Source organism: Notamacropus eugenii, chromosome 3 (assembly GCF_028372415.1).
Source record: "Notamacropus eugenii isolate mMacEug1 chromosome 3, mMacEug1.pri_v2, whole genome shotgun sequence".
NCBI lineage: Eukaryota > Metazoa > Chordata > Mammalia > Diprotodontia > Macropodidae > Notamacropus > Notamacropus eugenii.
In genome coordinates, this window is record NC_092874.1 from 485,144,657 (window position 1) to 485,288,835 (window position 144,179).

Genomic DNA, 144,179 nt, shown 5'->3' on the forward strand with positions numbered 1-144,179 from the left:
TGTGCTGATTGTGACCCCGTGCCCCAGCTTATTGTGACTGCAGAATTCAGTCTTTCTTATTGCATACGCTAGTGTTTCCTTAAGTCTCTTTGTCAAAGGATTGTGCTTCTGAAGTGTTTAAAAATGTTGTTCATTTAAGCAGAATTCTGGAGTGTGAAATACCAGGATGGGTCAGCTGCCAGGCTGCAGCACCTGCCAGACATCTAAGTAGAATGTATATACAAACACCATCGGCACAGTGAAGTCAGTCAAGTCTCAGTAAACTTTGACTTAGCACCTCTCTGTGCCAGCCCCAACTCTGTCGTGTTTCCCTCTGCTTCTTTGTTAAAATGTTTAAACAGGTGATGTTTGTTTTGTAAACTGTGGAGATTTTAAATAGTGACCAGCTGCTATTGGAAGAAGTCGTGACGTTCTGAAATAAAGTTCCTGGATACTACTTCTTCTAAGCCTAATTCCGACTTCAACTCCCCTGAACCCCCAACCAGCTATTAAGATTCTACCTGAGGAGAAACAACTTCCAGGCAGAAAAGTGAATACAAAACATGTGCCAAGTACTTTGACAGAAAGACTCTGGGCATGAGTGGTGGCCTCGAGTCTGAGGTTTGGTAGGAAGTGAGAGAGGGTATTCCAGGAAGGCACCCGGAGGTTCAGAGGCATGGAGGTCAGAGATGAGATGTTGTGTCTGGGAGACAGACCCTGGAAGGGTGGTGCTGTGAAATCAAATTGCACTGACAGATCAGGGGACAGCCCGGGAGAATGAGTCAAGGAGTGGGGAGAGGGATGTCCTAGAAGCAATATGGCACCAGGAAAGGATCCTGAGCAAACAGATAAAGTAGTCAGAGCTGTGGCTTAAAAACATCTCTGGCAACTGTGTGAAGGAGGTATGGGAGGGAGAATGGAGGAAAGGAGACTGATTTAGAGGCTATGCAGTGGGAAAGGGGGGACTCCCTGGGTGGGCAACTGGATGGACAGTGATACTGTACCATTAACACAATGCAGGAGCTGGAGGATGGGTGGGGAAGAGGGAGAATGCTAAATGGAGTTCAAGATGCCTGTAAGACGTCCAGAAGACTGTGGGGAGTTCAGGATAAATAGAGAATTGCTGCATAGAGATTGTGACTGACCCCATGGGATCTGATGAGATCAGAGGAGATGGGAGTGGGGCAGAGCAGAGAATGACAGTGAAGGAACAGAGGAGGGGGCTAATAGGTAGGGAACCAGAGAGCCATGGGAGCCAAGGAAGGAGAGAGGCCAGAAGGAAGGGTGATCAGCATGTGAGAGCGGGCAGAAGGGCCAGTGGACACATCAGAGATCAGGTGCTTGAGTGGTGGGGAGACCAGGTCTCCAAGGGCCTTGTCCTAGGGTTGTCAGAGCACAGCCCCCATGCTGAGTATCTGGAACACTTCCTGAACCCTCCCCCTTAGAGACAGAGAGATCGGAACGGGAGGGCTGACTTCCCTCCCTTCACCTTTGAGATGCTCTCCTTCCATTGTCCAAAGCAGGGAGTTCAGTGGGGATTTGGGGGTGTCTACCTTGATGGGAGAGGGCAAAGTTCACTGGCTGTGCTCTCTTAATACTTTTTCTTCTCCTAGTCCCAGCATCTTAGCTAAAAATCCTAGCCAATAAACTCTCAAGTAAGAGAGGAGGAGGAGAAACCAGTGGGTGGTTTGGAGAGAGGAAGAGAGATTTGCACATATTTACCATCCCTGGCTAAGAAGCCAGGGTAAGACAGACCCTAACCTTGGGGATCCCACTGTCTAGTGGTGCAAGGATGAGGGGAGAACTCAGATATCCAGATCAAATGGGGTAAGAGCACTCCAGACAGCAATGTCAAGTAAGGGGTGAGGGAGATTTGGGTCAGGCTTCTTAACCTCTGAAATCTGTGGACCCTTCCAGAATAATAGATCTGCAGGAAGGAATAGTTAACCTTCAGACAGTGCTTGCTGCATGCAGGCCCTGTGCTTTCCTCATTGTATCCTCCTTGTGGCTGGGCTGGGGGCAGCTGGGGGGCCGTCTTAAAGGCTTTGAGAGTGGAGGGCCAGCTCTGGAAGGAGTGCCTAGAAGGACTGACTTCCAGGATAAGTCAGCAGACAGTCTCATGTCCATGGTACCCAGGGATCCCTCATGGGGAGGGGACCACCAAATAAGCCTCCAAAAGGCTGATGAGAGCAGGCAGAGGGATGGCTCCCTATTGGCCCCATCAAAGATCCTATAGGAACCAGGGAGTGAAAGAACATGTGACCAATCTTGATCAGAATGACTTCTTCCCTGCAAGAGGTCGAGCCCTCAAATTTGTGCATGTGCTAAACAGAAAGGCTTCAACCTATCCAGGGAGGCTGCTGGCTTAGAAGGGGGCAGTGTGGTCCAGTGGAAGGTGCTCAGCTACCCAGGGCTGGGAATGAGGAGAATGAGCTCTGGGCCTCTTGTGTTAGTGACTCTTGTCACTAACCACCTGTATGAACCCCAACAAGTCACAGACCCTCATGCACACCGTGAGGATGAAGATGGGCTAGGCTGGAAGCCCCCTGGAATCTAGGCTTGGAGCCCTTGGCACCAGATTCTGTTGTTACAGTCTGCAGCACCACAGACTGACTGATCTCTATAAACCCTAGGCTAAAATAGGGGCAATCTCTCTGACACTCAGGACAGGGATGTGGTTTCAATGGAGGCACTTTGGTTCCGATGGTTTGGGGGAAGGAAGGGCCTTCGGCTGGTATGGCAAGAAGGGGAATCTGGCTACCTGGTGGGTACCTATGTGATGCCAGGACCCTTAGTCACAAACTAGAATTGGGCTTCTCCATGCAGAAGGAGGCAATGTGGGGTCATGGATAGAGAGAGCACCTTATGAAAAGGCTGTTGGACCCTGGACACATTTCTTTACCTCCCCGTGCCTCAGTTTCCTTCTCTATAGAATGAAGGGTTGGCTTCAGTGTTTCTTTGCTTCCTTCCAGTTCCAACCTCTAATCTTATTCTAACCCTTAGCCACATCTGGGTTTTTAGAAGTCTCTGTTGATGTTTCTACAATAAGATATGGCTGTCCTCCTGAGACCCAACCTGGCTAACAGCAGCCTCCAAGGGACCTTCTTGGCAGGACATCTGGGAACGGAGGTGGCCTTGGGATCAGGAAGGCCCTGAGTGGTGATGAGCCCCCTGAGATGCCCTGTTTCTGTCCAGAAACTGAACCTGAGCCAGCCAGCCTAGCTTGCCAGGTCTGTCCTGGGAGCCCCATGGAGACTTCTTATTGACCTTTTGTCTCTGTCCATAGCTTCTCCTTTCCCTCTCCACTGCCCCTGCCTTTTTCCAAGGCAGCCCAGGGCCTGAGCCCCTTCCAGCTCATCTGTCCTCTGGGTCTGCCCTTCAAGGCATCCTAAGAAAGGGATGCTTCCCTCTGTCCCTCCTCTTCCAGGGTCCCCTGAGTTCTTTATTGAGCCTAGTCTGAAATCCTTTTCCACAAATTAATAAAACTGTAGAGGGTCCTTTGAGGGATGGAAAGTAGCTTGAGTGAGCACTACAAATCATTTCTTATTGGGGAGTTTTTTAAGTCAGTCTCCCCTTTATATTGGAGAAATGAGGTCTTTGTCAGAGACATCTTGCATATATTTTTTTTTGCTATTATCTCATTGGCTATGGTACTTTTTTTATCTGTTTTCAGTGTTCTACAATCACTTCCACGTATTTTAGATTTTTTCCCCTCCTTCCCCCCTACCTCCCCCTCCCACCCCGAGACGGCATACAATTTTTATACAGGTTCTACACATACGTTCCTGTTAAATACATTTTCACCTTAGTCATGTTGCATAGAAGAATTAAAATGAATGGGAGAAATCATAAAACAAACCAAAACGTAAAATAAAAGAGAATGGTCTGCTTCATTCTGTGATTGAATTCAATAGCTCTTTCTCTGGATGTGGAAGGCATTTTGCCTTGAGACCATTGGGAATTTCTTAAGTCCTTGCATTGCAATGAAGTACTGAGTCTACTGGAAAAATTCCTCGCACACTCTGCTTGTTACTGTGCACAAAGTTCTCCTGGTTCTGCTCCTTTCACTCAGCATCAGTTCATATAAGCCTTTCCAGGCCTCTCTGAAGTCTTCCTGTTCTTCATTTCTTATAGCACAATGGTATTCCATTACATTCACATACCACACTTTATTCAGCCATTCCCCAGTGGATGGGCATCCCCTTGGTTTCCAGTTTTTGGCCACCACAAAGAGTGCTACTAAAAATATTTTTGTACATGTGGGACCCTTTCCCATTTTTATGATCTCTTGGGAATACAGTCCTAGAAGCGATATTGCTGAGTCAAAGGGTAATAAGCACATTTTTGTAGCCCTTTGGGCATAGTTCCAAATTGCTCTCCAGAATGGTTGGATCAGCTCACAGACCCACCAACAATGAGTTAGTGTTCCAACTCTCCCACATCTTCTCCAACATTTGTCATCTTCCTGTTTTGTCATGTTAGCCAATCGGATAGGTGTGATGTGGTATCTCAGAGTTATTTTGATTGGCAGCTCTCTAATCAATAGTGTTTTAGAGCATTTTTTCATATGACTATAGATAGCTTTAATTTCTTCCTCTGAAAACTGTCTGTTCATATCCTTTGACCATATATCAGTTGGGGAATGACTTGTATTCTTGTACATTTGACTCAGTTCCCTATATATTTTAGAAATGAGGCCTATATCACAGACACTAGTTGCAAAAATTCTTTCCCAGTTTTCTCCTTCCCTCCTAATCTTGGTTGTATTGGGTTTAGTTGTGCAAAAACTTTTCAATTTAATGTAATCAAAATTATACATTTTGCACTTCATAATGTTTTCTCTCCCTTATTTAGTCAAAAATTCTTCCCTTCTCCATATATCTGATAAATACACTATTCCTTGCTCCACTAATTTGTTTATAGTATCATTCTTTATACCTAGATCCTATTTGGACTTTATTCTCATGTTTAGCGTCAGGCATTGGTCTATATCTAGTTTCTGCCACACTGTTATCCAGTTTTCCCAACAGTTTTTGTCAAACAGTGAGTTCTTATCCCAGAAAGTCGAGTCCTTGGGTTTATCAAACAGTAGATTGCTATATTCATGAACTACTGTGTCTTGAGTACCTAACCTATTCCACTAGTCCTTCTGTTTCTTAACCAGTACCAAGTGGTTTTAATAATTGCTGCTTTATAATACAATTTGAGATCTGGTAGAGCTAGGCCACCTTCCCTAGCATTTCTTTTCATTAGTTCCCTTGATATTCTGAACCTTTTGTTCTTCCATATGAATTTTGATATTATTTTTTCTAGCTCTAGAAAATAATTATCTGATAGTTTGATTGGTATAGCACTGAATAAGTACATTAATTTAGGTAGAATTGTCATTTTTAGTATATTGGCTCGACCTATCCATGAGCAGCTGACATTTTTCCACTTACTTAGATCTGACTTTATTTGTGCGAAAAGTGTTTTGTAATTGTGTTCATATAGTCCCTGGGTTTGTTTTGGCAGGTAAACTCCCAAATATTTTATAGTGCCTACCCTAGCTTTAAATGGGATTTTTCTTTCCATCTCTTGCTGTTGGGCTTTGTTAGCAGTATATCGAAATGCAGAAGATTTGTGTGGGTGTATTTTGTAACCTGCAACTTTGCCAAAGTTATTTATTATTTCAAGTAGTTTTTTACTTGATTCTCTGGGATTCTCAAAGTATATCATTTCCTGATTATCTCTTTCAGTTAGGTCTAGTTTTACTGTTGCTTTGGCTGAAATCCTGATGGCTTCCCCTGCCCTCTTCACTTCAGCTGAAGCTTGGTGGACTCTGCCCCAGCCCTTTATCTTTACTCTGTCCCAAGGTTGTCTTGTAGACAACATACTGTTGGATGCTGGTTTCTGATCCATTCTGCTATCTGCTTCCATTTTATGGATGAGCTCAATCCATTCACATTCACAGTTATTATCGCTGACTGTGCACTTCCCTCCATCCCATTTTTATCGGTTTGTCCTTTCTTTTTATGCTGTCCTTCTTTAAAAGTCTGTCTTGCTCCTGACCACTGCCTTCTTCAATTTGCCCTCCCTCTAACTACCCCCTCCCCCATAGCTCTTATCCCATCCCCCTCCTGTCTCCCTATTGGGTAACATAGCTTTCTATCCCCAACTGAGTATGTATATATATTTTCCCCTCTTTGAACCAATTCCAAAGAGAATAAGGTGCAAGTATTGCCTGCCACTCCCACCACACCCCCTATTTTCCCCTCCACTACAAAAACCTTTCCTTGCACGTCTCTTTTATGTAAGAAAATTTCCCCCTTTCTACCTCTTCTTTTCCCCTTTTACCCCTGCGTCCTTCTTTCTCGCCTCTTCTTTTTTCTGGAGATCATCCCAACGTAACTAACTTACACTTGTGCCGTAATCATGATAAAGTTCTTGGGCAATGCATGCTTCATCTGCCCACATAGGATCCCTTCTGTTTTCTCTTTCCTGTTTACCATTGTATGCTTCTCTTGACTCTTGTATCTGAAGGTCAGATTTTCTCTTCAGCTCTGCCCTTTTCCTCAGGAATGCTTGAAAGTCCTCCATTTCATTGAATAGCCTTTTCCTCCTGAAGGACTATGCTCCATTTTGTTGGGCAGATGATGCTTGGTTGCAATCCTAGCTCCTTTGTCTTCCAGAATGTTATATTCCAAGCCCTCCTGTCCTTTAATGAAGAAACTGCTAAATCTTGTGTCATCCTGGCTGTCGCTCCGCAATATTTGAATTGTTTCTTTCTGGCCTCTTGCAATCTTTTCTCCTTGACCTTGGAGCTCTAGAAATTGGTTATAATATTTTGGGGAGTTTTCCTTTGGGGATCTCTTGCAGGAGGTGATTGGTGGATTCTCTGAATTTCTATTTTGCCCTCTAATTCTAGCATATCATGACAGTTTTCCATGATAATTTCTTGCAGTATGATGCGTCGGCTCTTCTTTTTTTATTTTTTTTATCATGGCTTTCAGGTCGTGCAGTCATTCTTAAATTATTTCACCTTGACCTGTTTTCCATTTGTTTGTTTCATTTGTTTTTCCAATGAGATATTTTACATCGTTTTCTATTTTTTCACTCTCTTGACTTTGTCTTTTTGCTTCTTGAACTGGGAGATGAGAGTGCACAGTACAGCAGCGTTGTAATGATGATCACCCGTGAAAGACTTGGCTACTCTGATCACTAGTGATCCAAGACAGCTCCAAAGGATTCGTGGTGAAGAACACTGCCCGCCTCCAGAGAGAACTGATGAACTCCGAGCGTAAACCGAAGCACCATTTTCTTGCCTAACGTGGTTTTTCTTTTTTTACGATATGGCTACAATGGAAATGTTTTGCATGATTTCACATGAGTAATTGATATTTTGCTGTCCTTCTCAGTAGGTGGGGGAGGGCTGGAAGGGAGGGAGCGGACCTGGAACTCAAAAATTCTGAAAGAAAAGAATGTTAAATAATATACTTCCCACCCCACCCCGCCCCGGTCACCGCAAAAGTCAGTTATCCCCCCAGCAACCCCATTCCAGGGTCACTTAGCTGAAATCCTAAGGGAGGCAGGAGGCTGGGCAGTGAACTTCCTGCCTGTCCAGTCCCTGTTGGACAAGAGGGGACTCGGGTGGAAAGAATGCTGGACCAGGGATGAAAAGTCCTGGGTTCGGTAATAGGTGCCACTTTCTGTCTAGTCTATCATAGCTGGGGGGAGGGAGGGGGAACCAAGCACCTCTGAGGTCCCTCAGGTGCCCTGCAACTTTAACACCCCCCACCCCCCATGACATCCCAGTCTTGGCACCCAGGCCTTTGTTCAACAAGAGGTTTCTCTGCATTGAAAGTGCTGGAGCCCCAGGATCTGAGCCCCAGGATCTTTTGGGATCAGGAGTCCAACGTCACTTTTTTTGATGTAGGGGCCCTGAAGTCTTGGGACTTTGGACAATGGAACCTCCAGCCCCCTCCCACCCCTGTTTGGAAGCTTTAGTGCTGGTAGGGGCTGAATCCAAGGGTCTTAGGAGCTGGGCCCTTTGATCTCCAAATCAGAAGGGCCTGCAGAGGGAGCCCTGAACCAGCACCAAGACATCCTTCTCAGCCAGCCTTAGTCCTCTGTTCTCTGCATAAAGACCTCCAGGAAGGGGAGGTCTCCCCACCCCCACCCCACTAGTGGTCAGCCAGCCTAGACGACATTGGCCCAAGGATGGTGGCTGAATGCATCCATCATCAGTCACCACTTGCTGGGGGTCTGCCTAAAGTGCGCCTGGTAGGCTAGGACCAGTCTGCTCACCCTCCTACCTCCCGGAGCCACAGTGTTCATGTGGGGCCTGGGACAACTGACCTCTGCCCCAAGGCCCAGATCAACCTGGGCATTCCCCACTCCCTGCCCCATCTTCAGGTGTCTTGGCAGCCCAGAATCATAACTGTAGAGACCGTGCATCAGACCTTTAGTGTGAATGAGGAACCCACCCCCTTATTTTGTAGATGGGAAAACTGAGACCCAAGAAGAACAATGCCTGAGATGCCCAAAGTCAGGGAGTGGCTGAAGTAGGATTTGAACTCAGGGCCTCACAGTCCACCCGTGTCACACTTTTCACTGCACAAATTCTCAGACTCAGATTCGACCTCCAACTCACCCAACATATACCGAGCACCTACTGTATGCAGAGCACTAGGTGGAGCTGGATGAGACACAAGGCCCAGAGAAGCCCAGGGTCTCCTCCCTAGAGGAGCCTCAGACCCTCCTCATTATTGTCAGGGTCTCCCATGGCCATGGCTTCTGAGCCAGCATCCTCACAGTGTTGGGCCCTTTTTCCAGTCTCCCTTGTAATGTGTAGACCATCTCTCAAGACTGGCTCAAGTCCTTCCTGCATTGTACGTTGCTCTTTTCTCATGTGTCCTGGGAAGTCAGTACAAGTGAAGGGATTGAGGGACTGGACCAGGGTCTCTCAGCCAGGAGGTGCATCCCTGTGCCCTTCCATGCTACCCCACTCCAGTCTTATGGGCCAGTGGTCTTCCCCTTCTCTTCTGCTTCCTCACCCTTGAAATGGGACAAACCCTCAAACCCTCAACTGGACAGTTAGGCTGCATCAAGGAGAGCTCCCCTGGCCAAGCCCCTTCCCCCAAGGCCCCCAGCTGCAAGCCAGATGCGTCCTAGTCTGGGATGGGCGAGCTGCTGGAGGGGGCTCAGGGGGCTGTAAACCCACCAAAGCATCCCTGGGGGACTTGGGGCCTGCCCTTGTGCTGGGTGATAAGACTGCCTTTCCCTAATCCCCTTGCTCTACTAGAAAACAAACCCCATGGCCAGAGACCTCACCTGCTCTGTTCCCCCTGCCCAGAAGGTGAATCTGTGGGATCTGAGGGATCTGAGATCAGCCCAGAGTTCACCACTGGACTCACATGTGGAAGAGCAAAGAGTACTGGCCCTGGAGACAGAGGCCTGGGTTTGAATACTGGCTTTACCACTCACAGCCTGTCTGACCTTGGGTAGATCCTGTAATCTCCCTGGCTTCAGTTTCCTTTTCTGTAAAATGAGGGAGGTGGACTAGGCCTGAACAGCAGGGGGCAGTCATTCCTGGGTGACCAAAGCAGAGAAGAAAGAAACCATGGTTTGTGGCCTAGCCCAGGTCTTTATCTCATTAGTCTGTCTGTCTGTCTCTCTCCATAGCCCTCTAGGAGAGCAGCCCCTACACTGTCAGAGACAAGTTATTCATGTGTAGGTTTGGGTTTTTTGGAGAGGTTAGTCAATTGGTCATGCCTAAGTCTTTGTGACCCCATTTGGCAAAGATAGTGGAGGTTTGCCATTTCCTTCTCCAGCTCACTTTACAGATGAGGGAACTGAGGCCAAGGGGGTTAACAGGGTCACACAGCTAGTTAGTATTTGAGGCTGGATTTGAACTCGGGAAGATGAGCCCTCCTGACTCTGGGCCAGTTCCTTGCGCACTATGGCACCCTTGCTGCCTCACATGTGCAATTATTTCTGCTTAAAGAGAAGCCCAAAGAATCAGAATCTCTCTGACCTACAAACAGTGACCATTTTACAGTCATCATGGCACAAAACACAAAATTTCGCTGGAAAAACGCATGGTTCGGACTTGGGGTTTGTGATTTGCCTAAATGGGCTTAATCATATCAGTGTTGCAGGGCTGGCTCTAGAGATTCCCTCGTCAGCCTTCTGCTTTCCTCCCTTATCGCATCTGGGGGTGATGATAAATTCCTCACATTTGTGCTCTCCTGCTCATAGCTCAAGGTCACGAGAGGGCGCCATAGTGCACAGAGCGCCAAACCTGGCGTGAGGATGATCTGAGTAAGGATCCAGCCTGTGTGACCCTGGGTAACCCTTATTTGCCTCAGTTTCCTCAGCTGTCAAATGGGGACACACCAGAGAAGGAACCTCCATGGACAGTGTCCATGAGGTCATGCAGAGCTGGCCAGGACTGAACAACTACAGTAGCTGATGATAACAATACCTCACAGCAGCCTTTAAAGGTCTTCTTCACAAAAATGCTTTCCTCCCACAGACTCCCATTCTACAGATGTGAAAACCGAACCTCAGAGTGATGGTTTCCTTCTGTTAGCAGCAGCCCGTGAAGCCAGGCCTTCTGACTCCAGGGCAGGCCTCCTGCTCCTGCACTAACCTGACCTTTAGATGGCCAGGGACTGTCTGAGCCCCAAAGGCCCCCATCTGTGCCTCCATCCCCAAGGTCTTGGGCCGGCAGCTGTGGCCAAAGCAGTGGATTGCGTGTGATGGCTCCCTGGGAGTCTGGCTAACTGGCCACCTCTGACAAAGGGCCAGGACACTAGCCTGGAGTGGGGAAGTGCAGCCCCCTCCTGATCTTGATTTTGCTTCCTCGAGACATCAGAAGCACCCTTCTCCCTTGGAGAGACCCCTCTGCCTGCTCATCCCCAGGATCTGACACTCCCTCCTCTCCCCAGGTTTCCTGCCTCCTCTTGGGGGTCTCCCCTTTTAGGTTAAGCTCCTCCAGGGCAGGACTTGCTTAGCACAGTTCCTGGCACACAATAGGCTCTCAATCAGTATCGATTATCTTGGATTGGGCCTCTCGCAGGCACAGGACTTTGGCGCTGCCATCGCCCAGAGCTGCCCGCATCCCATCTGGCCATACCAGGGCTGCTCAGAGCCAAGCCAGGATGAGTCAGGCTCATCAGCCAAGTTGTCTCTCTTCCACCCACAGCTCACATGTGGGGACCAGATTTATCTGGGGCTGTATTTTTAGAATTCCAATTAGGAACATCAAAGCCATCTCTCACTGAGTGGGAGGGGCTTAACACCTCTCAGACAAGGTTTGCCAAACAAGCTGACTAGGAGCATCTCAGGAGGCAGCGCCGGCTCTGGAGTGGCATGCACTGAGGGATGTGAGCTGTGTCCAGAACACTGTGTCCAGTACACTCTAGGCCCTGTGTGTCACTCCTCCCAGGCAGTGGATACTACCATCACACCCATTTTACACACAAAGAAGCTGAGGCAGAAGTTACATGACTTCCCCGAGGTCACCCAGCTTGTAAGAATTCAAACTCAGGTCTTCCTGACTCCATGTTCCACCACCAAGCGCCCCAAGAATAAGCACAGCTGCCTAGAATGTCTATGGGATTGTGGGGCCAGGCCTCAGCTTTCAGAGTCACCTGCTCCCCTGCCTTCCACATTTGCCTTCCCCTCTCCCAGCTGCAGGCCTAGAATACCCCTCCTTGGCTCAGCCTGTCAGCATCCTTACTCAATTCTCTCTCATCCAGCTTGTGTTTACTTGTCTAGTCTATCCTTTGTTGTCGGGTAAAACATACTCTCCTCCAGGGCAGGGACTGCTTCACTTCTGACTCAGTAGCCCCACAGCAGTGGACATGCTTAATGAACACTGGTGAATTCATTCATAGGGAAGTTCCAGTTAAGTCTGGACCCTAGGTCTGCAGCGGTGATGGCCAGAGCCTGGTGGACTTAGTGATGGCAGGGAGGGTGCACGGGGAGGGTGGCATATTCACACGTAAAGCTGGTGTGCAAACACAGGCCATCTAAAAGTGAAGGCTGAAGCCAGAAGAGAGACTGAGGCAGGCCAAGCAGGGGACACGTCTCCCTGGGGAGCGCAGCAGCTCTGAGCAGAGACAAGGCAGCTGGAGGACTCTTCCGAGTCTGGGGAACTGATCAAACACAAAGACACCGTCAATGGAGCCAATTGGCTGATTCTGCTGAGGTTTATTTCAAGTCAAGTCAAGGCAATCCAATAAGCATTTATTCAGTGCCCACCATCTGACAAACACGGTGCTAGATGCTCGGGACACAGAACCAGAGAGGACACCTCTGCCTGCCCTCAGTGTCCACTCTACCAGGAAACACCAAGATCTCTGTTCTCAGATGATCCGAAGTGGGAGGGAGAGGCTGGAGTGGGGTGGGGAGGGAGAAAGAAAGCTTCCCAGAGGAGGTGGCGCCTGGGCAGAGCCTTGGAGGAAGACATGAAGATGAGGTGGGGGCCTTCCAGGCAGGGGCTCCTGCTGCTGAGACAGTAGTGGATGGAAAGGTGGAACATCCAGTTGGATGGTCAATGGTCCAGAGCAGCCAGATGTGGAACAGAGATAAAAAGAATCAGATCTGGAAGGAGCTTGGGTTGGCCTTGAGTGTGAGCCAAGGAGGTACCAGCCCTAAGGAAGATGGCAGCTGGGTGAGGAAGAGCCCAAAGGAGAGATCAAAGGGCCTCAATCTGGGCCACAGGAGGGAACAAGGAACCGTTTGCAGGAAGGATGGAGGGCACACTGAGGGTGAGGGCAGAGGAAGACTTCCAAGGTGGAGCCTGGGGGCTGGGGAGGACAGCAGGGCAGGAGCCTCCACCAAAATATGGAAGTCTGAAGAAAATAGGACCCCTAGGATGTGCCTGGCAGTCAGCTGGGGCTGCAGCTGGAGCTTGAGAGAGGTCAAGACTGGAACTACCTGCTTCTAGACATAATCCAGGGGAGTGGATGAGATCCACAGGACAGAGGAGAGCCTGGTCAAAGTCAGCGGCGCAGCTGGGCCAAAAGTCAGGAGGTGGCGTGGGACTAAGAAGGGGCACTCAGAAAGAGTGGGAGGGCAGGGAAGACATGAGGCAGTGGTTGGTACTGCAGGAAGGAAAGACTGAGGCACAGCCACTGGATCTAGCAGTTAAAAGGCTGTAGGTGACCCCTGGGAGAGGAGCTTCAGGAGGGCTGTGCTGGCCTGGGGTCAGTCAGTCTTCAAGAATTAGGCAAGGAGGGAGTTTGAAAGCCTCCCCTCTCTCTCTTCCCCCCTTTCTTTTCTCTCTCCCCCTACCCTCTGTCTATGAAACGGGAAAAGATATGAGGAGGTAGCCTGAGGGGAAAGCAGGGGTACAGAAGCAGCAGCTAAGGACTAAGGGGATGCACCATACACTGAGAGGGAGAGAAAGATAGGAGGCTGAAGAGGAGATGGGCCAGGCTGGCCCAGGAGCCTAGGGCCCAGTAAAGGAAGGTCCTGGGTCCCAGGACCCATCCAGTGAAGGAGTCAGCCTTGGCAGGAAGGAGGGCTGCCTCTCTCTTCCAGACGGGCCAAAGGAGCAGCAGGAGAGACGGGGAGTCTGAGAACTAGGGAGGACGGTGCCCAGGACCTCAGCTCCCTCCATGGAGGAGGTGCCCAGGTTGGCTGTGTGCTGAGAACCGGGCTGGGGAGGCAGGAGACCCCAGAGCAGGCTGTGAGGAACAGTTCAGCCCACATGGCAATGTGAACGTGGGTCAGGCACGGTCAGCGGGTGTCACAGGAGCACAGAAGGCTGAAGATGAGTGGAGGATGACCTGTGAAGGTCAGAGACGGCATTCAAGGGTTTAAATTGGCGCCTTGTTAAACCATAGTCAGGGTCAAGTCCCGGGAGGTCGGGAGGCTCGAGCAGGAAGGACAAGCCCGGAGAAGAACAGAGAAGAGCCAGGCCACACAGGCGGCCCTCTGAACGTCCAGTGCATTGTTGGACAGGTCCGTGAGTCTGGACCCCTGCGGCCTGTCTCAGGGGAGCAGTTTCCATTTGTTTGTCTCTGTTTGGCTTGGAATGTCCAGTCAGATTGAGCACCTGCTCTGTCCCTATGGAGGATCACAGCTTCATGTGCAGGGATGAAACCCTGGACATTCCTGGAGGACAGAGAGGAGGGAGGAAGGCCGATAGGCTTCATGGTGGAGGCTAGGGCCCAAGAGCCCTGTCTCCCCTGTGGCCCCAAAATCCTGGTGCGGTCATCGCTCATGTTTGCTGTTGGCCTCACTCTGCTCCAAGGACACACCGCTGCCACCGCGAGGGACACTCTCCTTCCTGTTCCAGTCCTTGTCCGTGTAGAATTCAGCCAGAACTGGGCAGTGACTGGATGCCACACCCCCCCAGGACCAGTTATCTGGGATCCAGGGGTTCGTGAGGCCTTCTCTCACCACAGCCCAGTGCCCTGTGGGAGGAGGAAAAGTGAGTCATCTGGGGGAGACCGAGGCAGCCCTCCTCGCCCCGAGTCTGAGCACCTGTGGCCCAATGGGCCAATGGGAGGTCTGAGTGTAACTAGAGTGGAGCAGTCTGAGCCCAGCCTCAGGACCTGACGTTCCATCAGGCCCAGCTCCAGCAGAGCTGTACTCCTGGCTCCAGGGTACTCATAAAAGCCCCTTGGAGCACTGGGATGGAGTCTGGGGAGCACCCCTTCAGGGCTTCTCTGTGAGCAGGCATGAGGCCACACCCCCCAGGAGCACCTCATGGTCCTTGTCCTGAGAGTAAAAGCCCTAGGTGTCTGACAAAGGCGGCAAAGCCAACCTTGAGGATAACCCAGGTACCCTCCTGAGGAGCTGCCTCACGAAAGGGGGAGGGAGGTCTGTGTTTTACCTGTGAAAACCTTTTTGAGGCTCTTACTGATCCAGATGTTGTCCAGTGACTTTGTGCCCTGAGGATTCTTGGTGCTGATGTCAGTGAAGGTGCTGCCAGGGACAAGGGGCTGGAATTTCTCTTTCCTCAAGACATCATAGTCGCAGCTCTCTGGACCTTGGCCAAAATCTCCCAGAATCACAAAGTCTTTTTCTCCTAGAAGGGAAGGAGGGAGAGAAAGAAGGAGGAGGGGAAGATGGGAGAGAAAGAGACAGAGGAGAGAGGGAGGGAGAGAGGGAGAGAGAAAAGAGGAGGGGAAGGGAGGGGAGGAGAGGCAGAAAGGGGGGAAGGGAGGAGAGGGAGGGAGAGAGTCAACGAGGGAAAGAGGGAGACAGGAGCATAAAGGCTCATGAGAAGCTGGCATTTCTAAACCATTTTCAGGTTTACAAAGCACTTTCTGGGCATGACCTCACCTGAGCCTCAGAACAGCCCTAGGAGGCAGGTGCCAACTTCATCCCTCTCAGGTAGGTGAGAAAAGTGGGCTCAGAAAGGCCCCACACCTTCCCAGAGACCACCCACTGCTCAGCTCAGGAGGGCCAGGATAGGGCCAGGTACCCAGTCCGGGCGGCTGTCACTGGAGGGCAGGCAAACCCAGGCCTGCAGACGAGGGCAATCCCCATCCCCATCTCTCCTTCCAGAAGCCTGCAGGTGCTACTGAGGCATTACTGAGCTCAGAGTAGCTTTAGGCCAACACCGGAGGCCTGGTGGGCACCCAGGCATGGGTGGGGACAGGATTGTCCCCACTGACACACACACACACACACACACACACACACACACACACACACACACACACACACAGAGGACTCAGGATAGAGGTCCCAGGCCTGATGGATGACCCTGCCAGCCTACCATTCCTTGGTGGTGATGAGCACCCGCTTCTGACCTTTGCTCCCTACCTTTTACCATGTCCTGCAGGGTCTGGGCAAAGGGTGATACATTGTGGCTGTTGCTGGGAGTCTTGCCAGGATTGTCTCCCCCCAGGGGGCAGGCTGGGGCCACCAGACAAAGATTCACCAGCATGAGGTCATTTGTCCCGATCTAGACAGAAGGAAACACAACAGAAAAGAGACCGGAGTAGGCATCACTGTTCGAAGGGCCAGCCTCACCTCCTCTTAGGGGTTCAAGAGGCAGAGTTAGTAGTCTGCAGACCCTTCTGGTGGGGGTCCTGGCTGCTGGGGGGCCACACAGTCACAGCCTAATCCCCCAACCAGGAAATCCAGTCTGGTGTCGATGAGGGCTTTTCATTTGGGTTTGGACTTGGGACTCCTCTGGGGCTGGAGTCTTCAAAGAAACTCCCCCTCTGAAGGTTAGAGCATCTGCTCCCTTCCCTGGCTAAGAGAGCCGTTGCCCAGGATCACCTGGCCAGGACAGGTCAGTGCATTCACTCAATGGGCACTCAAGGAGTCAGCAAGAGCTGGGATTTGAACTCAGGTCTCTCTGTCCCAAATCTGGCCTACTTTCCATGGTCCCAAGCGGTTACCCAACCTCATTAACTGTCAGAGCTCAGAGTCTTGTGAAATTCCATTCCTAAGGATCCCAGATATGAGGCAGGGGGTCCTAACCCCTAACTCTGTGGGCTTCTTTCTCAAAAATGCCTCAATAATGGCATCTCCATCTAATTGGCTTCCTCTGTGGTCCTACATGCTGGATTTTACACATGTAAAAATGTGGTTCTGAGAGAAGGGGTCCAGAAGCTTCCTCCACTACCTGCCAAAGGGATCCAGGGGAGGCCTAACCTGGCACTAGAAGAGATGGTCTCAGAAGCCATCAAGCCCAGCCCCTAAGGTTACAGGTGAGGAAACAGGCCCAGAAAGGGGAAGGCACTTGATAGAAGCAGGATTAGAACTCAGATCCCCCAAGGATAGAAGTGTCCACTGGATCACACCACTCCAGATAGATCTGTGCTTCTATTCTATACACATGTGCATGCACATGCCCCCACACGTGAAAACATGCTAGAACAATACCTTAAAGTACGCGAGATAGAGGTTGGGGTTCAAGAGTTTCCCATTGCTACTGGCCAGAGGGCCTTCCTGGAATCCAGCATCCTTGAGCTCAATCCCCGCAGCAGCATCCCACAGGAATCCCAGGTAAGGCCCGCCCTGTCAGGAGAGAGCAAAAGGGGGAGAGGGAGGCTTCCTCGCCTGAGCCAGTGGGAGAAGCTAAAGACCTGGGTTCAGATCCTGCCTTGGTCACTTCCTAGCTGGCTGGCCTGAGTCAGTCCTGGGTTTCTCCCTTGTTGGGGAGGCTGAAGGTAGCTGGGAAGCCCCTGGAGAAGAACTCCGAGGAGGCTCTTTTATCCATCCAGACAGATGCTCAGAGCACGCAAGTCAGTCCTTCTGCAACCTGAACCTCCTCAGCATCACTTCTTGGCTCCCCGTGAACAAGTTCAGCCTCTCATCCACCAATGAACATCAGGGAACAGTCCCAGGGAAAACAATGGGTGTGTAGCTGGCAGACAGGAATCCTTCCTCCCTGTGTGGCCACGGACTAGTCATTTCACTTCAGTGGGACTCAGTTTCCTCATCCGTAAAATGAGGATCACAGCAGGGCCTGCCTTGCAGGGTTGTTGCAAAGATGAAATGCTACAATATGTGTGAAGCATTTTAGCACAAAGTGTTGTGTAGCACTTAAAAGAATGTTTTATTGTAGCCACTTATATAGCACTTAATTGTAATTGTTATCATAACCAGATTTACACAGCGCTTATAATAATTACCGTTATAGCTAACATTAGTTTGTGCCCAGCCCTGGGCTAAGAGCTTCACAAATATTGTATCGCTAGGTGCTCTTACATTTTTATAGATGAGGAAACTGAGGCAAACAGAAGTTTAGTGACTTACCCAGGGTCTTAAGTGTCTGAGGCTGGATTTGAACTCAGGTCTTCCTGACTTTACTCCCAATGATCTACACACTGCGTAATGTGAGTCTGTGTCAAATATAAAATGCCTCTAGCGAGAGTAAGGACTCCCACGACCCTCACAAGGTAAGGTACCTTCCTACAAGACGCACCTGAGGGAGCTGTCCAGAGGGCTTCACAGAGACCACGCCCCTCCAGGAGCCTCGGGGACCCTTCCATTTCCGGATGCTGGGCAGGGTGGGCTGGTTGAGCTCCGTACAGAACTGCAAAGACAGGTCACAATTCTAGTCAAAAGTCTGATGGACATGGAAAATAACCAAGAAGACCATTAACAGTGAGCCCAGCCACTGGGGGCACCCAGGAGCACCTTGGCCCTCTAACCCCCCAGCAGCTCAGAGCCTGAGGAATGAGCCTTTTCCATGGACCCCAAGGGCCCAGTTGATGCTCATGGAGCCTCTGGAATGATGAGCCAAGCAAGATCAAACTCTGTATGGGTGCAGAAAGTAGAGACCTGGTGAGGGAACGCTTGCCCGAGGACATCCAGCTCCATAGGGGCACCTTGGGGTCCCAGCTCCAAGACCATCCCCGCCTGCCATCACAGAAACCAGAGCAGCAGCATCTGTCCAAGAACTAACTCTCCCCATGCCCAACCCAAGGGAAAAGTTGGCCAGCAAGCAGCCATTAAGTGCCTACTGTGTGTCAGGAGCTGGGATTCCAAAGAAAGGCAGCAGTCAATGCCTGCCCTCAGGTGCTTACAATCTAACAAAGAAGGCACTAAGCAGACAAATATAAACCAAGCAGAGTTATGGGCAGGATAGATGGGGGATAGTGCACTGAGGGAAGGCGCTGGAAGGAAGAGGGGTGAGGAAGGCTTCCTGGAGGAGAGGAGATTGTAGGTGGGACTTAAAGGTAGCTAGGGAAGTCAGTGGTCAGAGTGGAGCATTCCAGGCCTGGAGAAAGGCCAGAGAGGATGCCCAGAGCTGAGAGCTGGAGGGTCTTGTGGGTAAAAGAGAAGCGGCTGATGGAAAGGGAGGAGGGGATTATGAAAGGCTCTGAACAGCAAACAGAAGAGTTTATCCTGGATCCTGGAGTCATTCAGGAGTCACTGGAGTTTACTGAGGAGGGGGATGACCTGGTTCTGCCTGCCCTCTAGTTTTCCTCTCCTAAAACCCAGAGATAGCAGGTCTCCATAGGATGGAGAGGGGCAGGTACAAAGAGGGTTCATGGTGAGACCAGACATGTGGACACACTTCCCAGCAGCTCCTTTGTACACTCCCCTGCTCACCCCTACCCCGGTGGTGGCATTCTTATCTGATACACACAGGCAGTCCCCTCCAGTGGGAAATTGTGGCTCCTTGCTGGTCTATGACTTCATAGCTAAGTCCAGGACATGAAGGGGCTTGCCTGCGGTCACTCAGCTAGTGAATGTCAGAGGCAGGATATTAACTCAAGTCTTCTGACCTGCTTCATCGCTATCCTGCCACCATGACCACTGCGCTGGTCCCCACAGTCTTCCCCGCAGAGACAGAGAGAATCCAGACAGGTGAGCCCATCCAGGTCGGGACTGGATGCCTCCAATTCTACCAAGGATTCTTGGCATGCTGAATTAGAGCATCATTGGCCTGGCCCTGGGAACACTCTCCACTCTGAGAGCTATAGAAATCCCAACACCAGGATGAGCTGGGGCACCGGCGGGAGGTGGTTTGGCTTCTGACTACCAAGGTAAGGACCTGGTTTCATGCTATCCTCCGTATGAAGACACCCCCCCCCCCAACTACCTGGCTTTAACCAGGGCACATCCTTCCCCCAAATCTGGATGAGCAATCATGGTAGAAATGCCAGGCAGAATGCCATGGCAGAATGCCAGGACAAGTTATGGGTAAGGGCCCAATGGATAGAGGCTCATATGGATGGTCTCATGCCCCAGGGTCTCTCAGTGCCCTCAAGAGCCTTGGGAGCAGAAGCCAGCTGCTTTGGTGAAGGCATTGAGCATGCCAGAACTAGATGCTATTTCCTTGGGGCTGCCCTTCCCCAAAGGAACGAGTTGTCTCTCCAAGGATGACTCATTTTCCCCCAGATGATTAAGAAAAGGGCATTTCGGGAGTCCTGAATTCTGCCCTATAATTGTTGCTCACAGTCATGGATCTGAAAGGCCTCATCTATGGGCTTCACAGCAAAACTGCGGCTCCTCCAAGTCTATAAGGACCAAGGACGCAGACAACATGAGTCTTAGACCCTGAGTATCAAACTGACCCTTCAGTGTCACCTCATAGAGCTGGCCTCCGTGGCCTACAAAGTGTCTTGGTTTCCAGGCAGGGGGGCTGGGGCAAATCCAGTCTCAATCATTTTAGAATGGGGGGTTTAGGGGAAGATGAGAAAGCAAAAAACTGAGCACCTTTCCAAGCCCAAATCTTCCCAGCCAAGTTAAAAGTCGGACTTTTCTATTCCTTCCAGTTTCTAAGGAAAAAACAAGAGGTCCAAGTTTATAAATGTATTGGATTGTTTGACCTGATAATCCACACGAAGCAGGGGGGAAGTGTCAGGTCACAGTCCCTGGCTCCCTCCTCCACCTATCAAAAGAGGGAGAGAAGCACTGAGAAGCCTGCCTGTGGGCCGGGCTGAATTTGGCACAGAAGAAATCTGAGGCCTGACTCTGAGAAGAAACTCAATAGGGCTCGAGGTAAAAGCTTGCACCCGCCTTCCCAACAGTGGCTCCCCAGGTGCCCGAGCTCACATTTCTACAGCCTTTTAATGTTTGCAAAACACCTGACTCCCAACTACCGTGGGAAGTGGGTACCAGGGCATTATGATCCCCATTCTACGCAAGGAAGCCGAGGTGGAGAAAAGTCATGTGAGTTGGCCAAGGCATCAGGATTTGAACCCAGGGCCCAACAACCATCACAACCAGCTGTCCCTCCTCATGATGATAAAGTCGATCATCAAGCATTGGTGAAGCTCCTACTATGCACCAAGGCACTGGGCTAAGTGCTGGGGATCTGAAAGGCACAAGGCAGCCCCTGCCCTCAGCCAGCTCCCAGTCTAAAGTGATTCATAAGAACAGATCATCCCTCACTACATCCTGTCTCCCTTTGAGTTCCTCAGCATGGCCACTTCCATGGGGTACAGGCAGGGGACCACACGTGGCGGTGGTGGGGGACCTGAGGGAGAGGCCAAGCCCAGGCCAAGCATGGGGAAGTGGGGGGAAAGAAGGAGAAGAGCAGAGAAGAGGAGCAGCATGGAAGAAAGGAGGAGGTGAGGAGGGCACTGAGCCCCACCAGGAGCTCCCTCCTCCCTGCTCTGATCCTGGCCGTAATCCTCGTGGGAACCTCACAGCACATTTCACCTGAGCATCAGGCACCGATTAAGTTCCTGGAGGCTCTTGTGCTAAAATTGCCCCTTCTAGAGCCAGCATCCACATTCCCAAAGCTCCTTCCTCCCAGGGAAGACCTCCCACTGCCCCACCTTTGAGCCTGGCAGTAAAGAGGTTTGGGGAGTACAGGACAAGCCCCACCTCTCCCCATAATGGAAGGCTAGACTTGGAGTCAGAGGACCTAGTGACCTCAGGTGTCATTTCATCTCTCTGACCTCAGTTTCCTCTTCTGTCAAATGGGGGAACTCTGGTCACCAGGAGCCCAACAGACAATGGATAACCAACTGTACTGCCTCACCCCCCCCCCCCCCACTCACTTCCCAACCCCCACTCTCCTGAACCTTTCTACAAATCCAGTGGTCTTTCCATAGTCTTCTTGCCAATGTGGCTGATGGCCCATCCTCCATCGCTCCTGGTAACTCAGTGTCACTCTTTTTCTCCCACCTGCCTGCCACTGCCTGAGAGTGTGTATATGTGCATCTGTCTGTCTGTCTGTCTGTCTGTCTGTGTGTCTGTGCAGGGGGGTCTCAGACCTCTGGTCTGGGCCTTCTGCTCTCTCCACACTCCCTTGGTGACCCCCTTAGATTACCCATTGTTTAGATTACCCCAGTGATTACCTCACTGATTACCCATTTGGAGCAGCCAGCCCTAATTAGGGCTGCAGTCCTGTGCCCCCCAATGCTCCCTAGAGAGTGATGCTGCTTCCCTCCCCTATCCCTGCCAGCAGACACCCCATCATCCTAAGGCCTCCCTATCATCAGAGCAGGAGCCCTGTCAGGCAGCCACTCTTTGCTTTGGCTCCCCAGCACCATCAGCAACTCAGCTCAGTCTCTTCATTCATTCCGTGTCCTATCAGCATTTCAAACTCATCACAGCCAAAATGGACTTGCCATCTTTCTCCCTCCCCCAGCTCCTCCTCCAGGCCCTTCCAGTCACTAGAGTCACACCCTCGAGTGGACCATGATCCTTACCTACTTCACTAAATGCCCTTCTCTCCAGCCCCTCCAACACCAGCCTAGTTTAGACTCTCTCAGCTCCCACCAGGACTCTGGTAAGAGCCTCCCGTCTTGACTGCCCAGGCTTACTCCACATAGCTCTCCATCATGCAGTCTACAGGACAACCCAACTGGCCTTCTTGCAGTTCCATGTAATCTGTCTCCCATCTCCATACCTTTGCAGAGGCTGTCCCCCCTGCCTGGAATGCCCTCTTTCTGCACCTGCCCACTGTAAAATTCCTGGCTTCCTTCAGAACTCAGCTCTAACACCACATCCTACCCATGCCCTACCCCCTCTAGCCCTTAGCCCCAGGTGCCAGAGCCCTGCCCTCCCCCTCAAAAATTGCTTTGTATTGTCTATGTATATGTTTTACATGTATCTCCTACCCTCAATAGAACGTTTTCTCCTCAAAGGTAAGGATTGCTTCGGTTTTTCATCTCTAGGGCTGAAGCTATCACATGTATTGCTTTTCAGTTTTGTCTGACTTCTTCTTGGGGTTTTCTGGGCAAAAATCCTGGGGCGGTTTGCTATTCCTTTCTCCAGTTCATTTTACAGGTAAGGAAACTGAGACAAAGAGGCTGAAGTGACTTGCCCTGGGTCATACAGCTGGTAATTGTCTGGGGGCACATTTGAACTCAGGTCTCCCTGACTCTAGGTCCGATGTTCTACACACTGTGGTGTCCCCTAGTGGCCCCCAATCCACCACATAGTAGATGCTTAATAAATGCCTGTTACCTTCCCTTCCGCCCCTCCCCCCCCCCCCCATGAATACAATGAACGAATGACCGAGTGCTTCCTCAGCCTTTCTGTAGTTCTCCCGCCCCTGCCCCTCTTGGCTTCCCTGGAGTCTCCATGTTCCTGGGGCAGGAGACAGCCCTGGAACAGGGCCTGCCCATGGGGATCAGAAAGGGTCTTGGGGTGACTTTCCATCTCTGTTTACACATTCCTATCACACACAGCAAACCAGCAAACAAGGGACTGGCCTTCAGCCTTAGCCCCTGGGCCAGTTAATTATTAGCTGTGACTCCCAAGGAGCGCATGAGAAGGATTCAGGGCAGAGGCGCCAGGGATCAAGCTTGGGGAAACCTCTCTGGACGTCCCCATTCCTGAGCCTCTTTAGGAGTGGACAGGACCAGGGCTGGACAGCCTGGCTCAGGGTCAAAAGGAGGGGCCGAGGGGAGGGGAACTGTCTCCTTTTGGTCAGGAGACTCCTAGGCCTGGCCCAGAGTGGCTTCTATAGGGAAGTGGAGGCTGGAAGGACCTTCAAAGCCAACTGATCTGACATCATACAGGCAAAGAGCAGTCAGAGGCCCCCCCACTGCCTTCCCAAGGACTGCCCTCCTTCATTCTCAGAAAGTCTCCAGTCCTGTGTTCCCCACTGCTGTCCCCTTCTGTTTCTTGGGATGCTAACTCCTGGTCTTCCACACATGAGCTTTTCTTAATGACAACTGGCTTGAGATTGGTCAAGGACCAGTGTTGATCATGATGCTGCACTTGCCTGCAGGGTGCTTACAATTGATAATGTTTAATATAAATTTTAGACTTTAATAAGGGCCAAAGTATGAATTAAGAAGAGTCTGGACCTAATAGTCTCCTTTGTTTAGAGGATGCCTACACCTTGGGTTGTGCATAAACAATTTCAAAGGCCTGTTTAGGACAGGATGTCTGCAATCTGGGTGATGGGACTTTTCCTTACCTTGAATCACAAAGGCATGCTACGGAAGGAAGATGCCCATAGCCTGGGATCACAAAACCCAATTACAATGTGTTTACCATGTGAGAACTCCTTCCTCATGGCAAAATGTACTTAAGGCAGTCAATCTCTGTACTAAGGCAGCCAGTTCCGATCCTGGCTCCATAGCGCTATGTAACCGTTTTCTTTATGGGGAACTGGTTAATTAATTAAATCATAAAGTGTATGCATTTAGCCTGTTGCCTTTTCTTTAACCAAGTTTTCAGGTCAACACAATCTATAGGGGATAAGACAGATACTCTAGGAAACTGCAAGGTGGTTAAGTGTGTTGGAGAGGTACCGTGGAGCGGCTGGAAAAGAGCTGAGGAAGGTGGGACCAGGTGGAGCTAGGAGCAGTCAAGGTGGAGATCGTGGCATCTGAGCTGGGTCAGGTCCAGGTCAAACCTGGAGAGGTTTCGGAACAAAGAAAACATCTTAGAGCAGACAGAGGGATGGGGGACAAGGCAGGAACAAACACCTGAAGTCTTCAGTCCTCTCCTAGGAGCCTGATTCAAGTTCTTGGGACATTTCAGAGCATCATAAAGAGGTGGTGAAAGGAACGCTTCCCTCAGAGAGGGCAGCTGGAAGCACTAGAAGCCAGCATAGGTTCATCAGCAACCTCATGCCAGACTAACCTCACAGCCTTTTCTCTTTTTTGACCAGGACTACTGATCTGGAAGTTTAGAGGCGCACTGTGGAATTCACATAGCTGGACTGCAGCAAGGCTTAACTAAACTTCTCCTAATTTAAAGGGACAGATTCTGAGCTTGTGCTCCCTGGAAACTTAGCTGACTAAGATGGAAAGACTGATGCTGTTGACACTGCCCCTGACCTGAGTCCTTTTTATCCTAACTGCAGGTACAAGTGAGAGGCCAAGAGCAGAAGTCCCTCACTCCCCTTTAGCATGGTGCACAACCCACTTGGTCACTGGGTCCCAGTTCTGGCTGTGATCCCAGGAATGTACATCGTACAACTAGCTCTCCACCAGGCCTTTGTGGAGAAAAGTCCATTATAAAGAATTGGGGAGTCAGGAAGCCTATGAAGATGAGGTGGGGAGGAGGTGCTGCCAAGAGACCCTATGGGTCAGGTAGAGACTGGCCTCCCTTAATCCCTGGGACTCCCAGGGATTCCTGCCTCCTCTGCCTCTAGAATTTTTGTTGTTGTTTTGGGGGGTTTTTGTTTGTTTGTTTTTGACTGCTGCAAACAAATTGTCAAAAACTAAGAAAGGACTGCTGCATCCTAGGGCCCCACATGCGCCAGAAAGGAAGAAAGACCTAAAAGCCCCCCCCAGTCACCCCACGAGGGTCATCTGACCAAGTCTCAGTTGCCTACTTCCCGAACAAGCAGAAGCAGCGGATGTTTGTGCCTTTTTAAGCTAAGGGACTTTGAGAGCTGTAAAAGCTATTAAGACACTCTCACCCCACCTCCACAATGTTCTGCAGGGAAATGTGAGCTCATTTTAAAAGGCAAAACAATTAAGGAAGGGAAGAAACAGCTGTGGAGAAACAGAGACCATTTACTAGGTAGCAAAATGGATAGAGCACTGGAATCAAGAATCAGGAAGACCTGAGTTCAAATCCAACCTCTGACAGACATTGGTTTGATCCTGAGATGCTCCTTTAACTTCTGCCTGCCTCAGTTTCCTCATCTGTAAAGTGGGGACAATAACAGGTTTGTGGTAAGGAGCAAATGAGATACCATGTGTACCAAATCTTAAAGGGATACATGAATGCCAGCTCTTCTAATAAGCATTATTATACCCAAGAAATACCTAGCTTTAAAATTCTCTCCTATGGGGGGGTGATTCCCCCCATACTGTACTTGTATGCACAGGAGTGGCTAAACATTACCTTTAAATGACTGCTGAGGAATAGAGGACAGAATTAGATTGTGAGCCCCTTGAGGACAGGAACCGTCTTTTGCCCCTTAGCACAATGCCTGTGATGCCACACCTGGGTGGTGCTAGGCAAATCTCTGCCCTGTAAAACAAGGGACCCCTGAGGTCACGTCCTGCTCTGAAGCTAGGCTCCCCTGTACTATCTTCCTAGCAATCACACAGGGCTGGCCCCTGGTGGTGACCCCGGAATGCCAAAGCTTGTCCTCCCAGGACAAATAATAGAAGAGCTGCCCAGGCTGAGTTCAGAAGGCTTTGGAGGGAGGTGTCACACTTTTCTGATAATACTGATAATAATTCTACCCCAGATATCCCCTTCTCCAGCCCCCCAAGGAGCCCAGGGATGAACAGCTACTTGAGTGCTGTGTGAAGACTCTGAAATGCCCCCATAAAAATGAACGCTATTAGCAGCAGTGGGAAATATCTATTCCAAATGGATAGGTCAGAATTTTCCAAACTATCCTGGCTAAGTCCACCTTAAGGACAAGCTGAGCATGACAAGATAGCTACGACAGGAGGCTAGAAACATCCAGAAAGTGACTCCACCTGCCCTTCCCACCTCAACTCCAAGGCAGCCAAGCCTCTGAGTGGAAACATGGGTCTCAAGAATGAATGAACCTTCACAAGAGGGAGGCCCCACCTGTTCCAGGAAGGGAGGAAAGCTCCCTCCCCCTAGGCCAGCCTGGTCCCCACTATGGTTAGCACTGCCCTGAACCAGGAGGAGGGACCAGACCTGGCAGGAAATGTTTGCTGCCCTACGCCCACTCACCTCAGAATTGGCAGTTCCAGGATCTGGAACTACAGGGATGGAGGCCTCTGTCACAAGGCCAAAATGGCAGATGGGCATTTGTGCAGGGGATGGGGATCTGGAATGTAGAGCCCTGTGGGATGCCCCCTGCTCCTGAGCCCTGGGACATCCCGAATGCCAGCTTCCTGTGGAATGGCACACGTCTTAGCAAACTCTGCTGGCCCCCTCAATGGACACAGAGCCAGAGACTTAGAGCAGACAGAGACCCTGTCATTTTTTACACACAAGGAAACTGAGGTTCAGAGAAGGGTTTTGCACAAGGTCCCACAGGCTTTAAGGGGCAGTGCTGGGATTTGAAGCCAGCTCCGCTCTCCATCCAGCTCACTTTCCAGGATACTTGGTGTCTTGTTTCTAAAACAGCATCTTGGAGCTTTCTGGGCGTGAGTTCACCTTGCTCATTTGCTGTTTTATGGATTTGATTCTCTGCTTTTCCTTGTAATCAAATTAGCCTGAGGTTTATCAATTGTATTAGTGTCTTCAAAGAGTCAGCTCTTAGTTTCAGTGATCATTTCTATAGCATTTTGTTTTTAATTTCTCTATTTCCACTATTTAACATCTCTTGTGCTATTTTAAGTTTGTTGATTTTCTAATTTTTTAAATGCATGTTCAGTTCATTCATCTCTTTCTCTGTTGTGTTCATGTACGATTGCAGGGATGTGATGTTTCCCGAGGGCTGCTTTTGCAGCAACCCAGAAATTTGGGTGTGTTGTTTCAACATTTACTGCTTTCTTTCATAGAATCATTCATCGTTTCTTTGATTTGTTCTTTGACCCACTCATTATTTAGGATTTCATCCTTCTGTCTCCTTTTGGATCTTCTGTCCTTTGTAGTCCCTGAATCAATGAATTTTTTAATTGCATTATGCTCTGTAAAGGATGTATTTACAATGTCTGCCTCTTTGCATTCGTTTGAAATATCTCTGTGGCCTAAAACATGGTCAATTTTTACAATATCTGGTGCTAAGATAGATAGATAGATAGATAGATAGATAGATAGATAGATAGATAGATAACTTTTGCAGTCCCATTTAGAAAACACTAGAAGTCATTTAGCTGTAGTTTCTTCAGTAATTTTCATATTTTCCCTTTTATCTTTCTGTTAGACTCATCCAAAATGATGAGAGGGCCATTAAAGTCTCCTGGTCTGCTTGTAGCTCAGATACTTTTCCTTTATGAAAGTGGATACCAGAGCATTTGGGGCTATTTGGTATTGGTATTGGCTTACTGTCCCTGGGTCCTTTAGGCATAACATCATTTCTCTGCTTATCCTTTTTTTCCGAATGTTTCTTTAATTGCTTTGTCAAACAGCATGTTTGTAACTCCTGTTTTTTTTGTATTCACTTGACACATAAGAAATTTTTTCCATCCCCTTTTTATTTTGTATATCTGTTTTTAATGTGTTTCTTGTAAGCAGCAGATTGCAGAATTTTATTTTTTTATCCTGTCTGTCACCTTTTTCATTTTATTGTTTAATCCATTCACATTTAAAGTTGAGTGAGGTTAATAATCTCCTCAGTTTCTTTCTAATGTTAGGTTTTTTTCCCCGCCCCCTTTCACTGTAAACACAGCATCTACACCTCTTCAGTGGTCAGCCCTCTCTTCCTCCTCACCTGTGATCTCTCTCCCCGTGACTGGTCCATTTGTTACCCCTTTCCCTTTGGAATTTTATTTGTTTCTTTTTCTTTCCTTCTTTTATCTGATAATTTAAGTCTTTCTCTCTTCTTTTCCTCCCAGTTAATCAAGTAGATTCCCCCTTCTTATCCTCCTGTTCTTTGTGGGTTTTTATTTTTGATTTAATTTTCTTTCTTCTTTGTGCCCTTTTTGTTCCATACTGCCATCTGTTGTTACTGTTCTTACTGCTGATTTATCTGCTTTTGTTCAAGGCCTGAGATCTTGGGTAATTTCTCTATTTCCCCCTCCCCCTTATTTTCCCCTATTACTCACTTTCTGACTCCCTTCCCTTTGATGATGGTTTCCCTGGAAACTGGATCTCAAAGAATCAGCTTTGTCCCATGCTGGGTAATTATAATTCATAAGCCTGGGTCTCCCTGCCCCATCTGAATTTGGGGGTCATAGAATGGATGCTCTGCTCTTTCTTCCACTCATGCATCAAGTCCTGTCCCTTCCTTTCTATTCCTCAGTTCTCTGACCTGGCAGTTCAGAATGCTGCCCCAGGGGGTGCCACAATAGGGCGGGGTGAGAGGTATGGGGGGAGTGATTTCTAGCATTCAGAGTTTGGGTCTCCAAGCTCGGTGAGAAAGGGGGTGGGGTTGAGTTCTATTTCAAAGCCCTTCTCTCTGCTTCCCCCTCTCCTGTAGAAATTTTTCAGGGCACAGAACTTCTCAGAGCAAGAAAAATTCCATAGGCTAGCGCGGGGATCTCCAGGGGGAAACTGTGCTGTCTGGAATTGGGTTGCAAGCCCGTGAGTAGGTCCTTGGGTGAGCCAGATCCTTGCGTCAGCTGGTGCAGCGTTGGGTGGTGTGGGACAGGTGCTAAGCGAGCTCAGGATACACATCAACTCACATTTTGTTTTTAACCCTTTTTTGGGTTCTGGGCACTTTGTCTTTGGCACACAATTTCTGTTTAGGAAGTGTTTGAGAGGTCGGGGGATCAGGGAAAATATCCAGCCTTCCGTCTCATTGGTCACGGTTCTCCTGCAGCTTTCTATGGAAATGTGCTCCTGCTCCAGGTAAATCGAGTCAGTCAGGGCAGCTGCTAAGGAGGACCAGGGACACTTTCTAATATCACTTCTCATAAAGGCTCTTATGCCCCCCAGAACGGTGAATGGCATACAGTAAGTGCTTAACAAATCCTCTACCTAGCTCCTACCTATTTCATTATCTATCCACATACCATAGTGACTTGTGAATTTCTTTTCTGATGAGTTCAGATCCAGGTTTGTAGGGAAGGTTCACAGTGTCTGGGACAGCAGCTTTCAAGAAGCCATTTTATTCAAGAGCTGGGTGGAAAGGGAGCACACCAAGCTTTCCCTTCACCCTCCTCCAGGACCTGAAACAACTATTTGACATTTTTCAATGAATCTGATCGCAAGAGCCAACCTCCATCTGTTAGTCGGAGCAAAGACAACCAAAAAAATATGGCTAATTACTGACCCCACGCCTGTGTTCCCACCTGTACAAAATCTCTCTGAGAACAGATGGAGAAGTCGGGATCCCTCTGGATTTACTGTTTTCTGGCTATCAAGAAAGCATTCAACCTGGCCAAACAGAACCCTGCTTTCAAGGTTCTCCTCCAATACGGCATCCCCATCGATCAGTCAAAATCCTGCCAGAGTCCTTGCCAGAATGTATAGCTGAGAAAACCTAATTACTGTCATCCATCGAAAGGCTTTCAGGGTGACTGCCGCTGCCCAGGAGATGCACATGAGCTGGTAAGTCCCTAAGGAGCTCCAGAACATCTTGGAGCCTCTTGAAGGGCAAGGGCTATAGTGGAAATAGTCCTGGGTTTGGAAGCAAAAGACCTGGGTTCAAATCCCAGTTCAGACACTGTGTCATACTCAGCCCACCCCTCAGAGCTCCAGGACAAAATGAAGATTAATGAAATGAGACATTATTTGTAGAGCACTTTTAGCACCATGTCTGGCACATAGTAGGGACTTTCTAAAGGCTCATTCCCTTCCCTACTCAGTTTCCTCTTTTACAAGTGAACAGGTTGGACTAAATTCCCTCTAAATGGCCTTCTGGGTCTTACTCCAAGATCCCGTGGACAAGCCCAAAGGAAAGACCCCTGCTCCCAGGGCTCATGCTCCCCCAAGGGAGACAACAGGAGGCCTTCACCCAGCGTAGTAATAACTCTGTCCACCATTATGCTAGACCCGGAGACACTGCGTGTGGCTATGGAGTCAGACCCACCTATGCCTGAACAGGAATGGAAGAACAGGCCAGGAATCGTCCCTGCAGCTTTTCCAGAAACAAAGACCCTCCTTATCAGCACCCCCACCCTTCTGGGGACCTGGCTCCACCGCAGTACAAGAAGAGAGGATGACCACAGGGATAGGGGAGCCAGACTGAGGGGTGCTCCACTGGTGTTCCGGATGTCCCACAGATGATCAACCCCTCATCAGGACCACCCTGCAGTCCATCTGGAACCTGCTGGAGACCCAACGTCCATAGCCCTGGGTCTGTAGCTCAGCAACACAGGATATCTACAGGGAGCCTGAGAGGCCTCAGGCCCTGGGGCCCCAGCCTCCTTCCCCCTCCCACATCCCACTTCCTGGACAGGCCCTCTGGCTATTTCCCATTGGGCTCCACATCTTTCGTGTTGTTCTTTAATCATCTCTGGTCTTGCCCCCATGGTTAATGTATAAATAAACTGCGTTTAAAAAAAAAGAGCCCACACCACCAGGCTCCTTCATCTCAGCAGCACTCCCACCAGAGAAGGCTCTGACAGATGCTGCCAGTCAGAGTCTCCGTTTATAAATATCCAGGGTCTATTTTTTACACATCGGATTATCTACAAGTGAGGTGGCCCAGTTATCCCAGATGAAAGGATTGAATTAATCCTGCCTGGGGGAGGTAGAAGGAGGGGCAGGGAAAGGAGGGGAGGAGAGGGAGGAGGGGGAGGGGAGGAAGAAGAGGAGGAGGGGGAAGGGAGGAGAAGGGGAGAGGAGGAGGAGGAGGAGGAGAACTTTAGAGTACAGGATGATGAGCAGCTCGGTATGGAGAATAAGACTTTCAGATAGATGAGAAAGCAGGAAATGAATGATTTTCAAATAGATGAGGGGACAGGTCTGAGTGATGGGACCCCTGCGCCCCCCCACCATGGACACAGCTACACCTGTGTCTGGCAGCACAAGTTACTGCTCGATCATGCGCAGAACTCAAAGGACATGGGGGGAAGAGGTGGAACCCTCAGCAGCTGGTGACCCTGGAGGGGGAGGGGACATGGAGAGAGGCTGAGATTTTGGGTGGCTAGGCCCCCATCTGGAGCCCCCTCTCAGTCCCATCAGGATCATGAGTCAGATCCCTGAGTCATGAGCAGATCAGTATTCACTGCTAGAGCTGGGGGACAGGGGACTGTCATCACCTACACTTTTATTAAGTAGCCCACATTGGTCCTTAGCCCCGTCCAACTGGCAGTGGATGTCCAGAGGGAGGGAGGGAGAGAAGAAGGGAGGAAAGAAGAAAGGAGGAAGGAAGGAAGGAAGGAAGGAAGGAAGGAAGGAAGGAAGGAAGGAAGGAAGGAAGGAAGGAAAGAAGGAGGAAGGAAGGAAGGAAGGAAGGAAGAAGGGAGGGAAGGAAGGAAGGAAGGGAGGGAGGGAGGGAGGAAGGAAGGAAGGAAGAAGGGAGGGAAGGAGGGAGGAAACAAATAAACGGATGGATGGATGGATGGATGGCTAAAAGAATGAATAAATGAATGAAGCCCTTACTCCATGCAAAGCATTTTATAAATATTTTCTCATTTGACTTTACCAATTGCCAATTACAACCCTAACTGTTCTCCTCACCCAGAACACCTTTCTTCTGCCTCCTCCTCCAGGAAGTCAGCCCAGGTTTCTCAGGCACTGATGCCCTTTCCCCCTGGGCCATCAGGGGAATGTCTTGTCCCACAGCTTGCCTGAAAAGGAGACCGATAGTGGAGAACCTTGAATGCTTAACAGAGAACTCTGCATTTACCTTAGAGATCATAGGGAGCCATGGAAGATTTTTGTGCAAGTAGGGGTGTAATAAGCTTGTGTTCAAATCTACATTTTAGTTCATTTCCAGTCAGAATTCTCCCAAATTCCACAGTGCCTAGAGTAGCTTTTGTCTCTAAGAGTTAAGCAGATAGTGCCAGAGAGTGAAAGCATTCCAAGGCTGCCCAGTGACTGCGGCTTGTGGCGGAAGGACATCCACTTGGGTCCTGTTTTGCCCTGCTCTGGCTGATTAAAGGTTTCATTGCATTGGAAACCTGCTAGTTCAATGACCCAGCTGGGGTAGCCAGAGCACCCTGGGGCCCCGGGACCAGTGGGCTTACGGTCAGCCTCAGAAATCTCAGAGAAGGTGTGAACACGGCCAGGGGTGGGTGGGAAGAGGCTGTAAACACTGGAGAGAAAGGGGAAGCCTGGAACCAAGATCACCCCCAAAAGGAACACTCCATGGGCCAGCCTGAGATCACCTGGGCCTGGGCAGGGGCAGGGGCATGGGTGGGGGTGGGGCAGCTAGCCCTGAATCCTAGACCAGAGGCTCACAGACTAGTAAGTACCCTGCCCAGGGGCAGCCCAGTAGCAGGCTGGAGGGTCCAAGTCCACACTGTGGGCTATTCTTAGGAATGGTTTCCCTCCCCAGTGCTATTTTTATAGCCAGGATGATTCACCATTCTCTCTGTTCTGATGGAGAAATGAATCCTATTCCTGACTTCTCTATAAGCAGAGCAGGGTAGGAGGCCAGAGGGAGGTGAGGAAATTTATGAAAGGCGAGGTCCATTTTGTTCTGGTCACCTGGGCAAACATCTTGTAAGTGAGGACCGTGGATAGAGCCCTGGGCTTTCTTCCCCCAGAAATGCCTGCCCCTGCCCTCCTGGGGCTGAGTCTAGGATGAGGAAGAAACACCAGCATAAAGCAGTAAAACTGGGCTTTGGAGGGGGCCTTAGCGACCCGAGGGAATTAGGGTTGTGGCTAGTGGAGGCAACTGAGGGGGATGGTGAAGAATTGGTAAGAATCCAACAGGGAAAGAAACAGTGGGAGAAGTACTCCAGGCACAAGCCATGACCTGAAGGTGGGAAAGGGCCAGTGACCAGAAAGGAGGTAGGCCTGGAAGCTACCTCAGCACCCAAAGGAGAGTCCTGAATGCCTGGCAAAGGCCACGGACTTCACCTGGGATGCAGCTGGGAATCAGTGAATAATTCTGAAATCAAGAGCTCCATGACCTGGCTCTCACAGCCTGCTGGGGTCTGCCTGCCTCAGTCCCCCGCCATGCCAGTCCACCCCCATTAAGCCACCAAAGAGATTTTCCTGAAGCACACGTCTGACTGTGGCACCCTCCAGTGGCTCCTATGGCCTCCAGGAGCAAATACCAAACTCTCTGTTTGGCCTTCAAAGCCCCTCGGACCTTTCCAGTCTTACACCTTAGTCCCCACCGAGTCCTCTTTGATTTAGCGACCTCTCCTGGGTGGTCCATGAACGAAACCCTCCATCCCTTGCTTCTGGGCATTCTCTTCTGCTATGCCCCGCCCCAACTCTTGACTGCTGACCTCCCGGGCTTCCCTTAAGTCCCCTAAAACTCCGCTCCAGGAAACCTTCCCCACCCCCGCCTTCCCTTCCCTTGTTCAGTCTCTCCTATTCAATCCTGTGTTTACCTTGCTTTGTATCTGTTTGTTTGCCTGTTGTCTCCTCCATCAGACTGGGAGCTCCTGGAGGGCAGGCACTGTCTTCTGCTGCTTTTTATATCCTTCCAACTGTGTGAGGCAGGATTTTAATCTTGGGATGACTGATTCTGTCTGTATTTACCCTCCATCCATCATACATGACCTCAATTTGCCTTTTCCAGTCTTAATATCCCTCCTCTACCTATACCCTATGCTCAGTCAAATTGAACTTTCCAGTGTCATCTGCTCTATATTTCCTCACCTCTTTACCTTTGCTCATGCCATTCCCTCTGCCTAGAATGCCCTTCCTCCACAGCTGTCAAAATCTTAATTATCGAATTTCAAATATAAGACTCAAGAATAGCATTAAAAAGTAAATAGGAAAGGGAAATCATAAGGGACTTAATAAGTTCAAACTGTTGGCATTCCTACATGGGAAGATGATATTAGTAACTCATAAGACCTTTCTCATCATTCAGGTAGTTAGAAGGAGTATATATAGATGAAGGGCATAGGTGTATGTTGAATATGAAGGATGATATCTAAATTAAGGAGTCAGAGAGGAATGTACTGGGAGAAAGGGAAAGAGAGAGATAGAATGGGGTAAATTACCTCATTCTAAAGAGGCAAGAAAAAGCTTTTACAGTGGAGGGGAAGAGCAGGGTGGTGAGAGGGAGTGAGTGAACTCAGAACTCAAAGAGGTAATAACATACACACTCAATTGGGTATAGAAATCTATCTTACCCTATAGGAAAGTAAGGGAGAAAGGGATAAGAAAAGGTAGGGTGATAGAAGGGAGGGCAGACTGGAGGAGGATGTATATGTGTGTATGTGTGTCCATCCTTCGTTGCCAAAGAAGACCATGCCATCAGAGAAATGATGACATGACTTGCACTTGACTTTGTTTTGAGTGAGGGAGGGCTGTGCAGGTCACCAGCCTCACTTCTCCTCCAGAGCCATCTGAATCCAGTGATTCATCCACATATTCATCAGGATGCCTAGAGATGACCCAGGATGAGGAAACTGGGCTTAAGTGACTTGCCCAAGGTCACACAGCTAGTGAGTATCAAGTGTCTGAGGTAAGATTTGAACTCAGGTCCTCTGGACCCCTGCACTGGTGCCCTATCCACTGCACCGCCTACCTGCCCTGGGGGAGAATATAGTCAGAAGCAAAACACTTTTAAGAAGGGACAGGGTGAAAGAAGAGAGAGAATAGAATAAATAGGGAAGGGAGGTTTGGATGGAGGGAAATACAGTCAGCAATAGTAACTATAAAAAAGTTCTGGAGCAAGTGTCTCTGATAAAGGACTAATTTCTCAAACATGTGGAGAACTGAGTCAGCTTTATACAAATAAGAGTCATTCCCTGATTCATAAATGATCAAGAGATATGATAGCTTTCAGATGAAGTAATCAGAGCTATGGGTAGCCAGCCATACTAAGAAATACACTTACTACTGATTGGAGAAATGCAAATTAAAACAACTCTGAGGTACCTCCTCATACCTACGAGACTGACTAAAAAAGCAAAAAAGTTAAATGACATACGTAGGAGGGGATGTGGGGAAAAGGAGACATTAATACACTGTTGGTGGAGTTGTGGAGTGATTCAACCATTCTTTAGAGCCGTTTGGAACTACACCCAAAGGGCCATAAAACCACGCAAACCCTTTGACCTAGCAACACCCCTGCTAGATCTGTATCCGAAAGAAATAGAAAACAAAAAGGGAAAGGACCTGTATGTACAAAAATATTTATAGCAGCTCTTCTCTGGAGGCAAAGAATTAGAAATTGAGAGGATGTCCATCCGTTGGGGAATGACTGAACAAGTTATGGTCTATGACTGTGATGGAATACTATTGTGCTAGAAGAAACGATGAGCAGGATGCTCTCCGAGATACTGGGAAAGATTCACATGAGCTGATCCAAAGTGAAATGTATTGGATACAAAGTAACAGCCACATTGTAAGATGATGGAGCGTGAATGGCATGCCTATGCTTAGCAATACACGTGACAAAAAATGCTCTCCATCCACAGACAAGGAATGGATGGTGTCCGAATGCAGACTGAGGCAGGCTTTTAAACTTTATTTTCTTTAGTTTTTAATCTATATTTTCTTTCACAACATGATTATTATGAATACTTTCCATGACCACACATATATAACCCATATAGAATTGCTAGCTTTCTCGGTGGGGAGGAGGGGAGGAAGAGAGAGAATTTGGAACTCAGAGTTTTTAAAATGTTAAATGTTAAAACTGTTAACTATTAAAATGTTAAAACTGTTTTTACATGAAACTGGAGGAAAATAAAATATTAACTTTGATTAAATATATAAATACTAAATTTAATTTAATTTTAAAAAGGGGAAAAAAAATCTTAACTATCCTTCCCAAGCCTGCTCCAACACGGCCATCTTCAAGAGGGCCAGCAGACTCCTCTAAGTAGCTGGGAGGGTTTCCTCTTCTTTGAAAGCCTGCCATACCTCCTGTGTACAGGTGTCATCTGCTTTGTACTGTCATTCTCTGTGCATGCCTAGGCACCTACTAAACGCTTGTTTCAGGCTCACACAGGAGATCCTAAGCCCCTGGAGGCAAGGATCACACTGGATTCATCTTCATGGGCCTCATAATGCCTAGCATACAGGCCACCACAGTACTTTAGTCCCTCGAAGGCCTGTGACCATGGTCTTTGCACCCTCTCCAGTAGCATAGGCCGCTCTTCCTTATAATCTGCTGGACTGTCTTTAAGAGTTACTGTGACCAAAATCAAAGGAAGCCAGCTTCCCGTAGCCAGGCTGGCGCTAATCTCCAGACTTAGCTTGGCTGATCCTTGGACTCCAGACCCACTGTGCATTGTCCAGGGCGGAGGCTCTCCTTGGGGCCCTTTGAGCTGGGCTGGACCTGGCAGAGTCTGCGGCCCCCGAGAAGTGGCCTTGGAGAGCCCCAGGCTCCATCCGTCCCACCATCCCACGCCTACCCCTCAATGGGGCTTTGTAGACTAATCTCAATCCTCCGTTTGTCCTGGCTCAGCCATTCACAGCAAACCAGCCCCTGCCCTGCTGAGCGAACCCAGCTGGGACAGTGATGGGGGACTTCATCCTGGTGCTCACCATCCATGGAACCCCAGCGCCCTGCCCCCTGCAGGGCTCAGCATGGGAGGAAAACGCCCAACGATCGGGAGCCATTTTTAAGGGCACAAGGGAAGGGGCTAAGCCGCAGGCTGGTCACTCGGAGATGTCCTCCAGCGCCACTGACTCCCTCAGCCAACACAGCTCCTCACTCAGCCTCAGTTGCTCATCTCAGACCCTCCTCTACCTCAGCAGCCTTGGAGATTGTCCCTCGCCCTGATGTCTGTGCCCCTTGACCTATCTCTGGGGCTGTCCTCATCTTCCTCAGGTTCTGCTCCCAGGCCAGAAAACCCTGCTGGGGGAGACCAACAGCCCCACCCCCAGCCCTCTGCCCCACAGATCCCACCATTCAGCGTCTGCCTCCCTAGCACAGCCCGCATCGATGTCCTCCCAGCTCCACAACACCATGACTAGAAAGGGCAGAGAGGCCACTCTCCACTGCAGCCTTCGCATAGCCGATGGAGGAATGACTTGAGCACACTCAGCCATCCCAGCACCCTCCCTCAAAGAAGCTTTGGCTGAGATGGAAGACGAATTCCTAAGGCATTTAAAGTATCTCCCAATTTGGTTCCCACACATGATCTTCTCCCCTTCTGGGCTGTTCCCTCCATGTCTGGAATGGTCTCCAGGTCCAAGTGAGTCCCCCCAGATTCCCTTCCAGAGCAAGCATAGCCACCACTCTTCTGACCCCCTCCCTGGCCAGGGATTCCTCTCCCGTCAAATCATTCTGCATAGATTTTGTACTGCCTGGGGATCACAGTGCCTAGGAATGCCAACTGAGGCCCTGGGAGGTGAGGGTCACACAGGCAGGATTCAGCCCAGGTCCTCTGACTCCCATGTCAGATTCCTTGCACTATATCACACCCCTCTGCTCAATATTTCCTTCCTCAAAATGAAAGCGCCTTGAGGACAGTGATCATGTCATCTGTCTCCCAGCACAGAGCCTGACCCACAGTAGGCATAGAATCATTCCTTGAAGAACTGAATAAAATGGAAAACCCTGAGACCTGCATCTGAGGTCCTCCTCACTGACTGCCCTGGGCAGCCCGGCAAGGCCTCTTCTTCATCTCTGGCCTCCAGTCTCCCTTCTAAGCATCGGAAGCTCACCCCAACCAGCAAGGGGCTACTTCCCATGACAAGACAGTGGGATGCCTGGCTTTCTGAGAACAGTCTCAGGTCCAAGGCACAGAACCAGTGTCTGGCAGAATGCTCTCTGCTTCTGAAGGCCAGTGATGGCAATGAGGGCCCACGTGCCATGGATCTGTACTGTGGGGGCCAGAGGAATGCCCCCTGGCTTCTTAAAGTAGGACTCAGCATCAAAGGGGATGAAAATCCTACCAGAGCTCACGTTCTGGGGCAGGGCCCAGCAGATCACTTCTTGTGGCCTGGGAACAGTGGCCTGGCCCTTGATCTCTTCTCACAAGCTCAGCCTTCTGGGGCAGAGGTGAGCAGGAAGGATGGACAGCTGCCTGGTCCTGGCCAAGCTTAGAGTGTGAGGGCTGAGCCTCCTGAGGGCCATGAGCAGCCCCATAGAGCAGTGCCCCACCCACAGGACTGGGGTCAGACTGATGGAGGAGGAAGGCCTCCCTCTTGTCCTCTGGCCTCCTAGGCCCTCCAGTTACCAGTTTGTCATTCTGGAGATAGTCAAAAGTCAGACCTGCCACATGGATGTCCCTATATTAACAGCTGTGGACCCAAAGATCGCCTAGACTTCCCTGAACACCCTGACAAGTAGGCCTACAGCTCCTGACTGAAGACCTCGGAGAAGGGGAACCTCTCCCCTCTGGAGTGCCCAAGCCCACCTGGGGACACCTCTGGGAGTTAGAAAGACTCAGGCTAGATCTGGGGGGAAGGTCCCCTTTACATCTTGCACCCCTTGCTCCTAGTTCTGCCCTCCCACATGGTGGTCCTTCAAACGATCAAAGAGTGACATGACCTATGCCCCCTCATCTATCTTCTTGTCTCCTGGCTTGAGACTAGGGGTGACAAATGATGTCCCTGAGAATTTTCTAAGTGACATCTTCATGGCACTCCCACAGACCCAACAGACCTACATAAACACTTGAAGGCTCACGGGAGCATCAGTTTAGAGCTAGAAAAAGCCCCAGAGCCCCTGGGAGACCTTCACTGGGGTCTGTGATGCTATTTTAAAAAAGAATACTTTGCTAACTGCATTTGCCTATAACCAGTAACATCTTCGTATGTACAAATCTGATTCTGAGAAGGAAGGCTGGTTCATGAAGCTGGCCCAACTCCTTCTTTATACAGGCGAGAAAACTGAGGTGGGGCAACGGGAGTGAGCTGCCTGTGGTCCTGCAGGTCCAGATTCTCACTTCAGTCCTATGACTCCAAGCCCTGAAATCTTCCCACACCCATGAAGACAGACAAGGTACAGCTGCCTGGGAGAATAGTCTGGCTCCTCATCTCCTTCATCTGGATCTTGGAGGACCCTCGGGTGCTTACATGGCTCTCTCCATTAGAATGCGCTTTCCTTGAGGCAGGGACTTAGCATGAGGCCCAGCACACTGTAAGCACTTGAGAAATGTCTGCAGGTGGTCTACGGATGAGTTCAGTGGAAGGAAAGGATGGGACCAGAAGGCACTGCCACCACCAGTGTCCTGGCCCATCCTGAAGATCTCCGTCCAGTCTACTTCTCTGACTTTGCCCCTACCCACCACCTGGGTGGCCTCGGGCCTGAGCAGAGGGCTCATTTGGCTCTAGACCTCAGCTCTTAGCCTCCGGGATCAGAGAGGATCCCTACTGTTTACCTTTGATGAATGAATGTGACTCGGAATCAGCATCAGAGCCCTTTGCCCATCTGACACAGTCATCCATGCCTCAGGTCAAGGAGTGGGCTTCCCCCAACCCTCAGCCTGCTGGGCTGTTACCTGCCAGAGGCCACCACCCTGCACAGCTGGGGACACCCACCATTAGTGCTCTGCCTCACCCCAGTGGCCTTCAATCCTCTGCAGTACAGGAGGAGCTGAGCTCCAAGCTGAAGCAAGGCTAGCTGGGACATCTGGAGTGGGGAAGGGGCAGAATGGGAGAAGACCCTCAGCTTCAGGCCAGGAGAGATTGGTTCTCCAGTGGTGATAAAATGAGCCACTGGGGGCATCCCTAGGTTCCCCGGGCCCTTGTGTGGCCCACCCTCTGGCAGGGACGGGGGCTTCTAGAACTGAGGAGATGTGAGGGAAGGGGAAAGGGGCATGTGTTCTCCAAAGACCATGAATACACGCCCAGGGTGAAGAAAGACCCAGTTTAATTGTAACTCCCCCATCACACACTTCTGTCTGCTTGTTCTGTCCAGTTTCCAACAACAGGAATCCCTGAGAAAGACCTGGAGAGGGCTGGTCCCTCCCCCCCAACCTTGGGCAGAAGGCAGGGCGTCAGAGACTGGGGAATGGGAGGACACAAGGTGGTCCCCCCAATTACAAAGCAGGAACAATGACTAGCATTTCCAGGGCCCTCCTGTGAAGTTCCCATATGTTTTACACACACATGCTCAAACGTAAGCCTCACAGCACCCTTGTAGGAGACCACTACTTGTCTAGGGGCAGACTCTGGATGTCCTTGTCTAGGGAGCTCCCAAACCCCATCTGCTAGTGCAAGCCAGCACCTCTTCTCTGCCCAGAAACTTATGGCTCACAGACATGTCCAGGACAAAGGTGAGTGACTGGGCCAAGGCTACTTGCCAGGACGTGTCGAGGTCTTCCTGACCCCAAGACTGGCTCTCTATCCCTCATAAGTATGCCTCTCATGAAGGAGGGAGGAGGCAGGCTGTGCAGTACAGCTGGGATGGTGTATCTGGCCCCTGGAGGATGTTGGAGATCCTGGGCAGACGTTGGGATTGGCCCGCCAGCCCTGGAGGCCCTCTGGCCCCTGGGGGTTAGGGTGCATTTTCAGAGAGTTTACATTGGCAGAACTCCTCCCCAAAGGGACTTCGGCTCACCCTGGGGCTGCTGCAGAATGTCTGCGGGTGCAGAGTCAGAAAACTTACCTTCTCCAGGGCCTCCCTGTCGCTCAGATCTTGCACAGCTAAGAGCTTGATGCTGTAAGACCAAAGAATGGAATCAGTTGAGTGATGAAGCAACAGCAAAGTCCAGGCTTCCTTTTTTCCTCTCCAGTTCCTTTTCCTGCAGCCAAACCCAAAGTACCCTCAGAGCTATAATTCGGGCTGGGCCAGCAGAGCATTGGCGCCAATTTAGAGGCTCCAGGTAAGACTTGGCCTCTCTCATTTCTCTGCTGTCCCACCCACCCATGGGGGCATCCCCCTCCCAGTGGCCTTGTGCCAAAGGGTTCAGGTACCCAACCCCCCCAACCCCCACCCCGGCTTCAGTTGAGGGTGTTTAGGTTCTGCTTGTCCTGGGCCTGGCTTGCGTAGCTTGGTCCAGACCCCGGACTCCCAGTCTGCTAAAGATGGATTCCCTAAAGACACTTTCTGTTTCAAGGTAGTGACCAGTACCTGCTCTGTAAAGGTTCTACCCCCTGATACCCCCCGCCCCCAACCCCGGACCCATCCTGAGCAGACCTGGCAGAAACAGGGCCACAATCGTGGGAAGCTAGGGTGGGCGGTGCAGGGAGGGAGAGAGCAGAAGAGATTCTGATTAATCCAGGGCTGTCCACATACACTGGTAATTAGAGGACAATTGGAGGACAAATAGAGGATCACAGGAGCCCAGATGTAGAAGCCTTCTAATAGGACCCCTTCCCAAAAATGAGGTTAAGAGAGACAAACAGTAGGTCAACATCTGAGCCTGGATTTGAACCCAGGGCCTTTGAGTCTAAGAATACAGCTCTTCCTATTGCTTCCTCTAAGTGAGTCATTGTAAACTGAGGCCCCATTTACATGTACTGATACACTCACTAAGGGCACTTGGCCCTCCCTCCTCCCCTGCATGCTCTAGTCTGGACAACAGACATTTTCCATCCATTTAGCTTTTCCTGTTTGGATTGTTAGGCCAACCCATCTAGCTCGTGGGTCTCACTCTGTAACATACTGGAGCCTGACTCACTCAGCACAGTATTGTCAGTGGACCTCAGAGCCCACAACAACCCCATTTATCTCCAGGGAGGTCATTGTTCTAGCCTGGGGGAAACTTCTGAGGTCCCGGTTCTGCCATTGCCTGCAGGGTCTGCTATTCCTTTAAACTTTGGAATGCTCACTCTAAATCACTATTGATTACAGAGCTGCCAATCAAAACAACTCTGAGATACCACATCCCACCTATCAGATTGGCTAACATGACAAAACAGGAAGATGATAAATGTTGGAGAAGATGTGGGAGAGTTGGAACACTAATGCATTGTTGGTGGAGCTGTGAGCTGATCCAATCATTCCAGAGAACCATTTGGAACTATGCCCAAAGGGCTACAAAAGTATGCATATCCTTTGACCCAGCAATGCCACTTCTAGGACTGTATCCCTGAGAGATCATAAAAATAGGAAAAGGTCCCACATGTACAAAAATATTTATAGCAGCACTCTTTGTGGCGGCCAAAAACTGGAAGTCAAGGGGATGCCCATCAATTGGTGAATGGCTGAATAAATTGTGGTATATGAATGTAATGGAGTACTATTGTGCTATAAGAAATGATGAACAGGAAGACTTCAGAGAGGCCTGGAAAGACTTATATGAACTGATGCTGAGTGAAAGGAACAGAACCAGGAGAACTCTGTGCACAGCAACAACCATGGTGTGCAAGAGTTTTTCTGGTAGACTTAGAACTTCACTGCAATGCAAGGACTTAAAAAATTCCCAATGGTCTCAAGGCAAAATGCCTTCCACATCCAGAGAAAGAGCTATGGAATTGGATCACAGAATGAAGCAGATCATTTTCTATTGTTTTATGTTTTGTTTTGTTTTAGATTCCTCTCATTCATTGTAATTCTTCTATACAACATGGCCAAGGTAAAAATCTATTTAATAGGAATGTATGTGTAGAACTGTATAAAATTGGATGCTGTCTCAGGGAAGGAGCGGTGAGGGAGGGGAAAAGGAGGAGGAGGGAGGGGGAAAAATCTAAGATATATAGAAGTGATTGTAGAACACTGAAAACGAATAAAATAGTAATAATAGTTTTTAAGAACACAACTTTGGGACGCTCCCCATGCCTCCGTCCAAGTCCCCAGCTGTTCTAATGGACACACTGCATCAGCGGAGGAATCTCTGCTCTCCCTGCCCCACCACTGTCCACCTGGCTGGTGAGACTGATGCCTTTGTCTTTCCATAAACAATCTAGGGGGACTCGCCTAGTCAGCTCAAGACCTTCCTCAATTTCTCTTGATCTCACAAGCACACCCAACACAGTGCATGGACTGCTGATTAGGGACCCCTTAATCCTGCCACTTGACCAGCAATGACTCCATCTGGGTAACTACTCAGAATATTGCCAGCGCAGGGCTAGGAATAGATTCCTAAGGCCCTCCACTAGAGACTTCCTTTCCAGTCTAGCCTCTCTACTGGCCCCTACATCTCCACCCTTGATCCCAAGGAGAGGCAGCATTCCCCTGATCCATCAGTGGAGGAATCCCACCCAAAAAAAGAGTTGAATCTGAAAGGCCCCTGCTGGCCTTTGGTGGTCACAGTCGAAGGTGGTGGAGCCCAAAGGCTCTTCTGGGGGCACACTTGGCTTGTTTTTCCCAAATGATCTTCCTGATGGGACTATTTGGGATCCAAGAGGAGAGAGTGCTTAGTTCCAAGAGATCAGCCCCCATTTGATAAGACAAGTCTCCCAAATTCTGAGGAATCCAGAGCCCTGAGGGGGCCCCCCAAGAGAAAGGGGCCAGGGCAGAGCTGGCGCCTCTGCCTTAGCCCCCTGGTGCAGCCTAGGAAGCGTGGGAATGCAATTCCATCTGGAATGTGCCTGGGCCCTGTCTTTGGGCCTTTGTCTTTCTGCTGCGTTTTTGTTAAGGATAATTACGATTAATGATGGTAATTAACTAGAAGCATGTGGCTCAGAGCATCTCTCAATTTCCACCTGCCAACGTGGGCACAGACTAATCCAGGATTTCTGTCGTCTCCTTGGCGCTCCAGCTGTACCATCATCCTCAGCAAAAGCCTAATTATCACCTTCCAGCTGCTGGGGGGGGGGGGGGGGGGGGTGAGGCAGGAACCTGCCCCTCCCCCAACCCGCTTCAGTTGGAATCAGAGGTCTAGGACAGTGGTGGCAACAAATCACGTGAATGGACTGCACTGCTATTGGACTGCCCCAGCTATTTTACGCTGTTTGACTGGGCTGCACCTGACTCAAACTATACTTCTCCTCGCCAAGGACCAGAGTCTCCTCCTTCCTTCTGATCTGGCAAGGGGTTCCCAATCCATAATCCCTGCAGCTCCTGCCCTCTGGGGGGCATGGGGAAAAAAACTCAGAGATGCCAGGCAGAAGGAAGCTAAGTGCAGGTGGCCTGGCCGGCAGGAGCCCTGTGACAAGGGCAGAGGGGTGCCTAGGCATTCCGAGCAGGAGCCGTGGGAAGCCACTGGGTCCCCTGGTTCTTGTGCTGCCTCCTAGTGGGGTGGGAAGGAGAGGGAATGGAGAGGCTTCTGTCTGCGTCTGGCTGACTGTATGTCTATGTGTCTGTCTGGCTCGGTCTGTGTCCAAGGCTGGATGGCCTAGGTTCTGGAGAGCCAAGCAACTTCCGGCCTATTTACCTCAAGACTTGGAAAGTTTCCATGTTACTATGAAAAACAGTCCTCAATTATGAAAGCTATTTTTGTGGGTTTGCATTTTTTATTAAACTTGAAACTTCCCCAGAAATCCATGTGCTTACAGTCCTGCCTGCATACATCTCTCCAGTTCTAGGCCCAAACTGTCAGCTGACTCAGTGAGTTCTGGTCTTCTGGGTCTCTAAGGGTCCCTCAGGCATGGTACAAAGAGCCCGGACTCTGTAGTAGCAAGACTGGCCACAGCATGGCAAATCTGCATATGTGATGGGGACGGGGCAGCTGATACCCATTAGCCCTCTGCCCTGTAGACCAAGGATCCCTGGACTGAAGAGAAAACCGAGCCAGAGAAGTTCAAACTTTAGCACTTGAACTTTTTCCATCTGAGAGATGGGTACATGCCTCAGAAGGCATGGATGACTCCAGGGAAATCCCCAGCTGACTCACTCTTCCCACCCACCTGGGAACACCAACTGTGAAGATATTCATCAGTGCCTGCCTGTTTATGGCAGGAACCACTGTCTCTGCATACCTGAGAGAGCCAAGCCTCCCCAACTGATCAGCCCCCAGTGACTAACCAGTCTGACAAGTCCCAGGAGCCATCAATCCCTCAGGGGGTGTGTCTAGCAGCCTGGTCTCACCAGCCCGCCCAGCTGGTACCAAGAATTAATCAGCTTTCCATGCCAGGCTCTTGGTGGCACAGCCATGGTTGCCATAGACAAGGCACTCTGGTAGATACCACTAACCTGGCTTCAGTCCCTCTAATGGCAGGTACAGGGGTGCCCAGGGCTGGAAACCAATGACAAAGTTCCAGAACGTGACCCGCGTCAGAACTTAGAGTCCCTCTGAAGGGCCAGTGTCAGACAAAGCAGACCAGGCCCTATGGAAGGGCACAGAAGCAGGGAGTGTGGCCTCAGGGTCCTTTTGCAGGGGGTGTGACCAACAGAGAAATGGGGGCTCCTCCTCTGAGGATCCTGGGGCAGATATGGACAAGGGTCTGGGAGGCCAAGTGCTAGGAAAGCCCTAGAGGAAAAGAAGGATGGTGGATGGCACTTTCAAAGAGTTAGCCTCAGAGAAGCAGGAGGCCCAAATTCACCCTCGACTGGCTCCCTAGGGCTGTGATGTTCCAACAGGGCTTGCTTCTGTGGGCAGAGCTGGCAGGTCTTCAGTAGTTACCAAGAAAACCTACATGGGATTTATCGGCCTGTGGCCTGATGAGGCACCCAGCATCAGGACAGACACATGGACGTGTACTAAGGGGAGAGCCCTGGGGCCAGATGGCCTTATCTGTGGACTCACAATGACAGGTGACCTTGGGTTAGCCCCAGTGACAGCCCTTCTCATGGCAGATTGCAGCCACCCCAGGTGGGAGCCCAGCACAAGTTGAACTGAATGTTTAATCCTGGGCCAGCACATGGCCACAGAATGGGGCTGCAGTCCCAACCTTCTGCCATATCAAAGATGCCGAAGGGGAAGCCCGGCTGCCTCCCCTTACAATCCCCAGGCATGACCGCATGTAGTCTGAGGGAGGTCAATAACCTGCGCCCCAGTGGCTTGTGGGAGCTGCTCCCCTCCATATGCGGGCTTCTCCCAGAAGCTGTGACCTTCTCTGCACTCAGCAATTTTATTTTCATCTGACCAGACATGTTCCTCTTTCGAAAGTGTGAATCCTAGTAATGGAGGAGATGTCTGCTGGGGTTCCTGGCAGAAGGCAGTGGAGGCAGGGTTACTCCAGTTCATTGTGTATGCCAGTTCAGGCAGGCTGGGCCAGGATTCCTCTGGGCAGGGGCCTGAGTGACCTCCTCAGCACCACTGCCCAAGATAATGAAGACAACTTGATTGTAAAGTGACTCCATGAAGCCCCCAGAGAGCTGGGCAGGACGGGGCTAGGGTGAGGTGGGCAGCAGCCCCAGAGGTCTGGGGAAGGACAAAGACAACCTCATCCCATCAGCTATATGATCCAAAGACAAAGTACACAGAGCCCACTGGCATTAAGGGGCCCTATCGCTCCTGCCCAGATTTGCCCCAGGATCCCCAAAGAAGGAGCCCCATCGGGCAGGACAGTGATGCTCTCTCTGCTTGTCACACCCCCTGCCATGGGACTCTGAGGCCAAACTTCCTGCCTGTGTGTCCTTACATGGTGGCTGGTCTGCTTTATCCCAACCCCTGGCAGATGCTGGCCCAGCAGTTCTTACAAAGGTCACTATCATGGAACCTTGTCATTGACTTCTGTCCCTGGGCACGCCTTTCCCCACCGTCAGGGGCCAGGAGCCTTCCCCGATCATGGGACAGCCATGAGCAGGTTGGCAGTCCCCGAGCGCTGCGGGGACAAACGCAGCCCTATCCTGGGCTGACCCTCTTTGGGGAGGTTCCTTAAGTTAAATAATTTGTTATAAACCTAACATCCAACCTCAGTGCAGCAGTTAGGCCTGGGTGCAACCCCTGACATCCGATAAACAAACAGGACTTTGAAAACTCCCCCCATCACTTTTAGGTCCCTCCACTCGCAGCGACTTTCCATTCGGCCACCCAGGCCACTCACGCTCCTCCACTCTGCCCTCTGCGCCCCATGGTCCAGGGCTTCCCCACTTCTGGTCCTGTCACCCATATGTGTCCATCTGACTGGTGCCCAAGTATCCGGCTGGCTCAACCACCATCATTCCCTACTGTTTGACTGGAGGGCCCTTACATCTCAGAACACTTTTCTGTGGATCACCCCCTCAGCATATACTCCAAACAATGGGACTGGGCCCGTTATCTGGAGGTGAATCTTAAGACCATTCCCCCAAAAGACTTCCCAAAGTAGGATTCCACCCACCACGAATGAACGTGGCAAGGGATGGCTTCCCTTCTTCCCCGCAGTGATTCCCGCTGTTTCATCAGTTGCCGTCTCAGCTCTAGAAGCCCCCTCCCCCAGTACTGCTGCTGCTGCTTGCAGATGGAGATTCTTGACTTGCAAATGAATAATGAGTCAGATTTAAGTGAGGCAGGGCTTTGCAGAGCTATCAGCCTCGTTCTTTTCTCCAGAGTCATACACGCCCTAGGTCAAGACCTAGGTCAGGCCGTGGACTTCAAAGTCCTGCCCTGGAAGAACAGTGGCTGTGGGTGCTATGAGATCTTCTAGAAAGGACACATAAAGGAAGCCCACTCTGCTGAGGCCCAGACATCCCACCAGGGGCACCCAGGGAGCCTCCTGAACCTCAGGTCGCAGCCAGGACCGAGTCCTAGGGGGCATTTGTCACTGGCCCATGGACAGCTGAAGCTAGGAGGCCCATGTGGCGACTCCCAGCCCAGCCCAGATGTCACCCAGCTGGGCTTTCAGACCTGTCGAATGTGATGTGTGAGAAGGAGAGGCTAATTGGTGCAGCTTTTCAAATCACTAGCCTCTACGCTCACACACAGCCCCTGGGCCCAAGGAGTTCCATTCATTCCCTGGGGATGCTCAAGATGAACTCCTAGCCCAAAGCCAGGTCCAGCTACTCTCCCGATGCTCACAGACTTCTCCCTGCTAGTCCCTAAACATAAGTCGGGAGGCATCCAAGAAGCTGCCATGAGGGTCACTGGGGCAGGGGGCAGGGAGCAGCACAAAACAGAGGTGTAGAGTGTGTAGCCCAGTGGGAGGGATGGAGTCTGGATTCAGCCTGTGCAGGCAGACCTGGCTCATCGTGCTCTGGGGATTCCTTGCCTTATGTAGGCAGAGGGCCCAGCACCCCAGAGACGGAGAAGCCCTGCAGCTCAGCTCTGTTCTTCCAAGAAGACCCAAGGCTTGAAGGCACAGACCCCCTTAAATCACTGCCTCTTTGTCTCTACATACTGCCTTCCAGAGGGAAAACAACTCCCCATTTGGAAACAGAACGCATGATCTCAGAAAGTCACTTCACGGTTCCAAGAAAACACTCTCCCCTTTGGAAAAGTGCCAGGCAGCCCTCAGGTCAGGGCCTAGGGCCATTCTGCTGACTGCACCATGAGTGATTTGGGACCCAAACAGCGGAGAGGGACTGACTGGCCCAAGCCATCCCATGACACTCACTCCCTTCTCTAGCCTGAACAACTCTAGACTTGTCTGCTGGTCAGTTCTGGCATGGTGGGGTCCAAGTGGACGTGAAGCACTAGTGACTGAGGAGGCCAAGGCGTGAGCTGCCCCCAGGTGTCTCACACACACACACATACACAAAGGGGCACAAGGTAGAGTCCCACCTGAGACACTCTGAACGTTTGAGACACTGCACAGCCAAGCACCTTGGATCCCTAGTGAGGCTAGACACCCAGCTAGGGGTTAGACCAGCACAGCACCTGGCACATTCCAGGCATTTAATCAAAACTTTTGGAATAAATGAACACAAACAACTCAATTCAAAGAGTATTTACGATGGGCCTTCTTATTTGCAGCTGCTGGGATAATATGGAAAGACGGAAACACAAAACAGTCCCAGGGAAGTTCTATCCTACTTGGCGAAATGACGTATAAACAGAAAAGTTAATGGAAGCTCATTTAAGGGGGAGAAGCACCAGAACTGTGTCAGAGGTGGCCCTGGTGTTGGGTCACGAAGCAAGGGCATTCCAAGAGGCGGAGGTGATGAAGGAGAGCATTCTAGGCACTGCTTGGACAAAGGTGTGAAGGTGAGAGATGCGAAAGCTGAGTTTGAGTTCAGAAAGGGGTGCAGGCAATGTGATGGAGAATGAGAAAGAGAGGGAGGGAGCCTATGAAGGTTCCAGGGAACCAGGCCCATGGTCTGACCCAGGCTGAAGATGACCTCAGAGGCCATGCAAAGGATGGGCAGGGGAGAGGAGAGTGGGAAGCAGAAGACCAGAGGCCCAGGGATGTCCCAGGGCAGAGGCTGAGGAAGAGGAAGTACTGGGGCCTTCAGAGGCCCTGACCTTGGACCGTCAGAGTTGAGAAACAGTCACCGCAGTTACTGAGGGCTCAGCTCTTTGGCAGCTGGCCCTCTCTGGGTCGGCTGGCATCCCTCCCCCCAGAGCCCACCTCTACTTTAAACCCTCTTCTAAAAAGCTGGACAGCCAATCAGAAGTCTGGGACGGGGGAAAGATTCTCTGAGAGCAAGCAGGACAAAGATGGGCAGGGAGGAGACGATCAGGCAGGCGGCCGAGGGTGCCACCTCCCAAAGCAGAGCTTCCTAAGCAGTCACGAGGACCAAGAGCTAGGGCAGGCCTCTCCACTGATAACCCAGTGAGGTAGGCGTGTTTATCAAGATTGCTGTGGTCTCCATTTTACTGAGCTGAGAGCAGTTAACGGACTCGTCCAAGTTCATGTCTGGGGTAGGATTTGAACTCAGCTCCTCCTGACTCAAAATGTATGTGCCATGAACAATCTTACACTCGTGTGCCCAGAACTGAACTCATTCTCTCTCCCCTCTTCCTAGTTTTCTGGTTACAGTGAAAGGCATCACCATTCCCCCAGGCCCTAGGCCCCCAGCCTAGGAGTCACCCAGGACCCCTCCCTCTCCCTAGCCCCCATCAGGAGCCTCTGAGGTGCTGGCCCTCATCACCTCACACCTGGGCCCACAGCAATGGCTGCTGCCAGCCCCTCCTCCATTCAGCCACTAACCACAGGTCTGACCAAGGTACCCCTTCCCCCATCTCCTCCAGGATCCCTACCCTGCCTTCTTCTCTGACCCAGGGGCACCAGCCTCCTTGAGAAGGACCCTCTGGCCACCTCCCCACTCCAGGCAGCTCTCCTGGCCATCCCCATGCCCAGAATGCCCTCTCTCCTCATCCCCACTCAGGCTCCCCAGTCTTCCTTCAGGTCCCAGATGAAATCCCCTCTTCCATGGGAAGCCTTTCCCATCCCCTACTCCAAGGGCCTCCCCTCAATGGATCAGCTCTGACTGACTGGTCTAGAGCCTGTAGCTGTCTGTGAGCTTCTCAAAGGCAGGGGTCCTCTTTTGTCTCTTCTTGGATCCCTGGTACCCAGCACCATGCCTCGCACACAATAAATGCTTCATCGATGTTTACTGCCTGCCTGCCTCCAAGTCCAGTGGCCTCTTCCCTGTGCCTTGTGGCTGCACCCTGGCACCTCTGGAGGTCAGCTTGCTGGCTTCAGGCTGCCCCCAAAGATCAGAGAGAATATTTCTAGGCTGATAAAGGACCCAATGGCCAGGCTGCCAGACTCTGCAGTCCTCATGAAAGAGGCATCTTTAGAAACCCCAGTGACCTGTGTTCCTTGGATGTGCCACGCTGCTGAAGTCTGGAAGCAAGTGCTGCTACTCTGGGCCAAAGACAGCCAGGGGAGACTGAGGCCTGAGAATGTCTGCTCTCCACCCACTTTTCTGAACATCTTCTGTTTTGACATCAGAAAGTGGCTGGTGAGGGCTGGGTGGTGGGGAGGAGCTGGCCAACCACCCAGAACATTCGAAACCCCTGAGGGGCAAGCAGACCAGGAAGGAGGGCAGAGGGCATCTCTGGTGGCAATGCCTGGGGCTTGCATTCTCCAATAAATCTGGCATCCTCTGCCTAGTGAGAGCTATGTTTGTGCATGGGAGTATTCCAGCACAACAGAAACCAGAGATTTCTGGGGAGGGGAGGCTGGTGTGTTTGCCTAAGGTTTTCTAGAGTCAGCCATTATACTCAGGCCCCCTGCAGAGACCTGAACCTGTCCTGAAACAGTAAAACTAGGCCATGGGAGAGAGTGCTACAGAAAAGGGGGAGGGGGAGGGAATGGTAGGTCCTTGAGCCCTCACTGGGACAAGGAATGCTGCCTTTGGAGTCAGAAGCCCTGGGTTCAAAACCCACCACAAAAACTTAGCCCACCTGTGTGACTCTGCACCTGTTCCCCAAACTCTAGGCCCAGCTTTGGCTTCCTCATCCCATAAATGAGGGGACGGGATTCAGAGTGCTGACTTTCTGCACCTCTGACCCAAACCCCCTCCCTTCTCCCCACTCCATAGCGATGCTGAAGCCCCCTCCCAAGCTTCAAGCTCCCTGCCTCAGTTTCTTCATCTGTACCATGCAGGTGTGGGACTCAATTGCCCCCAGGCCCTCCCTAGGCCCCCAAGTCCCACCCTGCCAGCTGACGTTGCCCAGGGAATCTGCCCTCTGGATGTCTTTTCTCTGTAACATCCACTCTCCATTCTGGACAAGTCATAGCCTTGGTTGGACCTGCACACAGAGCCTGGCGCCCTGACTGAGCTTGGTGATGGATGCATTACAACTCCCTGTGATACAATAGGAGTAATCCACAGCTGCTCTCCCTCCATGGGGATTTCCTCCGTATGCATCACTGATGCTTAGGCAGGGTCTATGCCCCTCCAGTCTTAGTGACAGTCCCCAGGATCTTGGCCAGTGCCAGCCCCTCCCCACACCTCCTAATGCCACTTCCCACCTTCTCCATCACCCACTGTAAGGTGGTATACAAAAATCAGCCCTCCAAGGGAGAAGCCTTCTAGGACGGAGATGATGAAACACCTGGGACACAGGACTTAGAACTGGCAGTGACAAAGGCCCTGAAGTGTAGCCTGCCCTTCAAATGGAGGGGGGTGGCTCAGAGGGAGGCTAGACAGAGTGCCCTGGATGGAAGCCCACTCGAGAAGGAAACACAGGCATACAATCCTGAACACCCCTGGGCAACAATTCCAACTGGGGGGAAAAGGGGCAGGTAGCTGAGGAGCCTGACTGGGAGACCTTGGCTGTCCCACGCCTACCAGTGCCTCCTCCTCTCAGATCACCTTCCATCCAATCTACCTTGTTCATGCAGAGTCATGTCACAATGGATAAAACATCAGCTCTGGAGTCAGGAAGACATGAGTTCAAATTCAGCCTCAGACACTTATTAGCTATGACCCAGGGCAAGTCAATTAACCCTGTTTGCCTCTGTTTCTTCATCTGAAAATGAGCTGGAGAAGGAAATGGCAAACCACTGCTCTGCACTGGAAGCTCAAATACTGAAGCTAAAGCTGAAATACTTTGGAAGGAGACAGGACTCACTGGAAAAGACTCTGATGCTGGGAAAGATTGAAGGCTGAAGGAGAAAGGGAGGCAGAGGAGGAGATGGGAGTGAGGAATGGGAGCTTGGGCAGACTCTGAGAGACAGTGGAGGCCAGAAGGCCTGGTGCTGTGATCCTTGAGGGTCACAGAGTCAGACGCCCTGAGCAACCCAACCCCAACCACAATGATCGCCTCTCGTAATTCTCTCTCCTCTCTGCTCCCTCCTCTTCTCATGGTGACTGTTCACCTACTCAGCCTCCACTTTCCTTGTGATTATTGCTAACGGTCTGTAAAGTATAGGAGAATTTTGTAAGCCTTTTTTTTGTTTTATTTACGAATTGAAATGTTTTCCTGCTTTCTCTCTCGTTATTTTCTCTTTGAATGCTGGTGAGTGGACACATTCAGAGATAAAAGTTTGCCTTTGAAAACTGCTTTAGGTGATTCCAAGCATTCTGACAGGCTGAAGGGTGTGACCAGTCCTGGGCATTAGTGAGCGCAGAGCTTGAGACACTGGCAGTGGAGGGGCCTGGACCAGCATCTCGGCCCTTCTTAGGAGCACAGCAAACCTCTCCAGCCCAGCCACAGACCTGACCAGCCGGGGCTGAAGACCTCAGCAATGAAAGGAGCCCAGAGCCCCATCATCTGCGTGCTGAGGACCTGGGGGAACGGGGCAGGAATGGTGCTGACAACATATGTAAAAAGGCCTAGGTCTCTACATGAAAAGGCTTTTTGTGATGCTGTATGAAAAAAGAGCATTCAATGAGCAGGTGCAGGCCAGGAAACATCACAGCAGAGAGGAGACTCTTGGGGGTGATGCCCCAGCACCTCAAACTCAGCTTGTCGAGAACCTAGTTCATCTTCTCTCCTCCTGAACACACCCTTCCTACTGGCCATCTACCCCATCTTCCATGACTAAAACCTCAGGGTTATCTGTCTCCTTCTTTTCCAACACCTTGTTCACTCCATACTTTTGTGATCCACTCCACTCTTCCTCTTCTCACTGTCTCCACTCAAGACAGACCTCCTTATCACCTCGCTATGAATTATTCTGACAGAAAGTAGTAAGTTTCATCTTATTTCTACCTGGTCATGTCATTCTTCTGTTCAGAATTCCTGAGGGACTCCCCTTGGCCTAGTTGGTTAAATTTGGAGGATCTCAGAATCTCAGGGTTAAAAGAGTCCTCAGCAGTAAGCTAGTATAGCCCATAACAAAAGGAATCTCCATAGAATATACTCAACTTTTTTGTCTGGCATTCAAAGCCTCCTATAATCTGATGCCACCCTCAAAGAATGCATTGTACATTAACTAGTCCAACCATTCTGGAGAATAATTTGGAACTAGGCCCAAAGGGCTACAAACCATGCATACCCTTTGACCCAGGAATATCACTGAGATGGGTCTGTATCCCAAAGAGATCAAAGCAAAGAGAAAAGGGCCCATATGGACACAAATATATTTATAGCAGGTCTTTTGTGGTGGCAAAAAATTAGAAATTGAGGGAATGCCCATCCATTGGGGAGTGGCTAAGCAAGGAGTAGTATACAAATGTGACGGAACACTATTGCTGATGAAGGACATGGTTGGAAAGAAACCTGGGAAGATTTGTATGAACTGATGCAGAGAACCAGGAGAACATCACACACAGTACGATGTAACAATGACCAAATGAAAGACTTGACTACTCTGATCAAGGCAATAGTCCATGACAGTTCCAAAGAAACCATGAAGAAAAATGCTGGTGATTTACAGAGAGAGAACTGATGGACTCTGAGTGCAGACTGAAGTCTAATTGTTTCACTTTATTTTTCTTGCTGTCTTGCAGCAAGGCTACTAGAAAGATGTTCTGCATGATTTCACATGTCCCATTGCTTGCCTGGGAGGATGGTGGTGTCATTTACAGTGCTAAGGAATGTAGGAGAGGGAAAGTTAAGGAGTTCTGTTTGAGTGTAAGATGTCAACTGGCCAGGAGCCATCTTTGGATCCACCAGCCAATGATGAGCTTTCCCCTCCAGAGTGTCAGAGAGCCTCAGTGTCTGCATCTCCTTGGAGTAGTATTGGATGGTCTGTTCTGGGACAGTTCGTGGACTTGTGCCTGCACCCCTAAAGGACTCAACACTAGAAAGGCTGGGAGCCAATCTTACCAGAACTTTGCAGCTCCTAGCAGGGACTTACCAAATGTTTGCTGAATTGGGTCAAGGCTCCACCACCTCCAGAGACCTTTCCTCTAGTGACAAAAGGGAGAGCTGGGCTGCTAACTTTCATCAAGAGGAAGAACTTGTCTTTCTTGCTAAAAGGCTGCCATGAGAGGATGTTACATCATGGCATATGCACAAGCTTAGCAATGACTGCTGAGTCACTGGACAATGCACAGCAGCCTCTGTGACTCTTTAAGAAAAGGGATCCATAACTCAAATCACAAAAGAGATCCAAAAAGCCAATGAGGAGAAGAATGCCTTAAAAAGCAGAACCTAACAGATGGAAAAAAGAGGTCCAAAAGTTCACTGAAGAAAATAATTCCTGCAAAATTAGAATAGAGCAGACAGAAGCTAATTCCATCTATGAAAAATCAAGAAATTATAAAACAAAACTAAAAGAATGAAAAGATAGAAGACAATGTGAAATATCTCATTGGAAAAACAACTGACCTGGGAAATAGATCCAGGAGAGATAATTTAAAAATTATGGGACTACCTGAAAGCCATGATCCAAAAAAGAGCCTAGACATCCTCTTTCATGAAATTATCAAGGCAAACTGCCCTGATATTCTAGAACCAGCAGGTAAAATAGATATTGAAAGAATCCACTGATTGCCTCCTGAAAGAGATCCCAAAGGGAAAACTCCTAGGAACATTGTAGCCAAATTCCAGAGCTCCCAAGACAAGGAGAAAATATTGCAAGCAGCCAGAAAGAAACAATTTGAATATTATGGAAACACAATCAGGATAACACAAGACCTAGCCACTTCTATATTAAGGGATCAGCAGGCTTGGAATAGGATATTCCACAGGTCAAAGGAGCCAGGATTAAAACCAAGAATTACCTACCCAGCAAACCTGAGTATAACAGTTCAGGGGGGGAAATGGTAATTCAATGAAATAAAGGATTTTCAAGCATTCTTGATGAAAAGACCAGAGCTAAATAGAAAATCTGACTTTCAAACGCAAATGTCAAGAGAAGCATGAAAAGGTAAACAGGAAAGAGAAATCATAAGGAACTTACTAAAGTTGAATTGTTTACATTCCTACATGGAAAGATCATATTTGTAACTCTTGAGACCTTTCTCAGTATTAAGGTAGTTGGGAGGACTTTATATATATAGATATAGATAGATAGAGACAGAGAGACAGAGAGAGAGAGACAGAGAAAGAGAGAGAGAGAGGGCACAGGGTGAATTGGATATGAAGGGGTGATATCTAAAAAAATAAAATTAAGGGGTGAGAGAGGAATATATTGGGAGAAAGGGAGAAATAGAGTGGGGTAAATTATGTCACATAAAAGAAGCAGAAAAAGCTTTTTCAATAGACGGTAAGAGTGGGGAGGTCAGAGGAAAAGAGTCAACCTTATTTTCACCAGATTTGGCTTAAGGAGGAAATAACATGCACACTCAATTTGGTAGGAAAGTCTATCTTATCCTACAGGAAAGTAGGGGGAACGGGATGAATTTAGAGTGGGATGATGATAGAAGGGAGGGCAAATGGGAGGAGAAGGTAATTAGAAGCAAACATTTTTGAGGAGGAACAGGGTCAAAAGAGAATATAGAATAAATGGGGGAGCAGGATAGGATGGAGGGAAACATAGTTAGTCTTTCACAATATGGCTGTTATGGAAGTGTCCTGTATGACTACACATGTATAACCTATGTCAAATTGCTTGACTTCTCAATGGGGGGAGGGAGGAGGAGAGAAAGGGAGAGAAGTTGGAATTGAAAATTTTAAAAATGAATGTTAAAAATTGTTTTTACACGTAACTGGGAAATAAGACATACAAGCAATAGGGGATAGAAATCTATATTGCCCTACAAGAAAATAGAGGGGAAGGGGATAAGAGAAGGAAGGAGTATGATAGAAGAGAAGGCAGATGAAAGGAAGGGGTAATCAAAATGCACAATATCTTGGGGTGGGCAGAGGGGAGAGATGGGGAGAAAATTTGGAACTCAAAATCTTGTGGAAGTGAAAGTTGCAAACTAAAAATTAATTAATTAATTACTTTTTAGAAATGAAAAAAAAAATGATGCAGTAGAGTAGGAACCTGAGATTGGGCTGCAGCCCCATTCGCTGCACTTCCCTCAAAGCAAGAGGGTCTCCAACTACTAGCCTTGTCAGCTTCCAGAGCCTGGACTGTCATGCCCATGGATGCACTACCTTGCTCAAGGAGTTCCTAATCTGAGAAGCCACAGTCGGCTGACAAGATGACAGCCAGAGCTCATTCCAACCACTGGAATTGGTCATCATGAGAGCCCATCATGGAGGAGCCTAGACTTAGAGCAGCAAAGGACCTTTAAGTCATGGCATTCAATCCTCTCATTTTACAGATGAGGAAACTGAGACTTCTGAGAGATGGGAAGTATCCAAGGCCCTATATGTAGCATGAATATGAAGCAGGATTAGAGTTCAGATCTTCCTGACTCCATGTCCAGCCTTCTCTCCACTAAGCCACTAAGATATCTGCATGAGCACACTTAAAACTGGCCCAAAGATTGTCTTCTTCAGAGACCCCAAGTCTTGGTCCCTTGATCCCAACACTCAGAAAACATTGTCCAAGTTCAGTAAAAGAAACAGTCTACTATTTTATTCAATGAAGGGGACAAAGATGTCCCATACCATACTGAAGGTAGTTGAGGCACACCACGCATACACACAGAAGGAGGACCCCTCTTGTGTTGCTTTTAGAAATTTTAAAATCAGATTTTCTTTAAGCTCAGTGCAGATGCAGCTCAGCTTTCGGTCCATCATGGTCCAGTTGGAGGAGTTGGTGACCACTCCTGACTCATCCCTGACATTCTCAATGTCTGAGAAGCCTTTGACTCCACCTTGATTGCTGACATGATCTTACTTCTCTGTGCCCCTTTCCCAGTATGTGAGGAGGACCTTGGGTATCAGGAAACCCAGGCTCCTGACTCAGTGCTGCTGCTAAGCAGCAGGTACAGTACTAGACCTCAGTTCCCCACTCCATAAGGGTCTCCCCATTATAGTGTGAGCTCCCGGAGGGCAGGGATGATCCCGTTCTTCTGTTGGCATCCCCAACGCTTACCCAGAGTAGGCACTTAAAATGCCATTTCCACCCTCCAATTCCATCTCTAGAAGAGGAGGCAACATGGGGAGTGCCCTGGCCCTGGGGCATCTGCTCTTGCAGCAGCTGAGAACTGGATCTCCTCTGCAGGGAGGCTCCTTTGCCTCTAGAGTCAGGCTCTCATGAAGACTCCTTAGTAGATGGTGCCTTCCATGAACTACATTCCCAGTGACCTTGCCAGGGCCAGCATTGTGAGCAGGAAACGCAAACAAACACTCCCTTGGGGCAGCTGAAAGACGCCAGGCCCCTGCCTCTAAAGGCCCTCTCCCATCAACTGGGGGTGGATTCCTATCATAAAAACTGCCCCGTGGTTGCTGGCTCAGACTGGGCATTGTCAGGATGGACCAGATCTCCAATACATTCCCATTCCTGGGAGCCTCTGAACCTGGGCATGAGGGGAGGGAAGGACAGGAGGGTCCCCAAAGCTGCCCTGTTTCCAAAGGGGTCTCCCTCCCTAATAACCTTGTTTGCTTCTTTGGACTACTCTGTTTGGCCAGCAGGGCAAGAAGTAGAAGAGTCCCAGAGTCAAAGACTCTCCACATTGGAAAGAACCCCAAATCCAACCCAGACCTGAACAAAGATCTTTCCCAGGTTCAGCCTCCCAGGATAAATTTCCTCAAGGAAGGAAGGGGAGTGATCTTGGGGATCTGTAGACAATATCTACCTAGACTTTGATTGGCTGGTAGACATGAACAGCACAAACCTCAGAGGAGACAGTTACTGAGTGATAGAGGAAGAGGGAGAACCTGGAAGGGGCAGTGGGGAGGGAGCAAGGATTAGTCCAACTCCCCTGCCTCATCGAGGGAGTAAATGGGAAAGAGTGAAGGTGGAGCTAGTACTGGAAAGGGGGCCAGGGAAGCTGTCATTTGACGGGGGTCAGTCTTCATTAAGATGGAAGGAGAGGGAGAGGAGAAGATTTAAGATGAACGAAGTTTGTTGCTTATGGAACAGGCATTCCAGAGGGCACAAGGAAAAGGCTGGGTGGAATTGGGATGGGTTCACTCCCCCAGCTGCTTTCAACTTCCCAAGAGGCACAAGGGGAAGGGGACAGGGAGGGACCCCCATTGCCAATCCCCTTCCCTAAGCCACTCCCCAAACACAATGTCCAGAGACCACACTGAGAAGGGCTACGTTGGCTGGTCTGTTAACCATGGCACCATGGGTCATTTATGGTTGTGCTGCTGGCAATCCCCCTGCTCCCTGATCTCCTTCTCTGAGAATGGCAACCAAATCACCAGGACCACTATCCCTGAACTGCCCTGTAGCTTCATAGCCCAACCCAGAGAGTGCCCACCCTGAGTTGACCACTGGACACTCCTCAGCCTCCCTCATTAGAGTCTTGAGCCCCTTGTAGGCAGGGAGACACTGTCTTCCTTTTGTCCTCAAAGCCCCGTACTTGGCAGGGCAAGTCCATAAAATGGCTTTTTACTCATTCATTATGAAAATGTTAGAAAAAGCCTTTTTAAAAAACAGACATCTATATATATGTGTGCCCACACACACAGAGATCTGAAGTTACTCTCCCAGGGAGTGGCTACTTTGTCCACATGCATGCGCATACACTCACACACACACACACACACACATACAGAGATCCACTCTCAAGGTCAACATTACAGACTCTGAGAACATGAGAACTAGACCATCCTTAGATATTGTTTTTCATCAGCAAGAATCCAAGAATCTCAATGCAAGAGAAGGCTCCAGAGTCATCCAGCCCAGAGAGAGCCAGCCTTGAGGGCCAGGAGACCTTAGTTCAAGTCTTGCCTCTGACACCATCAGGCTGTGTGACCTGGACAAGTCACCTCAGTCTTTAGGAATGTAAATTGCAGAGAAGGTGCTGAACTGCACTAGTAGAGGGAATTTCCTCCCTGAGAGTTCCCTAGATCAATAATATTAGAGTTTCGGACCAAAAAATCAACAACAAAACCATCTTTAACATATCAGCCTCTACTTGAAGACCTCTGGTGACAAAGAGCTCACTAACTTCCATTCCACAGTGTTAGGAAGTTTCTCCTTAAACAGAACCAGAATCTGTCTCTCTGTCATCTCTCTCCCTTTTCTCCTCCTCTGCCCACCCACAGCCCACCCCATTCGTTCTGTCCTCTGGCACCAGGGTGCTTAATGGTTGTTGTCCTTTGTCTTCAAAGAGGAGCAAAATGAAATCACCATTGTAAAGTGAAATTTCAGCGTGTCTGACTGTGGCTGATCAGACCAATACAAGCTCGGGCACACGTTGGGCACAGATAGTCCATGTGAATATTTGGGGTGAATATCCCAAATTTGTGCATCCTGCATTTCCTTTGTGCTGTCTCAATTCTACTTTGCTCAAAGAGCACAGCACCTTTTCTGATGTGGACACACCATGCTGAGCAATCCTGTGCCAGTGTCTCCCATGTTGCACAGACAATCCAAAGTTCTTGAGAGAGACCTGGAGAGTGTTCTTGTATCGTTTCTTCTGGCCACCATGTGATCACCTGCCCCATGCAAGTTCTCCATAAAATAGTCTTTTTGGCAAGCGTACATTTTGCATTCGAACAACATGGCCAGCCCCTCAGAGTTGCGCTCTCTGAAGCATAGTTTGAATACTTGGTAGTTCAGTTTGAGCAAGGACTTCAGTGTCTGGTGCCTTATCCTGCCAGGTGATCCTCAGAATCTTCCTAAGACAGTTCAAATGGAAATGATTTCAGTTTCCTGGCATGGTGCTGGTAGACTGTCCATGTCTCACAGGCGTACAATAATGAGGTCAGCACAACGGCTCTGTAGACCTTCAGTTTGGTAGTCAGTCTAATACCTCTTCTCTTCAAACTTTTCTTCGGAGCCTCCCAAATACTGAGTTAGCTCTAGCAATGCATGCATCAACCTCATTGTCAATGTGTACATACCTGCAAAGTACACTACCAAGGTAACTGAACTTACCCACAGCATTCAGAACTTCTCCATTTGTTGTAACTGATGGTTCCACATATGGATGGTGTGGTGGTGGCTGATGGAACACGTGCTTTTTTGGTGTTAATTATTAGGCCAAAATTAGCACAGGCAGCACAGAATTGATCCACACTGTGTTGTATCTCAGCTTCAGAGGCTGCATTGAGGGCACAATCATCTGCAAACAGAAAATTATGCACCAGTGCTCCCTCCACTTTGGTCTTGGCTTGTAGCCTTTTCAAATTGAAGAACTTACCATCAGTACAGTAGATAACGTTGATGTCGTGTTCATCCTCATTGAAAGCATTTGACAACATGGCTGAAAGCATCAAGCATGGGAGCAAGCAGAGGGCCCTGTTTCACTCCATTGGTGACTGAGAAGGTACGAGAGCTTTGTCCATTATCTAGAACCTGAGCAAACATGTCATCATGAAATTGATGTACAATATTGATGAACTTCTCTGGGCAACCAAATTTTGACATAATTTTCCATACGCCCTCACATCTAACAGTGTCAAAGGCCTTGGTCAGATCTATAGATGTTATGTACAGACCTCTGTTCTGCTCTTGGCATTTCTCCTGGAATTGTCAAGCAACAAACACCATATCAACTGTTCCTCGGCTCTTTCTGAAGCCATACTACTTCTCAGGTAGATGACCATCTTCTAGGTGAAGGAACAGCCTATTAAGGAGGACTCTAGCAAGAATTTTGCCAGCAATGACTAAGAGACAGTTCCCCCTGTGATTGTCACGGGACAATCTATTCCCTTTACCCTTATAGAGATGGACAATGGAGGCATCCTTGAACTCCTGGGGGATAACCTCCTCTTGCCATATAACCTGGAAAATTTCACTCAGCTTTTGTATGAACAATGGTCCCCCTACCTTGTAAATCTCAGTTGAAATAGAATCAGCCCCAGGTGCTTTGCCACATGAATGGGGCCTAATGGCCCTGAAAATCTCTTCTTCAGTTGGAAGTTCAGCTAAGGAGGGATTGACTTCAACCTGAGGTAAATAGTCAATGGTCTCAGCATTGATTGATGATGGTCTGTTGAGAACACTGTGGAAGTATTCAGCCCATCTCTCTAAGATCATGTCCTCATCACTAATCAATGTGGCTCCTTCAGTACTGAGTAGTTGTGATGCACCATAGGTTTTTGGTCCATAAATAGCTTTCAGGGAATCATAAAAGTGCTTTGTATTGTTACTATCAGCATAAAAGTGAATTTCATCTGCCTTCTTACTGAGCCAGGAATCCTGCATCTCTCTAAGCTTTGCTTGTACTTTGCTTTTGATGGAATTAAATGCTGCCTTCTTAGTGGTGGATGAACTCTCCTGTTGGTAAAGCCTGTGGAGTTCACGTTTTTCATTTAGCAGCTTCTTAATTTTCCCATCATTTTCATCAAACCAGACTTGGTGTTTGCAAGTGTTCTGACACAGATGAACTAATGCAGTGCTGTACACCAAATCTCTGAGAGTTGCCCACTCTTTTTCTGCTCCACTGTTGTCAACTGTATGTTGGCTCAACTTTCCCTCCAAGTCAGCAGCAAACTGTTCAAGCTCAGAGAAGAGCTCTAATTTGTTGACATTTATTCTTCTGATAGTCATTTTGCCTCAGGGGTGGCACTTTTGATGAATGCAAATATTTAGCTTGGAAAGGATAAGTCTATGATCAGTCCAGCACTCTGCACCACACATTGCCTTGGTCACTCTCATGTCTTGTCTGTCTCTTCTCCTTACAATCACATAATCCATGAGACGCCAGTGTTTGCTGCAAGGGCGCATTCATGAAGTTTTATTGCATTTGGGTAAGTGGAAGACAGTGTTGGTGATGAGAAGGTCATGTGATGTCCAAGTCTTCAGCAGTAAATGACCATTGTTGTTGCTGTTTTCAACTCCAGTCTTCCCTAGGACTCCCTGCCAAGTCTGGTAGTCTGCGCCTACTCTAGCATTAAAATTGCCCAGAATTATAAGCTTATCCCCTTTGGGCACATTGACGATAAGGGTCTCTAGGTCTTCATAAAATTTTTCTTTGACTTCATCAGGGTTTGTCATGGTGGGAGCATAGGCACTGATGATGGTGGCATGGCATTTTCCTGTAAGTGGCAATCACATTGTCATGAGCCTGTCATTCACTCTTGACAGGTATATCAGCTTGCTGATTAGATTGGTTTTGATCGCAAAACCCACGCCAGCTTCATGGCGCTCCCCTTTACTGTGCCCACTCCAGAAAAAGGTGTATCCAGCTTCAACCTCAGTAAGCTGGCCTTCATTTGCCAGCCTTGTTTCACTCAGGGCTGCTATTTGGATGAGATACCTGTTGAGTTCTCTTTCAACTAGACCAGTTGGTCTTTCAGGTCTACTGGATTTTGTGTTGTCTATTAGTGTGTGTATGTTCCATGTGCTGATGGTGAATGGACTCATCTTTGCAGATGTTTTTGTACATTTTTTTGTGTTTTCACTGCATAGTGGGATTCCCTGGCTGCTGCGGTAATCAGGCCAGGGTTGGGTAGGCAGGCAATGTTTAAGGCACCTTTTCTAGCCTACTTCCTCACACCAGGAGGTGAGTAGTACTATCCTTAAAAGGCTGCTCAGACACTCAGGGGGCTGCTGATTCCCACTGCTGCTTCCAGTGAGAAACGATCCTATGGCCTGGGCCACCTGTGTGCAGGGTTGTGACTACAGCTCCCAGTGTATCTGCACCTGCTGCTTCATCACTTGCCTATTGCCACAGGACTTTGAGGCATAATAATGAAATGGTATAGGTGATATCTTTTGATTCGTGCACAAATTGGACTTAAGTGAGGCAGAGTTGCACAACGTTGTCAGCCTCACTTTCTCCTCCAGAGTCATCGCAGTCCAATAGCAGGACAGAATCAAGATGACTACTGATGGCTCAGGATGCAGTGGATGACCTTGACGTCTCTGTTGTCTAGCCAAGCTCTGAGTGCTCCACATCAACTGCTTCATCTGCCTTCGTGGCCGTTGGAACAAATTGTTCTCATCCGCCCATTCCACCAGATGAAGTCTTCACATGCTTGGGATAGACACCCCCCCCTAACTCACCAATGGGTTTGAGAGCCCTTGGTTACCCTCAACCTGGTTTGGCCTGTCTGCCAAAACTGTTTACTGGGGTGTGGCTGCTGTGCATGCTGCAGCTTTTTGGAGCCACAGGTGAGAGTTCAGTGGAACAGGTGGAGATCAAAGGTGGAAGAGCCCTGAAAAGGGCTCAGCAACCATCACATCAAAGGTACTGGTACTTTTACTGGTCCTCCCTGAACACACCCTTAATAAATGCTAAGTGACTGACTGATAAAGGGATGAAAAAAGTATCATTCAGTGTCCAATGCTCCAGAGGAATTCAGGAAGAGGAAGAAATCAGGGAAATGCAGGACAGGAAGAGCTGGGCTCTCTTCATGCCTGGGGCAAGAGGTGATGGTCTGGACACCCCACAGATATCAGGGGAACATAAGGAGGGTGGACGGCAGACACAAGGCGCATGGGATGGGTGGGCACAGGAATGGCCAACTGAGTCATGGGAGAGCGTCCACTTCAGTGAGACCACAGTCCCCTGGAGAACTGGAGGCAGTACTGCTCTGGAGCACAGATTAAAAAGAACACACAAAGATTCTGCACAAATAATGCTCTTCTTTAACCTGGTCTTTGTCCAGGGCCAGCACTGGCCACCTGCCCCAGCTCAGAACCCTATAAATGTGCTGAGTTCTCCCCTTGCATTCCTCAGTGCCAGGGCCTGGCATCCTGCCCAGCTGGTGCCCAGGTGATGGGAATGCTTCAGTTGGAGGGTGGGGAGGGCATGAAAGCCAAGTTCTCTCAGTGACTCCCCCACCCCAGCTCCCTGTCCCAACTGCTTCTGGGGTCTTAGACAATCAAGGGATGGTGCCCAGATGCCCCTCCCACCAAGTGTAGACACTACTCAACCCCGCCTCCCACCAAGAGCCCAACTGGGGTCTTCAGGGAGGTGCCGAAACTTGGGCAGGAGGCAGCAAGATAGATGTGGCAGGTACTTCAGCCCTTTCCCCACCAGTCCCATCTCAGGGTCCACAGCAGCCTACCCACACAGACTCACAGTGGCAGGAATTCGTCCCAACAATTGGAGGCACAGGTGACTCTTTGGTTAAATACCCCCCAACCCTCACTAGGGTGGGGGAAATCAAGATCAAGAGACCTTAGCAATCTTCTACTGCAATCCCAGAAATCAGTCATCAACATCAGTCATTAATGAAGCATCTGCTAGGTGCCAGGCCCCTAACAAGCCTAAGTGCTGCAGATACAAAGAAAGGCAGAAAATAGTCCTTGTCCTCAAGGAGCTCACTCTCTGATGGGGAAGACAGGCAAATAACTTTGTACAGACAAGCTAGAGACAGCTCGACTGGGAATGATCCCCAGAGGGAAAGTTCTGGCACTGGGGGAATCTGGGAAAGGCTTCTGGAATTTCAGCTGGGGTTTGTAGGAAGCCAAGAGGCAGAGATGAGGAAGGAGGGCATCCCAAGCAGGAGGGACAGCCAGAGAAAAATGCCCAGTGGGAGACAGAGACCAGAGTCACTGGATCCCAGAGGCTTTAGAAGCCAGAGGGTTTGATGTTTGATCTTGGAAGTAACAGAGAGTCAGTGGAGGTTACTGAGGAAAGCAGTATGACCAGACCTTGTTTTAGGAAGATCACCTTGACAGGCGAGGAAACTGAGGCCTCTCAGAGTGAGATTGTATTGGCCCAACCCAAACCTATAATGGGATCCTCCAGCAGCACCCTGACAAATGGCCAGTCAGCCATCCTCTGCTTGGAGACCTCGGGTGAGGGGAATCCACTGCCTCTCAAGGCAGAACAAGCTGCCCTGGGTGTCTCTGAGTGTAGAGAAGTTCTTCCTACATCTTCATCTAAGAAACAACCACCCACCATAGCTAGCACTGCCCTCTGGGACCAAGCAGAAAAAGTCGGCTTCCTCCTTTACTTCCACACCCCCCTCATACCTTTAAACCTCCCCTCCAAGTCTCCTTTCCCCAACAAACATCCTCCGATCCTTGGCTAGTGAGCTCCCAGTGTGAAGTGGGCCTCCTCCCACCTTGACTGTGCCAACCTGCTCCTGGTCCCATCCTGGAGGCAAGACGGTTCCCACCATGGTCATAGGTCCTTGGAGTTGGATCTCAAGATTCAGAACTCAAAGGGACCTCAGAGGACATAGAGTCCAGCTACCTTATTTTTTATAGACAAGGAAACAGACCCAGAAAGGTTCAACTAGCCAGAGATTACCAAGCTGGTAGGTACCAGAGACAAACTTGGAAGCCAGGTCTCCCTTCAGACACATGCCCTCCCTGCCCTCCCATGCTGTCTCATGGACTCCTAAGCTTTAGAACCCCCAAGTCTGGGAAACAGAGGCACCCCGGGGTAGGCACATTGGTAGAAAACATCAACCTGCTTCGATGGTTCAGGAAGTACAAGGGTGGCCTTCTACTTCAGGGTGGGCACTGAAGTCACTGCTTAAGGAAACCCTGGCATTTAGCTGCAGGAGAAAATCCAAGCCCAGCACACTGCTCCCCTGGCTTCCTCCCTCACCAAACAATGGATTGTGAGAGTACTGACTGGCAGGAATAATCTACCCCCTTAAACTAGCGGCCAACAGCACTCGCAGACTCCATCCCTCATAAACTGACCCTGTCCGCAGAGTTACAAACAGCCACTCACAGGGCAGTGAGTCCTTATGCGGCTGGTTTGAAGTAAGAGAAATTCCAGTCCTTCATTCCTATTTCCTCTTACTCAGACCCATAACACAGCTTGAGTTTGTTCAAGGAAGAGTCACAGGGCTGGAGAAGGAGGAAGGCAATAGGAAAACCTTGGCTGCTGACCGCTCAGCAGGTGCTGAACTTTCCCCCATTCTACAGGGAAGCTGAACATGCCTTTTTTCTTACTGGCTTTTGACAGAATTACTTGGATTCCTTTAGGCGGGGTCCTGGGGTGTCCTGGGGTGTCCTGGGGTTCCAGGCGGACAGAAGTATTCTTCTTGTCCACTTTCATTTTTAAAATGACACTCAGTCCCCAGGCCATAGGCGTCCATTTTGGTTCTAGTTTTTGCTTCCGTAAAGGGTGCTACTACAAATATTATAGTCTATGTGAGGATTTTCTTCGTATCAATGACTGAGCAGAGCACTTGCCACCAGGAGCAGTGGACTGGATCTGAGGGACCTGGACAGAAAGGACACTGTTTCCTCAGTGAGCAAAGGAGCTGAATTAAATACCCTTAGTTGTCAACCAAAGGCAAAAATGTAGTAGAAACAGGAAGTGGAAATTGAGATGACTATAAAAGCCACATCTACAAACTGACTTAGGTCAAGATGACCTGAGCGATTTCAAACTATACCCATAGCCGACTTCATTTATAGCCTCGGGTTCCTTTCTGCTGTAATTTGTGCACACTACACAGCTGACTGGGGATGCTATAAAGGGCTTGCAGTGGAAGAAAGAACTTGAGAGAAGTGCAAAGGGGAAAGAGATTGATCCCAGGGCCAGTCTTCAGAGAAAAACTCATCCATGGAGTAGAGGAACATTCTAGGGCTGAGGAAGTCTTCTCTAAGTAGCCTCTTAGTATGGTAGGGAGTTTACTAAGAGGGAACCTGTTCGGCTCTCAGATTACCCTCCCTCTTTTCTCACTAAAGAACAAGGGTATAGCCAGGTTGATGTTAAAACAATGAGCACAGGCAATTGGGTTTGGATGAGGAGCCTCAGATTCTGTGTATTCTTAGAGGGAGACTGGGGAAACTCCCAACCCCATAGCAATGATTTTTCTTGATCTGTTCTTGGACTAGAGAAATGGACAGTCTTAGACTACTCTCCAAGTATCCCAGGTTCAGCACTGGCTATTAGGATGGAGAAAAGATTAAGGATGAGGGAGAGAATGAGAATAAGGATGGGGCTACAGATAAGGATGGGGCCTACAGTAAGGAAGGGCCAAGATGAGACAAGGAATTTTTAATATCTCATAATAAGTTTAATGAGGAAAGAAGGTGGGGATAAAAATGAGGATGCGATGAGAGATGGAGGTGGGGTCAGCCTGTGTCTGCGGCTAAGGCCAAGGCTCAGTCTGGCAGGAGCTGGCATTCAGTCTATGAGTTTGTACCTGTGGCTGGGATTTGGGTCAGTCTTTGGCTGGAGAGTAGTTAGAGTAGTTGTAAAGTAGATTGACCTTGAGAGTCAGTCTGCTTGGCTTCTACAAGGTGTGACGGATATGGTAGAGTCCTACGGAAGTATTTGCAAATGCATGTCTGAGATCTTCTCTGGCACCAAGAAATCAGTGTATGTTTCTATATGTCTATTTTTGTTCCTGTGTGGTTATGTGAAGATGTGGATTGAGGATAATGATAGTCAAGATTGATAGAGTGCCTGCTAAGTGTCAGGTACCGTGATAAGCACTTTACAATTATTATCTCCTATGATCTTTACAATAACCCAGGGGTAAGTTTTATTATCTCCATTTTACATTATTTTATTATTATCTCCATTTTACAGATGAGAAAGTGAGGCAAAAGAGGTTAAGTGACTTGCTAGGGTCACACAGTGAGTAGATGTCTGAGGCAGGATTTGAACTGTGGTATTCCTGACTCCAGGCCCACTGGGCCACCTAAGAGGGCCACCTTTGGAATAAAAATCTATGGATCTTGAAGAGATGCAAACAGACTTAGGATACTGAAAAATATTATTTATATAATCTACATTTTTGTAAAATTTGTAAATGCATTCCGTTATTTAAATGGGGAAAGGAGCTGCTGACACAGAGTGTCTAGAAGTCCGAGTGCCTGGGCTGCACCAAGACGTCGCAAGACTCCGTGTTTCCCAAAGGCCTCCTTGTCTCTCTCTCACCGAAAGGGTTTCATAAAGATGAAGACATTTAATGTACGGTATTTTTAGATCTGGAACCCAAATTTATTCTTACTGTTTGTTTTCCTTTTGTTTGGTTACATTATAATCTCACTGTTTGGTTTTACATGCTTTTAAAAGGAAATTTCGCAAAAGTCCAGCCGGTGCTGTGCAAGAAAAATGAGAACTTACTTTCACCTCAAAAAAAAAAAAAATCCTCCCTCTGCCCCTTACGACTTACAGAGTGTGTGAATTTGAATAAACCATTTAACCTTTCTGGGAAACAGACAGACAGACAGACAGACAGAGAGATAGACAGACAGACAGAGAGACAGACATAGACAGAGAGACAGAGAGAGATAGACAGACAAAGAGACAGACAGAGAGAGAGATAGACAGACAGAGAGACAGACAGACAGAGAGACAGACAGAGAGACAGACAGACAGACAGAGAGATAGACAGACAGACAGACAGACAGATAGAGAGACAGACAGACAGAGAGACAGACAGACACATAGAGAGATAGACAGACAGACAGACAGAGAGACAGACAGACAGAGAGAGATAGACAGACAGACAGAGAGACAGACAGACAGAGAGATAGACAGACAGACAGACAGAGAGACAGACAGACAGAGAGAGATAGACAGACAGACAGAGAGACAGAGACAGACAGACAGAGAGATAGACAGACAGACAGACAGACAGACAGCCAGAGAGATAGACAGACAGACAGACAGAGAGATAGACAGACAGACAGACAGACAGAGAGACAGACAGACAGAGAGATAGACAGACAGACAGACAGAGAGACAGACAGACAGACAGACAGACAGAGAGACAGACAGACAGACAGAGAGACAGACAGACAGACAGACAGAGAGATAGACAGACAGACAGAGAGATAGCTAAATGAACGAATGGATGAATAAATAAATATGCACAGTGACACTCCAATGAAAGTGTTTATGTACCAGGGATCTAAGAAGCTGTAGCACTTGGGGAGCTTTCTGAGCACCCCTAACATCTCCCCAGTGGCCTGGTCTTCACTATCAGACCCCCTTCTTCAGGTTAAGGTATTAAGTGGTCAAGCCCTTTGTTAAAACATGTGACTTGGGAGGACACGGGGTGACGGAGGTTGGCACACAGCATCCATTTGTCAGAGTATCCAGCAGGGCTCCAGGCCGTGGGCAGTGGGATGCAGGGGAGACAAGTTTGACAAGGGAGGAGAAAGGGAAGGGTCCAAACTCTGGAGGCCCACTTTGTGGCATGAGGTCCCTGCCTGGTCCTTCCCATGCACCACTCACAGCAGTCTGAGGAGGTCCCAGGGTGATTGAGTCAGTGGAGGTGGGGGAGGAGGGACCAAGATCACATCTTGCTCAGCACATCAGCCTACAAATACTGGAATACTTCATTTTCCAGAGTGTGAAAGGCTCCATGCCTTGGAAGCCTTTTCTCTTGTTGGAGGAGTCAAGAATCAGCTCCTGCGGGAGAGCTTGGTTTATGCCAGACACAAGACAGCTTTACAGCCAGGAGACAGAAGCCTCCATCCCTGCCTCTGTAAACCCCACAAATCCCAGCCAAAGGGCAGACAAATAACTGAATGGCCAAAGAAATACAGTTTTGCTCTCAGAGCCTATAGCCTGGCCTTCCCCAGGCTTGGAGACCTTTGCTAACCTCAGGGCTACACTATCACCTACGTGATGAGGATTCTCAGGGGGAACCATGATTCCCTCACGAAGCAGAGGAGGGCAGAGCTTAAAGCCAGGGGGCATTTGGGGTGGTATGGGGGTACACTTCAAGTTCCTGGCCATCTCAGCAACCAAAGACAAAGGTGCTTCAGCAGATAGAATGCTGGCTCTGAAATCAGAAAGGCCTGAGTCCCAATGTGGCCTCAGATACTTCCTAGCTGTGTGACTCTGGGCAAGTCACTTCACCCTGTTTGCTTCCGTTTCCTCATCTGTAAAATGGAGAAGGAAATGGCAAAGCACTTCAGTATCTTTGCCCAGAAAACCCCAAGTGGGGTCATCAAGAGTCAGACACATCTAGAATGACTGAACAACAATGCACTGGGGCCAACAGAAGTTTCTTATTCACCAAGTTCAAAACCTGGTAAGACAGAGAAAGGTTTGAGCCTGTGTAGAAAGCCTCCATGCCTTTGGAGAGGCTGTCTTCTGCACCTGGCTCACTCTCCCTCCTCATGTCCACCTCAGAGAATCCCTAACCACCCTCAAAGCCCAGCTCAGGGGCTTCTCTGGACTTCCTCCTGCCCCTTCTCTCTGACTGAACACTCCTTGATGCTCCTTTATCTAGGCTTGGTCACTTCCTTCCTTGTGTCCAGTATTCTCCCCACCCCCACCCATCCCATGGGTGAGTTCCCTCAGCTGGTCCTCTCTGACTTCAGTGGCCAATCTCTCTTCTTCTAATCCAGAGGGGCTCCCACTCTGTCCCCCAAATGGGACCTTGCTCCCCCTCCTCCCCCCGGCTCGTCCCACGTTGGCCCAGGAGGAGCCATATTCTCTCTCTCTCTCTCTCTCTCTCTCTCCCCCTCCCTCCCTCTCTCCCTCCCTCTCCCTCTCCCTCTCCCTCCTTCTCCCTCCCTCTCTCCTTCTCTCTCTCTCTCCTTCTCTCTCTCTCTCTCTCTCTCTCTCTCTCTCTCTCTCTCTGTCTCTGTCTCTCTCTCTCTCACTTATCTCCAGTCTCTTCCTCTCCACTACTTCCTTCCTGTGATGGAACAGCTTTTCCAGTCCCAGAGAAGTTCACCCTTGGCTCCCCTCCTCAATAGCCCAGCTTCTGGGCATTCAACAAAATATTCTCCAATAACTATGGGGTCAAAATCCCAGCAATTGATATCCACTTGAAAAAAATCCTCTCAAGTCAGTAAGCAGCAGTTAAATGGAAGGGGAGAGTTCTGCTCCCAGTCCTCTGATCTGCAAAAGTGACCCCCAAAAGGGCAGTGACCAAGGGCAGAGGTCTGCCTGGAGAGACTGGGAATTCTGCTCCAAGAGTTACACAACTGTGTATCCCCTCTGGCTCAGCAATGCCATGATCAAGGTTGGAGATCAAAGAAAGGGGGAAAGCCCAGATGCACAGCTCTTTAGAGCAGCTCTTTCTGTGACCATAAATAGGAGGGTGCCCAGGGGTGGGGAATGGCTGGATCAGTGATGGCAGAAGAACGTGATCAGATACAAATGGGCTGCCTGATAGGAGGGCAAGCCATCCCATGAAGAGCCTCCTTGGACTTCTCCTCAAGACCCTCTCAAAACCCCTCCTCCCATTACCCTAGACTACCAGACCACCCCAGATCCCTCCTATAGTCATTTCTGTATTTAAGGTCCATCTCACCTCCAGGAAGGCGCTCAGATTCAGTTCAGCGCAGACTCTGTCTAGCTGAGATTCTATCTGGCCCACGTGTGACTACAAGTGCTACAAATGCTTAGGCTCCTTAAGAGCCAACCCAAGATGGCGAATCTTTAATGAACTTTGTTTTCTTTGGCTTTAAATAAAACCAGATAGGAGGGCAGGGATGATTGCAGAGAAACCTGGGAAGACTTCTTTGAACTGAAGCAGACCCAGAAGAACCAGCTATGTAGTAATGGCAACATTCAGCAGAAACAACTCTGGAAGACTTCAGACTTAAAAAGCTACAATCAGGATCCCCATTCCCCTGCAATATCAGGGGCCCCTTCCCACTGCTTCTTCCTACCCCGGGGTGGGGGTGAGTCTAGCAGCCTCCTCACAGGCCTTCCTTCTCTGGCCCCCATTGTCCATCCCGTCACCATGTCACTGTGTGCATCGTGACATGTGCACATAGTAGAGATATGTCTATGGCTTCCCATTGCCAAGGCTCTCCCCAATAGGGTCTCACCTTTTCCCTCCTCCAGTGCCTTCTGGCTGAGCTGGACTTACCCTATGCCCAACACACCTTGTGCTTCCAGTTTCCAGACTGCTACTAGAAAAAGCACAGCCTTACCTACCACCCCCAGATGTCAGCGCCCTGGGATACGGGCCCAGTTGCCCCAGCCTGGTTATACTTCTACTTGTAGCTATGCTAGGGCAGGACAGCTAAGTGGCCCAGTGGATAGAATGCCTGGCCTGGAGTCCAAAAGACTTATCTTCGTGAGCTCAAATCTGGCCTTAATTTTGTGACCCTGGGCAAGTCACTTAAACCTATTTGCCTCAATTTCCTCATCTGTTAACAGGAGTAAGACAAGAAAATGGCAAATTCCTCTAGTATCTCTGCCAAGGAAACCCCAAATGGGATCATGAAAAGTCAGACACAACTGAAACGACCAAAAAACAACAAAAAGCTCTGTCAGTTCCCCCAATCTCGGTCCAGAACTATGTGAAATTAATCCCTGGCCAGACCAGCAATTGATGTGGGTCAGGCTAGTGGCACCTGAGTTCACCACCTGAACGAAATCAGACACTCATGGCCACACACACACACACACACACACACACACACGTCCCTTCCCTGGATTCTCTCTGACAGCCTTCCCTAACGCCTGGCCCCAACCACTTCCACTGCTGTTGTCCTCAGGCCCCAGCAGATACAGGCAGGTGGCCCCAGGCAAAGCTGGAGGGCACATTAGCCATGGGCCAGTGGATCTACAAAGTACAGACAAAGAGGAGTGGGGTGGGGAGAAGAGAGGGAAAACCTCCCCCAAGGGAGGCGAGATCTGGGAAGTGGACAAGGCCTTCTGGAATCCAAACGGGCACTTACTGTAAATGCACATGGGCTTTCACTTTTGTGTATGTAACTAACAGCTGATGTAGGCTGATGCAAACACCTCTGCAGCCCTGCTGGCTTTGGGACAGTATGGGGGTGGGGGTGGGGGCAGATGAGGCCAGATCTGCCCTCCCCAGGACTCGGTCTTCAATCCCAGAATGGCCCAGGACCCTCAGTGACTGGCCCAAGGTCAGTCTCACAGCCAGGAAGGCCTTGAAGCTTCCTGCCTCCTCTGCCCCCCACCTCCTACCCCCTAACCCCAATGCAGGGACCCTGAAGGAAGAGTGGGATGGGGGTTGGAGGATTTTATTCATCTATCATGGCCTTTTCAGGGTCACACTGAGAGAGAAGTGGTCGACCTTTGGAGGTTCCAACATCCTCATTCACATAGGAAGAGATGGGGAGGCCAAGTCCAAGGCCACACAGTAGTAACAAGAGGTAGTTGAAGCAGGAGAACCTGGGCAAAGGCCAGTTTTCCCTCTTCCCTTTATCTCACTGGCATGCCACCACTCTGTGCCCCCAGGGCACTACCTCTCACCCCTTCGGCACTGGCCAGCTCCCTAAGACTTCTGCGGATCTGCTCTGGTGAGTCTCCACACTGGGAATCCCAGTTCAGTTGAAATCACAAGTTAGCCCGTCTCAAAGATATTCTCCTTTTATCCTCATAACAACCCTAGAAGGTAGGAATGATTGCTATTCTCATTATGCAGATGAGGGAACTGAGGTACAGAGAGGTTGGGACTTGCCCAGGGTCACACAGCATCTGAGGGTAGATTTGAACTCGGGTTTTCCTGACTCCAATAGCTCTATGCCAGTCAACTGTCTTCCTGTTCCTCATCCCCGTCCCCTGCATAAACCTGACAAGAGCAGGAGAAAGAATCAGGAGGTGCTGCTTGCCTTCCCGTGGAGCTGCACACAGGCATGAAGACCAGAAACTGACCAAGAACCGAGTCCTGACAGGAGTCTGAATCCTGGGTTCAAGGCCTGTCTGTCGTTTACCTCCCATGTGTCCTAAGACAGGTCCCTTCCATCTCTGGACCTGAGGGTCCTTCTCTGTAAAATGGGCCTGTTAGACTCTACGATCTCTGGGATCACTTCCCAAGGTCCCAAGAACAGGCTAGAGGACCCCAAAGGGAGGGCAGCATAGCCAGGAGATCAGGGGTGGGGGGGTAGGCCAGTCCCATAGTTCTATTAAAGCTGTGGCCTCCCAGTGAGGAAACGTCCCTCATCACCCAGACAGGTCAAGAATAGGCATGGCCCCTCCTCTCCCAGCTGGCCATTGAGGAGTCTTCATGAACTGTATCACAGCCTCAAGGGTACTCCCTGGCACACAGTGGGTGTTCAGTATTGGCTGACACTGAGCATCCAAGGCATTAGGACTGGGAGAAATGTGGAGTGTGGAGGGGCAGTCAGAAGGGAGACTGGGAGGTCTGGGAGCCCCCTCTAAAAGGAGAGGAGGGGCAGTTAGAGGGGAAAAGGCCAGGCTCCTCCTCTAAAAGGGAGTAGTGGAGGGGGAGAGGGCCAGGCGCCCCCTCCAAAGGCAGGCAGGTTGGGGGTGGGAGTTTGAAGGAGCCAGCACTCTTAGCAAGTACTTACAGATGTGTGCAAATTCCACTGTGGTGGGTGTCAGGGTCTTCCATAGGTGCCCCGAGGAGGAACAAGCTCTGGCCAGCCACTTGGCTGCCATTTTGCTCACAGAGGAGGTAGAAGAGTCCGCAGAAGTGTGGTGTTCCATGCATGCATGTGTGTGTCATGTGGGACAGTAGCATGTACCCATTTGTCTGCCATACTTTCCCAGCACATACATTCACATACTTCGGAGAGAACAGAGTGTGACATAAACAAGACCCAAAATAGGCTTTTCAAAACATGAATGACAGGACCCAAGGCGTCCGCCTCAAATTCAACCTACTTTAAACTCCCCACTAAGCCACTGACAGATGTTCTCTAGGCATGGGTGTCTCTTTACACGTGTTAGCCTCCCCCACAAACTGCCCTGTGAGGCAGTTCTGGGGCCCAGAGGGGAGGTTCCACAAATGGGTGCCCTAGTCAGGTCATCTGAATCAAGCCCTTATTTGACAGATGAGAAAAGTGAGGCCACAATTGTCTGCATGCCATTTCCCCCATGAGACTGTGAACTCCCTGGGGGCAGAAACTGCCTGGCACACAGTTCCTGGTGCTTGCGGAAGGCTCGCCTGGACCTGGCTCCAGGTCACCAGGTGGAGTCACACCAGAACCTATACTGTTCTCTGCTTCCTGGGATGAGGATCCAGGCCATCATCACCAACCTGGGGACCTAGAAAGTCCCTCAAGGCAGGGAACAGAAGCATCTCCCAGGCTACTTTGGGTGTGGCCCTGCAGACCGTGCCATTCCTGGGGACATCAGTCCTCAAGGCTCCTATAGGATGTCAGAGCTGGTGGGCCCCGGGCGGCCAGCTAGCACAGCATCTCTGCTCTTTACTCACAAAGCTCCTGTGAGGGTGAATCGCTTCCCCAACCCATTCTAGAGGGGTCATAGCCCTGGGCCAAAAGGGCCAGTAGTCACCTGTTTACAACCAGGAGAATGGGAGGATGGAAGCATGTCAAAGGTGTGGAGGGTAAGGAGGGCACCAGTAGTCCCGATGGAGAACTAGCTCAGCAGCTAGTTCAACTTGGCAGGGGCTGTCTGCACCCCTCACCAAACAAGGGGCTTGGTTCTTTCGGGCCTCTTGCCCAGACTAAGAGGGGCTGGGCTCCAGGGGAGGGGGCTTCTCTCCAGAGTGGGCAGCAGATGACAGATTGAGTTATCTAATCAGATAAGCAGCAGGTTTAAAAGCAAACAAGCAGGACCAGCTCCCACATCTCACACACCCCAGGAATAAAGGTGACCCTGGTACCAAGTGAAAGCAGTCACCCCCCTACATCCCAGAGCCGCCACAGGTCACATGTCTATCCCACCCACAGTTGCTATTATGGGGCAAAGGCTTCACACAGTGAGTAGGCAAGGTTGGCAAAGCCCTGGCATCCGTCAGTTTACCTGATCCTGTGAGACGGACAATTATTGATATTAGCATGCCCATGCTGCAGATAGAGAAACTGAGCAGCAGAGTAGGGGCAGGTGAGGTGGGCACGGGTCAGGGCAGAACCATAAGGTGGGGCAGGGACAGGTGAAGTGCACACAGGCCCAGCAGGGGCAGGGGGGAGCAGAGGCTCACAAAGGATGCTTTTGGAAGCCAGCTTCTATAAGCTGCCATATTTCTAATATCTGCAGCATCTACTTCAGGAAAAATCAGGTTGTACCATCAGGTCAAAGGTCTTTGTCAACAGAATAAGCAGGAGGTGTCCTTCCCAGCCTTGGCTCAGGAAACAGAAGCCTTGTCCCAGTTGGACCCAAGGGCAACCTCAAAAAGCCCCAGAAGAACAATGCGGGGATAAGGGGATGAGAAGGGTCAGGAAGAGGGGGAGGGCAGGGAAGAAGGGAGGAGGGAGGAGGAGACGAGAGGGATATTACACACCAGGAGCCAGAGGGGTGGACTCCCCACCTCGAATCTCCCTCCCTCCTCCAAATGGGATCACAGACCTAAAGCCAGAAGGGGCCTCAGAGGTCACCAAGTCCCACACATTCATTTTACAGAGGAGGAAACTCCAAAGCCAAGGGCTCTGCCCATCATGCCACCTGCCAGCTCCCTAGCTGGGAAAGTGTCTTTGTGTCAGCATCCCCATTTCACAGATGACAATCCTGAGGCTCAGAATGCCTTGTCCTGGGTCCTCCAGCAGTAGCAGAGAAGCCAGAAAAGCTGGCTTCCAGCCCAGGGCTCCTTTCTCCCAGGGTTCCTTCCTCCCAGAGCTCCTTCCGTGGGCAGGCGTAGCTGCCTTTCTCAGCATTAAACATTTATTGACTTCCCAGGGCATGTGAGTCATGCCAGCAGCCTCAGAGGTAGCAGGCGTGGTTCCTGGAAGCTGAAGTCTGGCCCAAGACACGATGACCACCAAGCCCAGGCCAAGGGGCCACACTCATCTGACAGGAAAGCCCTGGCAGAGGGGGTCAGCTGCAGTCAGCATGGCCCAGCTCAGATCCTCCCTTCAGAGAAAAGCCATCCCTGTCTGAGATTCCCTTCCATCCGATCAGCATCTTGTATCAGCAGTTCACTGGTCACCAGGCCCTCTTCCCCCATTAGACTGTGGGCCCCTTGGAGGCAGGGACCAAGCTTTTGCCTCTCTGTATCCCCAGCACTGAGCATGTGTCTGGCACACAGTAGGTGTTTAATCAATGCTTACTGACTGTGATCATTCCCTCCAACTACTGGGCTGGGTTGGGTCAGGTGACACCCCAGCACCTTAACCCTGAGATACAAAGAAACACTGCCACTAGGCTGAGGGGTCCCAAGACACTGAGGACGCACCAATCTCCCCCCTTATGTTTTCCTTCATCTGATCCAGTGACCAGGCTGGAAGGGCTGGGAGGGCTGGGAGGGACAAAGTGAGCGTTGGGTGTGTATGACCCTCCAAGATCCCCAAGCATGTACACACGCGCGCACACACATACATACACACGTGCACACACATGCACACGCACATGCACACACATACATGCACACATACACACACGCACGCACACACACACGGCTCACTGCCCCAGCATGGGCCCTGTCACTATCCCTCTCCTCTAGAAATCTCAAAGGGTTTTCACCACACGGCCTCCCCCAGGGGGTGACACAATGCAAGGCTCCTTCTGACCTTTCAGGAAGCCCCTCCCCACCAAACACCATCAGGGCATTAAAGAAGCTTTGTAAGCACCTATTTGGAGTCTGTCTGGGAAACGTCTCCTTCATGAAAGGGACCCTCCTGTTGCCCCTAAACCAGACACACTGGTTCGGGAGGTAATGAGCTCCCCATCTCCAGAGGTTTTCCATTTTTCTTCATCTCCCTAGTGAGGGGTTGAGCTAAGAGAGATGGGTCAAAAGGAAAGCATTTAGCTCATTCCATGGAGCCCAGCTTAGGAATGGATGGATAATACAGACAACAGATACAGCAGGGTTGGCTGTTTCTTCATCCCCATCATCACCACCAGCAAGCATTGATTAAGCACCTACTGTGTGCCAGGCACTAGGGATACAGAGGAAGGCCAAAACACAGTCCCTGCCCTCCCAGAGTCCAATAGGAACCCTGGACCTTTGAGCAAGGCTTCCCAGAGCTCACCTGGAGCAGGTGTGGGTTTGGGAATGTGTGACTGAGCCATATTCTCCACATCGCCAAGAATGGTAGTGGAAGCCCATTGGGGGACAGCCCAGGCCAGCTTGATCTGATCTCTCTGCTGAGGATCCATTTGAGACCATCGTTTTCCTTAGCAGAATGTGTGGGGAAAGGCGGAAAGGGGAGGCATTCTTTGCTTACATCCATGGGCAGCATACAGTTAGAGCATACATATCTGCATCTTTCCCCTGCTGGCATTATTGTAACAGAGTGGGGAGAAAGGGAACTGGGTGGGGGGGGGGGGGGCGGGGCGGGGAGGCTAAGAGGCACAGCTTTGAGACCATCAGACCCTCTGGCTGTGCTGTTAATGTTCTCCAACGTAGGCCTCAGGGACTAATCACAAGTCCCCACCAGAGGACCTGAATGCCTATGTGTACATTCCCCACAGCGGTAAAACAGGATGACAGAGAAAGTCACCGCTCCATGGAGGGATGGTTCACAGGTTCTCCTCAGAGGAGAAGAAAACAGATAGGTTTCAGCGTGGACCCAAAGGCAACAGGAAGCATCATATCTTAGGAAACTCAGTCACCTGGATCTACTGGGCTCAAAGACCACAGTCAAGCCAGAGCACATACATCAATGCTCAGGAGGATTCATGCAAAGACAGGAATGAGGCAGGAGGGTGAAAATGAGGCAGGAGATTTGTCATGAGGCTAAAAAGGCAGGAAGTCTAGTTAGGAGCCTTGTGAATCTATTATCCAACAGTAAATGACTGGTTATTGATGAGGAAGTCATTTCATAATTCACTACTGTCTATCACAGACCAGCTGGAGGAAAGGTCAAAGTCAACACCAAAGAAGAAGCCAGGATAAAACAGAGAGGTTCCAAGGCAGATAAAACAGCTCCAACCCGACCTGCTCAAAGAAACTTCCCACTGCAGAAAAAGGAAAAGGGACAAAGGAAAAGACATGCACATGGACTATGGCTAATTCTTACAGCTATTTAACAGCTGTTCAATAATCACCCCAATGAGGAGGACAAGAAAGCAGTCGGTAAATGGTGTATCTCGTTGCTAGATAGAGGAACATGGTAGCTGAGGGCAGGACAAGTTTAGAACATAAAGTTATGGAAAACAGGACACAGAAAATGACCAAAAACTACAATTAGCTTCACCTCACAAGACAGGCAAGAGCGGCTTGCAGAAAGCTTGACATGAGGCCCGAGGATGACCAGAAAAAGGCAAGAACATTTATGGGTGACACAGAAGAACCACAAACATGTGACAGATGGAACAGCACTGTCAGCATCTCCATAACCCAGTGTTCTCATCCTTCGTGGAGGATCTGGGTTCAGTAACTCAGGCCTCAGCATGCTCTATGAGGAAGAGGCCTCAAAGGTGACCAAGTCTCATTGACGCTGGACAAGCAACCCCATAAGGGACAGAAAAGCCTCTGAGGCCCCAGGAAAGGGGAGCCTCTGCCTTCCTAAAGCGTCCGGCCTACTGGGGGAAAGCTCAAATTGTTATCTTTGTAACTCCACCCTCTGTTCCCTGGGCCAAGCAGACAGCACACACGAACACTTCCGTGTGATGGCCCTTTGATCACCAGAAGACAGCAAGACCTCTGGGTCACAGAACACAGAGAAGGTCTCTTGTCCAGACAACAAAATTCAGGGGTGGGTTAGATGTTTGGAAAAGAATAGAAGGTGGAAACAAAAAGTGCTAATAAAATTATTCTTTAAAATAAGTACAAATAAAAGATGTCATCCCCTGTCATCCAGGGAAGCGATGCCCAGGAAAGATGGTGGATGGACTATGGCCAGTAGTGGGGCTTTTCCAGGGCCTTGAGGAAGGGTGGAAGACAAACTATACCAAACAAGAACACATAACCTAGCTTCCCTCACCCTTCAATCCAGCCCAGTTGACCAGGACACTCACTTCATCTCCAGTCTCCATGTCTTTGCCCCAGCTGTGCCCCATGCCTGGAGTGCATTCCCTCCTCATTTGTGCCTCAAAGAATCCCCCTCTTCCTTCTGTTCTATTCCAAGCCCTTTCTGCTCTCCCTCCCCAGGGATCTTTCATTGATTCTGTATATCTGTAGATAGGTCAGTTGTTGTTCCCCCCCTTAGAGGGTAGGGATAGTTTCATCCTTTGTCTGGTATCCCCAGCACCTCCCACAGAACCTGGGAAGTGACTTGGCATTCCTTTCTTTTTCCTTCCTTACCTCCAGGACTGCCCCTTCTCTGTCCCACTCATAGAGGGCAGGGGTTGTTTCATTTTTGTCTCTGTACACACTAGGTGCTTAATTCATGCTTGTCAGACTGGATTGGAGGCTATGTCATGTAGCTCTCTAGTCATAGCCATACAGAAAACTCTGCAGCACTGGAAGATCATTTATTGCTGGCCTCTCGACCCAATTAAAGAAAAGGGCTAAGTTTTTCCTCTACCTTGATAACTCCTCTGGAGGGAGTTTTTCTCAGCCTGAGAAGAAGGGAAACAGTAAAGGCTGGCAGGGTACTTTCCCCACTCTCAACAATCTGTCTCTAAACTCATTCACCTGGGCCCAAGCCCCATATGCCTACCCTAGTTACAACCTTGCACACGTGCTGTGGAGAGCACATTTCAAGTTCCCTCGGACACTCACAGGGCCAGAAGCCTGTCCAGACTTTAAAGGGATTAGGCCTTAAGCCAAATTTACCATTTATGGGCCATGACGTGTTGGGGGTATTCAGAACAGCCCTGCCATAGGGGAGCAGAAGGAGCACACAATCCAGAGACCTTCGGGGGCCAGGAAGGCGAGCCTCAGTGCTGCTCCCCTGCTTCCATGTCACGGGCCCCAGGACACTCTGAGACAAGCCTCTCTCCAAGCACTGGGGTTCAAGTTGTCCAGACGAAGCAGAGTTAAATTGTTCTGTTAATTCTTCCTCAAGGCTAATCTTTCCAATAGATCTAGGCTGGAACATTCAGGAAAGTTTTTCTTCAATGGATTTGCCCTGGGGCTCCCATCCTTGCTTCAGTGACAGAGCAGAGATGACTCCTGACAAGTGGGTGTCCCCCTCCCATCCATCTATCCATCCCTCCATCCCTCCCTCTCTTCTCCGCTTCTAACATTACCCTAAATCTGGGCCTAGGAGATTAACCCGTCCTGCCTACTCCAGCTCAGAACATCCATCACCCAAAGACATCAGAAAAGAATAAGAGGAATCTGAACTCCCCCTTTCCCTCCCCCTCAGACTCTCCAGCCAAACAACCCAACAGCCAAGCAGCCACCAACACAGAATGGTCAGGGAGAGGCCACACATAAGGAGGAGCCTATGCAGCTCCGCACAGTGGACAGTGCCCTAGAAATGGAATGAGGAACAGCCGAGTTCAAATCCTGCCTCAGACACTGAATTAGCGATATGACCCTGAGCAAGTCATTTCACCTCTGCCTGACTCAGTTTCCTCATCTCTACAGGAGATCGAGTCTGTAAAGGGCAATGCCAACCTTTGAGCACTATATAAGTGCTGCTGTTATCAGTAATGAGAGCAGGGCCCGCTCTTACTTTTCCTTGTATGCCCAGAGCTTAGCACAGTGCCTGCAACACAGCACACACACAAGTGTTTGTGGAACCCCAAGCAGGAGGCCCTGAGGTTTGAGTCCCACAGACCATAAGTAACTGTGACCACAGGCAGGCATTCACAGCCTCCACGGCCTAGGCCAGAGGATCGCTATGTCTGTGCCCACCCAGGCTGGGAAGAGAAGTCAGCGCTGCTCCCAAGGTCCACAAGACACCCAGAGCAGGGCCCCTGTGACCTGCTAACACCTGACATCTCTGTCAGGCCTAGGATCACAGAACAGTTTTACTTCCACCCCCATGGGCTTGCTGGTTAATGTACCCAAGGGTGACTGACCGAGTGGTCTGACAGCAGCCCCCAGGGGTGTCTGCAGGCTTTATCAGTGGGGATCTGACCTGCACAGCCAGGCCTGGGGAAAGTCTCCCCTCCTGCCCACTTTCCTGCCCCAGAACGCTAACACTGGCAGCAGGGTGGGTAGCACTTTCTCTCTCAGCCCACGAGGTCTGGGCCATTTGCAGCCTCTTTGGCTGTGGGCACACAGAGAGACTCCCCACACTGTTGGTTAGGTTCTTGTGGGTGGTAGGAAATCAATTTTAGGTTAAATAAGGGAGAAGACTGAGTCACTCTCTCCAGCTCAGTTGGAATTGGAGAGTGGGAAGGGACCTCAGCCATCTGAAGTCCAAAGACGTCCCAACAGGTAGGAGACCTCCAAGGAGAGGGCACCCAGCCCCTCCTGGGGTGACCCATTGCTCTCTGGGATAGCATCCAGGTGACAACGGCCTACTTACCAGTCTGCCCCACCCCTGCTACCAGGACTCCAGGGTCTGCCCTCTCTCTGGGGCCAAAGAGAACAAGCTGTTCAGGATCCCCCGAGAGAGTCCTTCCTCTACTTAAAGACTCACTGCACCAGCCCCACCCTCCCCCACCACCAGTGGCCTGCTAAACCTCCCTCCAGTTCCCCCAACACATGTGGACACACGTGTGCATCAGCACAACCAGCGGCTCACAGCCAGATATTAAAAAATAAAGCCAAGGAAAAACCAGCCTTGTGCTTTCCCCAGCATCTTGTCCTGTGCTGGGGCTGGGGGCTCCCCGGGGGGTGGGGGCTGTTCACCTCACCGACCCTCTCAGGGGCTCTGGTCAGTGGCTGCAGCCTGTCTTTAGCCTGCGCTCTGCATCTGGTGGAGCCGTGACCACCACCTAGCTCAGGCTAAGCACACAATCCCAGTACTCCCATAATGGCAGAGCCAGAGCCCTCCCCACTCCTCAGAAGAGCCGCTCACCTGTTCTCCAACAGAGTCATGCACACAACTTCTCGAACACCGGGGTTGTTGGCCTTTTCAATGGAACAGCCCTGCAGGTTCCAGGTGGCCAGCCTCAGCACGGGCCAGCCATCCCGGGTCCCACCAAAAGCCTCAATGGATGGCCGTGTAGAGATGAGCTGGGTCGGGCCCCCGGGGGGGAAGTCAAGGTCCTCGCTTTGGAGGCTCAGGGACGTGGGGCTAGGGTGGGGCTTGGCGGTGAAATTCAAACCCCCATTGGTGTGTGTGGAGGGAGGCCGGGACCGCTCCGCGAACACTTGGGACCGGATCTTGTCCAGGAAGCTGGAGTTAATGCCGTCCAGCCTGATGAGGTCCTCCACACTCTTGAACGGCCCGTGCTCTTGGCGGTAGTCCACTATGCCCAAAGCCACCTTCTCGGACACCCCTCGCAGGCTCATGAGCTGGGCCGGGGTGGCGGTGTTGATGTTCACCTTTGCCGTGGGGGGTGCCGTGGCCAGGTGGTACTGCTGGGGTTCCGAGTAGGGGTCGCGCCGCAGGGAGCTGGGCGAGTGCTGGGCCGAGCTGCCCTTGCTGCTCACGCAGATCTCGAACTTGACCTGCTCCAGCTTGGTGGCCCCCACGCCGCTCACCAGGGCCAGGTCCTCCACCTTCTTAAAGCCGCCGATGTACTCTCGGTACTCCACGATGCTGCGGGCCACCGGCCGGGTGACCCCGGGCAGCGTCATCAGCTCCTCCTCGGTGGCCGTGTTGATGTTGAGGCGTTCCTGGTTCACCAGGATGTTGCTGAAGTTACAGGCGGCACTGAACTTGCGGCTGTGAGAAAGGTCTGAGGGGTCCCTCGGGATGGAGCGGTGGCAACCCAGGTTACCTCCCATGGTGGGCCCCGGGAAGCAGGCACACCTTCCGCTTCGGTGGGGAGACGCTGGAGGGCACCTAGGAAGGGTAGAGTGAAACACTGAGGCAAAAGAAGGGGCTCAAGAACCCAAAGACCCGGCAGGGCTGAGAGCGTGGCCTGAGGAAGGAGCAGGAACCATCACCCACCCGAGGGGTGGAGAGGAGAGGCTTTTCTTTGGGCCCTGGGCTGCCCGAAAGGTCAATAAAGAAGCCCTTATCAGGAGCCTGCCAGGGACTGCCAATCCATCGCCCCCAAGCCCTGGGCCAGAAATGGCAGCAGACCGGGGGAGACCCCCTCCCTTGAGGAGCCCCCAGAAGGACAGGGGAGAAGGGTCAGCCCCAGGGGGGCTAAGGCATAGGGACACAGGTGCACCCCACATATACACGCGCAGGCACTCAGGTCCAATACACAAGGATGTAAACAGCCGCCCAGAACACTCAAGGAGTGACACACAGGGATGTGCCGGAGCCATACCCACCCGAGCCCAGAGACACCCACAGGTAGAACCACTCCCACAGACTCCCCCAGGCAAACATGCACACGGGGCGGACACACAAGCGCATACAAACAAGCTCACGAGCGCCCAGGACACGGACCCCCAGACACACCGACACTCTTACAGACATACAGACCCTCACAAACAAGGACACGAGGGGCCCCGCCGCCCCCCATCACTTCCAGGCGCACACTCCTCTCTCCCCGCCTCCACTCTCCGTCCTGGGCCGGCCCCCTCCCCCAGTCCCGCCGGCCCAACTCGGCACTGAGCCCCCTCCCCCTCCGCCCCGCCCGGGACACCCACCGCTCGGGCCGCCACGGCACTAACCCAGTCGTAGCCCGAGTACAGCCGCCTCTCAGTTGAGCTCCCCGTGCCTGCCGCCGTGCTTGCCCCGCTCAGCCTCGGCAGCAGCAAAGTCCGGCGGCCGACCGGGCTCCTGCCTCCCTCTCCTCCTCCTCCTCCTCCTCCTCCTCCTCCTCCTCCTCCTCCCCCGGCTCCCGCCTCCCCCTGCTCCTCGTGCTCTCCCTCCTCCCCTGCTCTCCCCCTCCCCCGCCTCCTCCTCGCTCGGGCGCCCGGAGTCCCCGGAGCCCCCGCAGAGGCGTCCGGCGCCGGGAGCCCGCGGCCAGCCCTGCTCCCGCCTGCGTCACAGCCCGGCCCAGTCCTGGCCCCGCCGCCGGCCCCGCCGCCCCGCCCCCGCCGCGCCTCCGAGCTCCGGAGGGGCGGGGTCACGGTCACGGTCACAGTCACGGTCACGTCCTGAGCGGGTAGCGCGTGCCCGGCCGCCCACGCCTGGCCGAGGGGCGCCCTCCTCCTCCCGGAGAGCCCGGCGCTGGGCTCTTCTGCCGGACCAGGGGCGGGGGGCGAGGAGGGGCCCGGCGCTGGGCAACAACCTTCCCCCTCCCACCCCCAGCCCCAGCCAAGCCTTTGGGCCAGGCCGAGGTCCCGAGCTGGGAGGGGTCCCTGCTGCCCTTCCTCCTCCCCTCCCCATTCTTTGCCCCCCTTCCTGTCTCCCCCTCCCCTTGTCCTGCCCCTCCTCCTCCCCTACCTCAGAGGCATCCAGTCTGAACCCCTTCTTTTACACAGGAGAAACGAAGCTCCGGAACATCGAGACTCACTCAAAGTGCCACAACTCTCCAGTGCCCCATGCAGCATCTGAGCCCGTGTCCCGGCTCCGCCACCTCCACTTGAGACATCAGAGTAAGACAGACGAGCTGGACATTTCTAAAGAACTGAAAGTTTCTCTTCCTTCCCAAGTTCTACGTCCAGACAGCACAGCTTCCGTGTCATCTCCCATGTCCAGGCCTTTGCCCCAGCAGGTCCCTAAGCCTGGAATGTATTTTCTCTCCACCTCCACTTCAGTTTCCTTAGCTTTTTTCAAAGGTCATTCTGTCTCAAGTTCGGAAATTGTTTGATGTCTAATTTTTATGACTCAACAACCCGGGAGCAGATAAGCTCTGTGAGGGCAGGCCAGCCTCCTTTTGGACTCAGAGCCCCAGGGCCCAGCATAGCTTCTCACCTGTAGTGGACATTCCGACAATACTTGTTGACTGAATCAATGAAAAAAATGGGAGGCGTCCTCCATGCGCCTGGGGAGACTTCCCAGGGGGATGGGGGCCTTCAGAGCAGCAGACTCCAGCGGGGAGTGTGGAGGAGCTCCCAACAGGTGAAACCAAGACCTTGCTCACACACTCCTGAACCTTAGACCCCCCCACCCCACGTCCAGCCTGGGAATCTAGTGGGAAGGGTCCAGCCTAGGACTGATGGTCAGTGTCCTCGGGGGGCAGGTGCCCACAGACACCCATCTCCCTCCCCGAGCTGATTCCACACTTCAGGACCCCTCTGGAGCTGGTCCTGCCCTGGCTGAGGCTAGGGAGCCCTGTTGTACAGTGGCCAGAGCATAGCAGGTGCTTCATAAATGTTTACTGAATGACTGGAGATGAGACTGTGCATCTCCTCTCTGGTAATACATGTAGATAGTAATAATATCGTCAATAATGATTAGCATTTATTAACAGGTTTGCAAAGTACTTTATCGCATTTGATCCTCACTACAACTCTGTTAGGTGTTTTACAGATGAGAAAAATTTTCCAGGTCAACTGTGGTAAGATATGAACTCGGGTCTCCCTCCCAAGTCCAGCACTACCCACTGCGCCACCTGGCTGCTAAGTGCATATTAGCAGGCGCTCCCCCTCCTCTCCTCCGGTTACTTTTTTTAACTACATTTTTTTTCAATTTATAAAGTCGCTTTCCACTTCTCCCCCTGCCAAACCCCACCCAAAGGAAAAAGACAGACTAAACCCTTGTACCAAACATGTACAGTTAAGCCAGATGAATTCCTGCCTTGGCCGTGTGCAGAAAGAGAGAGAGAGGTCTCCATCTATGCTCCCTCTGAGGAGGTGGGCAGCATGGCTCAGCCCAAGGCCTCTGGAATAGTGTGTTTATGTGTGGGAGGGTGTTATTGTGGGAAGCAGAGTTTGGGGTCTTTCAAAGTTGTTTGCAACATTGTTGTTACTGTGTAACTGATTTCCTGGTCCTGCTCACTTAGCTCTGCATCAGTTCAGGCAGGCCCTCCCCTGTCTCTTTGGAAACATTATTTTCTCTTTTTTCACAATGCAATAATATTTTATCCCACCTCATTCATTGACCATCACTTGTTGAGCCATTTCCCCACAGATGCTGCCTTTCCCTCACCCCCTACCCCCGGTTTCCAGTTTTTTCTATTGAAAAAAGTATGAGATCAGTATTTATGAACAGACGAAGACAAGAGATCTTTGGTCTCTTTGGGACGTAGACTTAGGAGCCATGGGCTGGGCCAAAGGACACACGCAGTTTAATGACATTTGGGGCACCACTCCACGTTGCTTTCCAAAACAGCCAGGCCAACTGTTTGTTTTTTCCAGACAGCACGACCAACCTTGCACCTAGATTCTTGTTAGCAGGGACTTCCAGTGATGATGCCAGACCCCTCAGGGAATCCTGAGCCCTGAGCTGGACTTCAGGGAAGGAAGGCCCTGAGGTAGGCATGCCTTGGGTCTAAATCATGCGCAGAAGAAGACAGGCAGATATTTGACGTGCACATCGAATGAGATTATCTGGGTATAGCGCTTTTCAGACCTTTAAATGATATGCATTATTTGCTACTGTTACGATTATTACATATGTCAAAATCAGTTCTTTGTAGAGTATAAAACAACCCTATTTCCTGCTAAAAAGGCAGAGGCTGGCACAGAAAGAAAAATGAATGAAAAGCAGAGCTCACCGCTCCCTTCCAGAGGCAGCCCAGCCCACTTTCAGATTGCTTTGGAGAACAGAAGTCTTATCTTGCAATCAGAAGCAGTGGCAAGGCTTTCTTTTCTTCCGATTCCTGGTGGCTGGTTTCTTTGGAAAGCTGTATACACTGTCCAAATGTAATGCTTCTTATTGACTCTCTAGCTTCATCTTCAGAGCTAACCAAGCAAGTCTAGAGGCATCCATCTCCCTTCTCAAATTATCTTGTAGTCACTTCTCTTGGTAATAGCCTCCTAACTGGCTTCCTTGCCTCCAATGATTGCCCTCTCCAGTCTGGCCTCCCTACAGCAGCCAAAGGGATTTTCCTTGGACTGTTGGCTTCCTAAGGACCCTGTTTGGCATTTAAAGCTGGTTACAACCTAGCCCAATCGGCCTTACTGTTCCTCACACACAAGACACCATCTCCTCTCTCCACACCTTTGCTCAGGCCATCCACTGTTTCTACATTTTGGAATCTCTCATTCCCTTCAAAATGTAGCTAAGATGTAGCCAGCCAAGCCCCAGAGGTCTTCCTTTACCTCTGTATTCCCAGGGCCTAGGATGGTGCCTGGGACAGAGAAGTTAATAACTTTGTTGAATTGAATTAAACCAAACTGAAATCTCTCCTTGCCTTCCTTCAGGATGCAGCTCAGGGACACTACCTCCAGGTAACCTTCCCAGTGCATCTGTGCCAGCCCACCTTTCCCGGATGCCTGGAACTTGCAACACAAATCTTCATGGCTAAGATCATATTCTCTTGAAGAGCAGACTCTAGACCCAGAATTCAAACACACCTCCCCTACTGTGGCAACAGGCACCTCAGGTGTGCCCTCGGGGAGCTCACCATTGAAGCCATAAAAGCAGAACTCCAGTTGGAAGAGGAGGGGGACCCAGAAAGAGCAGACTAAGAGGAAAACATGGGGAATGGAGTTGTTCAGAGGAGAAGGTATTTGCCATCCCTTCAGTGCAAGGGATTCAGGAAGAAGGTCTCCTTGGGTAGTGGTTTCAGGCTGTGGCTCCATCACCGCTTCTACCATGCACAGACCGGAGAACTGTCACAGCCCTTGGTCAGGTGCCCCGAAGTCCATTGGTGTCACTGACCTCACTGACTGACCTCATTGCAAATCCAAGTGCAAACAGGGGAGGAAAGGAGAGATGTGGAGAGGGGGAGGGGGAAGAAGGGCAAGCTCCCTACTCACACTTCTTAGCCCTCCCACACTGAGCTTCTCTCTAGCCACTCAAGCTCAGCCAGACCACTGACCTTGACCCTGACCCAAAAGTTCATGCAGCTTCCAAATTCTCCTATGTCCAAAAGGTCAGGATGGCTACACAGGATGAACACTGACAGCAGGAGCCCTTCCACCCAAGCACCCTTCCCTGCCTGGTGCCCCAATGCACTCTCATGGAGCAGGCTCTAGGAATGGTCAAACTGGTCATGCCCATGGCCTGCTCGGGGCATTCCCAGAGGGCCTGAGCTGACTGTCCCAAGCCAGGACCTTGTAGTCCCCAGCCTTGCCACACCCAGGCAGGAATTCCCCATTCCTCAGTCTTGACTCCATAGCCCTACAATGTGTTACCTCATGTGAGTGATGGAGGACAGACAGCTCACACCAGATTCCACCTTGCCCCTCCACCCATGCTGGGCTGCTGCCAGTGCTGCCTCCCCAGGTAGCCAAGGGAGTCAAGCCTCCTGCTGGTCTGCTGATGAGATGGGGAGGATACTGGAGGCCACAGACAGCTGTCCCATGGGGCTGGAGCATTGTTTCCTGAAGCTCAGCCTAGGGCCTGTAGCCCTGAGGGCAGAGTCTCCCCTTGCTTGGGCCTCCTCTGCCTCCCATCCCTTCCTTGTGTCTCCTGCAGCCTGTGCTGGTTACAAGGCCCCCCATCCCTGGGGTCTGTGACTAAATGAAGGACAGGTGTTTGTCCTGGGATGGGGGACATGGCTTCACCTCCTGGAGCAGGGCCTTTGCTCCACTAGTACAGAGAGCAGCCCTCCACACCTGCTCAGCCTGAACATTGATGAGCATCCCTGCTCAGACTTCTGGTGGGGGGCAGGTCAGGGAAGGCAGCTGTCTTTGGTTCTCTGGGCATAGCCTGGAGCCCCATGAAGCACCTAGGATGTCTTGAAGCTTCCTTTGCTCTCACCACCTGACTGCCACCTCTCCATTTCCCTTTGGTGCTACTGCTGCTCCTGAGCAAAGCTGCATTGGGGACAGGTGGCAGCCTGCTCCTGCATTGAGGTAGAAGGGGAATGGCAGGAGGAATGTCGAATGCAGGGGCAGAAATCTGGCACATCCCAGGCCCCTCCACCTCCATGCTGGCAGCAACCTCTGAAGCCTCACTTTACCAAAGAGGAAACCAAGGCCAGGGAGGAGATGATTTGCTCAAGGGGACACAGTCAATGTATCCACATCTTCTACTGTAGAACCAGGGCTCTTTCTTTGAAAAAAAAAAGGTTTTTTATAACCTTGACTGTCATCAAGAAACATGAACATTTCCCCATAACAAAGACAGAAACAGGAAACCATAAACCCCGTGGACATCAAACTGCACACGGCCATGCTGCTGCCCATCTGGGTCCCCTCCTGAACACTGGCTGTTCCATCCGGTTTAAATGGTTCAATGAGTCTCTTCTTTCTTTCCTTTTTTGCTTCATTATCACTCCCTCCACCACTCTCCCCCCAAATACAAACATCCCTTGTAACAAATATAGTCAGGCAAAGCCCATTTGTGTTGTATTGGCCGTGTCTGAAAATTCATCTTGAATTCTGCCCCTTCACTCCATCCCCTCTCTGCTTCATCTTAACAGCAGTAAATGTCACGATGATGATGATGGTGACATTCACATACCGCTTTAAACTGTGCAAAGTGCTTTACAAATATCCCATTTTACCCTCAGAAAAACCCTGGGAGGGAAGTGCAACTGGTATTCCTGTTTTACAGTTAAGGAAACTGAGGCAGAAAGCAGTTATGTGACTTGTCCAGGGTCACACAGATAGAGACTATCAGAGGTTGGATTTGAACTTGGGTCTTCCTGACACCAGGTCCAGCACTCTATCCACTGTTCCACCTAGAGACTTGCCTTTTTTCTCTAGGTCATGAGCTTGTACATGGTGAGAAATGTTGATCTAAACCCAGTTTCTTCCAGACTGCTTTGTGATTTGCCCAGGACTTTTTGTTTTATAGTGAGTCTTTACCCCAGTAATTTGTGTTTGTGTTCCTGTGCCCAGCTGCTTCTGGGTCAGGCTTATTCAATCTGTTCTTATCAGCTTTATTTAACCAGCATGACAGGATTTTGCTCTGTGGCAGAGTTAGCGATCTGTGCCTGGTCAGCCCCCTTTCTTTCCCCTTCTGGTCCTTATCTCACCTGAGATTCGTGACCATTTGTCCCCCTTGAAGATCTTCATAATAATTGAGTCGGGCTCTGGGAGGTTGTCCTTTGGTGACTGCCTGGCCCGGCACGGAATCTGTAAATGACTTAAGGAGAACCAGGGTCCTTCAGTACCAGCTCTGTGTGACAGACTTCCCTCTCCCTCAGTTAATTACAGTTAGCTTCATAGAGCCTGGAATCTCAGGCTGGTCTATGGATTCCTTCTAGCACAGTGGTCACAGGCACTAGCCTAGCAAAGCACGTCATAGAGCTTGTCTGATACCTCCTCCCACCCCCCATACACACACCCCTTCTGAACTAGGTCCTGGCTGGTTCTTGTTTTATAATGAGCCCAGGCTAGCCCAGTCAGCACATAGCAGAAGGAGGGAGTCCTCTTCAGATCTCCAAGATTCCCCAGTCAACACCTAATGTCCCACCCAGCAGCTCACAGGCTCATGGCCCCCAATCAAGGATTCCTGACTTTGTATCCCAGATCTGTTGGCAGTCTATCTGGTGAAGCCTGGGAACCCCTTTTCAAAAATAAGATTTTTAAATGATTAAAGGAAATGCTAAATTCATTAGAAATGCATTTTTTCTCCCATCCAAGTCCATGAAATCCCTGACATTTATTCACAGACCCACTGGAAGGCCTGAGATTAAGAATTCCTTTTCTAGAAGGTAGGCTAGTCCAACCTCCTCTCACAGAATGAGATGCCCTTCCCAGAATAAACTCATCCCCTCAATCCTTGATTGACAGCTGTAGTTCAGCTGGCCCCACTCCTCGCAGCCTCCCAGGCCCCTGGAGGAGGGCAGGGACTGGTTTTCTTTATCCCCAGCACATAGTAGGCACTTGGCAAATTTGATCTCAGGGAGGGCAAGTTCAGGGATTTGCACAGAAGCAGCTGTAATCACCTCCAGCAACCTGGAGCTTTAAAATGCTTTATTGTGGGTTTTTATTTGACCCTCACGGCAACTCTGGGAGGTGGGTGCTGCTTTTATCCCATTTTACAGATGAGGAAACTGAGGCAGATGGAAACTAAAGTGACTTGCCCAGGGTCACACACCAACAATTTGTACTTGGGTCTTGTCCAGAACTCCATCCACGGCCCCACCTAGGACTGAAGCAGTAATCACACCCAATAATCAAACTCTGGACTGTTCTGGTCATGGCATGGTCACTGTGGCAACTGTCCTTTCTTTCCAGAGAAACAGGTTTCTCTGACAATCCCTTTTTGTCACCTTCCTCTATCCATTAGTCTTACGGACTTTTGGGGATGGTGAGGGCTGAGCGGTAAGTGGCAGAACCCTCCCTGCCAGGCAGGCCTCACCATTACCTATCCTTTCTCATAGAAAACAGGGCTTGGCAGATATCAACAGGACAATCACCCGAGTGGGTGGGGCGAGGGGCAGGGAGGAAGTCACGCTCCGCTTCCCCTGGCCTGGCTTTTCCAGGAAAAGACAACTTCCAGTCTCAGAGGCTTGCTGTTCGTGGAAACAGTAACTTGAGTTTGCTGGCCCAGTCTCGGCTCTAAAATAGCCCTGTTGGCTTATTCCTGGAGCCAAGACCCTGACCCCAGAAGGCTGGCTGAGAAGGGAGAGCAGGCCAGGCCTGGGAGAAGCTGGCTGCCGGCTGGATCAGGAGGCCATGTGCTGGGGGTGCACTGACTGTTTGGTACAAGTCTCTCCCCCAAATTTCCCCTTTCTCCGGCCCCTGCCTCTGATCCCTTTGAGGTCAGTGGAGGCTCTGGGGCCAAACCCCTCCTGCCTTTGCCCTCCTCAGAGCCAGCCCCACTCCCCAGGGTCCCTTCTAAAGTGTGACCCCCAGGACTGGCCCAATACCCCCCTGGGGCCCACAAGATGGTGGGCCAACTTCAGAATTCTGACCAAAGCAATGACTGGCCCGGATCCCAGAAGACTCTGGCTAAGGGTGCTGCCCCCCTCCAGGAAATCAATGACTGACTTGGCAAAGAATGAGCCGCACCTTTGGGGGTCTGGTTGAGGTGGGAATGTGCATAGTGCAACTATACGTTTCTCACAAAGCTTCCCTTTCAGTCACTTTGTCCCAGGACCTCAAAGGTGGAGCCTTGGAATTTTGGAGTTCAAGTTATTAGCAGCCCTGCCCCTACCCTCTGTGACCCACCTCTGTGACCTCCCTCTGTGACTCCTCCCCCCCCCCCAACCGCCCTCAGTGTCTCCCAGTGAGCTCAGCAAAGGCAAAGTTCTCTGGGAATGAACCTGACCTACAGGCCTCAAACCTTAGAAACTAAAGCTAATGGGCTGATGCTAGACCTCACCCCACCCCTCAGCTTTAGAGGTACCTTCCTCACTTCCGGTGGACCTCCCTAAATTGGGGGCTCAGTCTCTGAGCCAGGCTGAGGACATCCCCAGTTCCAGACTGTCTCTGTGGACATTCTCAGGGGACTATTAGAGATTAAAAATTAAAAATGCAAATCATCCTTTACACTTTAGTGTGAATTAGCACAAGCCCGGCTTGCTGAGTTCTGTGGCTCAGATCTCAGGGAGTGGAAAATGAAGAGGGAACCTGGGCAGCACAGACAGTGCCACCTCAGAGCACCTGACCCCTGAGAGGGAGTATGGAAACCCGAAAAGGACTGTAATAGGGTGCAGCCTGGCCTGCCACGAACATCTGACTTTAGCAGGAGATCCTAGACACATAGTAGGTGCTCTTGACTACAAGGTGGCCTACTGTTCCTATCTGCTAGGGCTTCCGGTGGCCTGAGGCCCACCAATAATTCCCTCTTGTAATCTTCATTTCTCATTTAAAGTAACAATACCATCTTTTATCTGTAGGCCAGGCCTTTCCTGGTCCCCCACAAGCTTGTGCTCCCTTGTGGTCCTGACAGGAGGGGGTGGCCACCATTGTCCTCTTGGTACCTCCATCTCCCAGGGCCCAGCCCAGGGCTGGTCTCAAGGCCCAGGGCTCCTGCCCAGCTGAGGGCTTCTGAGGCCCTTCCCCAGTCCTCGGAGTGAGGTGGAAAGAACAGAGAGAGCAAGGAAGGGGTCCCCATCCTAAGGGCTACTCTGTCCCTCACTCAGGCTCCAGGGGCAGGCTCCTGTAGCAGGATGGCCACCCAGACATGGCTCAGAGCCAGCAGTGGGCCCAGAAAACCATCAGCAGCCATCCATTCCCCCATTTGGGAAAAGCTGAGCACCTACTGTGTGCAAGGACATTGAGACAGCTTGAAGAAGACTCTCCTTATTGGGAGGTGGTCAGAAAATGCTCATCAGGAACTGGCTGGGGAGGGCTGGGATCCCAGAACTCCATCCTTCCAGATCTTAGAGGCAGGACTAGAAGGGGCCCTAACACCTTCATTTTACAGATGGAGAAAACTAGGCCAGAGAAGTGACTTGTCCAAGGTCACCTGGTTAGTCAGCAGCAGAACCAGGGGGCTTCTTCTGGCCCCTGCGGCAGCTTCTTCTGATGGCCCCATCCCCCACCCAGCTGCAGCCCCACAGTCACACCCCTACCTCTCCTCCTTCCCCCTTCATGTGGCCCAGATAAGGATCCAGTCACCACCTGATTCCCACCCCCCACCAGTCCTGCCCTGATGGTGATGACCAGCTCAGTCACCCTTTCACTCAGTGCCAACTGGGGGTTGTGCCTGCCTTCCGGGGACTCTCTATCTTATCTCACTTGGCATCGAGAGGCACCCTACCTCACACCACTTGGGCTAATACCTCTGCAGAGCCTGGCACAGCAGAGATAAGGGCTGGGACTTTGTAGTCTGACTCAGGGCTGCTGACAAACACTGGGCCATAGATAATAGAGACAAAGGTAGATGGGTGGGAGAAGGGCCAGGAACAAAACGGACTCCAGGGTTCACCTACTCTCCCTTGGGGGGCACCTGACCTGGGTACTCCAGCTGTCTTCTCATCCTCACCAACAGAGCAGCAGTCAGTACTGAACCACCCTCCATCCAGCCTCAGGGCAGGGTACATCTTCTTCCTAAGGGAGACAGAGGATGTGGGTTCACATCCTGCCACCAACTGCTATCTGGCCTTGGACAAGTGTGGCCTCTGTGTTATGGAGAGCACATTGGCCTGGGAATTAGACCTACAATTGAGCTGTCATGCCTCTGCCACCAATTTGGGGGCCTTGGGACAGTTGCTCCATTTCTCTTGGCCTCAGTTTCCTCACCTGCAAAGTAAGAGGCATCTATGATCCTGGGAATCCCTCCTACTCACGTGGAAGAAAGTGTACCGGTCTGAGAAGTTCCCTTCAGAAGTTCCCCTCAGGGCCTCTCTCATGCACCCTGACTCAGAACCAGGAGGCGTTAGCGATGCTCCCCGAGCTGGTCAGGAGGGAGTTTCCAAGGCCTTCGCCATCTTAGCACCTCCTTCCCTTCCAGCCTCCTTAGCCTCACCTCCTGCACGTTGCCCCTTCCAGCCTCCTCAGTCTCACCTGCACATTGCCTCTTCCAGCACCAAGGCTGTCCATTCAGCACCTTCATTTCCGAAATGTTACAGAAACACCGATTTAAGCTCCACTTTGGGATAAACAGCCCAGCTGGGCCTGGCATGGCCTCCCAGTCCTCTCCGCAGCCCTGGCTTCCCCGGTTTGGGCTGCAACACTGAGCTCCAGGGCCTCCCCCTGTGGGTGTGACAGGAGGCCACCCCCAGCAGCTGGCTCTCCCTCCTCCGTCTGGTGTTTTTAACATGTTTGTCATGTTAAAAAGCAAGGTCCCTGAGGGTAAGGGGCATGCACCCTTGTCCTTGTGTCTGCCCAGCACAGAACAGGGGCTTCATAAATGCTCACCCTGGAGTGATGGATCAATGCCCTCTTCTCTAGGATGGCTCACAAATAGAAGCCCTAATACCTCATGCCCTTTGGGAAGTCACTGACCAGCTGGTGCCCACCTTGTGTCTGATCTGAAGGTAACTGGCCCATTTCCTTTTCTGCTCTTGAGGGTAGGTATAAGCTGAGGAACCACCATGGAGCACTCATCCTTCATGACTTTCAGAGGGTCCTTGGGTTGGAGTCTTTGCTGGAGAATTCACTTGTACCCTTTGTCCTCTTCTGGATAGAAGAACAAGCCTGGAGAGGGAGAAGGGAAGGGGAGGGAGCTGCCCAAGTGGTCTGGCAGATGGGCCTCTTGGACATACCAATTCTCCCACCCAGCACTGGTACATGTTGGCATGACATGTGGGCCCAGGACATCAACACCACAAGGCCAAATTTTGAAGAACTTCACAGAAAGGAAGTTCAGAGAGCTGCTGTGACTGATGAAGGTGTATGGCATAGAGAAATAGGGCAGCGATGTGACTGCAAGAAACTGAGGCTATATCCGACAGGTATGTGCCCCTTCTCTGTGTGGCAGACACTTCCAATACCCAGTATATCTGAATTGGAAACAAAGACTAGAGAGTGCAGGAGCGCCCTGGCTCTCTGAGATCACTAGGGTGTACCCCTGAACCCCACAACTCTACACACTTGATTGGGAGTGGAGGTCAAGCTTTCCTGCCCCTGGCATCAAGAAGGAAAGAGTGGATGGGCCAGAACAGCATAAGCTCCTCTTAGATGAAGCCTCCACGTCGGGCCTTTCCTGGAATTTACCTAGGGTCCCTCCCTTCCCTGGACCCTCGAGAGACACAGACCCTGGGCAACTGCTCCCTGGCTCCATTTCTCCCTCAGAAAGCAGGGCCTCATTTATTATTTCTGATTGTTCTAGACTTAAGTGATGGAGAACATGTGAGTCATGCAAATGAGACTCCCTGCCATACCTCTAGGGTGGGCAGGGTTTCCCGGAGCCACCATCTTGGCTAGGGATAAACCACATCAGATACCCCTTTGCCCCAGGATCCTGTGACTCTCCCTCCTCTCAGGGACATGGCCAGCCATGGGGAAGACTCTGCTTTTCCCCAACTGTCCCTCCCTTCTCTCCCCACTGATGCCGTGGGCTTCTTCCTTCTCCAAACCTTGTCCCAGTTCTGGCTGCATCTCTTGGGTGAAGGAAGCAAGGCAAGCACTTTCTAGGATCCCAGAATTTCAGTCAGAAGAGGCCTCTGGGAGTATCTGGGCTAGGAGGAAGGAGGGGCCCAAGCTCACATCTCCTGGGATGTGAAGGCCATAGTGAGTCCAGCAAATGTCACCAGCCCCTGGTCACTTGCAAGTTACTTGGGCTAAATTCAGTTCAATTCTACAAAGATTCCTAAAGCCCCCACTATTTGTGCAAAGGCCTTGAAGGTACAAATAGACAACATGTCCTTGTGAAGACTCCCTGTGGAAGAGGGCATCAGCTCTAGACTGAGAAATCTGGATTTAAATCCCACCTCCGTGGTGTTAGACAAATCAATGGACATCTCCTGGCCCTCATTCCTAATGAGGCTGGAGCAGGTGATTGTCCATGGATGGTCTCTAATTCTGGAAGAAAGATAGAGAAGTCTTGACATTGTCCACCTTAACAAGGTTGGGATGTGAATGAATCCATGGTGTAACCTGCAGCCTCAGGAGGGATCCCCAAGCCTTGGCAGCTGCATAGGTAGTCCCCTAGAGATGCTGCTGACTCCAAACCAGTTTCAGAGCCTCAGTGTCTGGGGACCCAGGGTAGTAAGAGAGGAGAAGTCTGGGATTTCAGTTTCTTGAGTCCATTGACTGATTTTGGGTTTGGCTTTCACAGAAGAAAAGGCAGCCTCCCCAGTAGGGTATAAGCAATGGGGTGGAGAAAACACAAGGCTAAGTGGGAGCACTCAGTCCTTAAATGCAGGGTCAGAGGGCAGGACTGGGGGGAAGGTTCAACACTGCCCCCCCCCCCCCCGCCACAGATGGACCTAGGAGTTTGATGATCTCTGGGCCCAGAAAAACAAGAAAGACCTCAATCCCTTCTCAGAAGCCCCTCTGAGGGCTCAGCAGAGCCTGTTCCCATCACATCCCCCTAGCCACGCATGAGACACCTTCTTCAAACGGGTCAGTTCCCTGATGACTTAAGGGCAAGGCCAGGGATTCATAGTCACCTAGTGGAGTCTGGTTTACTTGGGACTGGATCTCATCCCTGAGGTTTGGGGCAGGCAGAGGACAGAGATTGTCTGGCAATCAGTTGAGAACTGTAGAAACTGGAAGTTTCCAGCATAGAAGGTTCTTGAGAAGCAGTGAGGGTGGGGGGGACACTGAGAAGAGAGGGCTGCTGTGCCTAGAACAAAGACAATCCACCATGCCCCTGGATCTCAGAGAAGCCCCCAAATCACTCCACTTTCCCAAACAAGCACACTCTGAAGTCTTCTCTCAGCTGAGCCTGGGGGTCCCATAGGATGGCCAGGGACTCAGGGAGGATGCTGTAGGCTGAGAAGAAAGTGGATTTAAAGAGAAAAGTCCACAAGGCCCCTGTGCTCACAGCAAAGCGATCCATTGTGGCATCTAGGTACAAGTTCAAGCCTAGGAGTGGGAGCAGACATCCCCTTCTGGACTATGAAGTCCTCTCTTTATGAGGAAGCAACTGAAAATCTTTCCTGAGCAGCAAAACTGAGAATATTCCCATAACTCACTTCTTAAAAAATGAGGATTCCCTCAGAAGTGCTTAGAAATTAGGTGTGACCTGGTATCACAAAGTAAACATAGGACCCACAAATTTGGAGTATCCACCCCAAATATTCACCCGGACTATCTGTGCCCAGCCTGTGGTAGAGCATTTCGAGCTAATGTTGTTCTGATCAGCCACAGGTGGACACACTGAAACTTCATTTATCACGGTGGCATCATTCCGGTCCTCTTTGAGAACGAAGGACAACCACCAACCAGACTGTGAGTAGGGACTAGTTTATTTGTCATGTGTTTGCTTGCCTTTCTCAAATCTGCAGTGCTTTATACAGTAGGTGCTTAATAAATGTTTGTTGGTTTAACTTCACTAAATGCCTGCTGGATAGCTCCACTTAAATGCCCCACAAGCATCCTGAACTCTTTGTATACAAAGACAAATTCAACAGATTTCACCCAAACCCATCCCTCTTTTAAACATCCTTATTACCTTGAACAGTCCTCTTTTCAATCAATTATAGATGGATCAGTAAGAACCCTTAAATCCTGCTACAATTCAGGCACTGTGTTAGGCACTGGGGCTACAAAAACAAAAAAGTCCCTGCCCTCCAGGAGCTTATCATCTAGCTGGGGGTTATGATACATATACATATAAATATCTAAAATACATACAAAGCAGAGGAAAGTGATTAGTCAGTCATATTCTCAGGCTTTGCCAAACTCCCATATTCAGTCATTTGTGATCCTTTCTGGTCCATACTACAGCACCTCCTTAGTTAGTTAGGCTACTTCCCTAACTTGCACTTACCATTCATGACTTAGGTTCCCAAAAGGTGACTACTGTCTCTGGTTCTAGGGGCAACCTTGTGGAACTGCACTTTTAACACTATAGCACATCAGTCCCCACTGGTGTGCTTACCATTAACAATCACCCAAAAGACACAGTTAGCCCTTAGCAAAGGCATTTTACTCAGATGGCAAGATCAGTAGCTACAAAATATTTTTCACCCCTGATATAAATCTGGGCACACTTTCCTACTCAGTGGTCATAGGATGTCCATAAGCTCAAACTTAGAGTACAAGTTTAGAATAGTGAGGCAATGTGCAGGAAATACACGTAACCAAAGCACTTCATAACTCCAGAACTGCTGAACCTCAATGTCCTTTCTTTGTAAGGTCATCACTAAATTCCCATTGGGTATGTTATTCTGCCTTTACAGGGCATGGCATCTCTGCTGGCCCAAGCTAGATTTCCATGGTCTGACCTGTTGCAGAATCTGACTATTCTCTGCTGCTAGAAGTCAAACTCCTTGTTGCTGCTTCCCCCCTTAGTGACTGTCTCCATGTATCCCTGTTTGGAGCGTGTGTGTGTGTGTGTGTGTGTGTGTGTGTGTGTGTGTGTGTCTCTGCTCCCCACTGTATGCAGTGTTTTTCTTTGGTCCAGGAGCTCCATGACTGATTGGTGGGAAGGAGAGAAAATTTTCCTCTTCTGCCCCTGCAAGAGTCTTCCACAAAGGCAGCTCCTAGCTTGAAATCTCTTGCATTCTCAAACTGCTAAAATTAGTTCAGGGCTCAGCTATTTGTAACCCCCATGGAGAGTGACTAATTTGTTTGCTCAGCCAACCACATTGTTCCCTTCTTGATTTGTTCACACCTCATAAAGGAATCACTGAGTGTTCCATTTTTAAGGCATTAAACCCCATCGATGACTACATTCTGTGGCTCACAGTCCCCTCCTTTACACTACTTGTATAACAACTCTTGATCTCCTCTCACCTCAACCCTAGTTCAGGCGTGTAGCACTTCGAACCTCTTTATCGGTCTCCCTGACTCCTTTCTCTCTCCTCTCCAGTGCCTCCTTGACAAGAACTTCTGATGAGGTGCTTGATTGCACATACTTGGGCCCCAATTCTAAAATCACATTTCTCTTTAAAAATCACATTTCTCTCTAGCCTCAAAATACTATCTCAGGCAGCTTCTCCCCAGCCCAAGGACACAGCCTACCCTGGCAACATCCGTTATCTCCCTTCTTATTATAGCAGCCAGCTATACCTATAGAACTCATGAGTCTGAACTAGCTTTGCACTGGCTTAACGGGCTGTGCACTGGGTCATAACAACATTTACTATTCACTGACTAATGATATGTATCCTAGACTTAGACATACCTACACTTCCTTACATTTACCTTGCCTAACAAGACATTGATGAAAGCAACCTGGTTTCTCTGAGCCAGCCCTGACCACTGGGTGATTGAGTGATGTTTCAGGCCTAAAGTCACACCTCCAGGTAGCCCTTGGGCTATTTACCAATGAACTCTGGGTAAAATACCTGCGCAGTAGACACCAAAAATGCATGTTCCTTTAAGAACTGACCACCCCTTAACCACTCCCTAATCCCACCCTAAAACACCTAGTTAGCATATTTGGCACAAGTAACACTACAGAATATGCTTTATAAACTTTCCTTGTGCCCCTTTAAGGTTGTAGGTTCCCTAAGAACTCTTGCCCACTGAAAAGCGTAATAAATACCTTTACCTTGACTTCAGCAATGCTTGAGTCCGTGAATTCTCCAGACCACCTGCCCCTGGTACCCTGGTCTTTGTGGGGGTCTCACTGCCCCCCTTCCTGCCCTCGTCACTTCCAGATGGACATTCTTCACACACAGTTTAGCTGGGTCACCCTCCTACTCAAGCACCTTCAGTGGTTTTCTGTGGTAGGGAAACTGTGATCTAGAATGGGTTCTGACACTCCATACTCCAGATGGGAGTATGTGTCAATGGATCATCTGACTTTTAACAAAATGAGGATGATTCAGCTCTGGCCCAGAAAGGATGCTTAGCAAGGGCACAGCTTCCTGCCTCTGTGTTGGCCATACTGGGGAACTGTCACCACTCCTGCCTCTCCATGGGATGGCACTACTCCTGCCTCACCTTGGGCATTTTGTTTCTGCCCTCTATAATGGCATTGGGAGAAATTTTGTGTTCCACCCCACCAGGGGAGAGGAGGGTGAGGGAGGAGAACACAATCAAGACTTGAGTTGGTGATGAGATTAGAACTGAGTTTATTGCCAGCCCCTCCCTCCCTTGCCCAAAGTATTTTTTTATGGATTGGTTGGTTGTTGGACTTGGTTCTCTGAAGAAGACCAAGATGACATCATCATGATGAAGTGAAGTTTCAATATGTAGGACTGTGGCTGAGCAGAGGAATACAAGCTCGGAGCACTCTACCACAGATTGGGCACAGATAATTCATGTGAATATTTGGGATGGATACCCCAAATATTCACACCCTATGTGTTCTTTGTGCTGTCTCAATTCTGCTTTGCTCATAGAGCACAGTACCCTTTCTGATGTGGGCACACCATGCTGAGCCATCCTGTGCCAGTGTCTCCCATGTCACACAATCAAATCCAAAGTTCTTGAGAGAGACCTTGAGAGTGTCCTTGTATCGCTTCTTCTGACCACCATGTGAGTTCTCCATAAAATAGTCTTTTTGGCAAGCATACATTTTGCACTGGAACAACATGGCGAGCCCATTGGAGTTGTGCTCTCTAAAGCATAGTTTGAATGCTTGGCAGCTCAGCTCAAGCAAGGACTTCAGTGTCTGGTGCCTCATCCTGCCACATGATCTTCAGCTTAGTATTTATTTATATTTATATGTGTTATTCCATTGCACCCCTTAGTAGAAAGCAGGTTCCCCTAAAGCCCAACACAACACTAGGGACGTGGAAAGCACTGAATGAATGAAAATGAATGAATGAATGAATGAAGAATGATTTGATCTCATGATTCCTGGGTTGCTCTCTAGCCCATCCCTTGTTGGACAGCTCCCTTGGGCACTTCAGTGTCCATATCACAGTTACCTTGACAACATACTACTTCATTCCCTTCAACCCAACTGCCTCCTCCTTCTTGGCTTTTCATCTCTTGGGTTTCCTCATTCCCATAGAACAATGCCTCCTCCAGGCTCCACACCTGATGAGTTCCATTGTCTCATGACAACTTCTTCTCTCCTCTCCCCTTGTCTGAGCCTTCCCTCCTCCCTCACCATGATTTCCATCCCCTGTTCTTCCCCTACCTCAACCCATCTCTCCATCTTTGGCTCTAAATCCTTCCATACCCTGTCTAGACCATCTGAGTGATCTAACAGCCACTACCCTAGAACTGCTCAGCCCTTTACCTTGCAGCTGCTCCTCATCATGGGACAAACTCCACCACCTCCCTTCTCTTCTATGACTCCTAGGTTCTTGAGTGTTGCTCAAGAAAGATACAAAATGGAACTGATTTCTTTTTTTAATTTTATTCTAAATCTAAACAACAAATAAAACAAACATTTCGATACGCATAGCAGACCAGTAATTGAGAACGGTACACCAAACTGGGAATCTACCCTGTCCTGGGCCCTTTTCCCTTCTCCCTCCATCCTACTTCACTTGGTCATCTCTTCAGCTCCCATAGGTTTAATGACCATCTCCATGCTGATGATGCTCAGATCTACCTTTCCTGCCTCAGTCTCTGCTGACCTCTAATCTCACGTCTCTTTCTGACATCTCAAACCAGATGTCTAATAGAAGTCTTAAACTCAGTATGTCCAAAACAGAATTCATTGGCCTTTCCCCAAGCCCTCCCCAACACCCATCTTCCCTATTGCTGTAGACAACAACACCCTCCTCTCACTCCCCCAGGCTCATAATCTATGTGTCATCCTGGACTCCTGACTCTCTCACTCCCATATCTAATAAGGTGCTGAGGCCTGTTGATTTCACCTCTGGCACCTCCAATATGACCCCTTCTCTCCTCTTACTTTGCCTCTACCCTGGTATAGGCCCTCATCACCTCATGCATGGACTATGGCAATAGCTTCTGGGAGAAGTCTGCTTGCCCCAAGGATCTCCTCCCTCCAATCCACCCTCCATTCGGCCACCAAAGTGATCTTCCTAAAGCACAGATCAGACCAGGTCACCCCTCTACTCAATAAACTCTAGCGGCTCCTTATAATCATCAGGACCTAATGTTTGACCTCCAAAGCCCTTCTTCATCCCTCCACCCACACCTTTCCAGTCTTCTCACAACCTCACTCCTCAACACATGTCCTTCCATCCCAGGACATCAGTCTCTGGCTGTTCCATAAACTTCATCTCTGAGTTCTGGGCATTTTCTCTGTCCATCTCTCCTGCCTGGATACTTTCCCTCCTCTGCTCTGACTGTTGACTTTCTTAAAGGCTTCCTTTGAGTATTAACTAAAACCCTTCCATAGGAAGCCTTTCCCAGCCTCTCTTGATTCCAGTGCCTTGCTCGATTCCTTATTTCCTACCTATCGTGTCCGCAGTTTCTTTATATACATTTGCTTGCTTGTTGTCTCCTCCATGACATTGTGACCTCCTTGAGGGCAGGGACTATCTATTGCTCTTGTTGCATCCCCAGTGCTTCAAACAGTGGCTGGAACATCGTAGACACTTAATAAATGTTGATTGATTGATTCACTCACTCTGCTATGCATAGTTTGGTGGGGTTTTTTTTTCAGGAAATAATTTCCAAAACTTTCTTACTTTATATATTTTTTGTTTTCTGTATTTTCTACCTTGTTTTTCAAAACTCATTTATGGTGTTGCCTTTTGCATTTAAGTTATATATCCATTTGGATCTTGTCTAGGTATATGCTATGAGATACTGAGCTGTACTAAAGTTCTGCCAGTCTGCTTTAGATGGAGCTTATTTCTTCTGCTACAGATTTACGTTGCAAAACCTCTGCTAGACCTTCACTGCTGGACAAGCTGCCACTAGCCTTCCCTGTCCTCTGGTTCCCTATCCACAACAGTGGTTCTAGGCCATCTCCTCTCTCTTGGAACCTGTAACTTTCCTGCAGGGTTACAGTTAATGACTCATCTCCCGCCCTGACTGACGCCATATGAAACCAGCTTCCTCATTTCACCCACCACTATGCCTCAAACCCAGTCAGCATCCTCATCTACTCTATCTTCTGGACCTAAGGAGTGAGAGATCTTTGCTGTGATTCATTGCTTTACCTGTGCTCTAGACCCCTGTCTTCTCTGAGTGTGAACAGTCTGCTGCTGACTTGGAGGGAAAGTTGAGCCAACATACAGTTGACAACAGTGGAGCAGAAGAGGAGTGGACAGCTCTCAGAGATATGGTGTACAGCACTACATTTGCTCATCTGGGTCAGAACACTAGCAAACATCAAGACTGGTTTGATGAAAATGATGAGGAAATTCAGAAGCTGCTAAATGAAAAATGTGAACTCCAAAGAATTTACCAACAGGAGAGTTCATCCACCTCTAAGAAGGCAGCATTTAATTCCATCAAAAGCAAAGTACAAGCAAAGCTTAGAGAGATACAGGATTCCTGGCTCAGTAAGAAGGCAGATGAAATTCACTTTTATGCTGATAGTAACAATACAAAGCACTTTTATGATTCCCTGAAAGCTATTTATGGACCAAAAACCTATGGTACATCACTCAGTGCTGAGGGAGCCACATCGATGAGTGATAAGGACATGATCCTAGAGAGATGGGCTGAACACTTCCATAGTGTTCTCAACAGATCATCATCAATCAGTGCTGAGACCATTGACTATTTACCTCAGGTTGAAGTCAATCCCTCCTTAGCTGAACTTACAACTGAAGAAGAGGTTTTGAGGGCCATTAGGCCCCATTCATGTGGCAAAGCACCTGGGGCTGATTCTATTCCAGCTGAGATTTACAAGGGAGGGGGACCATTGTTCATACAAAAGCTGAGTGAAATTTTCCAGGTTATATGGCAAGAGGAGGTTATCCCCCAGGAGTTCAAGGATGCCTCCATTGTCCATCTTTATAAAAGTAAAGGGGAATAGATTGTCCTGTGACAATCACAGGGGAGTCTCTTTCTTAGTCATTGATGGCAAGTTTCTTGCTAGAATCCTCTTTAACAGGCTGATAATTCACTGAGAAGATGGTCATCTACCTGAGGGTCAGTGTGGCTTCAGAAAGGACCAAGGAGCAGTCAATATGGTGTTTGCTGCCTGACAACTCCAGGAGAAATGTCAGGAGCAGAGCAGAGGTCTGTACACAATGTTTGTAGATCTGACCAAGGCCTTTGACACTGTTAGTCATGAGGGCTTATGGAAAATTATGTCAAAATTTAGTTGCCCAGACAAGTTCATCAACATTGTAGGTCAGTTTCATGATAGCATGTTTGCTCAGGTTCTGGATAATGGACAAAGCTCTTGTGCCTTCCCAGTCACCAATGGAGTGAAACAGGACCCTCTGCTTGCCCCCATGCTTTTTAGCATGATGTTTTCAGCCATGTTGCCATATGCTTTCAAAGAGGATGAACACAGCAACATACTGATGGTAAGTTCTTAAATCTGAAAAGGTTACAAGCCAAGACCAAAGTGGAGGGAGTGTTGGTGCATGATTTTCTATTTGCAGATGATTGTGCCCTCAATGCAGCCTCTGAAGCTGAGATGCAGCAAAGTATGGATCAATTCTCTGATGCCTATTTTGGCCTAATAATTAACACCAAAAAAGCACAGGTGCTTCATCAGCCACCACTACACCATCCATATGTGGAACTGTCAGTTACAACAAATGGAGAAGTTTTGAATGCTGTGGATAAGTTCACTTACCTTGGTAGCGTGCTTTCCAGGGATGTACACATTGATAATGAGGTTGGTGCACACATTGCCAGAGCTGGCTCAGTGTTTGGGAGGCTCTGAAGAAAGGTTTGGGAGAGAAAGAGGTATTAGACTGACTACCAAACTGAAGGTCTACAGAGCCGCTGTGTTGACTTCATTGTTATATGCTTGTGAAACATGGATAGTCTACCAGCACCATGCCAGGAAACTGAGTCACTTCCACTTGAACTGTCTTAGGAAGATTCTGAGGATCACCTGGCAGGATAAGGTACCAGACACTGAAATCCTTGCTCAAGTTGAACTGCCAAGTATTCAAACTATGCTTCAGAGAGCGCAACTCCAATGGACTGGCCACGTCGTCTGAATGTAAAGTGTATGCTTGCCAAAAAGACTATTTTATGGAGAACTTGCATGGGGCAGGTGATCACATGGTAGCCAGAAGAAACGATACAAGGACATTCTCAAGGTCTCTCTCAAGAACTCTGAATTTGACTGTGCAACATGGGAGACACTAGCACAGGACCACTCAGCATGGTGTACCCACATAAGAAAAGGTGCTGTGCTCTTTGAGCAAAGCAGAATTGAGACAGCACAAAGGAAATGCAGGATGCACAAATTTGGGATATCCTCCCCAAGTATTCTCACAGACTATCTGTGCCCAACTTGTGGTAGAGCATCCCAAGCTCGTAGTGGTCTGATTAGCCACAGTCAGACACACTGAAATTTCATTTTACCATGGTGATGCCATTTTGGTCCTCTTAGAAGAGGAAGGACAGCAACCCATGAGATCCCACTCCTCCTAACCCAGGGCCTTCCCCCACAAAGCGTCCCCTTGTGGACTAAATCTTAAGGTCCTCTCTTCCTCTTCTGACTCCTGTCCACTGGCTGCAAGTTCAAGAAGGTCCCTCCAATCCTAAAGCAGCCTTTTCTTGCCTCTCCCCCTTTCTCCAGCTACAATTCCACTTTTCTTGCCAGGGATCCGAGGAAAGATGCCTCCTCCCAGAGTCTTCATGTCCTCACTGCAGTCTCTGTTATGAATCCAGAATCTCAGAGACACCCAGGACATTGGCAAAGCCAAACCCAGCTAAGAACTAAAATCCTGGCTGTCTCATCTCTGCCTGGCCCTCCAGCCTCTCTGTGAAAACGTTCCGATGGGCCCCCTTCCCCTGGGGGAGTTCTCACAGTCTGGTCCTGCCTGACATGCAGTCTCCATCTGCATCCCTGGTCCAGAGTTTCGTCAGGAGGAAGACAAGGATAATGACTCCAGCCTGGTCTCCTTCTGAGGAGGGGCACCACCTTCTGGGTTGTGCTTTATAGAGCTAACTTACTGCTGCTGCTGCTGCCTTAGTGGAGAGGAGGGAGAAGTGGGCTGCTGTGTGTACTCTGTCTCTGAATTCCCCCATGGCAGCCTTGAGTGTGGAAGCTCTACAGATACTCTTTGAGATTCACACACACAAAGTAACCTACAACTGAGAGAGAGTGTGTGTGTTAACACATCAATCTATTATAGAGAGAAAGAATGGAGAGGAGTGTTACAAGGGGAAAAGGGTCCTGGGTATATAGTTACAGAACCTAGGTTCAAATCCCAGCTGTGATACTTACAAGCTGTGAAACCCTGGGCAAATCACTTTGCCTCTGGAAGTTTGCCTCAGTTTCCTTCTCCCTAAAATGAAGGGGTTGGACTCGTCCCTCCCAAGCCAGTACCCTTTGATCCAATAGATACAGAGATTTCTATACTTGCTTTTCAGTATATCCACGGGCCCTGTGTCTCCCTGAGGCAGGGACCCTTTCCAGGATGCAGACTGAAGCCCAGTCACACCCTCTGTGTCCTCCACAGGTGATGTGCCCACCATTCCAGAAGCCTTTTGGGGTCTTTCCACTGTTCACAGATTCTGAGAGTTCAGGAGGACCGGCACCTCTGGGGTGAGGGCTGCTCATCCACTTGCTCCCCCCTCCCACCTGTGGCTCTAAGAAGCTGCAACATGCGCAGTGGCCACACCCCAAGAAAACCTTGGCAGATGGGTTAACACATTTTGATGACTTCGTGGGGGATGTCTACCCCAAGCATGTGAGGACAGTTCCAGGAATGAGGTGATGAGAACAATTTGTTCCAACAGACCATGAAGGTGACTGAAGCAGGTGCTGTGGAATGAGTAGAGCTTGGGCAGACATCCAAGAAGCCAAGGTAACCCACTACATCCTGGCCATCGCCAGCTGTTTTGACTTTGGTCTTGCCAATGGCCTTCAATGCCTCAGTTAAAGCCAGTTCATAAGCAAGTCAGGACTTTGCCCATGATGTCTCTGGTCCTCAGTGAAGGATAAACAACTTCATAAGTGTTGATTGGTCATTGGTATATTTTTAATGAAATATTCTCCTGCTAGCATCAGTGAAACAGGGACAGGGATGAGATCAGGTCAGGCAGGGGATTTACCTCTGAATTCTCCTTTCAATGACAGGAGCGTGGGCAGGACAGATGGGGAGGGTGGAAGTTCCCAAGCCCAGATGGACAGAGCTGCTGGAGCAGGGAGCCCTGCTGGGTAGGAGCTTGTGGACCAGAAGGCATACTTCAGCCGGGGAAGCCAGCCACCACTGGGGTACAGGCTGATGGCCAGGGTGACCCTGCATGAGCAGCCTAGCCCCTTCACTGGGCCCAGTGGCTTCCTCTACCTTCCCAGGTGTCATGGAGCCAGGGCCTATCCTCACATGGACTCAGAGGAAGGGTGGCTCCATACTGTAGCCAAGGGTGGGCCGGAGCCAGCAGTCTGCTACTGGCCTCACAGAGTCGATTGTGAAATTTTTAATGGGAGCATTGACATCTCAGAAATGAGCCAGGCTACAGATCAGGGCTTGATCTGATGTTCTGTTGATTGTCTTGACTTGGAAAGCGAAGGAGAAAAATGAGAATAACTCAGATGAAAATTTCAGATGCATCCTATGTACAACTTTTTAGAAGAACCAGTCAATTGTATTTACCAATATAGTCCTGTTTGTTGTTATTCATAATATTTGAAATCAAAACATCTTTGTATTTTTATGTCAATAATTTTGATGTTGCAGACCCCTTGTAAGGGTCTCAGGGATCCCAGGAAGCCCCAACCACACTTTGAGAACTACTGGAGGGGTGCTGGTAACAGTGAGCTGGCCTCACAGTGAACAGGAGCTGGTTCAGGTCTTGTCTCTGACCCATAATGTCAGGGTGACAAGTTCCCTACCCTTTTGTGGCTTTAAAACCTCTCAGAGACAGGGTTACAAGAAAGGTGCCCTTCTTCAACAGTGAAGTCCCAGGTACAGACCACAAAAGTCCTTTGTAAATTACAATAGTATATTACAATATATATATTGTATAATTATGTAATAAGATATTATAATAAATTATAATAATTGGGATTATGAGGATGCTGGACACCATCTATGACCTTTCTGAAATAAACTGTAGCTTTTGTCCTAGAACCAGCTGGTCTGTACAGTTCAAGTGGCCAGGGACCCCTCTCCACACCTTACGTTCTTCCCCAGAGCCCATGGGGTGAAGGGCAAGATCCTCTTGAAGACTCTTCTCCACTGCTTCATCTGCATCCCACCCCCTCTCCCTCGATTCCTTCCTCCCCATAGCTTCTTCAACTGAATTGGCCTCAGTCACCATTTTGACCAACCTTAAGCAGCGCTGATGTTGGCTCCTTCTCCATCCCTTTGATAGCTCCTCAGCCACACCACAACCACTCATGGGTGTCCTCCAAGGCTTAACCTCATCAGCTCCAACAGGTTGAACTTCCATCTCTGTGCAGATGGCTGCCTAATAGGCTTATGTCTATTTTCCATATCACCATTTGCCCCCTGGACATTCCACACTGGATGTCCTGGTTCGTGTTCAACTTGAACGCAACACACCCCAAACCGAGTTTGTTATCTTTCCCACTAATCTCACCCCTCTCTTCCCTCCTTCTGTCTCTTCCACCACATGAGCTCCCATTTGCCAGATTTTGCTATTTCAGTCTTCATAATGTCTCTTACAAAGGACTGACTCTTCTCTCTCTGCTCCCATAGCCATCATCCCCCTTCAGATCCTCATCACCTCTCTTATCTATCATTTTATTTAATAATTTTTTCCCAATTAGATGTAAAAACAATTTTCAAGATTTATTTTTGGAAAGATTTTGAATCCCCAATTTTTCTCCTTCTTTTCTTCCCCTTCCCCTCCCCAAAACAGCAGGCAATCTGATTAGTTATGTGGTGAAAGAAGGCACAGAACAAAAGGAAAAAACCATGAAAACCAAAAAAATAAAAAAGTGAAAATAGTCTGCTTTGATCTGCATTCACACTCTGTAGTTCTTTCTCTGGAGGTAGATGGCATTTTCCATTATGAGTCCTGGATCTTTGTATTGCTGAGAAGAGCTAAATTGATCATAGTTCCCCTGTGACCTCTTACCTGCATTATTTCTACAGCCTCCCATGGTCTCCCTTTCTCCCATCCTCCACAGAGCTAGAGTAACTTGTAAAGGAACCTACATAACTGCATAGCTCTTGCCACATGACTCTGCTAACTAGAGGTTCCCAATCACCTTTGAGACAAATTGCACACTCATCTGATTGGCTTCTAGAGTTGCTCCTAGCCTAGTCTTTCTTTTCTTCTCTTTTCCTTTTTTTCAATAAAAAAGGGGGGGAGGGGAATCAATTATATGTAAAGATAGTTTTCAATGCTCACTTTTTAAATAAGATTTTTAGTTCCAAATTTTTCTCCCTTTCTCCTCTTTCCCTCCCCAAGACAGCAAACAATCTGATAGAGCAGTGGGGCCCAGCAGCCCCTGGGTATCTGAGCAGCCTTTTAAGGGCCATACTGCTCACCTCCTGGTGTAAGGAAAAGGGCTAGAAAAGGTACCCTAAACATTGTCTGCTTACTCAACGCTGGTCTGATTATCAAGGCTGGTGGGGAGTCCCACTCTGCTGTCAAAACACACAAAAAGTGCAAAATGTACAAAAACATCTGCAAAGATGATTCCACTCACCATCAGCACATGGAACATGCACACACTAATGGACAACACAAAATCCAGCAGACCTGAAAGACCAACTGGTCTAGTTGAAAGAGAACTCAACAGGTATCTCATCCAAATAGCAACCCTGAGTGAAACAAGGCTGGCAAATGAAGGCCAGCTTACTGAAGTTGGAGCTGGATACACATTTTTCTGCAGTGGGCACAGTGAAGGGGAGCGCTGTGAACCTAGTGTAGGTTTTGCAATCAAAACTAATCTAATCAGCAAGCTGGTATGCCTGCCAAAAGGAGTGAATAATAGGCTCATGACAATGTGATTGCCAATCCCAGGAAAATACCATGCCACCAACATCGGTGCCTATGCTTCCACCATGTGGAACCCCTGATGAAGTCAAAGAAAAATTTTGTGAAGACCTAAAGACCCTTATCATCAATGTGCCAAAAGAGGACAAGCTTATAATTCTGGATGACTTTAATGCTAGAGTAGGCTCAGACTACCCGACTTGGCAGGGAGTCCTAGGGAGGAATGGAGTTGGAAACAGCAACAGCAATGGTCATTTACTGCTGAAGATGTGCATCACATGACCGTCTCATCACCAACACTGTTTTCCATTTACCTAAACACAACAAAACTTCATGGATGCGCCCTCACAGCAAACGGTGGCATCTAATAGATTATGTGATTGTAAGGAGAAGAGACAGAGAAGATGAGAGAATGACAAAGGCAATGTGTGGTGCAGAGTCCTGCACTGATCATAGACATCTTTTCCAAGCTAAATATTCTCATTCATCAGAAGTGCTGCCCCCAAGGCAAAATGACTACAGAAGAATTAATGTCAAAAAATTAGAGCTCTTCTCTGAGCTTGAACAGTTTGCTGCTGACTTGGAGGGAAAGTTGAGCCAACACACAGTAACAGTGGAGCAGAAAAGGAGTGGGGAGCTTCAGAGATTTGGTGTACAGAACTACATTTGCTCATCTGGGTCAGAACACTAGCAAACATCAAGACTGGTTTGATGAAAATGATGGGGAAATTCAGAAGCTGCTAAATGAAAAATGAACTCCACAGGATTTACCAGCAGGAGAGTTCATCCACCTCTAAGAAGGCAGCATTTAATTCCATCAAAAGCAAAGTACAAGCAAAGCTTAGAGAGATGCAGGACTCCTGGCTCAGTAAGAAGGCAGATGAAATTCACTTTTATGCTGATAGTAACAATACAAAGCACTTTTATGATTCCCTGAAAGCTATTTATGGACCAAAAACCTATGGTACATCACAACTACTCAGTACTGAAGGAGCCACATTGATTAGTGATGAGGACATGATCCTAGAGAGATGGGCTGAACACTTCCATAGTGTTCTCAACAGATCATCATCAATCAGTGCTGAGACCATTGACTATTTACCTCAGGTTGAAGTCAATCCCTCCTTAGCTGAACTTACAACTGAAGAAGAGGTTTTGAGGGCCATTAGGCCCCATTCATGTGGCAAAGCACCTGGGGCTGATTCTATTCCAGCTGAGATTTACAAGGGAGGGGGACCATTGTTCATACAAAAGCTGAGTGAAATTTTCCAGGTTATATGGCAAGAGGAGGTTATCCCCCAGGAGTTCAAGGATGCCTCCATTGTCCATCTTTATAAAAGTAAAGGGGAATAGATTGTCCTGTGACAATCACAGGCGAGTCTCTCTCTTAGTCATTACTGCCAAGATTCTTGCTAGAGTCCTCCTTAATAGGTTGATTCTTCACCTGGAAGATGTGCATATACCTGAGGGCCCGTGTGGCTTCAGAAAGGACCAAGGAGCAGTCAATATGGTGTTTGCTGCCTGACAACTCCAGGAGAAATACCAGGAGCAGAGCAGAGGTCTGTACACATTTGTGGATCTGACCAAGGTCTTTGACATTGTTAGTTGTGAGGGTTTATGAAAAATTATGTCAAAATTTAGTTGCCCAGAAAAGTTCATCAATATTGTATGTCAGTTTCATGATGGCATGTTTGCCTGGGTTCTGGATAATGGACAAAGCTCTCACAACTTCTCAGTCACCAGTAGAGTGAAACAGGGCCCTCTGCTTGTTCCCATGCTTTTTAGCATGATGTTTTCAGCCATGTTGACAAATGCTTTCAATGAGGATGAACATGGCATCAAGGTCAGCCACCATACTGATGGTAAGTTCTTAAATCTGAAAAGGCTACAAGCCAAGACCAAAGTAGAGGGAGTGTCAGTGCATGATTTTCTGTTTCCAGATGATTATGCACTCTCTGCAGTCTCTAAAGCTGAGATACAACAAAGTATAGATCAATTCTCTGCTGCCTGTGCTAATTTTGGCCTAATAATTAACACCAAAAAAGCACAGGTGCTCCATCAGTCACCATCACACCATCCATACGTGGAACCATCAGTTACAACAAATGGAGAAGTTTTGAATGCTGTGAATAAGTTCACTTACCTTGGTAGTGTACCTTCCAGGGATGTACATATTGATAATGAGGTTGATGCACACATTGCCAGAGCTAGCTCAGTGTTTGGGAGGCTCTGAAGAAAAGTTTGGGAGAGAGGAGTCATTAGACTGACTACCAAATTGAAGGTCTACAGAGTCATTGTGCTGACCTCATTGCTGTATGCCTGTGAAACCTGGACAGTCTACTTGCACCATGCCAGGAAGCTGAATCACTTCCATTTGAACTGTCTTAGGAAGATTCTGAAGATCACCTGACAGGATAAGGTACCAGACACTGAGGTCCTTGCTTGAACTAAACTGCCAAGCATTTAAACTATACTTCAGAGAGCACAATGGACTGGCCATGTTGTTCGAATGCAAAATGTACGCTTTCCAAAAAGACTATTTTATGGAGAACTTACATGGGGCAGGTGACCACATGGTGGCCAGAAGAAATGATACAAAGACACGTTCAAGGTCTCTCTCGAGAACTTTGGATTTGATTGTGCAACATGGGAGACACTGGCACAGGATGGCTCAGCATGATGTGCCCACATCAAAAAAGGTGCTGTGCTCTTTGCGCAAAGCAGAGTTGAGACAGCACAAAGGAAATACAGGGTGCACAAATTTGGAGTAAGCACTCCAAATGTTCACACGGACTACCTGTGCCCAATCTGTGGTTGAGAATCTCGAGCTTGTATTGGTCTGATCAGCCACAGCTGTACACATTGAAACTTCACTTTATCATGGTGATGTCATTTTGGTCCTCTTGGAAGATGAAGGACAACAACCAACCAACGAACCATACACGTACAATCCTATGAATCATATTTCCATATTAGTCATGTTGCAAAAGAAGAATCAGAACAAAAGTTAAAAACCACAAGAGAGAAAAAACAAAAAAACAAAAACAAAAAAGTGAAAATAGTCTGCTTCAATCTGTGTTCAGACACCACAACTGTTCTCTGGATGTGGATAGCATTTTCCATCATGAGTCTTTTGGAATTGTCTTGGGTCATTGTATTATTTGGAAGAGCTAAGTCTATCAAAGTCAGTCATCACACGATGTTGCTGTTACTGTGTATGGTGTTCTCCTGGTTCTGCTCACTTCACTAAGCATCAGTTCGTGTAAGTCTTTTCAGGTTTTTCTGAAATCCACCTGCTCATCAGTTCTTACAGCACAGTCATATTCTATTACATTAATATACTACAACTTGTTCGGTCATTCCCTAATTGATGGGCATCCCCTCAATTTCCAGTTCTTGGCCACCACAAAAAGAGCTACTATAAATATTTTTGTACATGTGGGTCCTTTCTGCATTTGTATGATCTCCTTAGGATACAGTCCTAAAAGTGGTATTGCTGCATCAAAGGATATGCACAGCTTTATGGCCCTTTGGGCATAGTTCCAAATTGCTTTCCAGAATGGTTGAATCAGTTTACAACTCCACCGACAATGCATTAGTGTTCTAATTTTCTGACATCTTCAAAGTTTATCGTTTTTCTGTTTTGTCATATTAGCTAATCTGAGAGGTGTGATGCAATACCTCAAAGTTGTTTTAATTTGCATTTCTCTAATCAATAATGATTTAGAGCATTTTCTCATACGGCCATAGACAGCTTTAATTTCTTCCTCTGAAAACTGCCAGTTCATATCCTTTGACTATTTATCAATTGGAGAATGACCAATAATCTTATAAATTTGACTCATTTCTCTCTATATATATATGAAAAATGAGGCCTTTACCAAAGACACTGGCTGTAAAAATTGTTTTCCAACTTTCTGCCTTCCTTCTAATCTTGGTTGCATTGGCTTTGTTTGTGCAAAAACGTTTTAATTTAATGTAATCAAAATTATCCATTTTGCATTTCATAATGTTCTCTCCTTCTTGTTTGGTCATAAATTCTTCTATTCTCCATAGATCTGAGAGGTAAACTATTCCTTGCTCTCTTAATTTGCTTATGCTCTCAGCCTTTATGTCTAAATTATGTACCCTTTTTGACCTTATCTTGGTATACAGTGTAAGACTGCCATACTATTTTCCAGTTTTGCCTGCAGGGTTTGTGAAATAGTAAGTTCTTATCTCAGAAGTTGGAGTCTTTGGGTTTATCAAACAGTAGATTTATAGTCGTTGACTGCTGCATCTTGTGTACCTAGCCTATTCCACTGATCCACCCCTCCAGTTCTCTCTATTTCTTAGTCAGTACCAAGTGGTTTTGATGATTGCTGCTTTATAATACGGTTTTAGATCCCAGTCTATCTTTACATCCTCACTGGACAGTGATTCCCTCTCCTTCAATCTGCTATCCAGCCTAACTGACTTTCTCTGTGTTCCTCCCACACAAGACTCCATTCCCCAGGCTTTCAATATTCTCCCTCCTCTCCTCCTCTCTGAATGATGAGCCCCTCTCTTCCTTTAGATGCAGCTCAGGCTTCATCTCCTGCAGGCAGCCTTTGCTGCCCCTCCCCCCACTCATGCCTCCCTACCTCCCCCATCCACATGTTTTTAACCACTTTGTACTTCTTTGTATTTATACAGCTTCTGCAAGTACTTATCTTCTTCATTAGGATGTTCCTGTTCCTAGAGGGCAGGGATTCTCTGTACTTGATCCCCTGCTCCTAGCTCAAGTCTAGTGCATGGCTGTCATTTCATTATTACTGGTGATGCCCTTTCAGCCATAAGTTTTGGGCCTCCAAATATTGGAATCCTCACCGCATCTGCTTTGGTGAGTCCGGGGGTGGGGAAGGTTGGAAGGGCTAAGTCATGCAGGGTTGTCCATCCTGCCTGGAGGATGGGGGGTGGGAGTGGGAGGAGTGGCCACAGGAGAACCTTGCAGGAGGCTGCCCACACCCCTGGGCATGGCTGAGGACATGCCTGGTACCTGGGTATGATGCTGATCCAGGGGTCAGTGTAAGGGGACACCCAAAAGGGCCAGAGGGAAACTCTCCCAAGCTCCATCAGGATCATCAATAACTGAGAAGAGAAGGGGGAAGGGTAGGCAGCCTGGGCCACCAGAGGGTCAGGGATGCAGGTGAGGGGGACAGTATTTTTAAAAAGAACATACTTTGAAGCATAGGCTTGAGATACCCTCTGGGAAGGAGCCTTGGATACAGTGGAAGAAAAGCACTCTAGGGGAAAGCAGGCCCATCAGCCCCAGCATCTTGCTCAGGGGGCTCCAACCTGGCCTCTTCCTGTTGGTCCATTTCCCTACTGTCCTCAAGGCCCATTCACACCTTTGTCTCCTCCAGATTGGATCAGGTGTTGGACACCCGTGACCTGCTCAGCCAGTGACAGATCCAGAGCTCCAGCAGGAAGCCAACCCTGGATCAGCCTTGTCTCTGGAGGCCCAGGCTAGCCATGCCAGAGCCTCCAATGCCAGCCCACAGCCACCACCTCTGTGAGGAAAGGAGGGAAGTGGCCGTTGGCCACTCTCCTCTAGGGCCAAGCTCAGTCACTTTGATAGGACAGCATTTGGTGCCTTTTCTCCTTCTTTGTCACTGTGGTTGTCTGCTCAGTTCTACTCAGCTCCCTCTGAATCTTTTCCTATAAGCCAGGCCTCGAGCCTATGCATTCTTCTTCTGCATTATTTCTGGGAGCACATCCATCTATTCCATCCCATATATCCACCACAATTCATTTTGACCCTTTCCCAAACAAAGCATGTCTCCCTTGTTTCCAAGTCTCTGCTTCAAGGAACATTTTGGTGGAGGAAGGGGGAGGGAGGATCTTTCCTTGACCTCCTGAGGGTCAGCAGGACTGAGGGTGGAACTTCTGGCGCAGAGGGCAGGGATATTTTTGTCACTTTTTTTTAGCATGTAGATGGCTGAAATTGCTCATTCCAAATTGTTTTCCAGGCTGATGCCAATTCACACCTTCATCAACAGTACATGAAAGTACCTATCTTCCCACAGGGCCTCCGACACTACTTTCATCTTTTATTGGTTTACTAGTTTATGGGGTATGAGTTAGAACCATAGAGCTATTTTAATTTTCATGTCTACTATTATTTAACTTTTCTTATGAAACCTATCTTATGATCAATAATTTGTCATTCTTCCTTTGAGAATCATTTGTTCATATCTTTTGACTATTCATTGAGGTATAGTTCTTGGCATCCGCCCTATCCACAAGATGCCCTGTTGGCTTACAGAGTTAGAGCCTTTGTGGGCATGTGCCTTAGCCTCCATCTGGATGCTGAGCTCCATGAAGACAGGCCACAGCTTTCCCTAAGCCCAGGGCTGGCAGAAGTCTGCACACAGGGGGCACCTCGTTGGTGTGTGAAGGACTGGACTGAACAGTCTGCAGGGCACCAGCCTGCCTTACCACTGTGAGGTGCCTGGGGTCCCCAGGAGGCTCTGCATCTAGGAGAAGAGAGGGCCCAGCTGATGTGGGTGCCAAGAGGGCAACTCCTTCACCAGAGACCTGTGCATGAGAAGACTGAGAGCCCAGCCCTGACTTTGGCCTACTGGGGAAGAATGGTCACATGACTTCATCTCTCCAGCTTTCCTTTCCTTTCTTGTCCAAACACCAAACAACTCACCTCTGCCACTAATCTTCCACAGGGCTTATGTGGTCAAAAGAAAACCCGTTACCCAGACCTCATTGGCTTAAACACACACATGCATACTCACTCACACATACACATACTCTCACACATACACACTCACACTCACTCACACACACCAGTCACACATACACACACTCACACAGACACTCACACACACACACATTCACATACGCACATATACATACACACTCACATACACACACAATCACACACACACCACTCATACATATACATACTCTCACACACACATACACACTCACATACACACTCATACCACACACTCACATACACTCACACTCACACATACACATACACATACTCACACATACACACACTCACACTCACATACTCACATACACACATATGCACACACATACACTCACACACATACTCACACACCTGCACACTCACACATACACACATACCACTCACACATACACATACATACATGCACACTCACATACACACCATACACATACTCACATATACACACAATCACACATACACACTCACACTCACACACATACACATACACACACTCACATACACACACACAGACTCACATATACACATATACATACACACATACACACTCACATACACACACTCACACAGACACTCACACACACACACATTCACATACGCACATATACATACACACTCACATACACACACAATCACACACACACCACTCACACATACACATACACACTCATACCACACACATACACATGCACACATACACACACACTCATACACACCAGTCACACACACACACATACTCTCTCACACATACACACTCACATACACACAATCACACATACACATACACACTCATATACAACACTCACATACACACACTCACACACACATACACACACTCACACACACATACACATACTCACATACACACATATACATACACACTCACATATACACATGCATACACACACTCACATACATACACTCACACACACACACTCACACACATACACATTCACATGCACACATATAGATACACACTCACATACACACAATACACATACATACACACAATCACACATACACACTCACACTCACACACATACACATACACACTCATAAACACACACTCACATACACATATATACATGCACACATACACACTCACATATACACATGCATACACACACTCACATGCTCACATACACACACTCATATACATACACTCACATACACACACATACATACACACTCACATATACACATGCATACACACTCACATACATACACACACTCACACACATACACACTCACATATACACATGCATACACACACTCACATACATACACTCACACACACATACACACTCACATACACATGCATACACACTCACATGCACACACATACACACTCACATGCACACACATACACACACACATACCTACACAGAGGAAATGAATAATAACCCCACGGTGTTATTGGTGTGCAGTGCTGATCAGCTTAGCTCTGCTATTGTCCCTACAACTAGCAGATCCTTATCCTTAGAGGCCAAAGTCCTTTAAACGTTTTGTTTGTTTGTGTCCGTGAGTCACAAGACAGACGGGTCTGCAGGGCTGGGAGCTAGTCCGGTTGGGCTGGGTTCCAGCAGCCTCCGGACAATGGAAGCTCCTTCAGTGGCCCCAGATGACCTGAGACAAAGGCCCCACTCCTTAACACCAACATCCTACCTGGCCTGTTGGGTTGCCTGAAAGTAGCCCTGGGGGAGAGCTCAAAGCGGGGATCATCTCGGTTTCCTTGTCTGTAAAATGGGCTGGAAAAGGAAATGGCAAACTGCTCCAGTATCTTTGCCACAAACCCCAGGTGGGGTCACGGAGAGTCAGACAGGCCTGAAAGCACTCAAAAACGGTTCTGACAATCCAGGGAAGTCATTCCATAAGGTGATGGACATCGAGGGGGAAACTAGGGTGTCCCAGGCAGCTCAGGGCAGGATTTCTGAGACAATTCTTGCCAGTGCCGAGGTCATGAGGGCACAGAGCTCTCACTTCCATGATCCAGGCTGGCCAGTTCCTCCCACAGAGCTGACAGTCTGAGATCATTAGTATCAACCAAAGCAGGCTTCATGGCATTTCTCTCTTAAAGGAAAAAAAAAGCAGCTTGGTTGATACTGAACCCCACAGTCATTCCCCTCTGTACACCCCGACTCCATATTGAACCCTCCTAATTAAAACCCCAGGGGAACAAGCCAGCTGGCCACAGTCACATCTTACATGCAGTTTTTTGTCCCCCCAGCACCCCACCTCTCTCTACTGAAAGGAGGAAAGCTTCCCTTCCTACCTTCTGAGTGGATCATCTAGCTAGTCATTCAAAAACCATGTCAGCCCTTCTGGGCATGGTCTGCTGTCACAGGGCACAGAGAGTCACCCAGCTCCAAGGCCACTGTTCCTGCAGCATCCTGGGGAGATTGCTGTAGCTTACATTTCTCCATTCAATTTTTCTGTCCATCATCACAGGCTCTAGCTTCTTACTTTTTGTGGTGGAGGGCTGTCACCGCCTTTCCCCTTTCTCCATGGGTGCTGCATCCCTGGTTGGTCAGGGTGGGATTTCTGCTCTCTGGAGAACCTTGCTCCTTCATGCAGCTCGATGTAGGATTTCAAAGAAAAGGAAGAAGACAATGCCCATGTAGTTGCACGAGACCCTCTAACCAGCTTACACGTGGAGCCGCAAAGGATGATGGAGAAAAAGAAGAGCCCTGAGGGACAAGCATTGCGGACCTCTGAGGACAGACAGAAGCCAAGGCTGCAGAGAGAATGGTGCTCCTGGTAGGAAAGAGGAAAGAGCAGATGAGATTCTGGATAGCAGAGAAGGGCAAACTGTCTGCTCCTTTGTTCTGAGCTGTTAATGTGTGTAACCTTTGTCAGTGACCTGCATGAAGGCAGAGATGAATGGCGTCCTTCAGTGTTTGAAGGATCTTGACCTCCCTGGTAGGGTCCAGATGAAGGCTACTAGACCTCCCCATCCTGTGTGATTCTCAACACAGGATCCACCCAAGGGTCCAGAGGGTCAGAGATTTAAAGCTGGAAGAAGCTTGGAGGGCATTGACTCCAGCCCACCATTTTACAGGTGAAGAAGAGGAGGCTGAGAGGTTGGTGACTTGTCAGGAGCCACATAGCTAGTAAGTGTCTGTAGCAGAATTCAAACCCAGGTCTCCTGACTCTCTACCCTCCACACTCTACCCTCCCTCCCTTCCCAGCGCCCAGGGGCCCCTCCAGTCCTTGGGCTCTCTATCTGTTTTCCCTTAGTGTTGCTATGTGGCCAGCCTGCCTTTTTCTCACAGTTGCCTCCATGCCTTGGTCATTGTGTCTGCGTGCTTCCAGCAGTGCCTGGCACACAATAGATGCTTAATAAATACTTATTGATTGATGCCAAGTTTTCCAAATGGCTTTGTGCACATTGGGTAATAGGGAGCCACTGAGGATTCTTAAGCTGAGAATTGACATGACGTCGTGGTAGGAAGGTTGCTTTGGTAGCAATATGGACAGCAAATTAAAGAAGAGAAGTGGCTGCCTCTGTCACAGAGAGAAAGGGACAGATGGGGGACATGCAGAGACGGAACTCACGGGATGTGGCCACGATCCACCCTGGGGAGTGAGGGAAGGGAAGCATCCTGGGGAACTCGGAGGCTACAAATGGAGGGACCACATCCGAGAAGGTGCTTGGCAGTCTGGGGTCTCTTGGGGGCATCTCCCTTTGTGGCGCCATGGCTTAACTCAGTGCCTGGCACGAAGGAGATGCTTAATAAATGCATGCTGACTGACTGACTGACTGAAGTTCAGAGCTGAGAGAAGGACCAGATGGGGAGTCCCCAAGGACCCATGGGAGCTGATGGAGTCACCAAGTAAGGAAGTGTAGAAGTTCATGAGACAGAGCCTTGGGAGAGCTGGTAGAAAGAAGCACCTACTACATGTGGGACCCTGGACATAGAACCGGAGATACAAAAAAAGAGCAAATACCCAGCCCCTGCCTTCGAGCAGTTCACAGTGCAGCAGAGGAGACACCACAAAAAAGACTACAGGCAAGTAGACATGGGGTGATCTCAGAGCCAGAGGGATGGGGAAAGGCAGGAAAGGTCCAAAATGCCAGACAGATATATTGGTATTTGATCCCAGAGCCACTGGGCTTTACTGAGCAAGGGAGTGCGTTGAAATGGGGAAACTGAGGCAAGGAGAGGTGATTGGGGTCCAGGCAGTAGCTGGACAGGTGGAGAGAAGGGGGCGCTGAGAATCCCTGCTTCAAGGGGAGAAACAAAGATGAGATGTGTGGGGGAGTCAGAGGAGACTGCAGACCCAGGATCAAGGGAAGCTTGCCCTCAGCTGGGAGGAAGTAGACCCTGTATAACACAGACTCAAACCCGAAAAGTTAAAGTTGGAAGAGACTTGAGAGTCCATTCTACAGATGAAGAAATGGAGGGCCCCAGCTAGCTCCTGGCAGTGACAACTCCAGCACACTCCACCCATGCTACCCCTTCCATGGGAGAAGCCTTGGAGGAGCCCCTTATCAAAGACACCCAGACCTGGAGGCCTCCACCTTTGAACCCTATTGTGATGGAAGGGCAGCCTGGCACCTGGGAAAGCAGCTGTTACTCACAGGAAAACAAACAGAGACTCCCTGACAAGACCCAGGGCACCCTGGGTAAGAGCGAAAGGTCACTGGAAGCATGTGGACCCAAAAGGCTGGACAGAGCCCACAAAGGCCTTTGGGGAATCTTAAAATGACTCACTGTGCACACTCCTGACCTCAGGGAGGGGCCAGCCTGCCCCCTATTCCTCCTGCTGCAGGGGGAACTATGGGGTCTCACCCCCACTGTTTACAGAGGATCCAAGTGGGATCAAGGCTCCTAGAGAAGGCAGGAGGCTGGGGGTGCAGGGTCCTGGGAGCTGGAATCTGCCAAACACCCCCCCAGCCCAGGCCCTGCTCAGTGCAGGCAGATTTTGTTGTCTGCTCACGGACACAGGAGCCTCTGGAGATGGTTTCTGAGTAATTCAGGTGGTTCACCAAGCTGGACATCGGTGATGAATCTTTCATGATGTTTATTACTCATTTACATTTTTAGAAACAGGATTCATGAAAAATGGAAAGGGCAATTACTGTAGAGGCCTGGTGAGGTCATCGAGCCACCAAGCAAGAAGGGACCTCAGAAGGCATCACCTGGGCCCACCTTGCTCCTAGCCCATCTACAGCTGAGCCACTATGTCTGAAAACCTCCTCCCTCAGGCACCCCACCACCTCCATGAGGCCAACCTAACACTCATTGCTAGTGATTCTGCCCTCTGTGGTCAAGCAGAAAAAGTTCAACTCCTCTTGAATGGTAGAGCCTCTGTGGAGCCTGAAGGAAGGTTTGTCTCCCATGAGCCTTCTCTTCCCCAGTCTAATATCCCCAAATTCTTTAGCCAGTTCAGCTCCAGAAGACCTACCCTGGGGACCTGAGGTTCTAGGGGCCAGTCCCTGAGTGTGGTGGCCTCTAAGGGAGGACAGGAGGACTCCAGCCTGTCCCACTCCTCTCCATCCTTTGTGGCTCACCATCTGCTGATGTGGACGTTCCTCTGTTCTATTTTCCTGTTCCATTTCCAGGTCTTGAAGTGTAATCAAGTGAACTCCATCACTTCTCATGTGAAGTCCCCAGTCAGTGGAACATTTCCAGTTTAGCCAACAGAGAGAGAGCTTGTTTGTACATTGCTCTTTGCTGTGGTCTCCCTCATCAGACTGAGCTTCTTGAGGACAGGGTCTGTATTTTACCTTTCTCTGTATCTCCAGTGAATAGGACAGTGCCTGGCATACAGTAGGCACTTTGTAAATGTTTACTGATTTTTTACTGACTCACCATCTCTGTAACTTTCTAAACCAGAATGCCCCTCCCTGGTTACCACTTCTCTAAATGTGTTGTAGGCAGCTAAGTGGTGCAGCAGATAGAGTGCCTGACCCGGAGTCAGAACGACCTGAGTTCAACAGCAGCTTCAGAAATATACTAGCTATTTTCACTCTGTTTGCCTCTGTTTCCTTATCTGTAAAATGAGCTGAAGAAGGAAATGGCAAACCTTTCCAGTGTCTTTGCTGAGAAAATCCCAGAAGAGGTCATGAAGAGTCAGAAATGACTGAACAACAAGATGTAGTATATTCTCCTATTAAAATGTGAGTTCCTAGAGGGCAAGCTTTTCTTTTTTTCTTTTTTGTTTTATCCCAGCACAGTGTCTAGGGGAGAATGGCACTTAAATGCCTATTGATTTAAAATATATCTTATGAAAACTAAATATAACCAGTCAACAAAAATAAACAAAAAACAAAAGAGTAAAATCAAACTCTTAGCCCTGAACAAGGCAAACCCAAGTGAATCAGCAAAAAATAAAGAAATAAAATGCTTTTTTCTGGGTGCTCTTTCAAGTATGCCTCATGTTCCATCACCTTCCTTCCTTTTTCCTTCCTCCTCCTGTTTATTTCATGACATAGTTTCTCATTAAGAACTTTCCCTACTTCTTGAGTCCTTATTTTTCACTTTATAGCACTATAATAAGGCATTCGTAACTACAATAATAATAACTGTAAGGTGTGAAAAATGCTTCACAAATATTGCCCTTGATCCTCACAATAACCTTGTGATGTAGGTGTTATTATTATCTCCATGATGAGAAAATGGAGGCAAACAGGGCTGAAGTGATCTGCTCAGGATCACGAGGCTAATACATGTCTGACCTAAGATTTAGACTCTTCTTTTCCAGCCTCCTTGGGTGAGGAGAGGAGCCAGATCTTCCTATGAGCCCACCTTGTGCTTTCCACTTCCATCTCCCACTGGGTGCAGTGTGTCCCATGAGGGAAGGAGTCAAGGGTCCAGGCTAGGAGACTTCCCCCTGTATGGGGAGTCTGCCATGTCTGGCTGCTGCTTCTTCTCCAACTTCATTGAGGGAGAGGAGCAGCCAGACCTCCCTCTGATCCCATTGCTGTACTTGTCCCTCAAGGGAAGAGGAAGGAGAAAATGCCTAAAGAATGAGGTGTCCACCATATAAGACTGCATGCCATTGTGGGAAGGAAGGTGGGAGGTAGGGGGAGAAAAAATTTAAAACTTATGGAAGTGATTTTTCAAAACCGAAAACAAATAAATTAGTTATTAAAAAAAAAAAGAAGGCAGTTCAGAGCCACTCAGAGGGGAATCAGATGGATTTGGTCAGAAAATTTGGACTATGAGTAGTAGAGAACAGAGATATAAACAGAATTCTTTTTTATTTGAGGCAAGTGACCTATAGGGTGACTTCAGTGTTTTTCAGTGAGTATTTTTCAGGTTGGGTAGGAACATCTCTTCATGGGAAGATCTGTCTATACAACATGCTAGATGCCTTTTTAACTGTTAAAGAGTGGTCTGTTTAGAATGGTTTTACATACACATACATACACATATTTATGTCCAATGGTAGCCCTCTCCAGGGTGTGGAGGAGGGAAGACAAAAAGGGGAAAAAAAGAAAGTTACATGAAAGGAATAGCAAGTTGTACATGGTAGATTTGTAATTTCATGTGCAACCACTACTGTACTATGGAAATGCTTGTTTTATTTCTTAAGCTAAGAGCAAAATAAATAAAAATTTTTAAATGTTGTAAGTAAAAAAAAGAAAAGAATGAGGCGTGCGTATCCAGCTGGGCCATTTCCTGTCTCATTTCTAGGCTTTGCAGAGAAAAAGCCCCCAGCGAAGCCCCCAGCCTCCACCTAACCATCTGACCACGTCCCTCCCACCTCATCTCACGCCTGCTTCGGCTCAATCTCCCAACTCCTTTAGGAAGAGCAGTTGTGCCCTCCGCTCAGTGATGAACATTCCACCTCAGTCATACCTGCCACATCCCAGTGACTCTAAAGATCATCAGCCAAACCCCACTCCATACCCCTCACTGTCCACTTCCTCATTCCCATCCCCTTCAATCCTTCCACCCCAAAGGTTCATCCCAACTTGATCTATTTCTACTGTGCCCTCTGGAATGCTTGTTCTATTGGCAACAAACTTTGCTTCATCTTAAATCTCCTTTCCCCATTCTTCCCTCTATTGGCTCTGTCTGAAACCTGGCTGCTCCTAATGATGCAGTCCCTCTGCCTCCCTCTGTAGTCCTCTGTGCCCTCACTCACTATCCTTGACTCTCTGCTCAAGGAAGGGGAGTTGGATGACCCCTGCTCTCTGCCCACCACCCCTTCCTCTATCACTCAGTAACCTCCTCCAATGAGGTTCATGCTGTTCATGTCTACCAGTCAATAGGAGTCCTGGTAGCAGTTGTCTGTTGACTCCTAGGTCTCTCCTTTTCCTTCCTCAATGAGTTCAGTATGTTTTCTGACAATTTTTTTTCTCTCCTCCCCAGCTCTAGCCCTCATCCTAGGGAACTTCAACAAACATATCGATTCTTCCTCAAATGCCCTAAACACTCAGTTCCTCAACCTGTTTACCCCCCAGAGCTAGCTCTCCACCTCACACCCAGCCCCACAGCTTTGGCTTTGCCATCACACATAGACGTAGCACCTCTATATTCAAGAATTCCTAAATCCCCTTTTCTGACCATAATCTATGGGTTTTTCTTGTCTCTCTCACAAGATCCTAGTCTATATCTGCGTCATGACCTCTAATCCCTTGACCCTTCAGTTCTCTCCCAGCCCATCTCTCCAACATTAGCCATTATCTCCTCTTTTCTCCATCTTGACCACTATTGAAACAATTCAATTCTACACTGCCCTCCTCTCTTGAATCTTTAGCTGGATTATTGTGTCATCAATTATGCCTAGCCAAGCCTCAGCTTTGGATCATGCCTACACACATGATGTTGAACAAAGGCAGAGAAATTCATGTAACTGTTCTGATGAAGTCCACAACAAACTTATGTTACACAGCCTCCTCTGGGCCCTCACTGCTGCACAGCAATCCTACTCTACCTCCCTTACCAACTTGCTCTCCTGCCCTCCACAGCTGCACGAATGTTTCCATCCCTCCTCAAACCTCCCATGTCTCCTCTCTTCCACTCTCTCAGCTGAGAATCTTCTCATATTTTACAGAAGGAATCAAGCATGTTCTCCATGAAATCCCCCTTCTCATCTCCTCACCTCCCATCACTCAGGTATCTTCTTCCCTTCTTTCTTCCTTCACCCCTGTCTCCCATGATGAAGTGGCCTAACCCCTGATCAAGGCTAACCCCACTACCTACACAAGTGATCCCATTCCATCCTGTCTCTGCCAACAGATTGCCCCCTCTGCAATCCCTTCTCTCTGTGTGTGTATGTGTTTTGTGGATTAAGTTCTAGTAGAGGGATCACATTGTCAAGACGTATAATCCATAACATCTTGTTATAAATTACCATAATATTCTCCATAATTGCCATAAATTCAGCTACAATGTGTTAGAGCATCTGTTTTCCCACAGCTCTTCCAGTGTTGGACTTTTTTAGCACTTTGTGTCATTCTAGTGGTGGAAGATGATATTTTGTTTTCATTTTCATTTATTTCATTACTAATGAGTTTGAGTATATGCAAGTAAATTGTTCAGAGTTTGTATTTCCCCCTTCAAAAATTATCTGCTCAGGTCTTTTGACTTTTGCTCTTTTAGTGAATGTATGTAATTAGTTTTGTGAATATGATCCTTATTTACTCTATTTATATATATATATATAAATGTATGTATGTATTTATGTATCTTCTTACAGGAATGTGAGGATTTCCTTTAAGAATTTCACTGCAGAATTATTAAGTATATACATTTAAGATAAATATAATCTCATTTTGTATAGACAGGTGGATAAAACATATTAAGTGCTTACTATGTGCCGTGTACTATCTATTAAATGTTTTAGCATAATAGAATGTCCTTTATTATTTGTAGTTCCTTCTGCTTTGAATCTAGCTTTGTCTGGTATCAGTAATGGCAGTTCTGATTCTAATGATTTGGCAGTAGAGTTACAAATCCTAGACTAGCGTTACAAATTTAATTTGTGCTTAAATTTTAAATTTAAACTAATTTAAAACATACAGATTTTACTGGATTATTTTTCTATAAGCCATAAATTCCTGGATCCTGTTTTTGTTTTTCAATTAATATGTATTTCTGTTGCATTTTGTTAGAAGGTCCATGCCATTTACCTTTAGTATTAGGATTGTTAGATTTTTCTTTAATCATTCTATTGGAAGGAAATGCAGACTTCCTTATTCTTGTTACGCCTATCAGAAACATATATATGTGAGGGATGATCAGGGTAGTTCCCACAATAATTTTATATGCTTGCAGTAGAGGGGACAGAGGCATTTTGATGGCATCTCCCCATGCAGGGGATGAATCCACCCAGAGACAACTTTGGGGGAGCAGGTTTCACTAATGCTGGTTGTCGCAAAGGTGAATTAGTTCTCTTCCATTGTTGGGGGATGAACTGTTTTAGACTGTTTTCCATTGACCTTTAAAAGGGAACCTATGGATATATGTGTTCCCCGGACTCACATCCTCTGAATAATTCATGATAATACTGGAGTACAGCACTTAGGTCCCTTGCTGCCTCATATCATGTCTTTGGTCCCTTGCTATCATGAGTCCTTAGGAATTATCTTGGATCACAGCAATGGTGAGAAGAGCTAAGTCTATCAAAGTTGGTTGTCACACAATGTTGTTGTTACTGTGTATAATGTTCTCCTGGTTCTGCTCAATTCAGTCTGCATCAGTTCATGTAAGTCATTCAAGGTTTTTCTGAAATCTGCCTGCTCATCATTTCTTATAGCACAACAGTATTCCATTACTTTCATGTACCACAACTTTTCAATCATTCCCCAGTGGATGGGCATTCCCTTGATTTCCAGTATTTTGCCACCACAAAAAGGGCTGTGACAAATATATTTGCACAAGTAGATCTTTTTACCTTTTTTATCTTTTTGGGATGTAGCCCAAGCAGTGGTATTGCTGAGTCAAAGGTATGCACAGTTATCACAGTTTGATTACCCTTTGGGAAATTGGGACACTAATTGAATCATGAACTGATCCAAACATTCTGGAGAGCAGTTTGGAACTATGGATCCCAATTGTCCCACATCTATTCCAACGTTTGTCATTTTCTTTTTCTGTCATATAAACCACTCTGATGGGTGTGAGGTGGTACCTCGGAGTGGTTTTAGTTTGCATTTCTGTAATCAATAATGATTTAGAGCATTTTTATATATGACTATACACAGTTTTGATTTCTTCACCTGAAAACTGTTTTTCATATTCTTTGACCACTCATTAACTTAGGAATGACTTGGATTTCTATAAATTTGACTCAGTCCTCATATATTTGAGAAATGAGGCAGGCCTCCAGCAGAAACATTTGCTGTAAAAATTGTTTCTCAGCTTTTTGCCTTCCTTCTAATTTTTGTTACATTGATTTTGCTTGTGCAAAACCTCTTTAATACAATCAGAATTATTCATTTTACATTTTGTAATGTTGTCTACCTCTTGTTCATAAATTCTTCCCTTTTTCATAGATCTGACAGGTAAACTATTCCTTGCTCTCCTAATTTGTCTATGGTGTCACCCTTTATGTCTAAATCATGTAACCATTTTGACCTTGTCTTTGTATTGTTGACCTGAAAACTTGTTAAGAAAAGGCAACAAGCTAAATGCATACATTTTATGATTTAATTAATTAATTAATCAATTCCCTATTAAAGACAATGGTAACATAATGCATTATGGAGCCAGAAATGTTCTGGCTACCCAGTACAGAAATCTTCTGGCTTATATACATTTTGCCGTGAGAAAGGAGTTCTCTTAGATAAACACACTGAAAACAAAGTAGCATCAGTTAGGTTTTATGATCCCAAGCTCTGGGCATCTTCTTTCCCTAGCATGCCTTTGAAGTTGTTTATCTTAACAGAGTTGACAAAGCTGAAGTTACAACCCAAGGTATCTGTGTTTTTCTCTTATCACTAGGATACTAGAAGAAGGGTCTGGTAAGGAAGTCCCATTTGCTTGACATCAAAAGGCATCCTCTAAGTTAAACAAAGGGGACTATTAGGTTCATGCTCTTCTTAATTCAAACTTTGAACCTTATTAAAGTCTAAAATTTATATTAAATATTATCAGTATACAGGGTAAGGTGTTGGTCTATACATAATTTCTGCCACACCAGTTTTCCCAGTGGTTTTTGTCAAATAGTGAGTTCTTTTCCCAGTACATTTTCCACTAGATTACCATAGCTATTTGTTACTGTGTCTTGTGTATCTAATCTATTCCACTGATCCACCGGTTTATTTCTTAGTACTAGATGGTTTTGATGGTTTTTGCTTTACAATATAGTTTAAGATCTGATACAGATCAGGCTAGACCTTCAGGGAAACTGTTCTTTGAGACTGTGCTCATTATCATCCCAAATGGCTCTCCATGCCCCCCAGATGTTGCTGTCTCCGTGAGACAAACAAGAGAATTACAGAAAACAAGGGATATGTAAAATAGATGCCCTCTAGGCTCACAGTCTTTAAGATAATACTGATTAAATCACTAGGGCAGGAGACAAGCAGAATGTCAGGTAGGCTTGCAGTTTTTGTCTATAAATACCCTGACCCTCAGATCAATAAATGGAGTTGGTCTGCTCCTGCCTCCTGTGTCTTTCTTCTTAATCACATCACTGAACTGTGTAGGGACGCAGGCTGTTCTCTACACCTCTCCATGAACAAATGATATTTTTCCATTTGTTTAGATCTGATGTTAGTTGTGTGAAGTGTTCTGTAATTGTGTTTGTTCCTGACTTTATCTTGACAAGTAGACTCCCAAGTATTTTATAGTGTCTACAGTTATTTTAAATGGAATTTCTCTTTTATTTCTTGCTGCTGGGCTTCCTTGGTTATATATAGAAATGCTGCTGGTTCATGTGGGTTTATTTTATATCCTGTGACTTTGCTTTAATCGTTAATTATTTAAAGAAGTTTTTTAGTTGATTCTCTGAGATTCTCCAAGTTTACCATCATATAATCTGCAAAGAGTGGTAGTTTTGCTTCCCCATTGCTTATTCTGATTCCTTCAATTTTCTTCTCTTATTGTTGTAGTTAACCTTTCTAGTGCAATATTAAATAATAGAGGTGATAATGGGCATCCTTGCTTCATTCCTGATTTTTTGGGGACAGCATCTAACTTATGTCCATCACAGATAAGGCTTGCTGATGGTTTTAGGTAGATAACTATTTATTGTTTTAAGGAAAGCTCCATTTATTCCTATGCTCTCTAGTGCTTTTACTAGGAATGGATGCTGTACTTTAACAAAAGCTTTTTCTGCATCTATTGAATAATAGCTTATAAATGGAATAATTATATGATTTCTGTTGGTTTTGTTATTGATATGATCGATTGTGCTTATAGTTTTCCTGATATTGAACCAACCCTGCATTCCTGGTATAAATCGTGGCCATAGTGTATGATCCTTGGGATATGTCACTGTAATCTTGTTGCTAGTTTTTTACTTAAAATCTTTGCATTAATATTCATTAGGGAAATTGGCCTATAGTTTTTTTCTTTGTTTTAGTGTTCTATAGATTCTATTTGGCTCATTGTGCTTGTGTGTTTTCTTTAAGTACACACACACACACACACACACACACACTCACTCACGCTAGTTCCTGTAATCTACTCTTGTTAAACTGGAATTTCTATTAATTTTGAGATTACTGCACCCTGAATTATCCTCTAGCTCTGTCACTTGGGTCTGATTTGATAATTCAGGGATTTGGCAGGGGAGGGGAAGAAAATGTAGAGGTTAAGGGTAGGGCAGTGATGAGATGCATGGGCTACAATTCCATTTTGTTTGCTAATAATTCTGCTGTTGGATACACTTGAATTTTTTTATTTTTTAATAAAGAAATTTTATGTCCTTTATTTAGTCTCCTAAATGCTAACTCAGCAGTATTTTAAAGGCAAAGTTAGACAAACATATAAGGTTCACTGTTGATTAAAAAAAAAATACTGCACAAAAGGTACCTGAGTCACAATAATTACAGAGTAGGAATTTACAAAAATAACAAAAATGCAACAACATGGAAAAAGTCAAGGTTTCCTCTCCTCCAGGTCTTGCTGTGTAGCACTCTTTTTGCCTGCTGTTTCTTTCAAAGTTTGGCTATTACCAGTACGTTGAGGCTCAATGGGTTTGCAGCATCTTCTGGGAAGACATAATTATGGTCTTCTTTCCAGCCAGCATCAGATCCATCTTGTGTCTGGACTTTTCTTGCCTTTCCCTGGCATGAGCTTGTCTGCTCTCTCCTTTTGAGATTCTGTTCCAAATTCATCTTCAAAGTTTCACCAAGATTTTAGTAACATGAGATTGTCTTCCTTTGCTTCACAGTTTCTCATAGTTTTGTTGGCTTCTTCATAAATCTGTCTGCATTGAGTTTAATTTTCTTCAAACTGGACAAAATCAATCCATACCTTAACATGCTGTGTTTGCTTCAGCAGTCTCCAGTAAATACTTCTTGGGTTTTTTTCAGGTTCTTTTTGCTAAATTTCAGAATCAATGTAGAATTTCCAGAGCCCCCCCTGGCATGTCTCAGCATGGCTGGACAATAACCGACTATGTATTGCCTGGACTCTCTCAGTATCTCCAAGAATTATTTCTAACTTGGTAAATTTGATCCATGAGCTACAATTTTCTGGTGCAAATTTCTGGATCTTATCATAAAGTTTCTGGCACACGTCAAATTATTGAATCTCCTGCTCTAATTCAAGGTAGACTTGAAACAATTTGGTTTGGGGATTCTTGCCAATAGAATTTCCAAAGATCTTGTGGCAAATGGTAGATTTTTCTTTCTTATTTCAAACTGGGCATGTAGCCAGTTTGGCAAATGTAGACATTTTGTGAGGAATCTATTTCAAACAAGCTTGTTATGCCTGTCTGGTCCTCCCTGGATCCTCTGCCTCCAACTCTTCATAAAGGGCACAGCTGATCTAGAGGTAAATATGCTGCTTCCAGTGCCTCTTTTCTCAGATTGGTGGCACCTTGGCAATGGCTCCTTCCTACATCTTTCACACAGTGTTTGGTTCTGTATCAATTGCCACCTGTTGAAAATAACCAAACCAGTCATCGTAACTGTGTGGATCAGCCTTTATCTTCTCTGCATACTGGAATCTCCACTTGTTCACAATGATGTCTCCAATACCTTGACTATCCCCAAATTTCTTTATAAGATTGTGGGATTTTTTAAAGAGTTCTTGGGTTTTCTGTTTTGCAATCCTGCCCAGGGCATATTTGTAGATCACTTGTACCCTTTCAAATACTTTCTGATTTTCTTCAAACTTTACAAAGGCCATGTGCAGATGTTCCTCCATATGCTCATCTCCAAAGAATTCCACAGCTTTTCACAGCTCCTTGTATGAGCAAAGTAGCCATGTTTTTCTTCAAAGTGAGAATATTTGATCCAGTTCTTTACATTAGGACACACAAGGACAAATCTTTCATAACTGTAATGTACCCAGTCCATCTCTTTATATATCAGTTCAGAGTTGACACAGCAGTTCCAGGCTTGCTCCTTGGGCTGCCATTCCATGCTGCCTTCAAATGCTTGTTGGCCTCCAGCGATATTTCCCAACATCTCCTCCACCTAAGTGTACTTGTACCAAAACTGGTTGACTCAGGGAAGGGTTGAGATGGCTGATCCCAGATATTTCAGGAATGATTTACTTGGTGATTCTCCATTTCCATTTCTGCATAGGTTAGCCAGGGATAATACTTCCACAGTTGACATCTAAGGCACACTCCCATATGGAAGAGGCCTTCCAAATGTTTTGGATTCTCCTGGGCATGTGGTATCTAGTTATCTGTTCTTTATGCTGCTCTCAAAAGTCTTCCTTTTCCTTAGTTTTTAATCATTTATTTCTTCTTCATTAGTGGGGAAAGATGCTCAAGCTTGTGTGCTGTGATCTGCCCTTTGTTTTTTACCTTGGCCACTCTGGAGGCAGCCATGATTTTGAGGATTTCAGAGCCAACTGCAATCCCTAGGTTCCACCCTCCAAACTCCCCAGAACTGTCTCATCCTTCACTCCCCTGTGTTGTTAGGGACCTGTTACACAGTTAACAGCAGGACACGCTTCCCAATTCAGTCGTGTTGTCCTACCTGCAGTTCCTAACTGTGTGCAGCCGTGACACTGTGTACACCATCTTGGTGTCTTGGTACTGCCCTGTCTGAGTTTAGAAAGACAAGACAAAGTAAAACAAAGCCCTTGTCCGTGGTCTTCTCTGCACCGGTCATTTTCTTTATTGTTTCCTTTTCACTGCTTTGTTTGCGTCTCTTGGCTATTTAATTTCATTTTATAATCCTTTATCTTGAAACTCTTCTTTCATTTTCATCAGAGGTTGGACCAGGATGCCAATACATCCTGAACAGACATGATCTGGAAGGCCCCGCCCTGCAGCTCCAAGGGAGACCACGGTTTCTGTTTTTGTGGAGAGAAAGCAGACAGCCTTGCAGGGGTGACCCCTACTTCAAGAGGGACAGTAGACTATGTGTATGACATCACCTAACAGATATGTAAAGAGAAAGCGATACTCTTTTGAGGTGTCAGAATAAAGGCTACTTTTCCCTCGTGGGTCTAGGTGGGAGATATTCCCACCTCAGATTGGGAGGGTAATGGCTTAACTCCCTTCCCACCATTACAGACTTAAGCAAGCATAGTTATCAACTAGCAACAGAAGGATGATCAGGGAAGGCATATATTTAGTTAAGTGATAGAATATACAGAATAGAGGGGCCCTGCATCTTGGGAGGGAGATGAAATCTTAGCTCAACCAAAGAGAAAACAATCTCACCTGAGAAGCCCCCCCCCCCCTTAGTCTCTGGAAATCAAGAGACAGGTGGGGTGCCTGCTTTTGCCCTCATAACTATGTCGATAGGGTCTTCTACCCACTGCTCAAAGTGGAGGCCTCTCTTCTCCTCACCATTTCTCCAACTCTAAAGTCTCTCCCTTAGAAGTCTCTCTACTGATCATGAGCCAACCCATTTGTAGCATCACAGGGCTGTCCTTGAAGAGGCCTCCCCTCACATGTATGTATTTCCATTCATCTTTTAGCTGGTCCAGTTCCTTGTCAAAATCTCTAATTGCATCATAACTGTACTTCACTTTGTTCAAGTTCAAATGTTGGTTGTTTTCCATTTTCTTATGTATCTTTTTGGAGGGGAGGGATATTTTGTCTATTTTGGTGTTTCTGTTTGTTCTTTCTTTGGGGCATATGAGGAACCTCCTTTATCTCTCATCATCTTGTGTCACAGGCTCACTTGAGACACTTTTACTTGGAACAATTTCAGATACTGAGGAGTTGTCTTCCCCTGTTCCACCCACAGACCTTCCACACTCTCAAGAGATGTTACGGCCTAGAGGCCACACATTATGAGCCTCTCAGACATGAGAGACGTGTCATTCCTTACTGTACCCAACCATGAGATCTTTCTGGCTTGTGAGACCTTCAAGAGCCAAGGTTCATTTACTGCCATAGCCTTTGAAGATCCTGTATTATGGCTGTGCCACAGTGAAATGCCAAGTAGGAAGAAGGCAAGATGCACACACACACATCAAAATAACAATAAACCCACTTTGGTCATGTATGTCACCATCTCCTTTCCCCAGCCTTTCCCCAGTGGTAGCTAATGAGTAGCAAAAACCACAGCTTTCTTTGCTCCATAGTCTGGGTGGGATACCTGAGGGATCAGGAAATCCCCAAAAAGAAAGAAACCAAAACCTGGACATCCACAAACTCGTCATTAGTACTTGACCATCAACATGTTATTGAAATTTGGCTTCTTATGCCAAGACAAGCATATTTTCTCCCAGTCACAGGCAACCTCCCCTCTGCAATCTGCCTTTGAGTTCTCAGTGAGAACGGGCTGCTGGTATACCTCATACATATCTGTCTAGCCTAGAGACCAAGAGATGGGGACAACCTCCTAATGTTCATACGTAGAGATGACATCATACTGATTGCATTGAGCTGTGGAATTTTGCAGAGTTCCATCCCATCTCCCCTTCCCCCATGAAGTCCATGATCACCTAGAAATATGTGACCTAGCTTCCCTACAAGTGGATGGAGAATGTCTATTGTCTAGATTACAATGTACTGCTGAGTGGACAACTCCTCAAAGCCGGATGACCAGTTCTCATGACCCAGCCATGGCGGATGGACAATGAACTGGGTGCTGGACTGAATAGGAAGAGAACTGACTGGACTTCCTTTGGGCACATGGGTCACCCTTTTTATCATTTCAAGTTTCTCTCAGAAGCAAAGGGTCTTTGGTTTAGGAACAGTATTCTTCTGGAGACAGAAGTGGGGCCTCAAGCCATCCAGTACCACAGTCTTTCCATAGAATTAGGTCCTCCAAGGGCAGTGGAGGGCTGTGGGGTAACAAGGAAGGATAATGGAGAAATAGGAGAGTGAATGTTCCCAAATATGCCTGCCCAGAAAAGGAGATGAGCGAAGGATCCCTGAGGAACAGCCCCATTCCCCCACGGGGAGAGCAGTCAGAGGACCTTGTCACCACACCCAGTAGAGGGAAGTTGGCTGACTTGCCACAGGGCCTCTAAGAAGCCTGGACTGGGCTGGAGGCAGCTAAGGGGCAGCATAGGCTTCAGCAGGAAAACCCATGTTCTGGTCCAATCCTAGATACTATGGCTCTATGACACTGCATAACTTGTAAACTCTCTTTCACCCTCAGTTTTCTCATCTTTAAAAGGGACATGTCAATAGTGCAGTGAGATAACACATCTGAAGAACCTGACAAACCTTAAAAGTGCTCCAGAAATGTGAGTGGTTCTTCTTACTTCAAATACCTGTCTCTGAACTTCCCTGCTGACTAAGGTTAGAGATGAGAACAGAGGAAAAAGAGTTATTTCAGGATCCTTTCTTACTGCACCCCCCCATATCTCCTCATTTCAATTCAACAACCATCTATGCAACACTTGAGATCATCACGGGCCTGTGGGGCCATCCACTCCCCTATCCCAATTCCTTTCAGGGGATTTGAGGCCAGACACATTTTTGAAGGAGGACCAGACAAGCCTTGAAGCAACTTGAGTACTACTGCTTTGCAACACAGCCAAGGTTCATAGGGCAAAGATGTCCAAATCATAGGCCCCAGACAGCCACGCACAGAGCAGGGTCATGGCCTCCAGGGAGTTTAGCCTGGCTTCCCCTTAGTCAGGTCTGGATGTGCTGGATCCATCCAGGGATGTTGCTTTGTTGTTCTCAGGCAGATCCAAGCCCACTGAACTCTGCTTACCAGGATTTGGAGGAGGCCTTTTTTGGGGCCTGATGGCATCTCACAAGATCCTTCCAGAGAATTCACTGCTGGAAACCCCCAGGCTTTCCCCACCTCCTCCCACCACATCCTTCTTGGGCCCAATGGTCCCCACTATGGGCACCAGGGTTCTGCCCCCTCTAAGAGTGACCACAAACATAATGACCCTTCCCCTCATCTCCAAGTTCATGGTTCTTCAAAGGAGAACTCAGAGTGGGAGGAAGACCTGGAGCTTCCCCTCCAACTCATGGCTGATCTGCTTCCCTGCTCTCAGCACTGGGAGTTGCGCCACCTGTGACCCATGCCTGGCCTTTCATTTCTTGCAGGACTTCAAGGTTGAGAGCAGGAGCTGCAGCAATCAGTGTTCCCTCATGGAATCCTCAGGACCCAACAATCCAGTCAGAAAACCCTGAGGCTACTACAGCCCTCCAGCCACTCAGGCCAGTGACCCAAGCCCTCCAATGTGGATGAACTGGACTTCAATGCCAATGACATCCGAATCAGCCCAGTGCCCAGTGGTCCAGTCTCTTCTCATCCACCCTGGGCAGGGACAGACAGGCAGATGATCCCCAGATAGATGGTAATGGGAAGTCTGCCCCTTCCAGCCTTTAAATGCAGCTTTTATTATATGTTCTTTCCAATTAACAAGCCTTAATCCAGCCAATTTCCTGGCCTGGTTTAGCCTCAGATCCAAGGCTGATCTCATCCCAACCCAGGGCCAGACTTTTCAGTCAGGTTTCTATCTGGCCAGACCATCTCCCAACACAAAAACAGCTGTTCTCATCTGGATAAATGGCTTTCCATCAGCTCCCCATGTCCTGCATCCCCAGGGAAAGGCATCTTCTGCATCAGAGCCTTGAACCTGCCCAGCCCAAGCTGGCCATGTCTCTGTGACACCTCAAGGTCATCCATGTCTTGAGGCTTCTCCCAAACAATGGGAAGGCTCTCTCTCTCTGCCTGGAGTGGGGGCACCCAGAGGGAAGGGTGGAGGACTGTGGCTGGTCTGGATGGCTCAGTAATCACTGCAGTGTAGGCTGGCACCACCTTGGACGCTGCCCAGTCAGAAGTCCTGGGCCTAAACCTTGCCTCTGCCACCTGCTAGCTCTGGCAGTTGGGCAAAGTCCCTCCACCTGGTTCCTCCGCCGTTTTATGTGGAGGGGAATATGGACTGGAAGATCTCTGAAGTTCCAGACAGCCCTAAGCATGCAGCCTGCACTTTTGCCTTCCACCCTGCACTTCAGAATTCATGACAAGAGTCTTCTTCCTGGCTGTTCTTCAGCGAGTACCAAGGCATTTACTGGGCTTAGATCGTCAGGGTTCCAACGAACACTGGCAAACAAATGGTCCAAGATCGTTTTCCCCTCATAGCAGAAACTAGTCTCCAATCTTTCCTCAATCATCTTTTTTGACTAAAAGTGCGTGTAGCCCTTTACCCCTTCAGTGCAGGTGGGGGAGGGCAGATGTGGCCTGGGGACTTGTAGTTTGAGGGGCTTGGGGAATTTTAAGGGTGCTTTTATTTTTTCCAATGACATGGAAAGACAAATTTTAACATTCTTTTTTTCACATAAAATTTTGAGTTCCAAATTTTCTCTCTCCTTCTCTTCACAGCCCCCTGTTTAAGACAGTAAGCAATGTGACACAGTTTATACATGAGCAATCGTGCAAAACATATTTTGTATTAGTCATGTTGTGAAAGAAGACACTGACAGCCCCTGCCCCCCAAAAAAGGAACAAATCAAAAGAAAAAAGCGTGCTTCAATCTGCATTCAGACTCTGTTGGTCCTTTCGAAGCGGTAACGCCTTTCATCGTGTGGCCTCGGAACCGTCTGAGATCATCGAACTGTTGAGCATCGCTCCGCCATTCACAGCTGAACAACTGCTGTTGCTGTGCGCGACCTTCTCCTGGTTCTGTTTACTTCCTTTAGCGTCAGTTCATGTAAGCTTCACAGGTTTTTCGGAGGTTCACCTGGTCATCATTTCCATCACAGTCACATACCACAGCTAGTTTAGCCACTCCCCCATGGATGGGCAGCCCTCGATTTCCAATTCTTTGGAGGCAAATATTTTCCAGAGCAGATTCAGCTGGCTCAGGTGTTGGGTGGCAGGTCCAATAGACCCTTAGGAGGCCCCTACCCTCAGCTTCACCAGGTTGTCCTCTGTCTTCAAAGCCCGAGGTTACTTCTAAGTCACAATGAGTCATCAGAGTAGGATCTGGAAAAAGTTGGGGACAAGAAATAAGAGGGAGTTCATTTTAATTGCCTGACTAAAACATATGTTTAAAATACACACAAGGACAGAAGGTGTAAGGTTAGAACAGAGCTTATGGAATGACACCAGACTTTATGGACATAAATGGCGTGGCTGCCACCCAATGAAAGTGGCCCCTGTGAGACCCAAGAGCAGAGAGGCTGGAGCTGAGGAAGGGGTCCCACCGAGATCTGACCCCCCTCCTCAAATCGTAAAGACTGTCTTGAAAAAGCTTGGAAGCCTCCCAAAGGAGAAATTCCAGCTGGCCACAGAAAGCTAATGGCTACTTTCAGGTCTGGCGGGGACTTGGAGACTTGGGCTGGAATCCTCAGCCACTCTCAGAACTGCTAGTTCTGAACAGCCAGTACAGCTGGTGTAGATGGAAGTTGCCCTCTATTCCACCTCTCCACCCCAGGCAGCTGGGGCCCAAGGAAAGGGGGGGTTCTCCCCCCTCCCCTCCTCCATCTGCTCGTTGGGGCAGTAACAAGGAGGGAGAGAAAATGGAAGGGAGGAGCAGAAGGACTGACCCTGGGGGTGAGGTCCGAGACAGAGGCCATGAACAGACTAAGAAGAAGGCTTTTACTTCCTTCTGTGCTGGGGAATTATTAGGGATTTACGGTCTGGGGTTCTCCTTGGAAGCCTCTGAACTAGAGCAGAGCTACCTCCCCTCTGGTGTGTGTCCTGAAGCCCTAGGCCAGTCAATCTGGGGAGCCCAGGACCCTTCTCAGAAGTCGCTTGTTTAATGTGTAACATAAAATGCACAGGGTTACAAAGGCAACCAATTATGCAGAGATACATTTATCAAAGTAGTTTTTAAAAATTCACAGGCTCTAGGTTAAGAACTCCAGCTCTGGAGAGTATCAGTCACAACTTGCTCAGCTGGGTCCTGTGGATTGATGGAGAGGGTCAAAGGCTTAGAGACAAACAGAGATAGAAGGTCCAGCCAGGACCTGGAGGCAGGACCTCCCCTCACATTGAGATAAACTGGGATTGGGGCAGCTCGGTGGTATGACAATTAGAACACTGGCCCTGCAGTAAGGAGGACCTTAGTTCAAATCTGGCCTCAGACTCTTACTAGCTGTGTGACCCTGGGCAAGTCACTTAACCCTAATTTTCTCCTCCTCCCAAAACATAGAGAGAGAGATGGGCTAGGCCTTTCTTACTGGCTTACCAGCATCGGACTTATGGTTGCCTAGTCAAGGATTTGGGACTTTTATTTTTCTCCAGTTAGTAAAACTTTGTTGTCTTCAAGTGTGAAATTTGCTCAGCTTGGGCTGGAGGTGGAGAGAGGGAGGCTGTGCATGTGTTGGCCTTGGTTTTTTCTTTGTTGGGGGGTGGGGAGTGGGGGGAAGAGTTAATGAGTCAAAAAAGTAAGACAGTTTACCCAACTGTCCTGAGTCTCAAGAGCTGCCTGTATGAGAGAGAGCTGAGCCCTCTGTATAGAATCACAAACCTGGGGGATGGAGATTGACCAAGAGAGCCCTGGAATTTGGGTTTGAGGTGCCTTTTATTTATAGCTACTCATCTGGATTTGATGGCCGTCCACAACCCCACGTACCAGACCACACGGGACCGGCTACAAGCAAGTTTCGTCATTTTTTGGGCCGAAGGATGACTTTCCTAACAAAGTCAAGTGGCCACAGAACCATTCAGTTATGGGAACCCAGAGGTCATCTGGACTCTGTGCTCGGTGTCAGAATCCTCCAAGTCTTGGGGCTCGGTTTTTCCCTTGCTTTCTTTCTCATTCATCTGTGTGGAAAGTGAATGAGAGTCAGACTAGAGCTGTCTCTCTTGGTCCCAAGGGGACTTGCTTTCCCTCCTCTATTTCTAGGACCTGCCAAATGACATGACTTTTGACTAATCCCAGCCTTTGATATTCTAGCAGAGCCATCTTTTCCTCATTAGGGATGTGCCCTCTGATAAGGAAGCTGTCTCCTCCCTCCTGTCCCATCCATGTGTGCAGCCCTCATCTGTTGTCTGACCCCAGTCCTGTTCAGTATCTGCCCAGATGGTGCACAGGCATCAACAGGACCCAGAGACCCCGATCCTGTCCCCTCACCTCTGCCCCCCGACCTTTTCCAATCCCACCATTCTTTCAGCTTCCTAGACTCCTCCCCTCCTCACTCTTTCCCAACGCCCACATTGAGTCAGTTGCCAAGACTTTTCTGTTCTAAGGGCTCCCTCCCGCCACCACCACCATCATGCCAGACCAGGCCCTCATCATTTCTAGAATGGACTACTATAATGGGGTCCCAATGAGCCTTGCCCATTCTTTATCTACCATCATCATAAATCACCATAATGATCAAGAACAAGCATTTATGAAGCACCTACTGTGTGCCAGGTACTGTGCTCAGCAGGAGGGATACAAAGGTATCCCTGACCTCAAGGTGCTCACAGCCTCCTGGGGAAGACAACATGGCAAGAAGGTAAAAACCAGACAGACTCAGTCAGCGATTATCCTGACAAGAAGGAACTTGGGGAAGCACCACCACAGCTCCTCCAGCCAGTCTGGGTATAAACTGGGCAGAGCCTGCTCTCGCCTAGGCCTGAGGTGGTACAGGGAGAGATGCCTGGGGGAATGTTTGTACCTCTGTGCTTGAAGATCTCATTAAATGGCTTTTAGTAGAGGCTAATTAGTATTAATTAGTTCAATGGACGCTGGACTTTTGTCACTGGCACTAACAGCAGGTGAGGGATGGTATCAGAGAACCCCTCAGGTACCCCTAGAAGTCCCAGGGAGAGGCGTGGCCAGCCTCAGACTGGGAAGAGGAAACCCTACGGTACATAAACAATGATGAAGGTAACCTGACAGGGAATGGAGACAGATGCTGGGGGCGGGGGGAAGAGAAAAGCAAAGGGCTCCTGAAGAAAGTTGTTTTCTCTCCTGCCAAGCGAGGATTGTCAGGATGGGCTGTTTGGGAGCACCTGGCAAGTGTTGACATATGTAACTGTTATTGGAGTCAGGGGTCTCTGTGCCCCTCGCTGTGGGTGTGATATGGGGCAAGCCCGAAGACACAGGGGCTCGGACTCTGAGACATCCAGATGCAGGCGCTGATTGTCATTCTGTCTTTGTAGCCTCCCTCCCCACCTCTGTACCTTGTGCATGGCAGAACCTTCATCATGTCTCAAGTGCCATCAGGGTGCACACAGTACCCTAGACTCAGGAAGACCTGAGTTCAAACCCAGCCTCAGACACCTCCTAACTGGTAACCTTGGGCAAGTGACTTCGCCTCTGTCTGCCTCGGTTTCCTCAACTGTAAAAGGTGTATAATAATAGCATCTACCTTCCAGGGTTATTGTGAGGATCAAATGAGACAACATAAAGTGCATTGCAAACCTTAAAAAGCACTATATTAATGCCGTTACTGTTACTGGACTGGATTGGGTTGGTTGGATGGAAATTGGCACAGGTTTGTAATGCATTCTGAAAAGTCATGAAGGCACCTGTTTTCACTCAGCCAATCAGCACTTATTCACTTATTAGCTTATTAACCACCACACACGTACCAGGCACTGTGCTTAGCTCTGGGGCGACAGAGAAAGGCGGAAGCCCTGGCCCTGCCCTGGCTCTGCTCTGAAGAACTTACATTCAGATGGCCATCACAACATGTCAGTAACTTGCTATATATGAGTTACATACAAAGAGGAGATGTGCCTGTGTCCTGGGAAAGGTCTCTGTAGACTGTACATTTGAACTGAGCCCTGAAGGAAGCCAGGGAAGCGAAAAGGCAGAGGTGAGGAAGTCAGAGTTCCTCAGGAGTAGGAGACAGCCAGTGTAAAGACTTGGGGTGCAGTCTGGAGTGTGAGATATGTATCACCCGATAGCAGACCACCCATATCCTCTGGAATGGAGATGTTTCCTACAGCAAGAAGGCTATCAAGGTAGGAAGGTTCTGGCTTGTACATGACTTTAAAAACCAAACAGAGGACTTTACATTTGATTCTGGAGGTGATTGGAACCATTGGAGATCAATGAGCAAGAGGGTGACATTTCCAGACATCCACTTCCAAGATGCCATCTTGGCCACCGAGCTGTGGATGTATGGGAGCAGGGAGAGGCCAGCCAGAGGGCCTTTGGAGCGAGATGCTGAGGGCCTGAACTAGGGTTTGAAGGGGATGTATATGAGAG

General features: G+C 48.8%; 1 protein-coding gene and 1 pseudogene across 2 annotated transcripts; both read right to left on the reverse strand.

Moving 5' to 3' along the window:
- Positions 1-12,148: 12,148 nt before the first annotated feature.
- Positions 12,149-85,235, reverse strand: EEPD1 (endonuclease/exonuclease/phosphatase family domain containing 1). 2 transcript variants are annotated; one of them, XM_072599146.1, is made up of 8 exons: positions 85,095-85,235; positions 83,377-84,309; positions 40,946-40,997; positions 17,867-17,977; positions 16,822-16,956; positions 15,751-15,892; positions 14,813-15,007; positions 12,149-14,390 (listed from the first exon to the last, which is right to left on the reverse strand). In XM_072599146.1, exons 2-8 carry the CDS (start codon positions 84,249-84,251, stop codon positions 14,188-14,190), a joined length of 1,713 nt encoding a protein of 570 aa, XP_072455247.1. In that variant the 5' UTR covers positions 84,252-84,309; positions 85,095-85,235; the 3' UTR covers positions 12,149-14,187. The 2 variants fall into 2 exon arrangements, with proteins under 2 accessions (XP_072455247.1, XP_072455246.1); XM_072599145.1 differs by having other exon boundaries at positions 85,071-85,220.
- Positions 85,236-125,248: 40,013 nt separating this feature from the next.
- Positions 125,249-134,333, reverse strand: LOC140532316 (crooked neck-like protein 1; annotated as a pseudogene).
- Positions 134,334-144,179: the final 9,846 nt, after the last annotated feature.

Excerpts from the sequence above, each read along its gene's own strand:
- EEPD1 (XM_072599146.1), bottom strand. The coding sequence starts at position 84,251 with ATGGGAGGTAACCTGGGTTGCCACCGCTCCATCCCGAGGGACCCCTCA. Across the intron at positions 17,978-40,945 it reads ACAGGGAGGCCCTGGAGAAG|TTCTGTACGGAGCTCAACCA; the intron begins GTAAGTTTTCTG and ends CTGTCTTTGCAG. Across the intron at positions 15,893-16,821 it reads TCTATCTCGCGTACTTTAAG|ATCGGGACAAATGACCTCAT; the intron begins GTATTGTTCTAG and ends CCTTCTGTCTAG.